The sequence below is a fragment of the Quercus robur genome, chromosome 4, assembly GCF_932294415.1.
Source record: "Quercus robur chromosome 4, dhQueRobu3.1, whole genome shotgun sequence".
Lineage (NCBI taxonomy): Eukaryota > Viridiplantae > Streptophyta > Magnoliopsida > Fagales > Fagaceae > Quercus > Quercus robur.
The window spans coordinates 82,964,742-83,108,920 of NC_065537.1; the positions used below are offsets into that span (position 1 = coordinate 82,964,742).

Genomic DNA, 144,179 nt, shown 5'->3' on the forward strand with positions numbered 1-144,179 from the left:
TTGCCACTCGTTTTCTTCACCATTACCACATTCGCCAGCCAATCGGGGTAGTAGACTTCCCTGATGAAGCTTGCATCTTGGAGTTTGCGGACCTCTTCCGCTATTGCTTGGTCTCGTTCCGGGGCGAATACTCTCTTCTTTTGTCGGACGGGTGGGAACGAGGGCAACACATTCAACTTATGTACCATGACCGAGGGATCGATTCCTGGCATATCGTCATGGCTCCAAGCGAACACATCCTTATTACTCCTCAAGAAAGCTACGAGCTCTTGACGGATTGCGGGTTTGGCAAGCGTTCCGATCCTGGTAGTTCGATCTGAATTGGAACTGTCGAGAACTATCTCCTCTAGCTTCTCAGTAGGTTCTGCCGTCGTTCGGTGTTCTTCTATGTTCAAGGCCTGGATCTGGTCTTCCACCTCCATCATAGCTACGTAGCATTCTCGTGCGGCAATTTGACTTCCGCGTAGCTCTCCTACCCCATACTCCGTTGGGAACTTGATCATCAGGTGGTAAGTTGATGTTGCCGCCTTCCAGGAGTTGAGCGTTGGTCGTCCAATAATAGCGTTGTAGGCTGACGAGCAATCGACCACTAAGAATGTTACGTCCTTGGTGATTTGTTGAGGGTAATCTCCTACTGTCACCGACAACGTGACTGCGCCCAAAGGGAATATCCTACTCCCTCCGAAACCAACGAGTGGGGCGTTTGTCGGTATCAGCAGCTCCCTATCAATCCTCATTTGTTGGAACGCCGGATAATACAAGATGTCGGCCGAGCTACCGTTGTCGACCAACACTCGGTGGATGTTGTAGTCGCCTGCCCGCAAGGTGACGACGAGGGCATCGTCGTGTGGATGGTGTAGGCGTCTCGCATCCTCTTCCGAGAACCCGATAATAGGGCCTTCCCTTCTTGCCATCTTCGGCACTGTGCCTGCCAATTGAACATTTTGTACCATCCGAAGATATGTTTTGCGAGCCTTTTTTGACGATCCGGCCGCACCTGTTCCTCCAATTATCATCCTTATGTCCCCCAGTGGGGGCCTTGGTCGCTCGTTCTCTCGGCGGGGGTGTTGTTCTTGTGGGGGTTGATCCGTTCTCTCCTTACTGACGAACTTCTTCAATTTCCCTTGTCGGATAAGGGTTTCGATTTGTTGCTTCAAATCATAGCAGTCGGCCGTGTCGTGACCATGGTCACGGTGGAAGCGGCAATATTTGTCTCTGGACCTTTTGTTGGGATCACTCTTCAGCTTTCCCGGAAACGTCAGGGATCCTTCGTCCTTAATCTGCATTAGGACTTGGTCTATCGGGGCGGTCAACGGAGTGAAACTTGTGAACCTTCCGCCCATTGGTTTTGGGCGTCTCTCCTCCCTTCGATCTCCCATCCGTCCTCTCTTCCGCCCCTGGTCCTGTCGGGGGTCCTCTTGTCTGTCCCTTTTCTTGGGTCTGTCTTCTCGGGCTAACAGTGCGTCTTCAGCGTTCATGTACTTGGTGGCCCTGTAAAGCACCTCTGACATGGTCTTTGGGTCGTTTTTATATAGGGAGAACAAAAACTTACCCCCCTTCAGCCCGTTTGTGAACGCGGCCACCAATATTTTGTCGTCGGCTTCGTCAATCGAGAGCGCTTCTTTATTGAAGCGTGATATGTAGGCCCGTAACGTCTCCTCCTCTCTCTGCTTGATGTTCATCAGACAAGCCGTGGATTTCTTGTACCGATGTCCTCCAATGAAGTGTGTAGTGAACTGAGCGCTCAGCTCCTTGAAGGTGCCGATGGAGTTTGGTGTTAGTCGGCTGAACCAAATCCTCGCCGCGCCCTTCAGGGTTGTAGGGAATGCCCTACACATAATTGCGTCTGCCACTCCCTGGAGGTGCATCAGGGTTTTGAAGGTCTCCAGGTGATCGAGAGGGTCCCTTATTCCGTCATAACTGTCCATACTCGGCATGCGGAACTTGCTCGGCAGGGGGAAGGAATTGACGGACGCCGTAAATGGCGAGTCGGTCCGGTTGACAAGGTCGTCAAGGTCACTGGACACTCGCCCCTTGAGAGCGTTCATCAGCACTTCCATCTGCTCCTTCATCGCCTGCATTTCCGCGATGATGGGTTGTGGAGCTGTATCCGTCACTGAAGGGATGCTAGTGTCCCGTCGCACTTGTTTGCTCGGTGCGTTGCTCTCCTGCGGTCCGTCATTATTTCTCCTCTCCGCACTGTTCCCTTCTTGATCTCCCTGGCTATTCACCGCCGCACTCTTTTGATTCAGCTGCTCTACCACGTGGTCGTGGGTTCGATTCCCACAGACGGCGCCAACTGATGACGTCGATAACCGTCACCAATGGGTCACACCGCACTCGCGGCTCGACTCGAACCTGCACGACGAAACAAACAAAAGAATCCTTCAGAGAAGCACCGGTGTGGTGCCGGCCGAAGGCTCTCCGACGGTCAAGTTAGAATTCCTTTGTTTTTACTTAGTGCGTTAGAGAGGGTTCATAAAGCATACCTCGATTTCTGTGGGTATTACGCCTTTTATAGTGATAAGGGGTTGACTTTCCCTTTTTGGTTCCCACATCTTTTCAATGTGGGACTCTACTCCCAATTCTTCCAAACGTGGTGAGCAAGGATTCTCATTACCGGACCATGGGCCCTTGCTGCGTCAGTAGTGATGGGCCTTCAAAGCTGGGACCATACTTACGCAGGCCCAAGAGACCCAATCCGTCAGGCCCATTAAGGTAAGCCCATCATGCCCAATATTTTATCATCTTCATATATCATGTACAATTAGACGTGGTCTAGATCCTTCATATATTGATTCCACAATTGATATTAATTATTATATAATCATATTCAACTAGGATTTTCACAACTAATCACCTCATAGTCTTTCTCTTTATTCATAGAGTAAAGAAAAAAAAATACGTTTAAATAATATTGTTTTCACCTCAAAGACCTCACAATTCTTTTTCACCAAATGTAAAAGAAAATAAGCCAAGTTTAATCTCACCATTAATCTAGATTATATGTTCAAGCTTGATTCAAATTTTTTTTTTAAACTAACTTCAACTTGTTCACAAATTACTTGATTAACATTTTTTTTCCTATATAAAGTATATATATAACAACACAAAATTTTTTAATCCATTTACAAATATATGCCAATAATCAGTAACTAAATTATAGTTGATATTAGATTGTGAAAGTTAATTGGATAGAGTAATTTTAATTTATGAATTTATAAATGTCATATACATTATCTTTGTTTTGTAATAAATCAATGATTCATAATGAATATTGAATACTAGATTAATGAACTGCCTAAATTTATTATTTCGTATTCATGATTTTGTTTACGAACACTTTATGATATTTGAATTTAACTCAATTAATAGTTTATAATAAATTATGATTTGCTTTAGCTTCCCCTCAAAAATTTGCTTTAGCTTATTTGGTATATAATGAGCAATAGCATCTTTGCTTTATGCAAAACCCCTTCATATACATTGTACCTTTAAAACAAGTCCTAAACATAGTTAATGCGGCATGCATAACAGATCAAACAATATCTAGCTAAGTAGGCTCTTAATGTTGATGACTTTGTTGTTTAATCGGAAGAAGCGCCGATAATGTACCTTTAAAACAAGTCCTAAGAGCATTCTCATTAAGAATGCAAAATGATATAAATGCTAAATTTTAGCATGTTAAATGCTATAAATGCTAAAAAGCATATTCCATCAAAACTTTTAAATTCCATAAATTTTGCAATTCGTCTATAGTGGACTGCTATCTCTAGCAGCCCATTGTAGCAAGATTGTAAAAAAAAAAAAAAAAATCATTTTATATTCTCTCTTTGTCTTCTTTCTCCAGACTTTCTTTTCTCTCTCTCATTTCCGTTTCTTCTGTCTCTCATTCTTGCTCCCATTTCTCTGCTCTCTCCCTCCCTCTGCTCAACGTCTCTGCCTCCCTCTCCGACGAAACCCAGGCCGAAGCATCAAGCCAAGCCGATCTCTATTGTAGTGGTTTCTTCTTTTTCTTTTTTCTTTTTTTTAAGTTTGTGATTTGATGTTAGATTCAGCAGTGGTTGTGTGGTTATGGATTTGGCGTTTCTGGTCATGGTATGATGTGCTCCAGCGATTTTGTGGGTCTGAGTTCATGGGTTTGGGTTCGTGGGTCTGTGTTCGTGGATCATTGATGTGACCGGTGTGGATCATCGACTTAATCGGTCTCATTAGTGTGGGTCATCGAGAGGGAGAGAGGGAGAGAAAGAGACAGTGAGACCAAAGAAAGAGAGGATGAAAAAAACAAAAAAAAAAAGGAATAAAAAAAATATAAAGAAATAATATTTAAATGAAGTTGTAAAAAAAAAAAGAAATTTTGAAGTTTGGTATATTGTAAAATGAGGTGTTAAAATTGAAAAAGTAGTGTTTTGAAATTGTAAATGCTAATTTTTTTTTACAATTGTTGATGAGAATGCTCAACATAGTTAATGCGGCATGCATAACAAGATCAAACAATATCTAGCTAAGTAGGCTCTTAATGTTGATGACTTTGTTGTTTAATCGGAAGAAGCACCGAGCGTCTTACAAATTTTTATAATCTCATGTATACAGTTACCAGAATAAATAAAATTATTAATCTTACATCAAAAAATTAGTTTATATAGCAATGCACTGTGTTTTGACAAAAAGCATGACACAAATTGCAAATCATGCTCAAAAACACTTTCTCCACTTTGAGAATTGAGAATGCTTGTGCCTAACAAAATGCAGCATCCATGTCGTCAATTGCATCTGCTACTCATCTTCCTTGGACAAAGTGATGCCTTTCTTATTGATTCATTTTAGTATGAGTAATGTTACAGTCACAAACTATTTTATAATATTTTTACAAACTGTTGATGTAGCTAGTTTCTTATTAGTTTTCATCTAACCTCACAATTAACATTACTTTTTCATTTATCAATAACTATTCAACACATCAGCAGTTTGTAAAATTTATTGTAAAAAGTTTGTATCTCTAACATTACTCTTGTAGTATTTTACGCGGTGATACCTTCTAATTAGTGTCATTAACTCATCATTAAAGATATAGAAGTGACTTCCTTTTTCATTTGTCATTTTTATACAATATTCCTTAATTTTTATGTTATTTTAAGACCTATATTATGCACTTGGAGCTTTACTTTTGGATATCATAAATGAATGTGGATGTTAACAACTTATTATAGATTGAATTTTATTGTTTTTATCTAAATTATATGTGAGAATGTGTCATACAATTGACTGTCTTATATAGTTACTATAATTTGTAAATATTATTTTGCATTTCTATGATTCCATATAATCCCATTGACCATCATAAGTTATGACTACGGAAATCTTATTCACCATTATTAAATAAGAATTATGTTATTTTAAGGAGTTTAAATGAAGAGAACAATAATGAAAGAGAACCCTCTCAAAAAAAGAAAAAAAAGAGAAAACTAAGAAAGCCAATAGGTCCTCTAGTCATATTTCATTATTTTGGGCTTGTGGATTATCCCAAACATAAAGGGGAGAATATATGTGTGTGTATATATATTTTAGAGGACAAAATAATGTTTTTGTTCCTAAACATTACCAAAAGTTTATTTTCCATCTCTAAACTTTACCAATTTTTTTTTTATTCCTAAAATTTAATAAGTTTGTTTTTCATCCGTTAACTATTGAAAATTCCATCTTTTGTTCGTAAATAATTGAAAGTATTTTATTTTTGTCTTTAAAATTAAAAAAAAATATTTTTAAATATGTATTTTTGTCTCTAAATTATTGGGAAAAAAAAACACTATTTACAAAGTTTAAAGATGAAAGAAGAAATTTTTAGAGACCAAAATACCACGTCTCAGTTTGTTTGTCCTCTATTTCATTTTGGGATGTCCCAAAATATTGTCCTATTTCTAAAAATAAAAATTATTAATTTACTAATGTTCCTATTATACCCCTACTTTATTTTCAAAACTATTTAAAAATAAAACTAACTAATATTTAAAAAATTAATTTAATTGAGATACTTTTTTAGTTGCCTCATTAAGAATAATTCTTTTTTAAAAAGTTGATAAATTTATTTAAGAGTGGTTTTGTAAAATTTTAAACAAGGAAATATTCCTAACAACAAAACGGCACAGACATCACTGCCTTTTATAACTCATTACAAATTACAGAAAGCCCAAACGACCGAGATCAGATCCATCTCTCACCAATGGCACTTCTCGTAAATCCCTCACACCACCAGGACCCTTCCCGTAAATCCACACACAAAACAAAACAAAGGAAAATTCCCTCGTACGCTTTCAGTTTCGCGCCACTCTTTGATTCCCGCTCCAATTGAAAAAAAAATCGAAACGTTTCAACCTTCCAAACTCAGAAAAACCACAAAAATATATAAAAACCCTAACCCCTCACTCTCTCTCTCTCTAGAACTCTCTCTCTGTAATTGTAAACCCTAATTTGTTCTCTCTCTGTATCCATTTATCAATCTAACAATCAAAAAATCAAATCAAATCGAATCGAAGAAGAATGTTTTACTCGCAGACATTTTTGGCGCGAAAAGGGCCACTGGGAACAGTATGGTTCGCCGCTCATCTACAGCACCGCCTCAAAAAGTCTCACTACACCTCCACCGATATCTCCTCCACTGTTGGTCCGTTCTTCTCTCTCTAAAGATGATAACTTTTTTTTTTTTTTGGGTTTTTTGTGTGTGTTGGAACAGTAAAGATGGTAAATTTTGATGGGTGTTTGTTCAAATTCGATGTGAATTTGATTTTGGGTTGGTTTTTGTTTTTGCTGACAGTAAAATTTTAATGTTGTAATCAAAGGTTGCACCTTTTTTTAAAAAAAAAAAAAAAAAATTTAAAGATTGGTTTTTGGTGAAATTGTAAAATTTGCTTTGTTGGGGTGCTTAATTTTCAATCAAAATTGACTTGTTTTGTGTTTGATATTTATTTATTTATTTTATATATTGAAGTGTTTTATAGGGAATGTATTATCGAATACCCATTTGCGTGCTTGATTTGATGATTAATTTAGGTCAAACTGTCAACTTTCTTTGTTGGGTATTTAAATTTATCAAATTTGCTTTAGTTTTCTGTTTTATAGGGGTGTAAATGTAGTTCATTGATAAATGTAGTTCGGTCTGGATATGTAATGTTGTCAATAGTTCATGTTAACTACATGGTACAATTAATTGAGAATTGTTGGCTGTGATTTTGGGATTTTTAAATAATAATAAAAATTTAAAGATTGATTTTTTTTTTTTTAAATTGTAAAATTTACTTTGTTTGGGTGCTTAATTTCAATCAAAATTGCCTTGCTTTATGTTTGATATTTATTTATTTTAAAGTGTCCTGCAGATCAAGTTGTCAACTTTCTTTGTTGGGTAATTTAAATTTATCAAATTTACTTTAGTTCATGTTTTGTTGTCAATAGTTCATGTTAACAATATGTCAAAAAAAAAAGAAAATACATGGTAAAATTAATGTTATTGAAGCGGGTTCTAATAAATGTGTTCGACACATTGTGTTTGAATGTGTCTCTTTTAGATCGAATCATGTTTCCGGAAGTTCCCATTGCACTGAGAATGTCGGGCCACCTTCTTTTGGGCGTTGTTCGGATATATTCAAAGAAAGTGGATTATCTGTTCCATGATTGTAATCTTGCTTTGAATTTGTTAAGAAAGGCCTTCGATTCTATAAATCTTAATTTGCCGGAGGATGCAAGAAAGGCACCGGTTCAATCGATCACGTTGCCAGAAACATTTGACCTTGATGCTTTGGAATTGAATGATGAGATGAATTATGAGGGGTAAAGTTCTTTGAAATTTCTCTTTCACCTTTTTTTTTCTTCTACTCTGAAATCTTCATGTGACACTTGGATTATGTTTCTCAGGGCCGAGGATGATCACCTCAAGAGTCTAGAGGAGATTACGTTAGCAGGTTATTGATATGGACAGCTTTTTAAAATTTCCATTCTCTACATTTGTTTTCTTTTTAGTTATTTACTTTTTCAAATATTTTATGCCTTGACACTTGTAAATTATCATGCCCCAGATCAAATTCCTACTGGAGGAGAGATTTATGTTGCCATAACTTTTGATGAGGTTGGATTCCATTATTCTTGTATGTCAATTTTTGTTATGATTGTGTCATCTTATTGTTGGGTCAATTCTGAGTTTTCAATGGCAATTTCACCATCAGAAGCTTCTGATCTGTTTAGGATATTGTAATGATGGATTCATCAAGTCTAGAGGTGGTTCCCAATTCGGATGTTAGGTTGATGGAGGAAGAGTATGTTTCGAAGTTATGTTCAAGTCTGTTTTCTATACTTTGTTTTCCATGAGGAAACAGTATTATAATTTTTGGTCTTGCTAATTTACAGCATTCCTGCACCACCTCTGGTTAAGGGTTTTGAAGAACCTGGTCCAAGTAATCAGAGGGAAGCACTAAATGGAAGCCTTAGTGATGACAGGACTCCACAAAATCTTCAACATGATGCAAACTTTCAAGATGCTGGTCCAAGTAATCAGACAGAAACACTTGACACTAGGCTTTCGGATGACAATATCCCTCAAGATATTCCAGAGATGGAAATACTGCGTGATGCTGGTCATGATTTTGGCTTAGAAAACCTTCCTCCAGTGTTGCCAGATTATGGGGACAACATAGTTGAAACAAACAGATCTTTAAACGAAATTGTGAATGAGAAGGACATCCTCTCTCCAATCATGGAAGAAAATTTAATGTCAGGGGAGAAGTCTTTACCATTTCAGCAACATTCAGAACCACCAACTTCTGCTGCCTCTGAACAGGGTCTTGAGATTCATGATACGCGTGTTGCATTTGGTGAGTTCAATTTTCTCATAATTGGTTCTATACATGGGATGTGAGGCATAAAAAATCCTAGCTTGTTTTGCATCTGAAGGTTGTCTTTATGTTTGTGGCAGGTGATATTTCTCCTGGACTTGGCATTATTCGATCAACTCCTCCTGTTCAGCAACCAAAAGCAAGACCAAGGAAGAGAAAGCAGCATTTCGATAAGGCGACAGTTTTGAATAATAAGTACGGTTGGTCATATATTTTGTGAAGTTGTTTTATTTTTTCCTTCTGGTACTAGTTTATTGATATAGATGTTGACTTTGTAGATTTATGAAAAAGTCGCTTGAAGATTATAGTGATTTATTGCGTAAGAAGAGGGATGTCCCTTGCTCTGCTTTGGGTATGTGGAAGTTGAACAATGTTCGTAGAAAGGAACAAATTTTTGATCAGCCTTCATTAACTGGTAAGTGGACTTTTCCCTTAGCCCTTTTTCTGTTGCATTAGGGATCTATTTTAAGGAATTCATTTCTGAGTAATTGGGGATCTATCTGCAGGGTTATCTATGGATATTTGTAATATATACAAGAAGGACTGCATATTTACCAAGCCTCATTTGGTTTTATCTGAGGAAGATTTTCCAGATCCTAGGGTTGCATCATCTCCTGCTTCAACAACGGACCATCCCCCAGAGTTGAGGGTTGCACAATCTCCTGCTCACACAACTGAAGCTGTCCTAGAGCCAGTTGCTCAATCTCCTGTTCCTGAAACTGACATTGACATGGAAATGGAACGTCCTCGAAATGTTGAAAGCCAAGATGGCAGCAATTTCTTAAATGAATTTGCGCCTACTCCAGCTAGATCAATGGCTTCAACTCTTAGAGGAGATGATTTTACTCATGTAACCATTGAGACTGAATTACTGCCAACACCAGATCTTGCAGCATCCACCGGCACACGTAGGTCTGAGCTGGAAACCCCAATGACATTTTTAGAGGAGCGACTAGGTTTAGAGAACACTGCTCTTTCAGATATTCCTGATTTAATGAATTCTGCAGAATTAGATGTAAGTCCTCATGCATCATGTTTTTATTTATTTATTATTATTAATATATATATTTTTATGGAAGTCTTGTTATCTGATAAATATTCTTGCTTTTAAGTTGATCATGTTTCCCACTCTGTTAACTGCTTACTGCATAATGTTCAAGTAGTTGAAGCTATTTATATCTCCTTTTAAGTTAATCACGTTTCCCTCATTCCGTCCCTTAAAAAGAAATTAAGTAGTTCTGTTTAAACAGTAAGGTAACAATAATCTGACTCTTTGCATTGTTTCATCATAGGACCTTTATTTTCTGGAGGCAGATAACAATACACCAACAGGTAAGCCAAGTAACGTTTTATATTGATCTTTGATTTTGGTGATTCTATAAATTGTGAGTGTTTCTATCAGTTACTTGTGTGAAATTATGATCAAACTAGGTTGTCAAATTCTATGAATTATACTTTTGTATGATATGTGTTGACAACATGTATATGCTTATTGCAGGATCTCAAGCTACAGGAATAGTTGACTCATTGTCTGTGAGAACCAGGTATTTTAAATATAAAAATTTGTTAGCTTGTTAACTACATTTTAGTGGATAAGTAACATCTTATATGTTATTCGCATGCAGGGCTGTGGCTCAGTATTTAAAAAGACATTCTCCAATTGACCCAATCTCCGAAGACCTATCTGGAGATCTCAGTTTAAACAAGATTTTAGAAGGAAAAACCAGAAAGCTATGTGCTCGAATGTTCTTTGAGACTCTGGTAAGTTCTGAAACATTTTCCATGTAGCCATATCTTTGCAAGATATCTTTAAGGAAAACGTCATCCTTAAAGATAATTAAGGAGAAAAACTAATTTTTTCTGGGTTGCAGTAACATGAGTCAGTGTTTAAGTGTCTTATAGCGTAAGGGTTTGGTTAGTTTCTTGTGTTTCAAACTTGACAGTTACTAATGACTTAGTGAAAAGAATCTTTCTTTGTCCTTCATTTTCTTGTCTTGAGTTTGTGGAACTGTGAGTTTATTAGTTATCTGCTTATCCTGCTGTTTCTACTGTCACATGGTAAAAATTGGACTTTGTTAATGCTTAGAGGGGATGCATGGATAGTTTATCAATCAATTATAGTGATTTCGTTTTAAATTTCCAGGGGACATTAGCTTATTTCCTCCAGTCTCAGGCTTGAATGCTGAAGTATTAAAACATGCATCTGGCTGTCCTTTGCTGGGTAGTTTTTTTTTTTTTTTTTTTTTTTTTTTTTTTTATAATTTTTATGTTGAACACTCATTATGTCCTTGGGTGGTTGATTGCTAATAGTGTGACATTATATGATTTGATTCATGCCAAAATGTGCACTGTGTTGAACTATGAATTTCTTTTTAAACTGGATTTATTTATATTCTTAATTGTTTGTAAGGCATGGTAAAGATAGGTGATTGTCATGGTGAATTACAGGTTTTGAAGAGTTATGGACTTGTGGATGTACAACAAGAAGAACCTTATGGTGATATTAGTTTGAAGCTGACTCCTACATTGTCAAAGTCTCAATTTTGAGTTACAAAGTTATTTGATGTGTTTTGCAGGCGTTCATGTATATAGGTAAGGATCTAACTGCTATTTCATATTACAAGCTTTCTATCAATGTTTCTATTTTCTTTTTTCAAAGGTGACTTTCTGGCTTCTCCCACTCTTTCTTTTTAACTTGTGTTATCAGAATTTCATGTTCTCTCTCCCTGTTCTTCTCCCAACTCTTACTGTGTATTTTACTAAGACAGTACATTTTTTGTATGAAAAATGCAGATGACATACAAAGAGAAGGAAAAGGAAATGCAGATGGGTGTAGTACTTGCACAATGGTAGCATGCAATTTTGACCTTAAGTCCACATGTCTTATTAGGATCTTAAAAGGTGATACTAAATTATTGTAAGTGGCATTGTAATGTAAAATAACTATGGTGTAAAATTGTTCTCTCTTTCTCAGTAAATATAAGTTAATATAATCCACATTTATTACCCTGATTTTTTTTTTTTTTTTTTGAGAATACTAAGTATTAACACACACACACACACAGGGAGAGGAGAGAAAGTATTACCCTGATTATTGAATTGGTAAAAAACCCCAGTAGTTTAGAACGCACCATCTTGGTGTTTCCACTTTTTGTGCATCTTATTCACTCCCAAGTCCAAGAGACAAGGGCATTTCCCTCTGTTCCTTGGAACAATTTTTTATTTTTATTTTTTTTAGAATTTTAACTTATGACGTCTGCGCTTTATGATAGTTCTTTATTATTAAATCAATATACCAATTGGTTTTTAGTATAAGTGGAGATTGAACTTCAAATCTCTTATTCTACCATATGAAACATCACTTACCACAATGCCAATTTCAATACCAAGTCATACAGTGCACCAATACATGTAAAGTGAGATACTGCTCTATTGCATTGTCACATGGATAAATCAAACACACTGAAATCTAGATCATCATGCTTCTCTTTCATCCTATTCATTTTCTCAGATCTGATTTTAAAGTTTTGACATTCCACAATTTCCTGATACAGATCCAATAGTTGAACAGTTTTGTATCTTTCGTTGTCACAATTTGGCCATATAAAAAACACTTAGCAAATGCTAATTAGTAATTAGTAAGAAAGTATTCATTTTAAAATGAATGAATATTTAATATACCTCGTAAGGGCTGAAGATTTGTTGTTGAAATTATATTTGTCATAAGCAATGAAGAGTGAAGACTGTTCCTTTTCTTCACCTCTACCATTTTGAAAGAAATGTTTTTCATCAAATTATAAGGGTTTTTGGCACCCCTTTATAAGGGTTAATATTGCAGTAACCACGAATTTTCAGGTCACAACAATTGTCTACAAATATCATATTAACATTTCACAAGCAAGGTTATTGATTGCAATTTGAGCTATGAATTTTGTTCAAACAAAAACAAAGGTAATGCTATGAATAATAAATAATAAACAAATCCATAACATTTGTATTTTATGCACTTACCACCTATTACAAAGTTCATATTTTGTAGTTTTTTTGTATTTGATGCAGCTAGAAAATCTTTTCAATCTATAGAACGTGCAATTTTCATATAATTGAAAACATAGTCATGGACAGAGCAACCATTGGACTAGGGAGGGCAACACACCCCCCCCCCCCCCCCCACCCCAAATTTTTTTTTTTTAATATATTATGTGTACTAATTTTAGCAATTTTGTTCTATAAAATTAGAAAATGTTATGTCTACAATATTTTCACAACAAATCTTAAGTGGTAGATTGTTATTATTGGGGCAAAAAAAAAATCTCAGTGGTAAGTTTAAATTTGAATCAATAACAATTAACTACCTATGATTTGTGATGAAAATGTTGTGAACGTAGCACTTTTCATAAAATTATATTTTATTTCCCTTAAATAATATCATTGACTTTTTTAAGAGTAGTGTTATACTTATAAACTTTTTGACAACATTTTTACAATTCCTTTTGGTAGTAAATTTTTATTTGTTCACACATAGGTCCATTACTTAGATTTTTTTTTTACTTAATAGTCAATAATTTATATATATAAAAAAAAAGTTTGTAGTTCTAGCATTTTCCACATTTTAGTGACCATAAAAAATTTATAGATCTAAAATCCAAAGCAAATATATACAAGCCCAAAAAAAAAAAAAAAAAAAAATTACCAATAGTAAAACTAAAAAATTTAAGCTCAATTAATCAATTTTATCCAAAATAAACAACCCTAGCCTTTAAAAAATTCTAAACAAAAATAATTTTGTTCTTACCCACAAAAAAAAAAAAAAAAAAAAAAAAATCTCAACAGCTAAGTAGTAGCAGAGTTAGAGATTGAAATCGCCGCACATAATCAACAGTAAAACTATTCCCTTAACTCAAAGTTCTTGTTCTATCCTTGAACATAATGAAATAATGGATATGACAAACAATTTTGATAAATTCATTTACGTATTTGAATGCTTGGATCTATTAGTTTTTTGAAATTGCTCCCAATTTTATTTGACCATATCATATTATTTTTATGGCTTTATATTTCAGCCAGTTATTAACTAATTGGCTTCTTAGAGTGAATAAACAAGTTTAAGATATAGTTCATAAGATTGCTACGGCTATGGTTTTCTTAATCTTTTAAATGGTTCACCTATACATATGAAAGCTTTATCTATTGATACATGAAGCTTGTCTTGAAATGTATAAATTGGTCAACATCCTTGGTTAGAAATTCCTCTACAAATACATTCATAGGCCTCTTAATTCATTAACAGGAAATATAATAAGTATTCTTAAATAAGTCGTCAATATAGTTAATATGGCAGAACAATACTGCACATTATTTAGCTACGTAGGCTCTTAATGTTGATGTTTTTGTTGTGTGGTTGGAAGAAACACCGAGCTTCTTTCAACTTTCTTATATAATCTATGTATACAATTTATAAGAATAAGTAAAATACTTAACTGTTCATAAAATAAAAAAATTAGTTTGATATAAGAACAACAAAAAAATCACAAATAACCACAGCAAAAATTGTGACTCTCTCTCTCTCTCTCTCATTGTGTAGATTTGCACTTAGTTTTTACCAATTTTGAAATATTATTAATTTTTCTTTGCTAATGATTCTAGAGCTGTTTGAGCATCTAATTTAATTATTTTCTTGCATATGTAGTTCATTTGTCCCACACACCATGTAATTATATGGAAAAATCTCTTAGGGTGACTCTAGGATGTTGGCTTAAGACCTATGAATCTCATGAGACATTAAGAAACTAATCTAACCCCTTATGATTAGAAACATCATTATCAATATTTATCATATGAGAACGTGACATTTTCATTGGGGTGGTTAGCCCTGACTCCAAATATTTTTATATTGTTCCTTATTATGTGGGTTTTGTGATATCAAAGAGAAAGATATGAAATGGCTAGGTTTTTGTTTTTGGTTAGAAATGCTTCTACTACTACTACCTGAATCCCCCTCATCCCCTTTAAACCCCAAGCACTAAGGCTTGTGGGGGTATTACTTGAACTAAAGAGTTTGGTGGTGAATGGCTAGGGTTTTAGAAAATAAAAATTTTGGTACAAGTTTGAATTTTGGTTTGGGAGAAAGAAATCATGTTTATAATAAGGACACATGGTCATCTTTTGATTTTACAAAAATGATCTTAAATTTCATACTCAAAGTTATAACATGCTTATAATGGGCACAATAATTAAATCCACTAATTTTTTCTGAAAACCCATAATAGTTAAAAGTAACATTTGGTATTTAAGTGATAATCCAATGGCAATGCATCTTTTGTGGTTTTTATGTCAAAACCCTACCTCCTTATTCCCACTATCTTCCTAAAAAAAGCAACATTTTACAATATTGTGGCCATATTTTGCATAACGGCTTTTAACATGCTAATAACATGATGAAGTTTCATGATTTTAACATTGATCATCGTAGTATTAAAAGCACACAAATACCTAATTGATTGCTTTGTATTGAAATGGTTAACAATGACATTGTTGAGATATTGGAAGAAATTAATAATTTTTTTAATTATGAATAGCCTGTAATACTTTTTCATTGATTGATGGATATGCAAGTAGATTAATTTACTTGTGGAGATAGAACCTTTTCAAGTCTGTGACGTAAGCAATCTTAGGCCAATCATCACCGATTTCTTTCTTACATATTTCCAATAAAATAAGGATAATCTAAAATGTCAAGTTTCTCCAATAACGTAAATATATAGATTCCATCAGGAAATTATGTCAAATTGTGGAAATTGCTAATTTGAAGTGATGGAAAAGATGTGAGGACTGTAAATCCATCAAATTTAAACAATCGGAAAGTTTGAGTTTTTACAAAGAAGTGACTTGTTGAAGCACGACAAATTTTTGAAGGTTATAGAATGCTAGAAAGTGAATGCTTCAAATGCCATATCATTCTATCTCATTCCATTATTAGATATCTAAATCAAACTCTTATGGATAGTGCGAGACCAAACCCGCAAAATTTTCACAAAATGTATTTTGATTTTTTTTATATTGAATACAAATTTTAATTGAGCTAATATAGATTTACCTAATCCTTATATTCCAGCTATTAGAAGGATTGAAATATTCACTTCAATATTGAAATCCAATAACACACGGATTATTGTGTTGCTCTATTACTTCATACTTGCAACTTATGACTAGTATTTATTTGATACATGCTAACTATTGATTGTAAAATAAGAATATATATATATATATATATATATATATATATATATATATATATATGGGTAAAATTATCTGTAACATGTATTCTAAAACGAATTGCACCATGTTGCTTAATGCCTGAATCTATAAGCATATCCAACGACTAAGAAAGCTCCCATGAAATGGTAAATGGTTTTGTGTAGCTCACTTTGCTCAATTTTGAATTTTTTTTATTTTTTTTTTATATATTCTCTTGGATTTAGCTTTTCAGATATTTTTTATTCAATTAAGGTATTTTATTTGTGATGTGAAAAGCCAAAAAGCAAAGAGACATGCTTAAAAATCATGCAACACAATTCTTCTTTGGATCTGAAAATCATGCTTAAAAATTTTAACGTAATAAAAATTTTCAATAATGATATTTGATTAAAATTGTCTTAATCTCTAGTAAGGCACAATAGGGTGTGTCTTCTATTAGTTTTTAGACCCCTGAAAAACCCATAATTAGCTAGTTTTAAGACCGAATTGTTGATTAGATTAATTATGCAAACATTTGGTTAATCTTGAAATTATCAATATCATGTACAAACATCGTAAATATAAATGAACACAAGATATGATAACTTAGGTAAACCAATGCAACAAACTAGTTCTATAGTAAAAACCTAGAGCTCAGACTTGGCTTTTTCAATCCCAAAATGAACAAATCCACTATCAAATAGAAGTTTACAGATTGAATAACTTAATTCTTTGTAAACTTAACTAAAGTTACCAAACTCAACTCTGAGAATCATGGACTTATTTGATAAGGACATGTTTAATGTGAATCTCTAGTTGACGACTCCAATACTATGCTTGAAGATTTAAATCTAGCACTTTTGATGTCCAGGATTGAATGTATATTGATTTTTGATAGCGACTTTGAGAGCAACAAGCACAAAACCTTAAGATCTATAATATAGCAGCTCCAAAGTCTAATTCAATGTGTATTAGAGTTTGTTTAAAACTTTAAAACCCAACTTTAAATACCCTTAGGTTGTTTAGATGAAACTCTAATCACTTCATGGGCTGAATTCGAAGTCTACGCTTCTCGAGTGTCCAGAGGTTTACTAGGAAAGAAGAAAGGAAAGAAAGAAAAATTGACAGTCAAACCCTGGTTTTAAAAAAGCTCAAATTCTTTCATTACTCTAATTGATTAAAAAAAATCGGCATTTAAATTAAAAATTGAAGTCCAATTCATTCTCTTAAATAGTCCTATCCGAAGGAGGTCAAATTTTTTATTTGTGTCATTTGGTTGCTTGTATCTCAAAAGAAATATTTTTGGATTTCTATAGCTCTAGTGCTTTCCTACCATCAGCAAAAATTATCATATCGGCTAACTAGCCACCATTTATGGCCTACATTTCAACAATAACACTAGAAAGATTAAAACTTTATTTCCTTGGTTGCTAAGTTATGACTTACGACACTATTAATTGGCCGTAGGAGGATACAGATTAAAGTACCAATTGTTTAAAAAAGATAGTCTGAGAAACAAATGGAATTGAGAGCCATCTTACATATGAGCAGCAGAAAACATTCATTTGCCAGCAACGAGGGCATCAATTTTGTTTTCAAGGTGTGCTTCATGGTCTTCAAGACGACCTTGGATAGTATCATTTTCCCAGCGGATGAGTGTTGGAACTCCTGTCAGCTTAAACCTTGAGTCTACTCTCCATGGATGCTGGGGATTCCGCCATGTTGGTCTATCTCCAACAAAAGCTCTCAAGAGTGCCACATCATCTGCTCCTGTCTCCAGCTTCTTGTAGATTACAGGTTCAGCTCTAACACAATCTTTGCAAAGAAGACAACAAAATGTCAAGACAAGGCATACAGTAAAGAGCTCAAGAGGAAACACTTTTAAGTAACGAATTCATTGTCTGATGTTTTCATGTTTTACATCAAGCAATGGCTTAGCTACTCAGAAACTCAGGGTTAGTATCAAAAACTTCTCCATCCACAAATAAAATTTGAAAGGACACTTGAATGCAATTGCAAATAAATACCAAAATTTTCCAACAATTTTTGATCAGAATTTTCGACATTCAAGCTGCCATTACAGATTGCCATTCAACAGGTTACAGAACATGTGGGGAAAAGAATCTGTGCTTTGTACCCCCCTTTCAAACTCTAGAATCTCCACCCAAAAGCTCTTCTCTCTCTCTTGCCCACCCCCCTCCCCCCCACCCTGCCCCCACCAAAAAATTAAAACAGATTAGAAGCAAGGGTTACTTCATGTCTAATATTAAGGCAGACTATTTTATTAAGTTAGTGTTACAACAATGCTCTTCAAATGCTATCCCAATGCTTCATGCAAATTTCAATGAAGTTTCTAACTAAATATGATAATCCAAAAGGATTTTTTTTTTTTAATTTTTTTATTATTCTCACCAAGGCATGGCCCTTTGGACCCACTCTTAGGAAGTAAATCACGAATACATGACCCCATCCACCAGAACCGTGAATCAAGTAATCTAGAAGAACTCTGATTGGGTATAGAACTGGATAGTTTCAACTTTCTTTGACACTTTATATTCCTCTCCATAGGCTAGTAACTAGGAAATAAAACCCTTACCAAAACAAGTTAGGTAGAGATATTTCCAGATCAATCAAAAATCCTTGGTAATCAATGGCATAGTCAACTAGTTTACAATGCAATAAGTTTCTTAAAGAATGATTGGACGTCATAAATTGCAAATTATCCATCCACATGCACACACTGACACACATGTACAGACTGCTAAGTTCTATGCTGTATAAGTAGTTATTTTGTTATATAATACCTATTCTCTTTGTTTAATCTTTTACTTTCTTAAGTTCAGAACTGGTGCCATCACACCTTATCCCATTTTCAAAGGTATTGGAATAGCATTTCTAGTTCTAATCTTTCTTCTCTCAGCCTCACTCCATCACTTCCTATTACAGCTACAAATTGATCACCAATTCTGCAATTTTCTTTAGACTGTCTTCAGATTCTTGCATTCTTTCACAAAAAGCTAGCTGCTTTTCACCCAAAATTTGGTTTTTCTTTAAAAATCCCATATAGGTTTTTTAATTAAAATTTTCTAGGACCAGGATTTGGAATATATCATAAAATGGACAAGCTTGCACCAATATTTTATTTTCCAATTATTCCAAATGTAGAACAAGCCTAATTTAACATCCTTTTTGATGCACCAGTCAATTTTATGATAACATTCATCAATACAAACAGAAAATTTCTATTTCATAGGCTATTACAAATGCACCTTGTGGGTCATGCAATATTACACCCACACCCCCATTCTTATGGGGGAAGGGAGTACCAATTAAGCTACAATTTATTGGCCCAATACAAATAGATGCCTTAGGGCATGTCTGGTACTGTGTAATAGACCCTGTAATGAAAGAACATAACAAAGATTTTATTATGTAACACAATGTCATCGTTTTCTATTTAGGTAAAAGATAAATACTTTACCTTTCAGACTTTCAGTAACAAGGAAAAAAAAACATACACACACTAACACGCATACCATCACAAAAGCCACCTAAAAATCAAGGATAATTCTATTCTATGGCACCTCTATGATTTTTTGGAGAAATGATATCCCAAATGATCCTGACCATTCATTTCAATTGTTGTAATTTCAATCATTCATTCATGTAAATTTATGAAGATAAACTAGCTATACCAATGATAGAGGAACATAGAAACACTCCCTAATCAATAAATTGTGACAAAATACCAAAAACCCACAAAAAATTTGCAAAAATAAAATAAAAATATCAAGAATTCTGTCATGGGATCATGGAAAAGTATAAATATTTATAACAAAAATAGGAAAAAAAAAAATACCAGGGCACCAGCTGAGAGAGGTAGAAGGGTCTTTGTCAGCCAAGAAGAGAATGAGATTGGCTTTGTTATTGGGTGCTTCTGATCTGAACTTCTCAAACACAGTGTCAAAGTTTGATACTGTGGCGTCCAACTGCTTCATCGGCATTTTGGATTTTGAGTTTCTCTTTCTCTTTCTGGAACACTAGAGATTATGGTTTTGGAAAGAGACTGTGTCAAAGATGTTTATGGTCGCGGTAAGTGTTTTAGTTTTATAGGATAATCTTAAGTATGGAACGACTGAAATGCCCTTGTACTTGTTGGTGTCGGTGGCCTAGTTCTTAAGCACACGATTCACATGTGCAACTCAAACAGCTGATTTTGGAGACATATTGGTGCGTTTAAATACTGTTTATTTAGTTGAAAATTGAAAATAATAAAAAAATAATTTTTGGTTAACTGATTACAGTCACAAAATACTGTTTATTTACCTTAATGTATTGTTCGTGCTGAAAAAAAAAAAGAAAAAAAGAAAAGGAGGCCAGATGTTGAAATGCAATCAGCTATCCAAACACATACGATCAGTGCATGTTCCCATGTCTGCCTATAACTCCTCATGAAGCCTAACCAATTAGCATCTTCACTTTTTAGAATAACTTCACAGTAGGATTCCTATAATTATATCCATTCATACATATATATTTTTAAGGTTGATTCTCTTACACCAACTCACTATCTGTCGCTTCAGGTGAAAAACATTTATCAACGCACTGAAACCCAACTTTTATTTTGCTATATCATCAATGGTTTAAATACATACAAAAATGATAATAGTCAACGTTTGTTTGAATATTTGTTAAGTGATAAAATTTTATCCGTTCATTTCAATATGTATTGATTGGATTTTCAGATAGTGCTACCTTAAAACTCTAAAGGATAGAATTTTCAACATGTATTGACTTTAATAAGTATGAGTCTTTCGTGCAAGCCAATCAAAACCATTTGTTTGTTTGGGGACCATGGTACCAAATCAATATCTTCTTTCTTTAGAGATAAAGGGGTACCCCTATTGGTTCAAATTTTTGGGCCTTAGCAATTGCCTAACTTGCCTAGTGGTAGAGCCAGCACTACCTACCTATCGATGTAGTAGTCTTGAGTTTGTAAATGGTTGGTCAATTGTCGTATGGGTGTAACAATATTCCGCTCTCTTTTGTGGGGTTAGATTTGGGGGTTGAACTTGAATCCTCTCAACTTACACTCAAAAAGTTGTGTATAAATAATGGATCTATTCATAATAAAGTGACTAATTTTACACAAATCTTTTCCATTTTTCAGGCTTGGGATCAACTCTAAACAATATATATTACACTAGACACATGCCGAGTTCAACTTACACTTAACAAAAGTTAAAAGATTGTTGAGTCATTGAATACTAGAAAGAAAGTATAAGAACCAAAGAACCTAATTTAGCTTATAACAAAGAGTTGTAACGTATCATTTGAAAATACAGTGATGAAAAAGTATCACCATGAAGAAATTCAAAATCTAGTAGTATCCATGCTTAAATAATGGGGGACAAACCATAGAGTATGTATTCCTATTAAGGGAGAGTTAAGAGACACGAGGCTACAAGCAATGCTTGAACAGAGCAAGACTTGATTGAGCTCATTTATCACCAGCTTGAAGACATAATCATAGAGGCACCAATTTGCCATGCTTGACATAAAATACTCATACTATATTCTTATACCAGTAGATGCACCAGGAAGCTTTTGTAGAACAAATTGCATAACCTTATCAAAAAAAGGATCAGAACTATGTAGGAGACCCAGTACTAATTCATTAAAATGTATTTCATATAAAATAAATAAATAAAAACTGCCCTAATTTTTAGTACAATGGATACAAAGTTGAACATGCTCCAAAATCCCATGTTGCTGCCACCTACTTTATGCCTTATTTACACGAATTCGTTGCCCTTCTAACAACTGCAATGAAAAATATGTATAAGGGTAATGAAATGTCCAAACAACAGCTAAAATAGACAAAAAGAAAACCAAGTTCTCAACAAGGTTCCAATTATTATCAATAAATGAATAACTATCTACATGAGAAACATGGCAGTATGTGGCCCATCCCTGTGTATGTGATAAAATACAACATGTAGATGAGAAAGTGGCCCCAAGAAAGATACAATCAGGATATTAGAATTTAATGAGTAAAATGTAGTATAAACAGCGAGTGTAAACATAAACTATGGCAGTCAATTACATCTTTCAAGCTGCGTTCCATATCCATCTATGTCAATGAACAATAATCAAAGATGACCAAGGGGCATAATGACAATAAGAAAATTTTCTTTAAGAAAAATATTTTTAATCATAAATATCTATGAATCACACAAATACTGAGCAAGAAAGTTAGGTTTGATACAATTGATGAAATAATGGCCATAATAATGTCAGGTTATCAGAAGACATTAAAGGCTTTACCGGAGGAAAAGGAAACATAAAAAACCTATAGCCAGCCATAACTGCAGGAAAACGGGTCTGACAACAATCTAAAGCAAGAATAACAACGTTCATTGATGTATATACGTGTGTGACCATCCACATAGGCACATAGCACTGCAAGTGCATATGTGAGTCTATTCAGATACACCAAGCTTCCATTTAAAGTTTAAACAAAACAGTATCAGTGAACAACTTACAGTGTTGTTAAAAGATGTGATTGCAGTTTCTACATCCTCATCTGAAGAAAATGTAACAAACCCGAACCCACTGGATTTTGAGGTCCCTGGAACCCGAGAAACCTTTGCACTAAGAACCTTTCCCTTTTCAGAAAAGAACTTTTCAAGAATTTCCGTGGTTACTGCCTTTGCAAGATTTCCTACATAAACTTTGTGGGGGCTATCAACAAATTGAGATTCCTCTACTTGCAAAAGTGAAGATTCTACTGTTGACAAAGGCTTTTCTGTTATGTTTACTTTGATCTGACGTCCTCCAATTTCCTGTCATTAACAGCACATGAAACTCATTAGCCTTTCACTATAAAATTATCAATACAAACAATGAACACTGCGATTTTATACTTCATGATAGATTATCTCAACGTACAGTTCCATTCAGTTTCTCTACTACTGCATTTGCATCCTCAACTGTCTTCATTGTAGCAAATGCAAATCGGCGGCTTCTTCCAGAGTACTTATCAAACATCACCTATAAACAAAAAAAATGGAAAGAAAATCATCTCAAATTGCAAGAGTAACCTATATAGCGAACCAAAAGCCCCTCAAATCGCAAATCATCAGCTCCTTGCAGAGTAAATATCAATTTATCATACATCAGATATGTATTTCAGCGGAATTTCAAAGAAAAGGTTTAATGAGTGTGCATTAGTAGCAATAAAGGTTGATAGCCTGATCCCCAAAATTTAGTATTATTCCATTCAATATTGGTGATCTTATCTTCTTCAAATTTCATGTATGCAATCGTATGGATCTTATAATGTATACACCTTGAATCTTTTGTGTTATGATGAATTCATCTATTCTCTTTCTGTTATAGATTCATTTTCACACATAACATTAACCAAAGGATTATCAATCAATTACCATGCTAGAATGTAAAAAGAATATCATTTGATAAAAACTCAAAATTATATCATTTCATGTAACTTCAAAAAATAGGTTAACAATCATTTTTTATTATTGGTAAGTTATACATGCACCCATCAGGTCTTGAACCCACAACTTCACCTTTCATCCCCTTATTATAGAAGGAGGAATTGCTATTGAGCTACAGGCCATTCACAAAATCTTACTCATGCTCCAAAAATTTCTTATAAGTAAAAGACACAAGCCATAACCATGACAAAGTCAATTTAAAAATTAAAAAAATAAGTACCAGTTCTATTTGCGTTCCTTATTGAATACCCCAAATCTACAATTAGGCCAATGCAACAATTTAAGATCAAAATTTATCCAAAAAAGCATATACATATTCATGGATATAAAACAATTCTACCAAATAAAATGTATTTATCTTTCAAAATGAGGACAGATTGCTATCCTAAATTCCTAATGACCTTTAAGCTCTAAAATGTAAAGTTTTCAGTAACTATTGAACCAAAACAGCACAAGAACGTGCATACACAACGTGAATAAGAGAGAATCCAGAGAAAAGTACCTCAGCATTCCATATAAAAGAATTCAACCAAAGGACTTGTCTTTATCTTTCTTAAAATATATAATGCGCTCTAAGCTCTAAAAATTAAACTCTCAGTAACCCAATAAACCAAAACACCAAAAGAACATAAACACACAACACAAAATCACAAACTGTTGGTCCCTGTACTTTAGCTTAAGAGCAGTTTTAGTCCCTGAAGTTTTTTTTTATACAAGATAGAAATTTACTCTAGCCTAATCTATGTGTACAAGTAAGTGAAGCTTTTTCTTAGCTACTTGAACCCCACCCTTCCCCCCTCCCACTCCAAAAACTTTGTACTTTTGGAGTGACCATCACGCTGCCAAGGGTGCGCGGTGGTAGTCCATGAAGTTAAAGGTAATTGCTTTTAGCTTTTAGACGACATGGTGAAGCTAAAAATTGACATATCATCACTCTGTTAGACACATTAGGAACAAAAATCGATTATTTTAAGTTTATTTTGGACTAAAAACAATCACTTTAAGTTGTTAGGGACAAAAGGCATTCACAAAGTTGTTACGGATTAAAATTCATCACTCATAACTTCAGGAACTAATATTGTTCATTTTAAATTGCAGGGAGTAAAATCAATCATAGGCTAAAGTTTATGAACCAATATTTTTCCCTAAAAGAAATCAACCAAAGGAGATGTTTTTATCTATCTGAGGATATATGGTACCTATCCCAAAGAGCCTCTAAAGAGCAAAATTCTCAGTGACCCAGTAAACCAAAACACCAAAATAACTCAAAAACTAGTACCTCAGCCTTCTCCACAGCACCATGCTCTTCGACAATCCGGGTGAGCTCAGCATTATCCACAGTCCTAGGAATGTTGCCAATGTAGAGCTTCCTTGCAGCCTCGGAGGACACATCAACTTGGGTGTCCTCAGCCACAGCAAAGAGCACTTGGGAGCGCTTGGGGGAGAGAATGAGAGGTGAGAAAGTGAAGCTGGGAAGGTTTTGGAAATGGGTTTTTTTGGGGGTTTGGAAATGGAGTTTTGGTGCGAGTGTAAGGGGTTTTGTGGGGTTGTAAAGGAGATTATTGGGAGGTGAGAGTATGGATGAGATTGAAGCCATTTTGTTTTGGGTTTTTGTTTGTGAGAATGAGAAGTGAAGTGGAGAGGTTTTGGAGTTTGAGAGGAGAGTGCAAAGGGGTTGCGGAATTGGGAAACTAATGTGGGTTATCTCACATTATCTTCTTGTCTGTGGAGAGTTGAGGTTGCGACTTGCGACCCACCCGCGGGTTACAGAAAGTCCTTACTTATGGTTTTATTTATTTATTTTTAACTAAAATCTAAAAGCTAAGTGTTAATGTTTGATATAATCCGCGAATACAACTCAAATTTTTATGGGTTAAAATTGAGTTTTAATAGGTTCGGGTCATAGACAGATAAAAAAAAAGACATGATAAAAAAAATGTGTCATAAGCGAGTGAACTAGTTAATTTGCAATTGACACATTTAACCCGTTAATTTATTCATGTGAATCCAAAATGACATATTTAATACAACTCATTTAATTCATATAATGAAATATTCATTTTATTTTAAATTTGTTAAATGTGAGTAATTATAAAAACTTATAAATGATATAATTGTAAATTAAAACTTTACAAACCCTAAAGAATTTGTGGATGATACCCATAATCATGATTAGACTATTGGTTGCTCTAGCTCTTTCAATATTACTACTTAACATTTGGTGAGTTTTGGGGATGTTATATTTTTGTTAAACTATGTTATTTTGATTTTAGTTGAAATGTATGCACTTTTTTGGAATGTAAAACACTTATTTCTAGATGAATTGTATTACATTATAGACTTAATATTTATTAAATAATTTGATGTTATTTTGAATTTCTGGATTATGTGTTTCAAGTATTTGATGTTATTATTAACTTTCAAATTGTATGCTTAATAGGTATTTTGATGTTATGAGTTTGAATTAAATTTGTTGTTTATTAAATTTATAACAATATTCATCAAGTGTTTTTTTTTTTTTTTTAAGCAGATTAAATTGATTGAATTGTGTCAACCCAACCTATTTATATATTAGGCAGCTTGAAATGGGTAGTGTCACATTCATGTAACCCAACACAACTTATTTATTAATCGTGTCAAGTGGGTCATGTCGTATCAATCTATTTTATTATAGGTTGTGTTAGGGTTGAAGGGTCATGACACGATTATTAAATTGGTTGAGTTTGAGTTGAATAATTTAACCGAATACCTCGACACAACACAAACATGACACGCTAACTCGAATTGACACCACCCTCATGGCTATCGGTAATTGTACTGTCATACTCATTAAGATACATTCACACTTCATAGCATAACGTCCTTAATGTCATGTTTGATGTCTACATTTAAATTGTGAAATAGATGATGTACAATAAAGAGTGTAAGAGAATCAAGTGTGAAAATCAATACTCATGTATGTGTATATGTAAACCCATCTCACCTAGGGGTTAATCCCATGAGAAGGAAGTTACATATTTTAATACACAATATCATTTTTTGGAGTTATGGTCATGATAGACTTGTTGATATATGTCATCAGGTAAAACTTAGGTGATGTGCAACACATTAAGTTCCTTAATTAAATTTAAATACAAAACTACATTAAATTAAATTTTCTTTGGAAAAGGCAATAGTGCTTGTGAGTTATTGAGTAATGCAACCAAATGTATAAATTTAATTGAGAAACATAATATATTGTACTCATTTGAGCATGACTTTCAAATAAATGTACAAGGGATTTGGTATATAAGATTTAGTATAGATATACAAGAAAAAAAGGCTAAGAATTAATACATGTTATGTAATTAAATTAATGTTGATATGGATTCTAGTTAGCTTAACTTGTTGTTGAAAAAGAGACTTGGATTAGAATTCTGCCTTTATAAAAAGCTAACCAGTGTCTTGGTGTGATAGTAGAAGCAATTAGGAGTGATGAATGGTAGGTAGTCTTATGTGGTTACTATTAAATTACCGATTATCTCAAAAGCTTAAGCTAAGCTTTTGGGATATGGTAAACTTTATCATTTAGCCACTATACGTGATTTGAGCTTATTTATATGAGTGAAATAAGTTATCTAACAGTACATTTACATGAGAAAGCTCGAAAAGATGCATGCTTTGACATGACACTCAAACAAGAAATAAAGAAAGGACATGAAAAAGACGCACATTTAAACAAGAAGAAGAAGCTAATTAACAAAACAACACAGGATGTACATGGAAAACCCTAGAGAATTGATAAAAAACCACGATTTGAGTAAGAACACAACATTCTTGCTCAGCTCAGCTTGTATTATGTATGGGAAAGAGATCAGTTTTACAATGAAGTTACATTTCTCTCCTATCAACTCTCTACTTTTATCTCTAAAATATCTGGTTAGGTTCTTGCTCTAATAACACAGCTACATGTTCCTTCCTTTTATACTCTAAGGAATATGGTTGAATACAATGACAGGTGTCAAGTCATCATATTCTTTCTTTTAGATCTTTTCACAACTGTGATACTATTTACTGACTAAGGGATAAGAATTGCACCAACGTGGCACTGGACCCGTAGGTAGGTAGCTTTGCCACTGCTTGGGAGACAAGTCTTGGACATTGAAAGGGACATCAAAAGTATTGTGATTGGTACACGTGTTCCTAAGGTGACTTATGGTGCACTCAACCAATAAGGGGTGTCCTCATAGCCTTTGACCTTAGAAAGTCACTATCTCCCTTTTTGTGAGTCCTTGAGTACCATGTTAGATGTAAATCTTACTTCCTTTCCAAGGCAATCACGTCTTTAGCACGGACCAAGACAAGCTCTCTTAGCCAACACCTATTCTCCCTTCCCTCATAGCTGAGTCACGTGTAGAGTCCAGATTCAACTATTTACGCATTCTCCCATGCCTTGGTGGTGTTATGTATAGCTACACAATTCTAATACTCACTCTCATGTGTGGGCCAAAACTACATTTTTAATAGGTGAGGCCCAACACGTGGGATTTCAAACTCAAGATTTTATGCTCTAATACCATGTTAAATTTCCGATTGTCCTAAAAGTTAAATTAGTGATGGTCTTAAAAGCTTAAACTATTGGGATATGGTAAATTTAATCATTTAACCACACAATTCTAACAGTTACCTCCAATTCCCCTCACTCCGCGAGTGTGGAAGTTGAACTTGTGACCTCATTTTTTAATCAGGCTAATGTTGATTATGATTCAAGAGACTTGCCAACTCTTTTTTTTTTTTTTTTTTTTGGGAGAAGAGACTTGCCAACTCAATTCACCACCATCTTCTCACAAAAAAAAAAAAAAAAAACTCAATTCATCATCAAGCAATAAGATTAAAAAAGAAAATTTGCTAAAGTCTAGTTGTTCTTTTCTTTTAGTGCTAATATTCATATTTTGGGAAAATTATTAGGTACTTCCAGAGTACCATAAATGCGTACTTCCTCCTCTTACATGAATGGTGAATCTCATCGTAAATTTAATTAGTGAGACCCATTATTCATGTGAGATGAGAGAATACGTATTTATGGTACTCCGGAAGTACATAATAATTTCCCCATATTTTGTTCTCGATAATCAGTGCTAATATTAGAAGAAGGATATTAGAAGAAGAGTGTTAATATTCTTATACTTATTCATGGGAATGATAAATTGATAATAGAGTCGGCTGCAACAGAAAGAATTTGAATCACATAGCAAAATCAAAATCATTAACACATAAATCTGAATCATTATATCTATTTATTGTTAACTGTTAATTTTTAAACAAAAATCATTAAAAGTATATCACTCCGTAGTTAATTCTTCTTTTTTGAAAATATTTGGAAGTACACATAAATCCTTAGAATATTTTTTTGGAAAACCAATGGATTATGGCTTTCATGCAATAAATTACAACCCAAATATTTCCATATTTGAATCATACCAGGTGGACCAATAAAAATTGAGTGCCCCAGATTTCCCTCCCACTGATATCTCTCTCAGAATTTTCTCATTAATTCCATTCTCAAACATTTCCTTCCTTGCCTATTTTCTTTCCATTTTGAACCCACCACCACCACCCTTATCACAAAAATCTTCACACCCCTTTAACCCTACTGTTTTTCATTCTCTCTCTCTCTCTCTCTTCCAGTTCCTCAAAAGAACTGTCTCTGCCATTTTTCTCTTTGGACCCCATTGAACCCGTAAGTTAGTTTGCATTTCTTTTTTTCCTAACGTCTAACATGATTTTTTTTCTTTGCTCCTTGATGTTTCCAACGTTTTTTTTTTTTTTTAAAAAATTTTTTTTTAACAAAAATCTTGCAATATATTTTCTTCATAATAGTATAGAGAAATGAGAATGGTTGTGATAGGTTGATGACTATTATGAATGGATCCACACTAGAAATGCTTTCGTAACTAGTTTGTGTATGTGTATATATGAATTTTAAAATCCATGAAACTTGTTTCCTTTTGTTTTTCTAGACATATAATCTGAATATGGTTTTGTTTTTTAAAATGGGGTTCTCTTTTTTCTTAGAATACAATTGAATTATTATAGATACAGTCAGATCATGGTTTTTGACCAATACTATAGTTCACACTACACAGTTTCTATAATATTCCAATATTGATTTACAAACGGCCTTGTTATTAATTTTATTTCTTAATTACAATTCAGATTTTACTTTGGTTTCTGAAAATGTTTTGCCTATTGTGTTTCACAGTTTGATCAATGGCGAAGCCAAAAGAAGATTTCTCTCTCAAACAGACCAAACCAAACATCAGTGGTTCCAAAAACACGACTGGTCCATTGAGACCCCACGACCTCGTTGAACAAATGCAGTTCATGTTCGTAAAGATTTTGAAAGCAAAGGATTTGGTAGGGCCTGATGGACCTGATACCTGTGATCCTTACGTGGAAATTATATTAGGAAACTGTAAAGGCACCACAAAGATCTTTGAGAAGAAGTCAAGCCCAGAATGGAACCAAGTCTTTGCTTTCAAAAAAGAGCGGATTCAGACAATTACTTTGGAGACTGTTGTCAGAGATAAGCTTAACAAAGTGAGTCATGAAATGATTGGTAAAGTCAAGTTCAATATTGGTGATGTTCCTATGCGTGTTCAGCCAGATAGTCCATTGGCGCCACAGTGGTATAGGTTGGAGGATAAGAATGGTGTGAAGCTTGGAGCAGGAGAGTTGATGTTGTCTGTCTGGATGGGGACTCAGGCAGATGAAGCTTTTTCTGAAGCATGGATTTCGGATGCTGCAGAATCTGCAGGTACAGCATATACGAGGTCTAAGATATATCATTCACCTAGGCTATGGTATCTTAGAGTTAATGTAATTCAAGGTCAAGATTTGGTATTCAGAGATAAGAACAGGAAAAATCCGGAAATTTTTGTAAGGGGTGCACTTGGGAATTTGGTGTTGAGAAGTAGGAGTTCACCAAATAAGAATGAGAATCCTATGTGGAATGAGGATATGATGTTTGTAGCAGCAGAACCATTTGAAGAACCTTTGGTTTTGAGTGTGGAGGATAAGTTGAATCCGAATAAGGAAGAGAGTGTGTGCTTGGGGAGGGTTGTGATTCCTTTACAAAATGTGATGAAGAGGGTAGACAATGCACCTGCAAGTGCTAGGTGGTATAATCTTGAGAGACCTGAAATTGCAGGGGAAAAGAAAGAACAGAACGAGGTGAAATTTGCAAGTAAGCTTAATGCAAGGATTTCTTTGGATGGGGGTTATCATGTTCTTGATGAGGCTACTAACTATAGTAGTGATCTCAGGTCTACGGTAAAGCTGTTGTGGAGGCCTAATATTGGGCTATTGGAATTGGGGATTTTGAATGCTACCGGTCTGCCAGTGATGAAGGGTAAAGAGAAGCGTACTGATGCCTATTGTGTAGCTAAATATGCGTCAAAATGGGTGCGGACAAGGACTATTCTTGATAGTTTGGCTCCACAGTGGAATGAACAGTTTTCATGGGATGTTTATGATTTGTGTACTGTTTTGACAATTGGGGTGTTTGATAATGGTCACATACAGGCAGGGGATATGGCTGGAAAAGCATTTCATCCAAGAATTGGGAAGGTAAGAATTCGTTTATCCACTCTTGAAAGTAATCGGATTTACACTTATTCTTATCCGCTTGTGGTCTTACAATCTTCTGGGGTGAAGAAGATGGGAGAAATTCAGTTGGCTGTGAGATTTTCTTGTGCATCTTTTTTTGATACGCTGCAAAATTATACTCAACCTTTACTTCCCAAGATGCATTACCTTAACCCTCTATCTGTATATCAGCTTGATAGCTTGAGGCACCAAGCCGCTTTTATAACCTCGTTGAGGTTGAGCCGTGCTGAGCCACCTCTAAGGAAAGAAATTGTCGATTACATGTTAGACGTTGGATCAAACATGTGGAGCATACGGAGAGCGAAAGCAAATTACGACAGGATCTTAGATCTTTTGAGTGGTATTTTTGCATTAATCAAATGGTTTGAGCAGATACGCAATTGGAAGAGTCCTGCTGCAACAATGGCCTTTTATTTCCTGTTCTTGGTTGTGGTTTTTGTCCCAAAACTGACGTTGTCTACAATCTTCTTAGTCCTTTTTCTAGTTGGGGTTTGGCGCTGCATAAAGAGGCCAAGGCATCCTCCTCACTTGGATGCCAAACTATCTCATGTTGATACAACAAATGAAGAAGAACTCGATGAAGAATTTGATCCATTACCATCTAAGAAAACAGGTGAAGTTTTAAAAAGGAGATATGATCGATTAAGAGGCATTGCTGGGAGGATGCAAGTGGTGCTTGGTGACTTGGCAACTCAAGGAGAGAGGGTGCAATCTCTTCTAAGTTGGCGAGATCCAAGAGCTACAATGATCTTTGTGTGTTTCTGCTTGGTAGCTTGCTTTGTGACATATGTCACTCCTTTTCAATACGTTCTCATTCTTTCTATGACTTATGTGCTAAGGCATCCAAGATTTCGTGTTGGCTTTCCTTCGGTGGTCCAAAACTTTCTAAGAAGGTTGCCTGCAAGAACAGATAGCATGCTTTGAGAACTCAAAATGTTAGGTGTTAATGTTTATGCGTATGTTTCATTGGTGTAGGTGTAGCTTTTTCGATTTCCTTCTCTGGTGGTGGCTGTTGAGTTTTCTTTTATGATTTGTAATTTTCCCCATCATATACCTATAAAGAGGCTTGAATTTGCAGTTTAAATTTTAAGTTTTAAGTAGTCTTTGTGTAATGCTTTAATCATCTGTATTGATATCATTCTTTTCTTTTTTGGCTAATTTTTCAATAATTATATTCCTATCATAAATGATCACTTTTCTTGCGCCCCACCCCCCAAAACATTTCACACTTCATATAATTGCAGTGCCTCATCAGTTGATTAGCTAATGAGTAGAATTTCATATTTCTGCTATTAGGCTTCATTTGAGCTGGTGGCTCAATCTCTGCTATGGTACCTCCAAGCCAGGTGCCATGAGTATTGCCTTCCGGTTAGAGCTTAATAAGAGACTGCTACAAAGTATGTTCTGTGCATGAAGTACATGCCTAAGTTTTTCACATGATGGTTTAACTTTTTATTTTTTATTTTTTTATCACTATTATCATTTAACTCTACCTATAAATTAAAAAAAAAAAAAAAAAAAAAAAAAAAAAACCTTTATGTTTTATATTTCTTATCGCGTGGAGTTTACATTTGTTACATACCCAACTTCTTTACAGGGTATGATAGTATGTCAATCTATGAAGTATGATATTATTTCTATATATGGCTATAGAAAATGAAGTTAATAGAGGTATATAACTTGTGCTATAAGGTTTTTGCTAATTCTGTTTCAACATTAAGAATTAAGATAAACATTATTCTGACACATGGAATTGTTTCAACATAGGACCTTTATTTTCTGCAACAGATAACAATATGCCTTTGATTTAGCAATTTTATAAATCGTGACTGTTTTTCTCAGTTAATTTTATGAAACTGTAACCAAATTAGGTGAATAGATTGTGTAGATAACATATTTAATCAGCAGATTGTATCCCAAGGAACATTAGGAGTGTGGATGACTAAATTTCTAGTTCGAAATAAATCAAACAAGTAAAATAGTTTCACAAATACGAATTTGTATTGATGAATATGTGGTATAATTTTCTGTAATTACGAAAGAGTGATCCTCTGATTCGATCTCCTTGAAAGATTTGTTGATTGGAATTGTGGTGATGTGACTTTGATTCGAACTCAACATATCCTTTAATTTGGCTGAGAAATGGATCGAAGATCTTTGAAATGTAATTACAATGAATCTTTGGCTATGAGCTTGTTAGAAATTCTTTGTTCTTCACGTTCTTCGTGTTCTTAGTGCGTTCTTCCTTTTTGAGGGTTTGTGGTGGAAGTTCTTTGGTACTTTAGAGGCTTGAATCCATAGAGCTTTGCTGATTTGTGGTTTGTTAAGATTTTTGGAGGCTTTTGAATTTGATTTCAGTGAACTTTGAGATTTAGGAAGATGATTTGGATGATTTTTTTTTCGAATGTTCTTTGTATTTGAAGGTTTATGGCGGAAGTTTTTTAGGGCTTTGGAGGCTTGAATCCGTAGAGCTTCACCAATTTATAGTTTCTTGAAGTCTCTGGAAGCTTTTGAGCTTGATTCCAGTGACCTTTGAGATCTAGGAAGATGATTTGGATGATTTTGCTTCAAATGTTCTTCGTATTCGAGGTTGAAGTTCTTGGGGCTTGATTTTTGCAAAGCTTTTGGACTTCTGAACTCAAGATATCTTCCTAGGCCCCCTAATGCCTTAGGAATGCTTCTATTTATAGGAGTTTAGGAGTATGTGAGCAACACTTAGCAGAGTCTGATTGGTGACATATGTCACAACTTGATTGGTCCGCTTATGTAATCGCTTACATCCGCTGGATTGCTCATGTCATTGCTTACACGTGTTGGACTATTTATGTCATTGCTTACACATGCCTATGTGTGATTAGCATTTTGCATGCTTTTCATGTTTTTACCTTAATGAAACTTGGCAAATTTCTAGTAACAGTATATGATGCTTTGTAATTAGCCGTACTTTGTAGACTAGTAGCATGATGTGCCAGTTTGTGATAGGTTGGGAATTTTCTCTCTCTACAAGTAGTAGACTCATTGTCTGAGAGAACCAGGTATTTTAAAAAAAAATAAATTGATTGTTAGGCGAGTAGAAATTTTTTTTTTTTTTTTTTTTGGGGTCCATTTTCTTGTCTTGAGTTCATGGAACTTTGAGTTTAGTATTTATCCACTTATAACTTATCCTGCTGTTTCTTCTCTCATGCATGTTAAGGTCACATGTTAACAATTGGAACTTTTTTGATTTGAAGAGTGGATGAGATGGATTATTTATCAATCAAACACAGTTTTTTCATTTTAATGTTCCGTTGGTATTATTATTTCTGCCAATATCAGGCTCGAATGCTTAGATAATTTCATTTAGCATGGGTAGTTTTTCTATATGTGCAGTTTGGTGCTGAACATTTACAGTTGAATAATTGGTTGCTAATATTGACGTTATGTGATGATTTAGCTTCCAAAATCAATAAAGAGGTTTACCATACATCTACTGAGGTACTTATCCTCTAAAGCTATACCTTCTTGAATTCTAATTTGATAATATATCCCCATGTATCGGAAGGTTACACATAAATGTGTTTAGCAAACTCCTGTATATACTACAAATAACATAATGATTAATATCTAGGTCCTTCCATAAATGACAGATACAACAACTTGACTCTTAGGAAAAAGTTCTGGTGCTCTCAGTTCTAGCCATGTAACAATACGGTTTGATTCATTCCAAAATGTGCACTGTGGTGAACTAACTGCTACTTTATAGTTCAAGCTTTCTATCAATGTTTCTAATTTCTTTGTTTCAATGGTGACCTTTTGGCTGCTCCCACTATTTTTTCTTTTACACCAAGTTATCAAAATTTCATGTTCTTACGGAAAAAGCGGATGAGTTACAACTTACTAAGCAAAAGGAAATGCAGATGGGTTTTGTACAGCGGCATTATGCTTACAAAAAGTCGGGGGTGAGAAGATTTGAACCTAGATTCGCGCCATGAAAAGAATCGGGCAATACCACTGTGCCACATGACTTTTGGTGGCAGCATGCAATTTTGGGTTCAATGCATTGTCTACATATTAGAATTTTCTAGAGACGGTGCTAAATATTGTAAGCAGCAAAGTAATGTGAGATATTATATAATGTACAAACTGTTCACTCTCATTTAGTATCATAGAATCAACATAAGCTATATATATATATATATATATATAGTGTGTTTCTGGTTTTTGAATTGGTTAGAATCGTTTCTCAAAAAAAAAAAAAAAAAAAAAAAAAAAGAATTGGTTAGAATCTATCAAATGGCCAAGATCGGCAAGCCGTTTATTTATCTAGGGAGCAAAATGATAGCAAATCTATAACTGGGCCAGGCCCAAGTGATACACCGTTTGGGCAGTCAGCTTGACTAATTACTTAAATGGTGAAAACGGCTTACCGTTTATAAGAGCTTCCCACTTCGAGAGGGTGACTCCTTAATACCCAATTTTCCTATTGTTAGAGATATATATTAGACATATTAGCCCAATGTAATAGGCCCAAGCCCAGTCCTGCTTGTACTAGTAGTCTAGGGTTTAGTTACCTATATATACTCATGTTAGGGTTCATTGTAACACAGGAGATTATTGTACTACACTCTTATACAATAAAGATGTAGCCCTTAAGGGATTCCTCCGTGGATGTAGGCCGTAAGGCTGAACCACGTAACCCTCGTGTTCTCAGTGTTCCTCCTCTATGCTTCCTCTTCCGCATCTACTCTAGCATACACAACATGGTATATCACATCGCGTTGCTAATATTTTAACATGGTATCAGAGCCAAACTCCGTTCTTGGCATCAAACAAATATCTCTAGCAAACAAAGAAGATTCTCATGTGCACATCGCCAACAGAAGTCAGAGCATGCTTCTCTGCTAGATCTAGACTCCACGGCATCTCGCAGCCACTGTGGCGCAGTGCTGTGTCCAAGATCCACAAACTCAAGCAAACTATGACTTAACTTATCTGATCTGCGCAAATCCAAGCCTCGCCTGACGAAACCAACACCACAGACGTGTTCCAAGATCTCTCGCGACCAAAACCCAGAAATCCGGTCAACCAAATCCTTGCCACGCGCCGCAGAAGCCTCCGGCAAATTCCCACGCGCCGCCGCAGATTCTCGACTCCCAGGCTAGATCTGAGTCACACGCGCCGCCAAGACGGCCTTCTCGTCCACCGATCTACTGGGCCTGAGAATCTGGTGGTCATACGATGCTGCACGCGCCACCACGCGCTAGCGCAGTTTCTAGCAACTTCTCCACACGCCGCCGCCGATTTCACAGGGTCAGATTCTCCGATGGTTACACGCGCCGCCATGACGGCCTCGTAGCTCGCCGATCTGCCAAACCACCGAAGTCCGAGCATCAATCTACCTTGCACGCGCCTCCACGCGCTGTCAGAAGTCCTTGACACGCGCCGGTGGAATAGAACACGCGCCGATAAACAGCCACGCGCCGAAACTGAAGCTGCTGTCACCTGATGACGTCATCAGACACGTCAGCCCTAATCCACGTCAGCAGCCACGCAAGCAAGTCCACGTCAGCCCTAGTCCACGTCAGCGACACGTCATCAGCCACGTCAGCAGTGTCGTCCCGTCAGCACCACGTCACCTAGCTGACCGTTGATCCGGACCGACCCGACCCGGACCGACCCGGATCTGACCCATGAGTACTTTGACTGTTGACTTTGACCTGGACCAGTTGACTTTGACTTTTTGCGTTGACCTTTGACCAAAAGTCAAAATTTCCAAAAGGGCCTATCTTGCTCAGTTTTTCGCATAGATTCCAATTTTGGCCTCCGTTTCTTCATTTGAAGCTCCGAAATTGGACAATTGGCACATTTTTCATTGTGGTTTCTTTAAAGGCATTCTTCAAGGTATCTTCAAGTGATCTTCTCATGCTTATCCAACCTCAAGTCTTCATCGAGCTTCCGCCTTGAGTTTGAGGGAGGGTGTTAGAGATATATATTAGACATATTAGCCCAATGTAATAGGCCCAAGCCCAGTCCTGCTTGTACTAGTAGTCTAAGGTTTAGTTACCTATATATACTCATGTTAGGGTTCATTGTAACACAGGAGATTATTATACTACACTCTTATACAATAAAGATGTAGCCCTTAAGGGATTCCTCCGTGGATGTAGGCCGTAAGGCTGAACCACGTAACCCTCGTGTTCTCAGTGTTCCTCCTCTATGCTTCCTCTTCCGCATCTACTCTAGCATACACAACATGGTATATCACATCGCGTTGCTAATATTTTAACACCTATAAAGATATACAACAATTTTAGTTTCTTTCCCCCCAATTTGGTAAATTAAAAAAACAAAAATAAGAGAGGCAACAAATTGTGGCAACCTATTGGTAACCATAATAGTTATTTTACTAGAAACTAATAGTTGAGCGACTTATGTAGTGAGACTCGTAGATTGAATCATAACTTGATCTTAATCATATTTCGAGGAGATAATTAGAACCTTTTTATTTTTTATATTTTGGTAAGATTGAGTTAGAGCTAACTTTACCTTTTGGCCTCTCAAGTAATTGCCTAATGCCTCAAATGGAAGAATGCTCCATAATTTCAATGTTATAGTATAATACTATACATAACAATCTAAAATAAAATGTATTTCATATACACTGGCCCTTATTTTTCCAAGACCATGATTCATTTAAAAAAAAAAAAAAAATTTCATATACACCTTTTCATCTTTCAATAAAACTGTCTCTATCTTTGTGTCTCTCTCTAAATGATGTTTTTGCAATTGGGCAACATAAAACCAATAACATACTTACTTCTCTATCTTTATAAACATATATCTTGTCAAAATGTCATTATCAAATCACTCTTTTCTCTCTTATTATTAAATATATTTGTAAGAATTAAATTTAAAATAAAATAATTCTATTTTATTTTTCATATTATAATTTATAAACCAATTACTAATTTGATTTTACATGAATTAATCTTTACTTATGATGGTTAAGATATATATATATATATATATATATAATATTAGGTGAATGTATTGTTAATTTTTTTAACAGTAAAAAAAATATAACATAAAATTTAAACATAAAAAATATGAACAAGAAATCCCTTAGTTGTTGTCTTAGACCTAAAATTGCATTAATTTGGTTGTGGGTTGAGTTATAATTAAATTATTATAGACCATATTAACAAGTATCTTTAGGACAATTGTTGATAAATCATTTTAAGAAAGTTTTAACATAATTTTCAAGAAAAATATAAAAAATTACCAAAAAAATTAATTATTTAATTTTTTTTCATACATATATATGTGTATACGTAGAGGAGGCAAAAAAGATCAGGCCCATGTACTGAAAACAAAAGGACACATTCAGGCCCATTAACCCAAAAATTCCAGGGTTTTTAGGCCCACAAAACTCTATCATCGCAAGGATTCGCTAGGGTTTTTAACAGTCCGACCTTTATATAAACAATATTACACACACATATATAAATCTCCTTCAGAACTAGGGTTTTCTCTCAGAGCCTCCTCCATTTCCCAATTCACTCACTCACAGAGAGAGAGAGAGAGAGAGAAGAGAAATCTCAATTCCAATGGCACCAAAGCAGAGGACCCCAAAGGTTAGCCGGAACCCAGATCTGGTTCGCGGGGTCGGCAAGTACTCCAGGTCCAAGATGTACCACAAGCGAGGCCTCTGGGCCATCAAGGCCAAAAACGGTGGCGTTTTCCCTCGCCACGACGCTCAGCCCAAGGCTCCTGCTCCGGCTGCCAAAGCTCCCAAGTTCTACCCAGCTGATGATGTGAAGAAGCCGCTCGTTAACAAGCGCAAACCCAAGCCCACCAAGCTCAGGTTTTTGTTATGGCTGTCACTGTGTTTTTTTGGTTTTTTGTGGTTGTTATGCTTGTTGGGTATCTGGGTTTTTTGGGTAATTGTTTGGTAGCTGAGAAAATGTGGGATTTTTATGTTTATATGTGTGTGTATTAATGATTTTGTGTATGTATAGGTGTATGTGTGTGTTTGTTAGTTTGTTTTGGTTGTTAGGTATTTGATTATTTTTATGTTAAAGGTGTATATATATGTTGGGTATTTGAAATATTTTGTTGGGTAATTGATTAGTTGCTGAGATGGTGTGGGAAAATGTTGGATTTGTATATTTACGTGTGTGGATATATATGTATTCATGATTTCTTGTATGTATTGGTGTTGCTTATAAGATGCTATAAATTGTTGGGTTTGTATGTGTTTAACTGCTGGATTAGCTAGTTGGGCTTTTGGTTTTTGGTGAAGCTTGTTGTCTTCTGATTTATGAATGATGAATGTGTATCTACTTATGTTGTGTCGGTTATTGGGGGTTCGGTTCTAGTTGAGTTTGGTTTGTTGGAAAACGTGGGGAAATGATGGAATTTTTATCTTTATTGGTAATAACTAGTCTGTTGAGGATCTGTAGCTGACCTTAAAATTTTGGGACTGTTGTTGTTTTGGCATGCATTGGTATGCCTGTAAGTGTTGTGGAAATGGTGGAGGAAAGATTATAAATATTGAATCTGATAGTTTGTTGTTAATTGAGATTCAAATGTAATAATGTTTTTCGTTCACTGAAGATTGGTGGGATCAATCAGATGAGTTGGATTTTGATTTTTCATTGTTGGTTTCTAATTGACAAGTGTAATTATTTTAATCTTTGTCATGTGGTTTTTGCTTTTTGGAAAATTCTAATATATGTATTTTTTTTCAATATGTAGGGCTAGTATTACTCCAGGAACTGTGTTGATCATTCTTTCTGGGAGGTTCATGGGAAAGAGAGTTGTGTTCCTGAAGCAGCTCTCATCTGGATTGCTTTTGGTCACTGGTGAGTGCTGGTACCCATCTACCTGTGAATTGTAAAGTGTTTTCATATTGTCTCATTATTGTGCTGGTTTGAGCACATGGTGGAATTTGTGTTTTAGTTCCTAAATCTGTTAGCTACTTGTATGCTTTTGTGGTGATTGCTTGTCTATAAGATTATTCCAGACTGTGTTCATCTGGTGATGGGTTGATGACCTTTTCTTGCTTGATAGATTTATCTTGATTGATTCTTAAAAAGAGAGTGAAACTTATGGATTTTTGTTGCTTCTGGATGTCCTAGATGGGAGTCATGGGAATGGGATCCATTTGGTTGTGGGTTCAATATGGATATTGTAATTTTATTGTTAATAAATATTGATTGAAACAAAATAATCTTATAGATAGTGAATGTCTAGAACCTAGTCTATTTACTTTCTAAAATTTGCCATGTTCAGTTATCATGTGGTTTGTCTTGAGAAAATGGAGATGCAGATGCAACTTTAATCAAATTGTTTTTGGTGCAGTCCACTAAATGAGTTTTGGTTTTGTCTGTCATTAGATTGTAATGCACTCCAATTGCTGAGAAGAATTGGTACTTAGTTGCCCTTGTTAATGTCACTCATTCTTTATGGCTGTTGTGATATCTTCTATGCTTGTCAATGCAGGCCCATTCAAGATTAATGGTGTTCCACTAAGACGTGTCAATCAGTCTTATGTGATTGCTACTTCCACAAAGGTTGACATCTCTGGAGTTAATGTGGAAAAGTTTGATGACAAGTACTTTGCCAAGGAAGTTCAGAAGAAGAAAAAGAAGGGAGAGGGAGAGTTTTTTGAGGCTGAGAACGAGGTTGGTTTGTTAATATTGATGGTGATTGCATGGTGAATTTCTCCTGTATTTCTGTATTAATTCATTTTTATCTTTCAAAATATAGGAGAAAAATGTACTCCCACAAGAGAAAAAGGAGGAACAGAAGGCTGTGGATACAGCATTGATAAAATCCATCGAGGCAGTTCCAGACTTGAAGACCTACTTGGCTGCAAGGTTTTCTCTTAAGGCGGGCATGAAACCACATGAGTTGAAATTTTAGATGAAACACTGGAAAGTGTTAGGATCTGCTATTCTTCATTACATGTCTTATTTTGTTTGAACTTGGTCTAAACAGTTGTACTCTTCTAGTGCCATTGGTAATAGACATCGAAATTTTGATGTTGTGTTAGATGATGCATTGTGCAAGAGATTTTCCATTTTCAAATTTTGGTTATGGGTTTGCAACTCACTACTGATATATATGATATTTGATTTGCTTTTTCTCTTTATATGGTTGTGCGAGATTTTACTGGTTTATATGGTGACCAATTTCACAAAAATTTAGGTGATATCACTCAAACATCATCGCAGGGCAGAAATCTAGTTCGTGACATTGCCAGAATGTCAAATGTCTTGGTGCTTTTGTGGTACCCAAGTTTACTTTGTCCGTAAAATTTTGTAGTGTTAACTTTTTCTTTTATTTGTAGTTCACTCCAAAGTTTTGCTTGCTATTCACCGAGAATAATCTGAATTCACTCAAACGTGTTATGGAACTGTGGTTGTACTTGAGGCTCCATCTCTATGATACAGTCTGTGGACGCTTGGTGGCTCTAATGGTTCATTGGCTTTAGCTATTTTGGCGTTGGTGGGTCTCATGAATGGAACGTAGCCAACAATAAAAGAAAAAAAGGCGATATTCAAATTAGTAGGAAATAATTTTATTGAAAACAAAAATTAACAGAGACATAGCTATGCTAGGAAGTATGTCAGATCTTGACTACACTCATGGGAAGGCAAAGATCCATCATAATGAACTCGTTAAAACATGAACGCATCCAGTGTGAGTACTTATTGAGGTTATTCCTCATACTGTTGTATATGTATTTTACAATCATAATCTATACTGTAAAAGCATTGCATACTGAAAAAAGAAAATCTAAACAGACCATTTATTTTAACAAAGTACTTAGTTTTAGAGTAAGCTATCTGTTCGAGCTGGCAACCTCCTGAAGAAATTGCTGGGTACAGAGGGCAGCTTGCTCCGGAACCTAGGGTGCCGCAAGTAATACAAGCCCGCAAGCAGTGCCACTGCTCTGAATGGTGTCACATAAAGCACCACAGCTGCACAAAAGCAGAACAATACGAAAAGGCTTGTTGCTCTTGGGTCTCTCCAGCTTAGTACAGAATGAATTCTTTCCCCTTGTGTTGCTATGTCACCAACAACAGTTTGAATCCTCCCTGCAACAGTTCTAAGTCTATCATACCTCAAACGAGCTATGTCATTTGGCCTTGAGGAAGGAAATGTGTCAAATTCCTCATCAAGTTCATCTGGGTTTACTGCCTCTGCCCATGACACTTTAGTATCCATGTGAGGAGGGTGCCTTGGCCGGAACCTATAGTTCCATAACCCGATGAGGAACATGTAGAGGAAGAGAGTTGGAAGTATCAGCTCTGGGTACCAAATCAATATCAGAAACAGTATATGAACCAGAACAGATGTCATAGGGTTCTTCCAGTTGCAAACATCACTAAACCATCGGCTCATGGAGAAGATGCCCGAAAGAAGTGACATAATGCGAAAGAAGTTAGCTTTGCTTCTTCTCATACTCCACATGTGGGAATCTCTATCTAACATGTACTCCACCACTTCTTTTCTGAGAGGTGGTTCAGCTCTACCAAGCCTCACAGCTACAATATTCATTGCTTGGTGTCTTAAATTGTCTACTTGGTTCACTGTGAAAGGATGTAAGTAATGCATTTTTGGAAGCAAGGGATGGCCATAAATATATACCATATGAGCTAGAGAGAGGGTAGTGAAACGAACTGATAGTTGGAGCTCTCCCATTTTCTTTACCCCATTTGGTTGTAGAACAAGAAGTGGGTAAGAATGTGAATATATTTTATGAGCTTCTAGTGTTGATAGCCGAATTCGTACCTTTCCAATCCGTGAATCCCGCACTGCATTGCCACCATTTGGTTTCTCACCTCCACCCAAGTGGCAGTTGTCAAACACACCCAATGTGATCACTGTGCAGGGGTCATACACTTCCCATGTGTATTGCTCATTCCATTTTGGATTGAAGGTGTCGAGGATTGTTCTGGTTCGAACCCATTTTTGGCCATACTTAGCTACACAGTAAGCATCAGTACTCCCTCTGCCATCCTTCATCTTCATCGGGAGAAGCCCTTGTGCACTCAAAATGCCTACTTCCAATATCCCAACGGGCTGTTTCCACAATTGCCTTGATGTTGGCCTTTGATCACTTATGTAGAGAGTTGATTCATCAAGTACATGGTATCCTCCTTCAAGACAAACTCTTAGGTGAATTCTGCTTGAAAACTTGAGCTCTTTCCTCCTGTCAGCATCCAAGATTCCGAAACCATATTTCTCAAGATTGAACCATCGTGAGTGAACTGACCTGTGGTCCAGGCGCCTCTCAAATATGTCCAGTGGTAGGCTAATGCTCCCCAACAATTCGTCTTTCGAATAGTGCACATGATCCTCAACAGTAATGATCAGCTGATCCTCAAAAGGTTCAGCTGCCACAAAAATTAAATCTTCATTCCAAAGTGGATTAGTAGTGCGAGTTTCACTTACATTGGTTTTTAGCACTTGACTACCAACCTGAGCTTTGACAAAAACATCTGGGAGCCTGTTTCTGTCATTAGGCAGCACATCCTGAGCTTCAATCACATTCACCCTCAGGTACCACAGTTTGGGGGATACATAAACCTTTGAACGGGTGTTAAAAACACCCTCTCCATAAGCAGCAGCAGCATCAGAATGCCATGCCTCTGAGAAGGCTTCATCAGCTTGTGTTCCCATCCAAACTGCAACCATGATCTCACCCCTTACCTTTCCGTGTCCACGCCGGTCCTCCAATCTGTACCACTGAGGAGCCAGTGGACTGTCAGGGGGAACTCTGGTTGGAATCTCATGCAAATCAAAAACTACCCTTCCAAGATAATCATCCCTTCCCACCATTTCCCTATCCTTCACAAAAACTTCTAGTACTGAGGACTGAACGCGTTCTTTTGAGAAAGCAAATACTTGATTCCACTCTGGATTCAGTCTCTTCTCAAAATGCCTTGTTTTTCCTTTATAATTCCCCAGTTTGACTTCCACATAAGGATCACAGCTACCAGTGATGACACTGGGAGGAAGATCTTTTGCTTTCACAACTCGAACATATAGATAAAACATCTGCTCAACAAGGTCATAAGTACTTGTATGTCTCTCACCATTCATCCATCCTCTTCCACCAAATGCTCCACTATTTGGCCACCGCTCACCAAGTTGTGGATTGGTGTCCTTCAAATTGTAGTCGTCTTGGTGGCTTGCCTGGGCCTGGTGGCCTCGTGGATTAGTCTGGTGCATGTTGAATGGGACACCTTGTGGTCGTTTCTCCACTGATATGCCAGGCTGCTGCAGAACTTGGTGTTTGTATATATGTTGGGCTGTGCCAACTCTTTCTTCAACAGGTTCCACAATCTCCTTCTTTGGACGTTTAGCAGGCTTAGCACCACTTGACTTGGCAACTGCAATAAAGGAATTAGAATTGTCTACCTCAGCAAATGTAGAAGTTTCTTTCAAAGGTTCTGCTGTTACAGCCTTTGGAGTTTCAACAACAGGAGCTTCTGCTTTGGGAACAGCAGCTAATGTTTTGCTAATAAGATTTGTATTTTCTGAAATGGGAGGAGTATTAGGAAGAGGTGGAGGGCTAGAAATAGAAATTCGGGGTTCTGGTGGTTGTGGTGGACTAGAATGAGGAGCTTCTGCTGGTTTTAGTGGAGAGGATGGGGGAGGAGATTTTGGTTTGGATTCTGGTGAAAGATAGATTTTTAGGCCAATCTCACCTTTGACAGAAGAGAATAACCACTTCCTTTCTAATTGGAGTCTTTGATAAGCTTCCTCTCCTTTCTTCACGATATTTGAGCAAGGAATTCTAACTCGACCAAGGAAGTTTCTGCCTGGAATTGGTCTTCTCTCATTGTAAACAGAAATTTCAATGGCTGGATGGTGGTTTTTGGTTTCATCAAAATTAAAGAAAAGTTTCTGGTTCCAAATGGGGTTGAGGTTCTTTGGGACGGTTTTGGTTCGGCTTAATTGACTGTCAAAATCAACTTCCACAAATGAACTAGCTGATCCCTCACCATCCTTGGGCATAAGATCATTAGCATCTACTACTTCTACCACTAGCTTCATTCTCCTTTTCTTGCTTGGTTTGCTCCTCCAAGAAGCTACAAGGAAGTAGCACCTCACAAGATATCTCAAACTCTATTCAGAAGCAAAGAAGTTCTATTTAAGACGGCAGAAGATAAAAAGAATACTTATTTAAAGGTTTGCTCTCTGCATGAGTGATGGCTAGTATTACTCTAGATGAAGCAAAGAATGCTTTGATGGAGAAGCTACCAGTGAGTTCTGTAGGAACCCAAAGAAGGACTTGAGAGAAATGGAGGGAAAGCATAAACTTTATTCAAAGTGAGAAAGTAAGCCTTGGTCTTTCTTTTAGCTTGAAGTGTAGTAAAAATCAAAGGATTACTTTTCTATAATTCTAATTGTTGGTTAGTGTGGTTGCCTGGAGATTAGTAACAAAAGAATAATGAAAACCCTTTATTTAGGACCAGCTCTGAATGCTTAACAAAGAATACAAGTTCTCTTTTCTCTCTCAATAATAAAACAGTTATCATGATCGGACAAAAGGTGACTTGTGTATGTTAGCTGCTTAGGGTGGTATATTTTTTACATAATTTGTTTGTCCTTTGTTCTCTTTATTTTTTCCCTTTTCCCCTCAAAGTTTGATGTCTTTGTGAAGAAAGGGACTAGTCCAATGCCTTTCATTTTTACTGGCCTTAGGTGCAAGGGCCTACTTTAATGCTTAGGATTTCAGGATCCTATAAATTATGTATCACAGTATCAGTAAAGTCCCAATTACTGTTATCTCATGGCACTAGAATATAACAGCATCATTGTTTGTAAAATTTGCGTGTAAGATTTGCATTAATATGGCTCTAGTGTCATACAATCTCAATTTTTTTGTTCTGTTTGATGAGATAAAAGCTACAATTAAGAATCAATCTCTTTTCCTAGCGAGTAACATTCTTCTAAAGGACTTTATTCATTATTTATTTATTTTTATTTTAATTCTAATAGCAGATAACAAGTGTGGTAGAAAACTTGATCATAAAGATCTCTTATACAATATAAATAAAAAAGAATTATTTGCTATGCAAAACATTTTTAGTTGCAAGTCCATCATGTTAACCATGTTATTTTGTTTAATAATGATAAATGTTATCCAAAAACTTAAAGAGGCTCAGAAAGTGTGGATTTAATCATTCAACTATTATTTTAGTACTCCCCCTCAACAAGTGAGGTTCAACACGCTTTAGTACCATAATAAATTACAAATTTTCATTAGTGTTGGCTCAAGAGTCATACAATCTCAATTTTGTTGCTTTTGTTTGATGAGATAATAGCTACAATTAAGAATCAAACACTTTTCCTAGCAAGTAACGTCCTTCTAAAAGTCTAGTTTTTGTTTCAATGCCAAAATAGAAGATATCATGTATGGTAGGAAATTTGATAATAAAATCTCTCTCATTCATTAAAAAGGGAATATATATATATATATATATATATATATATATATATGCCATGCATTCCTGGCTAAAACATTTATACTTGTAAGTCACTTACATATAGGTTAAATCATGTTCAATTTTGCTCAATATATAGGCATTTGATCAAGGGTACGAAGAATAATTGGTCAAAAATTTATTTATGTACGTTTGGGACATCCCTTTCTTCTTTGGCAGCGATGCCAATGTGAATGAAAGTGAGAAAACATAGAATTAAAGGCAGAGTTGGAGCTAAAAGAAAGCAAAAGCAGCTTAGGGGCCTTGTGATCTTGTTCGAAGATGCTTTTCTTGTTTATCATTCTCTTTCTTACTTTAACCATATTTATAATGTTGTCTCTCCATTTGCTTAGACCAATAGTGAAATTGCTGAAAGTTCTCAGCCAGCTTAATTCCCTTCTAAAGTCATCCATATGGTGCATTGGAACCACTTTTTAGAAGCTGTACCACTGACCACCATTTTTGTCCAGTTGAATCTTAGAGCAGCCTTAAAACACTGCGATATGTACGGTAAAGAGATTGAAAAGTTAACATAGTTAATAACATCCACTATCATTCAACATCATTACTAGTTATTTGGTGTTAAACAAAAATGAGTTTCAAGCTAAAACACTGAGAATTGAGAACTTCAAAAGAACCTAAAGAATGGTTGTCTTAGATAATGTATGTATGTGAACTCTACCTTACATAAGGAATTCCTAGTTGAGATTTTGAGGTGGCCTATTATTTGGGTGTTAATGTGATAATCTTATGTGCTAAATGTTTTGATGCTTATTGTTATTTAATTTGTAATAATTCTGTTTCTGTTTCTTCTAGTTAATGAAAGTTTAGTTTTAATTTTTTAAAAAGAGGGGTTAATCCATAGAATATCACTTGGAAACTTCAAAGCCATTAAGAACTTTGGTGATTTGTTATTAGTATACACATTAAGTTTGAGATTTGCACTATTGTTAAAAAAGTTGGAGTCATTTTATAAGGAAAAGAGTTGTATCAACTATAAAATATGGTCACGTCTTTTATAGCACTTCTATGGACTTGGGAGTTGCTTGCCAAAAGCATAAATCAGAGCACTAAAGTTATGATTACTTGTCCTGAATTATAGGATTTTTTTAGATTACTTAGGATTGTTTTATACCATTCAATTGAGTTGTCCATTAGCAAGACACTCCAATAAGGTCTTTTTGGTCTTACACGTGGGTCCATTTGACTTGAGATTATGTTTTCATTTGGTGATGTTATGTTTCATTTGCTTAGGTTCTTTTGTTAATCTTGAACCCATGCACTTTGCTTTTTATAATATTATGGTAATAATGTTCTTCTTGGGAAGTTCACATCTCCTTTTCATTTAAAAGTGCAGGCTGAAAGGGGTTCAAGTGATAGCTATAATGATATCTTTTTTTGGTGCTATAAGTCTGTAGTTCGAACCCCATTTCTTCTTTTCTTACTATATAATTATGAAAAGAAAAAGTACTGTGTGACCTGTGTCAAAATAGTGCTATTATTGAAGTTGCAAATCTTGAGCTTCTCTCACTTCCCTCTAAGAGCATTTAAGCAAAAAAAATCTTGGGCTTCTCTCTTCTTTGGGGGTTGATTGACTGATTGGTAGAAAGTTCATTTTGCTTTGAAATACAATGAGCTTGTATGAACCAAGCCATGCAAGTGCAGATTTTGGTACAATAAGCCCAATATGCATTATCTCTAATCTTAAAATAAAGCTGCAAGAGCTGCTTCAGAGTTGGCTAGCATTATTGCTGCAGTGCTGCTATCCTTTTGGCCAGTGACGAACTCTCATTCGTTAAGCGGATTTGTTAAAATTAAATCCCATTCACCACCTTTAGAATTTCCAAACTCAAAAACAAATTAACAATAGAGTGTCTTTGGATGTGCTTTACATTGCTTTTTTAGGAAATGGAAGTGAGAAAAGCTTTTTTTTTAAAGGACTTGTTATTGCATACTCGTACACACTTCATTTGAAATCGTATTTTCAAACACCATTTTAATTAAAATTGTGAAATAATGTTTTTAAGACATGATTTCACATTGGACAAAAATCAATTTTAACAGTCAGCCATGTAAATTTTTAGTGGTAATTCCTTCACAATTTTAACCAAAATTGTGTTTTGGGGGTGTGTACAAGTATGGCTGACTGGGTTGTTCAAAAGACTCAAAACTCATCGGTTCTTGCTTATATGCATGCTGGGCTGAAAATGCTAACCTAGGCTCAACTCTGGTGAAATGGGTGTTGCCTTAGGCCTTGGAGCTTAGGGCCCAAAATTGTGGAGTGATTGTGCTATAATGGACTAATGTTATAAAAGCCCAAAAAATAATGCTCTGAAGCTTTTTATCAAGACCTACAAATGGTATTTAAAATGGATATTCCTAATACTCAATTCGTGGCCTAGAGTTATGTAGAACATCTTGCATCCGTTTGGTTGTAGAGAAAAAAATGGAAAAAATAAAAGGTGGAAAAAAAAAAAAAGATGGAGAGTGAATTAATATTTATTTATTTTTTTAATATATATATAATATATTTTTATTTTTAGTGACTAATATTGCATTGATTTTTTCTTCCTCACCAAGACTTAAGATTCCATGAATTGCTTGCCTTTGTTAAGGGAAATCTTAACTGTCTTTAAAGAATTTTGTTTTGGAAATTTTAAAGGCCTCATTTATATATCATTCTAAATGCTCCATAAATTGCTAAGCTTGGGGAAGAAGGCGTATCTCTCTTGAAATTAAGAGGGGGAAAAAAGTCCATGGAAAAAGTTTGTACTTTTGATATTTCATTCATTCAATTTTAAATATAAATTGAAATTCAAACTCATCTTCAATTAATTAATTTAGTTCAGTTCAAATAATTTATACCTACACTTAATTCAAAAGTTGCCAAATACAAAACACAAATCTACATAAGAAACTAACATAGACAATTGCAAATACTACAAAGTCGAATTTTGAAGTCCAAAAAATATGATAAAAACCTAAATACTGCAGTCGCTTTGCACATTTTCAATATGGATGTTTGAGATTTACAGGTTAAGGTCACTGTAATTCTTAAGATATGCTTGCGAATTAAGCCAATAGTAATATTCTCACAATTTTTTAATGATGTGTTGGTAATTATGTTTCGGAGGAACTTCAAAGCAATGCTTAAGACATGAAAAAGAACATAAAATTTTCACATAGACTGGTTTGGTAAACTAATAATTTACATAATTTTTATTATGCACTAATCATAATAAAAACACAATATTAAAAACAAAGGGGCAAATTATAACTTATCCACTTATTGTTTGGTTGGAATTTAAGTTGCATATCTGTGGTTTGAAATTTGACAATTTACCTACCTGAGGTTTGATCGAAATTTAAGTTACTTACCTATGATTTGAAATCCTATGATGCAAATATTCCATTAGACTTTTTTTTTTGATCTTATTTGAATTGTATTCTTATGTTTTTTGTGTTTTTGGAGAAGAAAGACATAAATGTGAAGTGAAATTACACATCTAACCATATTTTTTTACAGGTTATTTTTTTTCCGATAAGTAAGAAAGATGTATATACAAGAAGCTACCTCATGAAAAACATAAGGCAGGTTATAAAACTCTAATTTAGTTAACCTTAGGTGGATAAAGTGTCAAATTTTAAATTACATGTAGGCAATTTAAATTTCAGTCAAATCACATATAATTAATTTGTTATTTGTAAAAAAGAAAAAGGTCTTTTTAATTCTTTTTACCTATTATCCAAGAAAAAAAAGGGATGGAAAAAAAAGAAAAAAGAAGAGGCAAAATCATGGGAAGTGTTTCCCACAAGCTTGGGCTTTTGACTTCTGAGTTTCTGATTCCATTATAAAAGCGAAACCCAAAAAGAAAAAAAAAAAATTTCACTCTCTCTAAATGCGCTAGAACCTTCCAACATGTCTGAAAATTAGGGTTTATCTCTAGGGTTTATCTCACTCAAACTATTATAGCTTCTCTAACCCCTAAATCCCAAACCCTAATCCCCAAAAATTCAAACCCCCAATACACACCCAAAAACAATGGCTCGCTCCAATGGTGTGAGGCTCATCCGCTGCCTCGCTCGTCGCTCTCTCGCCACCAATTTCTTCCACCAATCCAGGGCCGCCATAGTACGCGCTCTCTTTCTTCAATCCCACTTCGATTTTCAAATCAATTCCCTATTTTTTTTTTTTTGATCAGTTTGTGAAAAAAGTTTGAATTTTTGGTCGGTTGGTTTTGTGGGGTTTTGAATTTTGCAGATATACGAGACGGTGGGTAAAGGGGCCTATAGGAATTTCAATTCTGGGGTTTGTAACCCTTCTCGGATTCTTGGGAATTACACTTCCAAAAATGGTAACTTCAATTTTTGTTTGTTGGGGTTATGAGAATTTGGGAATATGAAAATAAAAATGAAATTTTTTGAAGTTTGAATGAATAATACCCAATATCCCATTTCAACTTAGGATTTTATTTGTCAGGTTCAATTCTTGTTTTATTAAGCTTTCATTTCCCGAGTTTTGTTTGCAACAAAGTGAGCAGTGTGGTTGTTTTTGTACTGATTATTGGATTAATTTATTTGAATATAGTATGTTTTTAATAATATTTATGTTTTTAATAATATTGAGCTAATGGTTTGTGTATTGTGATATGCAGTTAGTCAGAAAAATTGGTTGTTATTGGGAGCTCTGAATGCCAATTGTGGCTCAGCTAGATTAATTCATGGCACTGGTATTGAATGCAAACTCACCACACTTACACTTATATGTGTGTCTATATATATGTGATGGGTTTAAGTTACACATGTTACACCATCTAATAACTTTTTATTGAATAAAAGATTTGAAAATCCAATTGTTGGATTACATGTTCTTTATATTCTTAACTTGCATGCCAAAAATCACGTTAATTGGACATTATTTACTATTTGATCAATATTCAAAATTGCACTTTGAATATTTGATCGATGATATGTTTTCCTCTGATAATTTGTTCATCAGAATATTTTTGCTGAAGAGTATGTTCCCCCTCTATCATGTCTACCTAGATAGATAGATTTTTTTTTTCCTCTTTCTTGGTCAAAAAGTTTCCAGAAAATTTCTGGAGCATAATGTGCCACTGACTCTTTTTGTCTTCTTCCTTGCTCTATGAATGTTGTAATTTGTTTATTACTTAATTTTTGATGATGAAAATAAACTGAGGAAAACATTTACTGCGTTTGTATTGATTTATTTATTTTTATCAGCGCCTATGGGGAGAGATTATTATGATGTACTTGGCGTGAGCAGGAATGCAAATGCATCTGAGATTAAAAAAGCTTATTATGGGGTAGGTTGTTTGCCTTGTCTCTTGTTTTTTTCCCCTCCCTCTTTAATTTCACATGTTTATATACAAAGACATGGAAAATTTCTGGCTGGTTTCTATGGTATATGTCTATTATGTATGTAGAACATGGATAATGAATACTGATATTTGACTCTGATTTTTTTTCTTTTTTGATAAGTAATATTTACCTCTGATTTGTTGATCACACATTGGCATGATTGTTTCTTTAATTATAGAATGAAGAAGAGCACTGAAAATTTAAAGAGAGAAAATCTGCTTGTATGGATCACTGTAATGTTATACCTTGAATATTTGGAGTGTGGCATTATTGTTTTCTTTGTCATATTTTTGAAATGCTTAACATTTTAGATGGAGATGTGAATCCTTTTTTCTGAAATCTTAAAGAATGAATGATATAACATGCTGGTTTCTATTGTAGGAGGGAAAAAAGGTATTTTCATGTGTATTGATTTAAATGAATAAAACTTTTTCATATACATTACTGCAAGAAGGAAAAAAAGGCCATACCTAGTGCACGGAAATCCCACTTTTTGTGGTTTGGGAGGTGATTGGTAGGCAGCCTTATCATTTGTGTAGTTTGCTAGGACAGCATAGTCTGTTTGTCTTAACTTTGTGTTTTTTGCTATTAATTGCCTCTGTTTATTTTGATTTTTTGGTTAATCTAGCATTGTTCTGCAGCTTGCGAAGAAGCTGCATCCAGATACAAATAAAGATGATCCTGAAGCTGAGAAAAAGTTTCAAGAAGTTCAAAGGGCATATGAGGTTTTATTTTCTTTTGACTTTAGAATCTCCTAGACACCTTGTCAAGACTTTTTAATCTAATCTATTATTCTTATTGTTGTTGTAGGTTTTGAAAGATGATGAGAAGCGACAACAATATGATCAGGTTTCACATTTAATCTCCCCCCAAAGTTATAGCTTTTGTTAACTTACAATTATATGTTGACCGGCTTTCTGCTGGAACATTTCTGGTGGATTTGAATAATAGTAATTTCCTGTTACCATGCAAACTCCTTGTGTTTGAAATTCTTGTTGATCCTATTGTTTGAAAAGTAATTGGATAGATGTCGTTTTTTGGATAACACAAAAAAGGATAGGAAAAACTTGCATGGAATTAAACCTTACTAACTGCATATTCATATTCTTTTCATAGTATAAACCTTTGAAAGATGCCCTATATATAATATGAGCATTGTTGGAAGAGTATTTCTTGTTCCTTATGGGGAGTTCTGTTAACACTGTTCTTAAGAGCATTCTTCCCTTTTCTATAACCTTGGAGTTTTGTTATCTTTTTGCATGAGGGAATTTGTGTTCTTCAAGGGCAGACTAAAACCCCTGAATGGGATACTGAACCAGTTTGATAAGCTCACAAGAAGCAGACCCAGTCAAATCCATTAAACTGTTGGTTTTGTATAACCCTGGGCCCACAATTGGGCTGTTACAACAACTTGGAGCTTAAATACACACACGCACACACCTTTAGATTTAAGTGGCAGATGGTATGTGTTCAATCCAAAATATTATGCATACAATTGCAGTTAGTTACTGGGATGAACAACTATAGTCCGAAATTGACAATGAAACTTATTTACTGTGGAAAGTGGGCTTTAATCACATGTTGAAAATCTTAATGTAGCTAAGCTTGATGAATTATCCTGTTTACTTTTTTATTTGAGTGAGCAAATCAACTAGCTTTGCCTTTATATTTGCATCTAAGTAAAAGTACTCTGTATAATACTACCTAATTGTGCATTTTACAAACTACATTAGCTTTCCATTTTTTAACATAATTCAGCACTCTTCTTCCTATCACTTTAGTCTTTATCTGTCGTTACATTGTCTGTACACACTATCTTATAGGTTGGCCATGAGGCATATGTACAACAAGGAGACGGTGGCGTTCCCAATGATTTTCATAATCCATTTAAAGATTTCTTCCGAGACAATGTAAGTTCATTCTTTCAGAATTGTTCTATTGGTTTTAGTTTTATCGATTTGTGGCTTTATTTTGTCAATGCTTTTATTGTATAAGTGCTGCTTAACTCTTTTTTTTTTTTTTCCCTCTTGAGTTCTGCCTTCTTTAGTTTTAGTTGTATTGAAAATTTGGGCGTTGCTTGTTTTGGTGCTAAACAACGTTTATAGAATTCAAAAATTGTTCACATCACAAATGCTAGGGAAGCAAACTCCCACCAAGTCCGCATCTACTGCTAAGGAAAAAAAAGCAGGGGTCACATAATTGTACACAGTATCCTGTCTTTGCTTCGTGGCCTCTTGCTAATGCATTTGCCACCTGATAAGTGGTCCATCTTCACTTGCTCCATTAGTGCATAGAGTACCTGCACCATAATAGTAGGGCCAGGGAAAAACAAATCTTTCTGAGTTGCATCCATAAGTTCCACAACAATTTCATCATACACTTCATCATAATTTTTTTTTTTTTTTTGGATAAATACACTTAATTATAATTCTTATAAAGCCTAGTGGAAACATTATCTGCATTTGTAGCTTTGCTGTTTATGCTAATGTCCACAGTTTGGTTTAAAGGATGGGATGATGATGTATTGTAAACATTGTCTGCATTTGTAGCTTTTTTTTTTTTTTTTTTAAGGATGCTAATTTCACCTTTGAAATCTAATGCAATATTTTAATTTGCATGCTGTGGCATTCTCTACTGTGGAGATCAGATATTTGAAGACTTCTTTGGTCGTAGACTTGGCGGTGAAGATGTCAAGGTTTGCTTGCTGTTTATGCACATATTATTTGTTTTTATGTTTTTGATTTGGTTCTTTTGACATGCATTTCATCATTGATTAATGATCACAGGTATCTCTTGAACTATCCTTTATGGAGGCTGTTCAGGGAAGCACCAAGACAGTGAAATTTCAAACTCATTTGCCATGTGAACCTTGTGGTATGGTGGTTTTTTATTCACTAATCAAGTGTTTCAAATGATTCTGCAGTTTTACTGCTGGCAGATATTTTTCGAGAATTTTGGTTGTTATGGTCTGTTTGGTTGGTAGAGTTAATTTAGTTTGGAGGAAAGGTTCCCAACGTAAGATTTTATTCTGTTTCTGGAGTTTTGCAGGTGGGCGTGGTGTTGCCCCTGGAGTCAAACCGGAAAAATGTACTCGCTGTAAAGGCTTAGGAACGGTCAGTTTTGCTAGGAAGAAGAAACCTATACATTTTTATGGAGGATAAAAATTATTTTTACATTTTTAACTTGACGTTTTGCTGCCTATCCAGATTTCCATGCAACAGGGCCCATTTATGGTGCAGATTACTTGTCCTCAGTGTCATGGAGAACGGGAAATTGTGCCAGTATGTTGCATTTATTTGAATTTACACGCAATCGTTAACGTAAATATGAAAGTAATCAATTGAATTGCACTTGAAAAAAAAAGATCATCAATTTAATTGTTTCTCACTTTTCTATGGATGTTTCATAATGTCTCTTTGGAAAATACTTTTTTTGCAATATAAAAGGAATGATGGTTGACAGAATTTAAGTTATTAATTCATGATTATAGGTTGGCATTGTTTACCTTTTCAATTGGTTTTTGGCTTCTCACACAGATATATATATATATATATATATATATATGTATTCATGTAAATTAATTATAATTTGTCTATCCTCGTGCATTTTTCTACAATTTTATAAGTCAAAGCCCCCCATCTATATTTCTGTTAAATCATTTTTATTTAGTTATAGAACCTTTGAATCGAATTTAAAAGCTGACTTTTATTTTTATTTTTTGATAAGTATAAAAGCTTTCCTTTTAAGAAGTGATCAGTAATTGTAGACATAATTTTTTTAGCCTTCTCATGCTGGATTACTGGACGTGCTAATTGCAGTTATAAGTTTTGGGTTCTAGGGAAATTCAGGGATAGTTTTTAGATGTCGGGCTTATCTGCAGGTGAAGTTGATGCCAGTGTGAAACTTTTTGCGGTTTAATCCGTTTACTATACATGAATCTCAGTGACTTTATTAGGCATTGATATAGTTTCTTCACATCCATTTGTGTTGATTACGTATGATGGTTGGTGCAAAGTTTACTATATTATATATTTCTATCCCTATTGTTTCTTTTTACTGGTTTGTTATATTAGAGATAAATAGTTCATGGTTTTTCTTTGTCTCTAATACCAATTAATTTTTTTGCCCACAGCCTAAGTATATCTGCAAGTCATGCAAAGGAAGGCGAGTTGTATTAGGAACGAAATCAGTCAAGCTTAATATCGTGCCAGGTATTTCTTTTTTCATTTTAGGATTTTTTTTTTAAAATTATTTTTGTTTTTGTTTTTTTGGCTCTGGTGGTTGCATTGCTAAAATTTCGTGCTGTTGTCAAGCTATTCTTATCCTAGCTTGGTGTAGAATAAATTCCTCTGCTACTAAGTCTAATGCATGATCTTATCAATTCAGGCCTTAAAGTTTGTATATGTGTTGTTAGGATATAGTAGAGTAGGGATTTGGGAATGAAATGGATGGATTTGCAGGCTTTATTTTATAATTACATGACTGTTTGCATCAGGTAGCAAAAATCAGATTTCGTTTTTTAAGCTTTAAGAAAAAAAGAAAAATAACTGGTTTTATAGGTTTTGTATATGCTAGTTTTTATAGATGCTTGACTCTCCTCCTTTGCCATTTGCAGGAGTAGATAATGATGAGACCATAAAGGTGAGTAGAAGTGGTGGAGCAGATCCTGATGGAAATCAACCTGGTGATCTTTATATTGTTATTAAGGTAACTATATATATATATATATATATATATATATTTGTTTAGTGTGTCATCATTTGTTTATTTTTAGTGGGTACTTCACTGCTTGGATGCCTTCCCCCCAACCCCTAAACTGTAAAATATCATTTGCTTCTCTGCAGGTTCGCGAAGATCCTGTTTTCCGAAGAGAAGGTGCTGACATTCATGTAGATGCTGTTTTGAGTATTACTCAGGTAATGCTGTTTCCAATGTCTTCATTTTGTAGGTATCGGTGGCCTGTAGTGCATGGATGTCTTGAGCAGTGTATTGTATGAGATTTTTGAATAAAAATAGCTATTGTGCTTAGCGTGAGGAAATATTAATTGCATTCAGGTCCTTGCTGAGAAAAAGCTAAATGCCTAAGATAAAATTATCTTTGACTTTATTCTGAATATTTACACTTTGTTTGTTTCAACATTAACGTTTTCTGAAAAATGAATCATTTTTCAAAGAGCATTTTATGGAAAACTATCTCATTTTCCAATGTTTGGTAAAGACCTTGAAAATGAGCTTGCGAACGTTTTCTTGTGTTTGGTATGCATAAATTTTTTATAACATTTCTTGTTTAATTTAAAACATGTGTATTATTTAAACCAACTAATGTAATCAATATAAATAAAAAACCAAGAATGAATTTGGTTTCATACTAAAATTTTGACAATAAATACAATAAAAAAATAGTTGTTCAATTTTCGTGATCTCTACCAATCATCTTGCTCATATATATGAACAGTAATTCTCATAATTCAAAATAACCATAAGCTCTATTTTAAGTAGTTCAAAATGCCACATAGGCCAAATAGTTTAACCTACAAAATAATCTAGTACAAATAGTTTGATAAATACCAAAATGCCAAATTGTTGAAATTGACACGTCCAAATTCTAACAAGTTTTGTAGCCATTGTCTATGAAGCTTGTCATTTTTCATCATTAATGTATAAGGATAACTTACACTTATTAGATATTGGACTAATGGGCAATTTAGTAATCTGCAATTACGAAGTGAATAGACGTTAAACTTAAATGTCAGACACATGGGAAACTGACCTGGGGATGCATATATATTCTTAACTTGTATTTGTGGTTGATTGAGTCATCATTTTTGGAGGTTAGCCTATTTTCTGTCCTGTGGACAGAAGCATCTCAAATAGTATATATTTAATGGATGGAAGAAGAGTACCCACAATATACTTCTCACTATGTATACCCGGACGAAGATTGGAAACGGACTAAGAGTATGGTGATAAAAATGATAAGAACTAACACGAAAATGTGGAAAATTATCTTTATAGAAGATTTTCCAGCGAGTTTTTGAGTTTTGTAGACGAATTCCAGGAAGTCAACTGTTATGTTGTTTCTTAACACCTACTCGTCACCTGTTAGCAATTAAGGAAGAAGGTTTTAGGGTCTGTAGGTTGATTATGTTTTCAAAAAGATGGAATATAAAGCTAAAGATAGATGTTCTTAAAGATACATTTCAGGAATTTTCTGGCAGCAGAAAAATTTAGGTACTTTTTGATTTGTTTCTATAATTATTAGATCGCTAAAAGCCTTTAGAGGAATGATAAAAATAATTGAATTACATTTTTTCTGTTAATAAAATCTTTGTTACTTATAAAAAAAAAAACTTTTATTTTTGAGCTAGTTGTTTATTTTTTTATTTTATTTTATTTTTTTGGTTTATTGGATTGCAGGCAATTTTGGGGGGAACAATCCAAGTCCCAACTCTCACAGGAGATGTAGTCCTCAAGGTTTGTTTATTGTTTATATATGATTAGTACTTGTGCAATGCTAAAATTTCATTTATGACTGTTTTCTTTGTTAAGATTCTGTCAGTTCATTTGGAATTTACTCATGCAACTCATGCGACTTGATTATTGGACTTGACCCCCCACATGGGACAGTAACCAGATCAATTAATAATGAGATCTGGTTTGTTTGTTGAGGTTCTTTCATTTGTCCCTTTGTTGGGACAGGAAAAAACCAAAGCCAAATAGCATCTCTCTATCCCCCATGTCATTCCTATGGGGTTGGCTTTAAGCATAAGATTACTGGCTTCTTGTAGAGGTTCCTTCTTGTTCTAGTTCTCTATAGTATCATGATCTAATTGATTTCTGATATTTAGGTTCGCTCTGGCACCCAGCCCGGTCAGAAGGTAGTTTTGAAGAAGAAAGGTTGGTGAGCTAGACATGCCAAATTTCATAAAGTTCACTTATAAAAACTTGTGTGTGATAAATGATTCTATTTTGGCTTGCCACTTGCATTCTGCTCTCTATCGAGAATAGTGTGTGACATAATTGGTCCTTTTACATTTTAGCCACTTTGTTCCTTGTATCAATAAACCCCCAGCATTTTAATTGAAGCAACTTCCTCAGCTTGTGTCCATGTGGTTTTTTCTTACTGCCATGATTTATTCTTTTTTTCTTTTAAAGTAAGGAATCAATATGAAAAATTGACAGAAGAGTATTCTCTATGACTAACTTTAAGAGTCCACGAGTCACATAAAATATGCAATTTGTTGCTGATCATCATTTCAATGTAGGATTTGATGATTTTACCCTAGTTAAGCAACTTATTGAATGTAATATCATTAATTTTATTTTTCTGTTAAAGATTCTAAATATCTTGAGCGTAAAAACCTTTTTTTTAATTTATTTTTTAAATTGAAATTGCGTGTGTTTTCCCTCTGAATTCGTTGTTTTTATGCAGGGATCAAGACAAGGAACTCTTACTCATTTGGTGATCAATATGTGCACTTCAATGTCAGCATTCCATCGTAGGTTTCCTTGTTCTTAGCCATTGTTGTTGCAGGATTTTTCACCCTCCAGAATGTATTTTTATGGTTCAGTTCAATCCAGTGTGTTGACTATATATGGGAAAAAAAGTGTCATATTACTGTAATCTATAGCATCATATGGGAATGTGTTTGTAGCCTCTCATTTTTATAGTAGATTAAAATGCTTGATTTGTGCAGGAATTTGACCCCAAGGCAACGTGAATTGATTGAAGAGTTTGCCAAAGAAGAGCAAGGGGAATATGATAAGCGTGCTACTGCTGGAGCATCAGGGTAAAACGTTGACCAATTGGTGTCATTTGTTTGCTAATTCTTAGCAAAAAAGGATAAAGGCAACTGAAGAAAAAGCATCAATTGTTGAAAGACCCACCCATTCTATAAGTTTTGTAGGAGTGACTGGGTCGTTTTTGTCCTTTTTTGTTTTTGTTTTTTGGGGGTGGGCGCGGGGGGAGAAGGTTGTTAGGGGTGTGTAATTTTTTTCTTACAAATCACAATGGTAGTTTTATATGAGGCAACATCATTTGATCACTTGCATCTAGAGTATCTAAGTTGTTATTGTACATATTATTTATTGTTCTTTAATATTTTTCACAATTGAGAACGACAAGTCAGTTTATCTATCATTTTTGTATTATGTTATGAATAATGTCACGTACATGGATACTTTGATGTCACTTGGAATAAATCTTTTGAATATATAGATGGTTCAATATTTACTGAAGCATTTAGAAAGTTAAACATGATTTAATTGGTTTTCTTTGGAGCTGTCAGATCAGACAGGTGCTTGTGCATGGGATTGGATGTCCCCATATTCTGGTTTTGAACATTGTGAATCCATGAGCATGTTTTATGTGATTTGGCAGAGTTCATGGTGAGTAGAAAAAGAGTTAGACAATATTTCGAAATAATTTGCGAGATTTAAGATTTTCTTACCGTTACATGGCACTTCATGGCTAGACTCCTAGCCCCTTGGGGGTAGCTGTATTTCTCTGTCTTTGCATAACTCACGCATTCAATTAAAGCAACAATGCAAAAATACAATCCTAGTCCTTTAAAATTACACAGCAAATACGGTCAACGTAGTATTAAAATTCAATCTTTAGATTCAAAATCCAACAAGAAGAGACACACATACATGTAATCATTAAAATGCAAGGCTATGCAAGTCTGAAATTAAACGATTTACGGTAATAAACCACAACAAAATAGTGGCAATTCAAGGCTATGCAAGCCTGAAATCAAACAACTTATGGTAATGAACCACAGCAAAACAGTAGCAAGTATCAATACACACTTCAATGAGGTTAAACCACGCCCTACGCCAGTATGGATTTATGTAAAGAACTGCAACAATTCCCAACAGGACTGTTATGTAAGCCACCACAAAGCTTATGTAGAAGACACCCATGTCCATGAAAATATCACCTTCTTCCCCTTCGTTATCCACTGGCATTGTAGATGGTGGTCTCATTTTGGTGCAACTATTCCGTAATGGAGGTCCACACAGGAGAGGGTTCCCCTCATAACTGCTTTCATCAAAAGTAATGAATTGATTTTTTCTGTCGGGTGTTGTGCCTAATAAGTTGTTGTGTGCCACACTAAAGACTGCTAGAGAGGTCATTTCGGTCAACTGAGGTGGAATTTTGCCGTTCAAATTGTTGTAGGAAAGATCCAGACTTTCTATTTGCTTTAGATTTGAGAATGTTACTGGTATTGGTCCGGATAGATTGTTGTGTGACAAGTTCAATGCACGAATGTTGCTCATCCTACCGAGTTCCAGTGGGATTTTACCTGCTAGGTTGTTGCATGAGAGGTCAATTCCAAACATGTACTCGAGGATGTCACCCTTGTAGGAGTAAGTTCTAGTTTTTGTTGTGAACTCTGCTTCTTCTTCATCATGCACAGCTCCATCATACGTAGATATATCATCAGGGAGATATTCGGTAATATTTGACTTTATGTTCAAATATAATGACAAACTCCTTAAAGAGCTCACCCCGAAAAATAAACCTCTTAAAGAAGTTGTGTGGGTAGATGCATCAAAAGTAATGTTACTCAAGCAATGAGGAATTAGACCTGAAAATTTATTGTAGGAAAGATCCAAAATGTTTAAGTTCTGCAAAAGGCATACTTGAATTGGAATTTGACCTCCTAAATGATTCGCTTTCAAGAGGAGAATTCTTACTGATGAGAGGCTGCCAATCCAATTGGGAATGTTTCCAGTTAGATGGTTATCTCGAAGATTCAGTGCAAGTAGATTGGAGTTGTTTTGGAAAGAACTTGGAATTGGACCGCTCAAGCAATTTTTATTTAATTGAAAAAAATTGATACTTGAGGAATTGAAGCAAGATGGAACAGAGCCAAAAAGATAGTTGTCAGAAAGGTCAAGAAATGTAAGATAAACGAGTTTGCATAACTCAATTGGAATAGGACCTTCAAAATGATTTTTGGCCATAACAATATCTTCTAAAGATGTCACATTCCCTATCCATGTTGGAAGCGTGCCTGAGAAGTGATTGTTGTCCAAATGTAAATGTAGTAGATTAGTCCAATTAGAATTGGTAGGAAATATTTGGCCACTGAAGCTATTGTTTGATAATATGAGAACTTTTAAATTGTAGCAACCCATTATGAAATGCATTGGTATGGTTCCTGAGAAATGATTCTCAGACAAGTCTAGACCCTGTAAGAAAACCAAATTCCCAAAAGAAGAAGGAATATTGCCTTCAAATTCATTTCTAGACATTTTTAAAGATTTTAAATTTGGAAAAATTAAACCGAGGTTTGTGGGAATTGGACCATGTAAGTAATTATCAGAAATATCCATGCTCAACATGTTGGGACGAATATCATATGGCACCATAAAAGGCCCCGTGAAAGAGTTATTATTTACAATAAAGATCTCCAATCTTGTATTGTTCTCTAACAACCAGTAAGGGAACTGCCCAACCAACTTATTGTGAGAGAGTTTAATTATTCGCAAATCATATTGGTAATGAAGAAATCTGGGAGGTGTCCTATTGTGAATGTTAACTGAGCAATTTGACAAACTGAGAACCTTTAATTGGAAGGTTGGAATCAAAGTAAGAGAGTCAGGTTCCAAAGCTAATATATTGTTATCACTTAATAGGATCTTAAGATTTGAGAGGTTGAAAAGGAAGGAAAATGTGGATGAGATTGAGAAGTTGTTATCAGAGAAAGAAAGGTACTCAAGTGATGTCAAACTTGATAGTGGAGACTGGACAATGTTCCCATTGAAGTGATTGTTAGAGATATCCAATACCCGGAGTGATGTCAAGTTTGCCATACATGAAGGTAGTCTCCCTTCAAAATTATTATTGCTGAGGTATAACTCTTGGAGCTTCTTAAGTTCACACCAGCCTGTATAATGTGATAATTAGTTATTAGGTTCTACTATTGTAATTATTCGAAGCAATATCATTGTGAAAAAAAAAAAAAAAAAACCCTACCTCGACTAGTTAGGGTGCCATTCAGTCCACAGTAGCTCACTGCCAATACATTAAGAGAAGTCATAACTCCAATTTTATGAAGAAGACTTTTATCAATCGATGAATCATCCAACATCAACTGTTCAAGGTTGTTTAGTTTGCTCAACTCTAAAACAAAAGCAAAAAGCTTAAATTAGTACTAATTGATATGGTAGAGCATAAATTAGTACTAATTGCTGAAAATTATTAAGATACCACACAGAAGTGTTAAAGTAGCCAAGACCACTTTCATAACTAAGATTCTTTGAAAGAAAGTAATTTTATTTTATCTAATAATAGTGTATAGAGTATAGACTACCATGTAATGTGGCAGTCTATATACTTTCATATTTTAGAATTTAATTCATATTGTGAAATTAATTTATTTCAACTAGAGATGATGCTTTTTTTTTGAAGATCTCAGTCTTATTTTAAAAGCCATGTTGTTAAACCTTTTTTTTTCCCCTTTTTCTATAACATCTAAATCATTTTTTTTTTTATTGATGCTACAATTACCAGCTCAAATAGAATTTCGGTCAATTTTGGGGTGTTCCCTGCGTTTTGGTCCGTTTCAGATAATTTCGGTCGAAATATGAATTTCGCCCGGTATGAGTTTTGGATTTTATTTCCCTTCTTGAAGCTAAAATATGTTGTTTTCTCGCTGAAACTCGGAACCATACTATTTCTCATTTTCTCCTTTAGCTTGATCTTTGAGCCACTGCCCTTCTTCGCCATTAGCATTTGCTTTCCTAGAGATTGGAGCCACATGTATTGCTTGCATTTGTTAGAGTAGTTACCTTGCCTTTAAGTATGTGTATTCTTGACCTTGTGTTTCTTGAGCTCCTGCCAATGCTTCCTTGGTGGAGGATGAAATTTGTTTGTGAAGAGACGGAGAAAGGAGATCTGATGAGGAAGAAACTAGGGAGATGAAGTGAAGAATGGTAAAGCACTTGTTGAGTAGTAGAGCCTAGAGGGAGTAAGGAAACTTCTAGGACACTTCCCACCAATTAAAAAAAAAATCCTAGACTCTCCTTTATTTACCAGAATTCCATAAAGTAAGAAGTTAAAAATTTTCCCTTAATGTTTTTAATCCACTTCTGACTTCACTACATATTATTATTATTATTTTTTTTTTACTTTTAAGGTAAAAGAGTAGGCATATATTATTAATTTTTACGGGTATAGTAATCTCAAAACGGTAAACCGAAATAGATTGATACCAAAACATTTCATTTCAATTGACAAACCGAAATGAGCACCAAAACAATATTCATAAAATTGGTTTGCACTAAGCTACTTATTGTTCATTCGACCATATAATAATAGAGGAAGGGAGTGGCAACGGTGGGTTTGGAGGGTAAAATGGAGATTGCACTTGAATAGTGAGGGTAAAAACATAAATTTGCCAATCTCAGGAGATGTGGACATCCTAACTTGCAACAAATAAAATTTATACTTGGAAAAAAAATTTATATACATAATTATTTTTAAATTAATATGTTTTGTCTCTCCTAAAAAATATATATTGTACACCTTGACTTGTTAATTCCAAGAATTTGTGTTCAACAAAAATAATCTTGACCCCACAATCATAATTCATAACCACTTAAAGAAAGAAAGAAAAAGAAAAAAGAAAACCCAAATAATAGCAAAAATAGCCCGAACAACAAAAAATGAACAAAATATTTAGCAAAAAGCCTATTAAAAAACAAAAAATAAAAATAATTAATTATTCAAATTCGTAACTCATTCAACCCATTCCATAAAAATTATCCTTAATTTCATATTTCCTAAAAAATGGTACCCATAGAGATACTATGATTGTGTTTTCTCTTTAGTGGCGTTAGTAGCTCGGCTCTCCTCGACAACTCATATAGCAGTTGTAGCAAGTATTATTCATTGTTCTCTGCCACTCTCTCTTTCTCACTTTCTCCCTTTTCTATAATCATTTCAAACTCTCTCTCATTTTATTACTTTTATCTCAATATTCTTAGTTCTCACATTATCTTTCATTGATCTCTTTTTGCCTTTTTATTTTGTTAGAAGAAGGAAATTGTAAAATTTTATATATTTGCGTACTTTTTTTTTTTTAAGACAAAGGGGCTTCAGTTGGAGTTGGAGAGCCAAGGAAAAGAAAATCTAAATGTGCGCAAATGTGTAGTCTAAAATTTTTACGAAAAGAGGGGGGGGGGGGGGTGGCGGGAGCTCATGCTAGGTCTTTGTATTGAGCTTAAGTAGTAGTGGCCCAATTTTTATATCTAAAAACAAGTAGAAAAGCATTTGGGCTCAAGTTAAAACCCAAATTTTAGTTAAAAAATCCATTTTAAACCAAGTTTTCGTGTATCTCCCGATACATATGATATGATATCATTCAATTGATATGCATCTATGTATTGTACAATTTATGGACACTTCTAATACACCATTACAATACGAAACTTTTTGTATGATTCTGGGAATCTGGTTAGGCGAACCAAACCGATTTGCTGTTTAGTTCCCACACTAGGCTGTGAATCGAGTTGTAGACCAGTTCTATCATATGGGTTGTGTTTTTGTGTAGGGTTGGGCTTAATGATTTGGCCTAAATCAATTTTTCAACAGAGCTTTAAATTGAGCTTGGGGTTTGGGTTTGCCATATAATTTGTTTGCATGCTGTGAGTTTTATTTTGATTGTGAGCTTAATTGAAGAACCAAGTTAAGGAACTTGGATCGAATTGGTGTCATGAACCGGGTTAGATTTTATGATTGGATCAAGACCACCAAAAATGGTGTCATTTTGCCTTTTGGGTTGGTTTCCTTCTTCTTTCTTCACAGACTCAATCAACAAAGGATTGGAAGAGTTGTGGGCCTCGCGATCTCATTGGACTAGTGATTAGGCTTGAACGGGTAGTTGAGGAACTTGAATCGGCGATAACGGTTGGATCTCTACCTATAGCGACTTGGCTTCAAAAACCGATAGAGTTCCTTAAAACTTATCCAACAGTGGGATCGATGTGGTATATACCGCTCGAAATTTCTCCTCTTTCTCGCTAGGGTCCTCTTCGATCGAATCTAAAGATGTCACAAAGATTGCCTTTCCTCTTTGTGATGATTCGAGTACTTCCTAACCAAAATGTTTTCCAATAAGTTGGGAAAAGATATATCCTTACACAAATACTATTTCATTAAAAATCATCTACAGAATAACAAATCCTATGAATATGAAGTAACACTAGGTACCAAGTGGGGTCTATTACGCCTGTGAGGAGGTTGCACCATGACCATGTTATAGGGTGTGTTCCCCTATTTACAATTGTAAACTAGCATTAACAAATGAGAATGGTCTTAAAATATGTGCAAATAATGATTGAATTAGAAGCTTTTTATTGGCGGGAATGCAAATAGTTATTGAGAATATTAAAGGAATTGGAAAACAAGTTCGACCAAAATAAAGCATGATGGTAAGGGGGAAAAAAAAGTGTGAGTTAGCTCTCTGTATTTGACTTCCCTATAACCAAAAAACAAAAAAAAAAGGAAAAGAAAAGAAAAAGCTCAGTTTCATTTATTTTCAATATATTTTGTTTCAGAAAAAATGAACAATATTTAATAATAAAAAAATGTTTTATTATAGCTTCTGCTTTTCTGAGATTATGTCAGTAATGACGAAAAAGAAAAATGCAAAACAACACCACCGTAAAATGTCCATGGTACAATTTACCTTCAGTTGTAAGCGATCCTTCCAAATTGTTTCCTCTCATTATTAAGATCTTCAATGATGTGAAGGTGGTCAATGACTTGAAAATTCGTGCATTAACTTTGTACCAACCCAACTCTAGGACTTGCAGCTTAGGTAAGTTGTTTGAACCTATAGGCAAAGTAAAATAGATAATTTGACATACCATATAAAAGAAGGAATTGATTTGAATTCATGAACATATATTTTTAAAAACAATCGTTACCTTTTGTTGTTGTTGTTGTCACGAAGTCATCGATCTCATTGCCACCCAAGTAGAGCTCCTCCAAGTTGCTAAATGCTTTGAAGTTTGAATTCCACATATATATATATAAATCATAATATTCATCAATTGATTTTGACTGGATTATTTTAAGGTTACATTTGCATTTGATAATTTAAAATTATTTGTTTTTTTTTATATTTAAAATTATTGATGATCTAAAATAATAATTGATTTTCTTTTTTTAATTGTTGTTCGACATAAACTATAACGACACAAGATGAATTTGATTTTTGAGAGTTTTTCTCTAGCATAAGTGGATTAACACTCATGTAATTAATTTGAAATCACATTTCACCCAAATTATTTCAAATCCACAAATTGATAAGGCTTTAAATTTGTTCACGATTTTATTAATTTAGAAATATTTGTACTTCTCATAATTTATTCCAATTGCTTAAACTAAAACTGAAATCATAATGATTCTCTTCGGTAATTTAATTTAAAAGAGCCAAGAAAAAAAAAGGTGAGATTTTAGTTGCATAAATCTCAATAACTAAGAGCAGAAATTCTCAAAATACAAAAAAGAAGCAAAAGTTTACACCCTCAAGCGTGAGGCACTCTTCCAGTCTCTTTGCAACTTGATGTGAATTTTAGCCGTGAGACTTACCTGGGATGTGGAATGATCCATTCAATTTATTATCACTCAAATCTAGTATCTTCAGCGAAGAAATTCCACTGAGCGATGACAGGATGTTGTTGTTGAAATGATTATTAGCCAAATAAAGCATCTCCAGCTTGCGCAACGCTGAGAATCTTTCAAAACCTACAATTTAGTAGAAGCTTCAGTTTCCATGTCCACAACTATTTATTCCCACAACCTATTTAATAGTATAAAGTGAATCCTAAGCCACAACTAATTTCTCGTTTTTTGAAAATTCAAAAAGAAAAATATAAGTCAGAAGTAAAACATAATTTCGACAAACACTACCAATTGACTTTGCTTAAGACATGAACATACCTTCATTTGGGACCCATCTACTAATCTGATCGCCAGACAAATCGAGGTACTGGAGCTCTTCAAAGGGAAGAAACAAAGAGGCATTTAAACACCAATCTTCCCTATTCCAATTGATCGTATAATTAAGATCAAGTTGGATTATACGCCCCGTAGTGTTGTCGCACTTTACTCCCTCCCAATCACAGCAATCACTCTTTTTGTGGGTTGAATTCCAAGTTGGCAAATAATCCATATCAGCTGTGGAGTTTATGGAAGCTTTGAGGTGCAAGAGAGCTGCTCTCTCATGCTCCCAGCAACCAAAGCACCCATTCATACCTAATTGAACCAAAATTAACACTACCCACCACCAAAAACGTCCCAACTCCATTACTTTTTTCTTTTTCTGATTTTCTATGACAGTAAGACTGACAAAGTTTTTGTCCAACTCTCTCACTTACGATTCCAACTGATCTTGACATGAAATAAGCCACCGGCATCCCACATATATACTGTTATCAAACAGTCCACATCATCATCACAATATATCTAATAAATGCTTACCAAAAAAAAAAAACTAATAAATGCAAAGCGTGTTTTTTTCTTTCGCTTTACAGTTGGCAGGCACTAAACAAGAAGACTAGAAGACCAAAAGTCAACAAGAAACTACAGACTTTCTTCCTAGATAATGTTTACTTGTTTGGTGATTACTAACCTATATCCAGTCCTGGCAAACGGGTCGGATTGAGTCGACCACCTATTTTTTGACATGATTAATATATATATATATATATATATATATATATATATATTTGACACTTTTTTTTTTTAGAATGATATATATTTTTGCTGAATTAGAATGATTTTTATTTGACACTCGGTAAGTCATCCAACAAATAATTACCCAAAAAAGTAAAAGACTAATCTTTTAACCATCAAACTTGGAATGGAAAATGCACAATTCTTTAACAAATTCCAACACTTGGGTTCAAACCACCATAAAAATTCAAATAAACCAATTTAAAGGTATATATTTAAAATTTACACAATTCAAATTCAAATTTCACTAAGGATATTATAACCATAAAATAACACACACACACAATATTATAAATTGATGTCATGGACCATTTCAAGTTATCACTTATCAACCTTCCTAGATGTGCCTATTCCAGTTGCATGTAAGATAAAATAAAGTTATATTATTAATTACCTTGAGAGATAATTAAATTAAAAATAAAACATAACATATTAGGTAAATTAGAATAAGTAAATATTTAATATGAATTGCACTCAATCTACTCAAGGTTAGTAGCAAATCTAGCATTGAAAGTCTTTATACTTGCAAATTACAACTCAAGTTGTCAAGTAGTTTTGCTAGTCACTTCATCTATAATACAAAATCTTAATATAACTTAAGTATACCATGAAAGTAAATCAATAATAAAGATTTAACTTTTTATAACTATCAATTAAATTACTTTCGAATCCATATAAACAACTTTTTGTGCACAACAAAACTTGCACATTCTTAGGCAAAATCATAAACTATTGACCATAATGCAGAATCATAAACTACTAACCTTAGGATTGTTCCAAAACAGGCGAGACCTTATTCTGACATTTAAACTAAAATTTATTAAGAAAAAACAAATATTACTATAAATAGCAAAACCACTATTTTTGGGGCCTTAATGAAGTAATTCACCTAAATGTTGGCGACATTCATTTCATGATTCTGAATCAGAACATTGTTTTCCTTCAACCTGCCAAATTTCATACAATTTTGACACTGCCACCCCGATAGCCTCTATTAGCACCCCCCCCCCCCCCTTTGATCTTGCATTATGACTTCGTGCGCTCCAGCTGCTGTAGGAAGGCAGATGCTGTTTGTTCTACATCAGCTTTCCTGGAAAGTGTTTCATAGTAAATGCTAGTCTATATAACTAGTATTATGAATTTTGCAGCTAGACCACGCGAGTTGAAGATTTTAACATACATTGTATCCTTACACCCACCACCATGGAAATTTTTTTTCAACTAAACTAAAAGGTGGGAAAAAATTATTCATTTTCATTTAGAAAAGAAAAAAAAAAAAAAAAAGAAAAGAAAAGAAGAAGAAGACAGAATATGTGCTTTCACCAAAGAGGTGAAAATGCTATGAGTATTGTAAAAAGATATAAGGATGTATCTCCAACGTGAAAAAATAAAAAATATTGGCACAATGGGCCATGCTGGCCCTTGGGCAAGGCCATTTAAGCCATTGCCTCGGGTGTCAAAAATTTTAAATTAATAACTATTTTTTATAATTAAAAAAAAAATGAATAACTAAGGACCCGTTTGGTATATGGGTTTAAAAACATATTTTCAGTTTTTAAACAATATTACACGTATTTCCATACACTTTTTCACCCCATGTATTTTCAAAAAATACAAACAACGTAACCAAACGGCCCCTAAACTTCTTAGAAAGTGTTTCATGGGAATAATAAAAACCCAACTCATTTGAAATCCTAAACTTCTTGGAAAGTGTTTCATGGTGAATACTAGTCTATATCACAAGTATTATGAACTTTACATTATTTGAGATAACATAGAACGTAATAGTTGAAGACTTCACATCCAGTGATATCTTTCCACCCACCCCTTGAGAGTTTTTATTTTTTATCTTTCTTTCAACCAAAATAAAATAAAATGGTAAAAAAAAATTCCTTATCAATGAAGAAAAAAATTACCATATGAAACAATCTCATGGATCATTCCTCTCATGTTTGATGGTCCCCACACACCTGAAGATTCACATGCTGTAAGAGGGATGCACCATGAGATAATCTCATAAGAAAATTTTCCTATAGATAGAGGTCCTTACATTGTGCATCTCTCTTAAAAAGAAAATAACCACCATGAGACAATCTCATAAGATAATTTTCCTATAGATAGAGGTCACACATTGTGCATCTATCTCAAAAGGAAAATAACCCTAAATTTTCAACTTTTAAAATTACTAGCAAATGTGGCTTTAGTTTCTTCCTGCAAGAACCTCTAAAACAAATTGTTTTTTAAATGATGAAACCTCTTCATATTTGCTAAATTGGATTATTCTAAATTTATTACTGTGAATGTGAATGTGACTTTTGCTAATGGTTTGAATTAGTGCCACAAATGTGACTGTTGCTATTGGTTGGAATGAAAAGTTGCCAGTTCAACTTAAGTCATATTTTGGAATGAGGTAGCTTGGAACTTAAGTCATACTACTTGAATTATGTGTTTTGCATTATTTGAGAAGACCTAGACACAACAAAAGAACAAAGACTTGGAATCAATTGTACTTTCTCAACTTCTATTCAGAGTATAGTGCCTTGTTGAAAAGGGTTTCATAGTGAACAATAGTTCATAATATTATGAGTTTTGCATTGTTTGTGAAGATTCACTTAAGAAGAGGCAAGAAACTTTGGTTTCAATTGTGCTTTCATGGAAAATGTTTCGTAGTAATGACTAGGTCATGTTATGAACTTTGCATTATTTGAGAATACCTAAACTCAAGAAGGTGCCAAAGACTTTTGTGTCAACGGTTTGGAGAGAGAGAGAGAGAGAGAGAGAGAGTTAAAAAAAATTGTTTGTAGGTGGTTGAGATATGATTAGAAAAAAATTTACATTCCATTTGGTAATTAATTAAATTATATATATATATATATATATATATATATATATATATAGTGGTAAAACAGTACATTAATATTGACCAATATCAAAATATACCATTCTTTTAGTTAAATTGAAATAGCTCCCGGTACGAAATTGTCTACCTTAATTATAACGTATTAAGAAACAATGATGTTTTGTGTCTTTTGTCTTCGTTGATAGATGATTTCATTTTAAATTATTAATGTATTAACTATTAAGAAAAAATAATTTTGGTGTTTGCCTTGATTAATAGTTTGTTAATATGTTTATTTGAAGTTTATTTTTATTATTTTTTATTTTTACTTAAACTCCCACTATAGTTTAAAATTCTGGTCTGTCTGCGCGTTAGTTCTTCGTGGTGATCACCATTGACTTACTTCTGTTATTTGTTTTTCTCACGCCAATGACTTTGCAATTAGAAGACTCTCAACAAGAAGCCAAAGACTTTATTGGTGTATCCAATACTTTCTTCATAGATAATGTTTATTGATGACTAACCTATGCCATTGGTATTATGAGCATAGCATTATTTGATAATACCTAAAATCAAGAAGAGGCTAGAGATTTAGGCATAAATGGTCCTAATAATAATGCAAAGCGCGTTTCTCTTAAAGCTATTCCAATGACAGTTTCGAACAATTTTTCATCTCCTATAATTTCAAGGAAAATATCAAATACGTAAGTCCTTGATGAGATGATATTCCAGCATTTCAAGGACTCTAGGCATTCTCCTTTTTCCTCTCTATCTCTTAATTGATTACCCTCTTGTTTGTTTTTTTGTAAGATAGTCTTCATTCAACAGCCAAAAAAGTTACATCCACCATTAGTAATATACGAATTTTGCATTATTTAGGAAGACTTAAACAGCTAAACTTAACGAAGACGCCAAGGACTTGGGGTCAACGGTGCTTTCGTTGCACCTTATATTGTGCTCTCTTTGATAATACTTGCATTATTGGAGAAGACCTAGCTAGACTACTATAGTCGAAGACTTCGTGTCTTTCCAGTTTCTACCGAAAAAAGAAAGGAAAAATTCATTAAAATTGATTTCTAAAAATAACGTAAGAGGAAAAAAAAGCTATTGACTTGAACAAAAGTATGGTATTTGATCTTAACTAATTATGTGACACTTGGACAAACAATAATATCATAATTTTGGATAATTCATTGAAATTGAGAATTTTAAAAAATAAAAAAGTAAGCAAATTATAGACAACTTATGATATAAAGATCGAAATCTAATGTATTGAAAATATCAATTAAATCCTTAGGTAAAAGTAAAGCTTAAAACACAACAAACGAGCAAGAGACTGGATAGTTTGGTATGTCATTCAATTTGTTCATCGCCAGGGGAATGTACATTTGAGGGAGTATATATGCATCATAATAGAGGTACAATATAGAGTGTAATTGTTGAGCTTTACATGGGGAAGGTGAATTCTCTCTCTATCTTTGCACGAATCACATATCAAATTACCAACAGCAATTAAACCAAAAATGTGAAACACAATCTTCGTCCACTAGAATTACACGAAGAAAAATTCAAAATTTTCAGTCATAAAGATCAATTAAAAAAATTCAACTTCGGAATAAAAATCCAAGAAGATGAAACACGTGAATATGCAATCATCAAAATGCAGGCAAGAAACACGTGGCTATGTCAGTATTTCAACGACTCTAATCATTCTTCTTTTCCTCTCTATCTCTTAATTAATTACCCTGTTGTTTCTTTTTTGGAAAGATAGTCTTCATTCAACAGGCAAAAAAGTTGCATCGACCACTAGTAATATAATAATTTGCATTATTTAGGAAGACCTAAACAGCTAAACTTAACAAAGACGACAAGAACTTATATAGTTCTTTCTTGGATAATCCTTTCATTATTGGGGAAGACCTAGCTAGACTACAATAGTCGAAGACTTCGTGTCTTTCCAGTTTCTACCAACCATCATGTTTGGAGTGTTCTTTTCTAGGGTTTTGTGTTCATGAGTTTGTTAAGAAACAAAACAATTTGATGTAGTACTTCTCCCGAAAAAAAAAAAAAAAAAGCAATACACAAAAAAATTTATGACATTTTTCATAACAGTTTAGTTAGCAAAGTTTTACTAGTTCTCATTTAAATTCACCACTAACATCACTCTTTTACTTACCACTATCAATTCATATTTGGTGCCAAAATTTTCTTGTAATTAAAATTTCAATTGCTTTGGAATTTGTATTTTGTGGGTTACTTATAAGTGGGAGGAAAAAAAAAAAAAGATACAACTTGATAACTTACTACAAGCTCAAACTTCAATTTGGGCTGGAATTGACCGAAATAGACTAAAATGACCCATAATTTTATTCAAAGGAGAAAAGGGGGTTTCTTGTTCCAATTTGCATTCCGGAAAGGTATTGACAACATTGGTAGGAACCCAATTGACTATCTGACTAATCATTTGTGAATGAATCTGACTCCAAAGCAACGTGAATTGAAAGAGCATGCCAAAGAAGAGCAAGCAGAATATGATAAGCCTTTCATTGAGGCAGAGAACATTTAAAATCTTGCCTCTAGATATCCAAGTTGTTATTGTAAATATTGTTTATTATTCTTTACTACTGGAATTGATGTATGCATGTTAATTGTAAAGTCAGTCTATCATTTTATAGTATCACATCTTTTTGATTTTAGAAATGATGAGCAAGAAATTTATCATTTTGCTTTATTGTTTATTATTCTTCGTTGTTTCTAGGTTAAAATTAACAAAAACGAAAAAGCCCCGGTAACTTGGATGATATAAATGAAAAAAGTATTGCCTACCAAATGCAAATAGCTTCGGTCTAAACCGCATGGATGGATTATCCTCAAATGTGAATGAAAAACATTCTTAAATAAACCGAATGGACCGAAGTAGACTGAAATGGACTATAGGGACTGAAGTGGACTGAGTTAGATTGTTATGGATGAAATAGACAGAAGTGCACTGAATGGACCAAAGTGGACGGAAACGGACTAAAGCGACCGAAGTTGACTGATTTAGATCGAAATGGACTAAATGGACAGAAGTGGACCAAATAGACTGAAAGTTGACCGGAAGGAAAGAGTTAGACCGTCGTGGACTGTATAGATGGAAATGGATGAAAAGGACTGAATTGGACAAGAGTGGAACAAATGGACCGAATTAGACCAAACTGGACCAAAATAGACCGAAATGTTGTTTTTATTGCTTTGGAGTACCACGGTCCACATCAATTGTAGTTCGTGATTAGCTAAAAATTCCCATAGAATGGAGGATTTTCTTCATCAAAACCATGATTTCTAAATTTACACAAAACAAAGAATTTGAAAGTGTGATGTTCTCAATTTTTTACAAAAGAAAAGGAATTATGGTCACCTCATTTTACGTATTAAGCATTGAAATTCTTTCATATGATAACCTAAAATTGTCTCAAAATTTTTTTTAAAAAAAAAAAAGAAAAAGAAAAAAAGAAAGCTAGGAAAACTAGAAGATGGACACATCGAATTCTATTACCAGTTTAGAGTTTGCATAAGCAAGGACTTCTTAGAAGACTGACGGACTCCAGCAGGAGACTGTTATTCTTCTTCTGATTCTAATTTTCCTAGTTTTCCATAAGATTTTATTCTATACATTTTTTTTATGGAGGATAAAAAGTATTTTTCCATTTTTAACTTGAAGTTTTTCTGCCGATCCAGATTTCCATGCAACAGGGCCCATTTATGGTGCAGATTACTTGTCCTCAGTGTCATGGAGAACGGAAAATTGTGCTGGTATGTTGCATTTATCTGAATTTATCATTAACGAAAATCTGAAAGTAATCAATTGAATTGCACTTAAAAAAAAAAAGATCATCAATTTAATTGTTTCTCCCTTTTATGTGGATGTTTCATAATGTCTCTTTGGAAAATACTGAAGAAATCTATGTCTAGTGCAAACAACTATTGAAGCAAGAATCCAATTGTAAACAACAGTAAGTCAGTAACAGAGAAACTGAGAAGAAGAAAAGGATGGAGATGAAGAAGAGTGAGAGAGAGAGAGGGAGAGAGAGCAAAGATTGTAAAACTGAGTAATTCTTGCTTAATTAATTTCAGTGGTATACAAACGTATTTATAGTATTAAGCCCAATCCACATTATACGGATCTAATCCGTGATTCAAGGAGCTAAGCTAAACAGATTTTCGCGCCAAGTCTAACAGTTTCTGAGTTCACAGAGAACGACACCGTTTTAAGACTCAATTACTAACGCATATGACATAAGCAATACGGTGCATTCTGATAAATGCATTCTAGTGAGAAACGGTGCGTTTTGCTTCTTAATTCAAATTCTAACGGTAACCCTCATAGTCTATCTTCAACCTCAGGCGCTGCAATCCCTAAAACCAGACTCTTCGTGCTTTGCTTTTTTGAATTAGATTCGAAAGCTCACTTTTTAAGAAGTGATCAACAGTTGTAGACATAATTTTTTAAGCCTTCTCATGCTGGATGACCGGACGTACTAATTGCAGTTATAAGTTTTGGGTTCTAGGGAAATTCAGGGATAGTTTTTACTTTTTAGATGTGGGGGCTCATCTGCAGGTGAAGTTGATGCCAGTGTGAAACTTTTTGCAGTTTAATCCGTGTATTATATCCGTGGACGGTGGACTCACAGTGACTTTATTAGGCATTGATATTAAGTGGTTTCTTCACTTCCATTTGTGTTGATTATGTATGATGGTTGGTGCAAAGTTTACTATATTATATATTTCTATCCCTATTGTTTTTTTTTTTTTTTTTTTTTACTGGTTTGTTATATTAGAGATAAATAGTTCATGGTTTTTCTAAGTATATCTGCAAGTCATGCAAAGGAAGGCGAGTTGTATTAGGAACGAAGTCAGTCAAGCATAATATCATGCCAGGTATTTCTTTTTCCATTTAGGATTTATTTTAAAATTATTTTTGTTTTTGTTTTTTGTCTCTGGGGTTGCATTGCTAAAATTTCGTGCTGTTGTCAAGCTATTCTTATCCTAGCTTGGTGTAGAATAAATTCCTCTGCTACTAAGTCTAATGCATGATCTTATCAATTCAGGCCTTAAAATTTTTATATGGTTTGTTAGGATATAGTAGAGTAGGGATTTGGGAACGAAATGGATGGGTTTGCAGGCTTTTTATTTTATAATTACAGGTCTGTTTGCATCAGGTAGCAATAATTAGATTTCGTTTTTTAAGCTTTAAGAAAAGAAGAAACATAACCGGTTTTATAGGTTTTGTATATGCTTGTTTTGACTCTCCTCCTTTGCCATTTGCAGGAGTAGATAATGATGAGACCATAAAGGTGAGTAGAAGTGGCGGAGCAGATTCTGATGGGAATCAACCTTCTGGTGATCTTTATATTGTCATTAAGGTAACTATATATATATATATATATATATATCGTTTAGTGTGTCATCTTTTGTTTCTTTTGATAAGTCACTTCACTGCTTGGATGCCTTCCCCCCAAACCCTAACTGTAAACTATCATTTGCTTCTCCGCAGGTTTGCGAAGATCCTGTTTTCCAAAGAGAAGGTGATGACATTCATGTAGATGCCGTTTTGAGTATTACTCAGGTAATGCTTTCCAATGTATCATTTTGTAGGTACCGGTGGCCTGTAAATAAAAGAGTTATTGCGTTTAGCGTTAGGAAATATTAATTGGATTTAGGTATTTACTGAGAAAAAGCTAAATGCCTAAGCTAAAATTACCTTTGACTTTATACTGAATATTTTGTATGAGTTTTTAAGGATTGTAGATGAATTCCAGGAAGTCACCTGTTATGCTGTTCTTAACACCTCCCCAGTCACCTGTTAGCAATTAGTGGAAGAGGGGTTTAGGGTCTATAGGTTGATTATGGTTTTTAAAAAGATGGAATATGAATGTAAAGAGAGCTGTTCTTAAAGATACATTTCAGGAATTTTCTGGCAGCGGAAAAATTTAGGTACTTTTTGGGAAAAAACTAGCTTTTGCCCATTTCGAAAAAACAATTCAGCATTTTACCCTATTTCTCAAATTAATTAGGGAAATACCCCTCTTTTGAAACTCGATTTTTTCAAAATCAAGTTAAGCCTTATAGTGACGTTTTTAAGGATCCTATAGTGACGTTTTAAGGACCTATAGTGGTATTTTGTAATCCGATTTCCATGAAGTCAAGTTATAGGTAAAAAAAGAAAAAAAAATTGCATGTAACTCGACTTCATGGAGATCGGATTACAAAACGCCACTATAAGTCCTTAAAACGTCACTATAGGCTCCTTAAAACGGCACTATAGGGCTCCAGAATTTTTTTTTTTTTTTTTTTTTATAACTCGATTTTGAGAAAATCAAGTTTCGAAAGAGGAGTATTTCCTTGATTAGTTTGGAAAAGGGGGCAAAATGCTAGATTTTTTTTTTGAAAGGGCCATTTGCCCATTTTCTCCGTACTTTTGATTTGTTTTTATAATTATTAGATTGCTAAAATCCATTAGAGGAATGATAAAAATAATTGAATTACATTTGTAGAAATTTATTTGTTTCTGTATGGAATAGAAAAAACCTCCTAATATTAGTATGTTTCTTGAAAATTTTATTTACTTATTAGCCAATCCCAATGACCAAATTTGGTACCCTAGCTCCTTTTTGCAAGTTGACGATCAATATTTCTAATAGCTATAGTTGTATGTATCATTTGTCTCAATTTACTTTTAGTTTTGATCTATTTGATTTTTGATGTTTAGTCTACAGTTCATCCTTCTATTTGATTTGCTTGTACTTGTATTTAAGTGTTTTGTGTTTATCATTGCGAGCATTGAGTGCATTTTTTCTGTTAATAGAATCTTTATTACTTATGAAAAAAAAAAACTTTTATTTTTGGTTTAGTTGCTTAATTTATTGGGTTTATTGGCAGGCAATTTTGGGGGGAACAATCCAAGTCCAAACTCTCACAGTGGAAAAATTTGTTGAATAGTAACTTTTTAGAAAAAAATTTGGTGCATAGCATGCGTTTGAAACTATTTTATAAGTTAGACTGTTTTTGGAACTCGAGATTGGCAAAATCAAGTTTGGGCTGGAACTCAAATGTAAAACTTGCCTCACTTAAATTTAATTAATTGCTTTTAGAGTGAAATTGATGAATTATTTAATTTATTTTTAAGGTGATATTATTTTATATTATGAACACTACAAAGAAAATAAATAAAAGAAGATGTAATGTGAGAGTTATTTTGTGGATTATTCATATTTAACTTTTAGTCTTTTTATTAGTTGAGGAAAAGGATAAGAGATTAAATCATTTTTGGATTAGGAGTTTAAGCGTTATTGGAATTCTTTAAAGTTTTAGCCTATCTAAACAACCTTAATATGAGTTTTAATGGGAATTAAAGTCTTGGAAGCTTATTTAAGTTTTATAGCCTTCTTAAATGTTAAAGAGATAAGTTTTAGTGGATTTTATATTAACGTAGAGAGAGAGACTGCAAAATTACAAGAAACAAATTCTGCATCCGCGTGGTCATGTGGTCAGGTATATCTCTCTCTCAAACATTCATGGAAATAACCTAGGTTGCTAGAGTAGTTTAATAGAATTGCTTTAATATCCCATATGAACTCTTGAATTAGGCGATAAGCTTTTGAGTCATTAGTTGCTAGAGTTTACGCATGGTAGTGGGGCTGGTCTTTTGAATCTTGTAATCTATATCATGGTTAAGTTTATAAACTTTTATCAATACATGCTTCAGGTCACTAGGTCCTACTGGTAGGAATTACTTGGTAAACCTATTGTATTCTTTCTATGGCTTGCGGGGAGGAATATCCTTGGATATTTATATAAATATATATATATATATATATATTAGATTAAATTTCTAATAGTCAGTACATGCTATAGGTTGCTATGTCCCACGGTAGAGATTTCTATGGATGCTATATATATATATATATATATATATATATTTGGATCTTATAGAGTATTTCCCAGTGGTGTTGAAGTGTTATATGAGATTTTAAAGAAAATATAAATCTGACACTTAACTAGACAATGGCTAGAAACAAAAATGTTATCAAGTACTGTAAAAAGTTTCTCTGAAGGCAAGGGCGAGACTTTCTCAAAACCCTAGCCACTCAGTAGAAAGTCGTGCTTAACCCCTGGGTTTAGGCTTTTCCAGTTCGTAGTTTCTAGTAGAGATTCAGTGTTGTGCCATCATGGAAGATCTGTCAATGTTATGGAAAAAACTATCGTTAACAGAGGAGGAAGAGAATGAGTACGGTGGTCAGACTTTTGAGACCACAAGGGTAAGGTCCTTGCCGCCAAGTTTTTTACTAGACGTGTTCTGAATGTGGAGGCCATAGCTCGAACCTTTAAGCAGTTATGGCAGACGAAGGGTGGTTTCGAAGTCAAAGATGTGGGAAATCACGTGGTCCTCTTTATGTTTTCAGATAGGTTGGATGTAGATCGAGTCCTTATGGGTGAACCATGGAGCTATGATAAACAGCTAGTCCCTTTATGCCGAATGGAGAAAAACATTGTCGTTAAAGACTTTTTGTTTTTGATAGGACATCGTTTTGGGTGCAAATCCATGACTTACCTGTTGGGGATATGAATCCAAAAGTGGCGGCAGAGATTGGAAAGTTCTATGGAGAGGTTCATCAGGGATTGCGAGAGTGGGGCATAAAAACCTGAGTGAAGGTTGATACATCAAAACCTTTGTGTCGAGGGCATAAAATTCGCCAAGAGAATGGGGAGGTTGGTTGGATTAGGTTCAAGTATGAATGCCTGCCGAATATTTGCTACTGGTGCGGTAGACTTCCCTATAGCGATAAGGACTGTGAGCTTTGGATACAAAGTCAAGGAAACCTGATTGAGGCAGACAGGCAGTTTGGTGCTTGGCTTCGAGCCCCCCAACCTTTAACAATAGGAAGTGCTCATCAGTTAAGGTGGGTGGTGTAGAAGCAGAGATGGATGGTGGAGAGTTGAATGGGGAAGATGAGAGGGAGAAGGAAGGTGCTGCCAATGGAGATGGGGGGGGGGGGGGGGGGGGGGCTCCAGAACATGAGCCATCACAGTGCAGTGATCCCAGTGCTATTGGTGGGTTGCCTCCGACAAACGGAGCATCGTCTGGGGAAACGGATTTTGTGATAATAGCAAGCACAAAATTATCGGAGAATATCTTGGGCGAGAAACCAGATTTTCAGCTCGTTTTATAGGAGATTGACTCGGAGCTATCCAAGTTTTACTCTACAGAAGTGGGCTTAAACACAATTGGCCCGATGATGGTTGTGGACCAGGCTGAGGGTCATTTCAATCACAAAAATCCTAGCTCCACGAGCTTTCTCTTAGAATGGGATGAGCTACATGATACACTAGGAAGCCCACATGAGTTAAAAAGTACTACACAGGGCTGGAAAAGATTAGTACAGGATAGGGCTCCTATTGAAAATCAACCCATGCTAACTCAGAAAAAAATCACAAAAATCCCAGCTCCATGGGCTTTCTCTCAGAATGGGATGAGCTACATGATACACTAGGAAGCCCACATGAGTTAAAAAGTACTACACAGGGCTGGAAGATATTAGTACAAGATAGGGCTCCTGTTGAAACTCAACCCATGCTGACTCAGAAAAAAAGACTTGTACGTGAAGAGGAGGATGTTCTGGAGGAAAGACATTAGGGAAGAAAATATGTATGTCAAGGGTGGAGGCTGCGAGTCAGCCCCACCAAAATTAATGAGTTACCTAGCATGGAACTGCCGAGTGGGCTTGGGAACATGTGAGCAGAGGAAGAGCTTGAAGAAATCATTCAAACACAAGATCCCCTAATCGTTTTCTGTCAGAAACATGGTTTGATAAAAATTGGTTAGAAGAGAATCATTGTAAGATTAAATATGCAAGTTTATTTACTGTTCCTAGCATAGATAAAGGAGGTGGTTTAGCCCTTTTTTGGAAATCTGACGTTGTTGTTTAGGTTGATAGCTTTCCAAAGAATCACATCGATGCAATTGTGAATGGTGGGACAACGGAGGCATGGAGATTTACTGGGTTTTATGGGGAACCAGATGCAAGTCATAGAGAAGAGGCATGGAGTATGCTCCGGTTATTGCACTCAAAACCTCATTTACCTTGGTGTTGCATGGGCGATTTTAATGAACTTTTACATACTGAGGAAAAGAGAGGTGGTAGACTTCGCCCACATGCGCAGATGCAAGCTTTTTGTGAGGCACTGGATTTTTGTGGCTTTTTAGACCTTGGCTTTACAGGACCAGAATTCACATGGCATGGTAGGAGGCATGAGTACATGATCTGGGAACGTCTAGACAGGGGTATGGCCAATTATGATTGGATGTCGAAGTTTCTGGTAGCTACAGTGAGGCACCTTCACTACTATTCTTCTGATCACCAACCTATTTGCTTGATCCTTAACCCAAATAATGAAGCTCAACGTTGGATTAGGAAACCTTTTTGGTTTGAGAAGATGTGGCTGGCTGATAAAGGGTGTGGCAACATGGTATTAAGAGCTTGGCAAGTTGAAAATCATGGCACTCCAATGTTCAAGGTCACACAAAAACTTAAGAAATGTAAGAAGATGTTGAAGTCTTGGAGTAGAGAGCACTTCGGCAATGTTAAGAATCAGATTAAAAAGAAAAAGGAGGAGTTATGGAAGGCTGAAGAGTTGGCAGCAAATGAAGGCAGCTACGACTTGGTTGTCTCCCTTAAACATGAGCTTAACTTTTTGCTTGAGAATGAGAGCCCAATGTGGAGGCAAAGGGCTAGAATGTAATGGGTGACGGAGGGTGATAACAATACTAAGTATTTTCATGCAGTGGCAACTCAGAGAAAACGGCAAAATTTCATCAATGGTATTTGGGATGTAGATGGCATGTGGCAGTATGATGAGAGGATTGTCTCTGGGATCTTTGTGGAGTTTTACACCAGACTCTTCTCTTTATCCAATGTCCATGATCTTAATCGAGTGCTAGAGGGTGTGAAAAGGGTTGTTATGGATAGCATGAATACTAAATTAATGAAACCTTACAGCAGAGAGGAACTGGATGTTGCCATTACTTTGATTCCTAAAGTGTACAATCCTAAGAATGTTTCATATTTTAGACCTACTAGTCGCTAACCCGTGCGATGCACGGGAAAGCTATTATGTAGGAAGATTGAAACAGTTCTTTGTTTCTTCATCTTTGATCTCACATTAGGATTCCTATCCTTGATATAAAACATAAAATCACGAAATGGAAAATATAAATCAAATTAAAATTAAAATTAAAATTAGGATTTCAATCCTCTACATCCTCAAATATCCAATAAATGCTAAAATATCAATTTCCAATAAATTGAAAGACAACTTTAAAGTACTTTTTGTATCTTCTTCCTTTGTTGTTCTTACATTCTTTTGAAGTACCACTAATATAAGCTCGTCAATAAAACACGTTGAGAAATGTATTATGACATGTAGAAGTTAGATATCAAATTTGTAATTTTGCTACATTAAAAAAATATGCACTTCTCAAGCTAAATGTGTTTGTTAGTTTCTATAACAGAGTCAAAAACTTTCTTAACTATGTAGAATTCCCATCCAAACTTGAGATTATGTTGATTTAATTATATTTGGAAAGCAAATGTTTTTCCATTCAAATTTTCTACTTGCAAAGGTAAGTCAATTTTAGATTATTGTCATGATACCCATTGACAAAGCATAAAACAAAGTAAAAATAAAAAACCCCTTTCACAATCATCAATCAATAATATTTTAAACTAATATAAATAATAATTCATAAAACATTCATTAAAAAAGACGTTTTATATTATTTACAATCCATATAAAATATTAGAATTTGTTGAATCTAATTCTTTTTTTTTAAAGATCAAAGATAGAAAGAATCACAGCTCTTGATCCTTTTTTTTTTAAACTTGATAAGTGCAACTCTTGATCTAACTTATTGTTTTATGGGCAAAGACAAAGCAAATAGTTAAAAAAAAAAAAATGCATTCAGAAATATCTTAGAAATGTGAATCCTTCTACAATCCATGCAAAGTCAATCACTATGCAGTTTTTTATTATTCAACTGTCCTACAAAAGACCAGAACACAACAATATCACTAAGCTATCCATCAAACTCCATTTGTTTTATAGATTGACATGCATAATTCAAATTCCCTTCTCACTACTTTAAAGTAGTAGCACATGAAGAATAAATATTCATATGAGCAATCAAACTTAAGGCGACATTTTTATTTTGGTACGTGTAAACATGTAAATATGACATTTCAAGTTGAATTTGCATTCAACAGCATGTGATTGCAAAATCCTTGAAAGTGATGTGCACAGCTTTTTTTTTATAAGATTGCAGCATGTGATTGTATTCATTCAGATTCAGCATGTTAATACTCCAACTTTCTTCATCATCATCTTCAAATCATGTGGCTTCTTATAAGGAGGTCTTTGACCATGGGGTAGCCCTAACTTTACCCACCAATCTTCATTTCCAGTTGGCCACCAAGGTGGCGGAGCTCCCTTTTCTAGCAAGTACTTCCTTTGAGGGGGATCATAGTGTTGCATTTAAGAATACAAAAGTGACCCAAGAGTAGCTGTAAGGTTGAATTTTATCAACCATCTTGTTGGCTTTATTCCGTGCCAAATTTGCTTGTATTTTAGCAATTAGTAACCCTGTATTTAGGTGGGAATCATGTAAGGGTAGTGTGTGAGAGAGTGTGAAGAAATGCTCAAGATTGTGCAAAGAAGCAGGGATTCACGACTGGATCTCACGGGTGGCTTGCGGCTTGCAATCCGCCAAAAAGGTGCACACGTGCCAAGCATACCAAAAGCTGAAGAGTCGCACCAGCTGTTGAACTACAGGATAAAAGTTCCAGGCTGGCCAGGCCATTAGCTTGCAGCTTGAACTCGCGACTTAACCCAGTCGCAAGGTCAAGTCACCAGAACACCCTGTTTGGGAAAAACTGACTTTTCACATTCCTTCTCACCCTATTATATATATACCCTTATACCCACGATATTGAGAGAGCTTCCAGAGAGAATTTTGAGAGAGAAACTCTAGAGAAAAACAAGATTGATTCATCCACAATCTTCACATAGAGACTCTTCAAATTCCTCTACTCTATTATTCTCCATTCTTAAATCCTTGAGAGGTACATTACCAAAACCTTTTCTCACCATATCCATATCTGTGAGGAGGCCATTTGGTGTTTGGGAAGCAGTTAAGAAAGGACCAATTTCTTATTGGTAGATGCTATGGTCAAGTAGCGGAATCCGGCAAGCTAAAGAAGAAATAGGTTCGACGTAACCTCGATGGAGTAGGAGCTTGGAAGGCTTAGGTACATTGGGTAGATTAGGTTTGGAGGGCCTTCTACTGTTCATGTATCCCAACTACATTCTTTAGTGGATTGTTTACCGATTGGAGGGCGGAGGAGAGGTTTTACGCCAAGGGCTTCGGTTCCTCTTCGATAACACATCGAGTGTTGTCCTTGTATTTGCATCTCTCTTCCCTTAATCTTTTCTATTTAATTTCTGCTATGGATGTGAATTTAATTGGTTTAGAATCTTTATCAATTCTGTATTAAGTTTACGTTCATTTTCCGTACATTAATTGTTTGATATTAAGCTTGAATTGGTAATTTGTAAATTGGGGGTCTAAACGTTCAAGGTGTTTTATATACTTATTGAACTTTCAATTAGTATCAGAGCGGGTACACCCTTATTGGTTTCATTACCATAATGTGATCCTTGACCTTATATTGAGATGGACCGTTCTCAATCTTTAAATGCTCCACCATATTTTGATGGTAGCAACTATGCCTTTTGGAAGGTAAGGATGAGAGCATTTCTGTGTTCTATTGATGAGGCTGTTTGGGATGTTGTTGAAATAGGTTGGACAAAGCTAGAGGCAGCCAAATCCACTTGGGATAAGGTAGCTCTCACGGCGTCAAATGCTAATAGTAAAGCACTTAATGCAATTTTTTGTGGTGTGTCCCCAGATGAATTCCATCAGATTTCTCATATCACCGTTGCCTAGGAAGCATGGCAAATTTTGGAAACCACTTATAAGGGTACAAAGAAAGTGAAAGACACAAAGCTACAAATGCTAACTACCTGGTTTGAGGAGCGCAGGATAAGCGAGGATGAGTCCTTTGACTCTTTCTATAGTAAGCTAAATGAAGTGGTCATCGACAAGTTTAACCTAGGAGAGAAAACGGAGGACTTGAAAGTTGTAAGAAAAATTCTTCGTTGATTGCCAAAGAGCTTCCGTGCAAAGGTGATTGCAATAGAGGAGAGCAAAGACCTTGATGAAATCAAAGTCCAAGAGTTGATTGGTTCTCTCCAGACGTATGAACTTTCCAAAGCAAAGAAAGAGCAAATCACTGGCTCTTAAGACAATAAATGAAAAGGTAGAAGGTCATGGTTCATCAGATGAGGATGCAATAGAAAAGGATGTTGCCTACCTTGCAAAGAATTTCCGCAAATTTCTAAAATTCAAAAATAGTAAGAAATTTGGTGATAAAGGGAAATTTATGAGTTCTGGAAAGGAGAAGAAAGACTTCAAAAAGAGAGAAGGGAAGGAGTCCCAATCTACACAATGAGTCACTTGTTTTGAGTGTAATGGACAGGGTCATTTCAAAAAGGAATGTCTTAATTATCTAAGATCGAAGGGCAAAGTGTATGCCACCACTCTCAGTGACTCAGATTCCTCCACCTCTGATTCGGAGGATAGTTGTGATGAAGAAGGGAATTTCTCAGCATTCATGACTATTGCTCATGTTGAGTCTTCGGAGGAATTGAATTTTCTTGTCGAAGAACTTGGGGAGCATAGTGATGAAGAATTCGTGGGAATTGTAGAAGAATCAAATGCTGAAGAAGATGAAGATACAGCTGGTCTAAAAGAGAACTACAATTCTCTACTTGAGAAGTCAGGAGAATATGCTAGGGTGGCCAAAGCAGCTTTGAAAAAGATGAAGAAAGCTGAAGAAGACTATAAAAGTCTTCTAGTGAGATATAAGGAAGCTAAGTGTGAGATAGAGACGCTAAATGGCGAGCTAACTGAGGCTTACACCAAGGTAAAATTCCTTGAGCTTGAGGTGATTCAAGCAAATGCCAAGGTGGAGCGAGTCTCTACAAAGAAGCTTGATGATGTCCTTTCTTCTCAAAAGACCTTCTCTGACAAAACCGGATTAGGATACACTGGTGAAAGTAGTTCAGCTGTGAACATCTCCAAAGAAGTGAAGTTTGTGAAGGCCAAAGAGCCGGTTGAAGTTGTCCCTACTGTTGAAAAGGCAAATATTGAGAAGAAGAAGAGAGCCGGTTGAAGTTGTCCCTACTGTTGAAAAGGCAAATATTGAGAAGAAGAAGAATGTCACTGACCAGTGAGTGTTGAACAAGCCCCGTAATCTGTGGTCAGGTTTGAAGGCAGATCAAAATCTCTTCCTCGATCGCAAAGAGGTCCTAGAACGAATCATGTGTGCCATCACTGCAGACTTCAAGGGCACACCCGACCCAATTGTCATAAGCTGAGAGCATTGAGGAATGCTGGTGACCAAAGGTCAAGAAGGCCAAGAAATGACAAGAGGACTTGGGCTGTTAAGTCATCAAGAGATCGAAAATGTTGATCCCGGAATGATGGACGTGATGAAGATGATTGGTGCATTCACCAATTGCTTGGAAAGCTTCACTAGAAGGTTTGAAAGTCCTAACTTTCGTACCCAATCCTATGCAGATATCACCCCAAACGCACGTGACGTGTGGGTGATGAAGGGTACTCATGCATAAGCATTACCACATGTCCATGCATTAATTCTTCCTATGTTGTATGACTGTTGGTTTGTTTATTGATTATGAAATTTGAAAATTGTGTGTTTGTTTAATTTTTGTTGTTTGTGTTTACATTATTGCCTCTTATCAATCTTTTCTTTCTTATGTGTCAAAAATCCAAAAACCACATAAAAAGTAGAAAATCCAAAATGATTGATCGACATTGTTGAATTTTGTCTCAAAATATGTTTTACCTTGTACCTTTGTGCAAATGGCTTTGTGCATCTACGAGCAAAGCTTGTTCCCTATGCACTTATATCATTATGGGAGAAATTTTGAAATCTTTGTGACTGTTGTAAATAGTTCTTCAACCTTGACATGAATGATTAGTGAATGGTTTTGTTGATCTTAAGACATGCATAGACTTGTGTCTATATATCTTCCCACACTTTATTTTATTGTTTTTGCTAAAAGAGCTCACCAAATGTAAATTTCCAAATGAAAAGAGATATTGAGCTACAAAAGCCTGTCGCACATACTAGTATTTGACTAGGAAAAATGGAAAGTAACCAAAATATTAAAAGTATATGATGCCCAAAAAGCCAAAGGCTTACTCATCAAAATAAAATATCAAAAATTTCAGGCATCGATCTCAAAATGAGATGTGTTGATACAAATAGATCAAATGTTATGTCAAACATGAAGCCAAATGAAAAGTTTCAAAGATATTGTACTCAAGCCTTTGTAGGAGGTCATATATGCATATTTCTATAATTGAGATAGATCACATTATCTAGTACTAGTTGCGTATGTCTTGATTGAATTGATCATTGAAACTTTACATTAGACTATGAACTATTTCATCTTTGATATTCACACACAACACACATGTCTATGTTCAATGAATGTCATATTCATTCGTGTGATTGTACTTGATTAAATGTGTTTTCACATGCTCTATCGGTGTTGATCTATCACAAAAAGATTTTTGAGTGTTTTAGTTGTTTATAGAAAGTACTTTGTTTTTGCAGAAATTTCAAAAATTGTTTTGCCTTGTTTTGGCGACTCAGTCGTGGGTAGAACCAGTCGCATGCCCCAGTCGCGAGTCCATCACAGAGATTGTTCGCGACTCACTAGCGACTCATTGGCGGATAAATGCTTCAGTCACGAAAAAGACTTAGAATATTTTTCAAAATTTGGATTTTCATGCTTTTCGCAACTCAGGTTGGCGACTTGTTCGCCAGTGGAAGATCCAGTCGCGAGGGGTACACAGAGATTTTCGCAGCTCAGTTCGCGACTCTCTTGCGAGTAGAACTTCCAGTCATGAAAAACACTTAGAAAATTTTCCAAAATTTTCTTCTTAGTGTTCTAGTGGTTGGTCCTGGCGACTTGCACACAACTTGTTGGCGAGGGGTACACAGAGATTTTCCCAGCTCAGTTCGCGACTCTCTTGCGAGTAGAACTTCCAGTCATGAAAAACACTTAGAAAATTTTCCAAAATTTTCTTCTTAGTGTTCTAGTGGTTGGTCCTGGCGACTTGCACACAACTTGTCTTAGTCACGAAAATCACGTGTTTTGGGCAAACTTGGTCAATTTTTAAACCTTTTCAGTTTTCCCTTGAACATTTCTGACTATTCATCTTCTTCCTTTTCTGAAAAACTCTCAAACTCACTGTGTCACTCTCCAAAGAACTTCCATTTTGAATCATTTCTTTTTCAAATCTTCAAGAAAAAGGTATGGGTTTTCTCTCTCTCACTACATATTTCATTTTTTGAGCTTTATTTTCTTGGATTTGTGATTCGTTACTGAGTTTTTGTGATATCTGTGGTTTCGTCTATGGGCTGGGTTCATGTTTGTTGTGTTTGAGTGTTTGGGCTAGGTTGCTATATCTAGTTACTTTCATGTGTCTCTTCACTATTAGAGTTTATTATTTGTTCTATGTTGTTTGGCTTATCTCATACCCATGTTCATTAGTCACATTGTCACATGATATTGTTTTTGTGATATTCTCTGTTTGTGAGTTTTTTCGTTTCGATTTGGTTAAGTTCTATTTGTTTGGTTATAATGTCTTGTCTGCTTGTTGCTATAGTTTCTTATTCACATGAATGCTACTATTGTCTTGAGGATACTGTTTACTCTATGTTAGCTTGATCATATCATAATCATTTAGATACGTCTCATACACATATTTGTTTTGGCATTCCTTGCTTCAATTCATCTGAGTAGTGGTGATACATTTGGTGCTTGGAATTGTGATCTAAAATGTTTGTGTTTGAGTTGTTGTGTAAATAGGTTGTTCTATTTCTCACTGCTTTGAACTTTCTCTTTCTACACCTGTCTCTAAACTGTGTCTTGATTGAGTGCTTTGGTGATATATTTTTGACAATAACGTGTTACTAATGCTCTGAGTGTCCCTCTATTGTGCTCTGTATTGTGGCCTTTTCTGCTTGTTCACAGATGGCACCTTCTTCTACAAAGAAGAAGACTCCTACTAAGAAAGCTGACAAAAGGTTGAAAATGGACCATAACCTATTTAGATATAGGGATTCTTTCTTGAGGGGTACCATCATTTAGGAAAGATTTGTTGACTTAGGGGATTTGAGGGACACCTTCATTCCAAGTTGCTTTGAGGGCAGAGGATGGGATAAATTACTGACTGACCTACCTGTTGTCTGTGAGCCTTTAATTAGAGAATTCTATGCAAATGCTGTAATAAAGGAGGATGAGTTGAGTTGTTGGGTTAGAAGAAAGGAATTCACCATAGATGCCCATGATATTGATGAAGTGCTAGGGCTTGAAGGATTAGAGGACTCTGACTTCACCAATTACAAGGACAGGATGCTTTCTATAGAAACTGTCTAAACTTGCATTGGTGGACAACGAGAAGGGAGATTTCTCAACACTACCGCATTTCCAGTTGACATGAGGTGCCTAACCACCATCATGATGTTCAATCTATATCCTGTGAGGAAGCTGACTACAATCAACAATGCCAGAGCTATCTTCCTCATGGAACTTAAGGAGAAAACTTTCATTGACATCAACTCTCACATTTTTGATACTATTGTGGATGAGACTAAAACCACCTCTAGGCCCAAGTTGATCTTTCCCAGCCTTCTTATGAGGCTTTTCAGAGCAAAAGGTGTTGAAATCCCTCAAGATATCAGCCCCATGCCTACACCTTCAGCTATCAACAAGCTAACCATCATCAGGATTCAAGTTCGTCTTCCAGGTGATGAAGAGGTAGGTGATCAAGATGAGGGTGACCAAATGGAGACTGGGACAGTGCCTATAGGACAAGCTTCAACACCCAGAAGCTGAGGCAAGAGGAGCAGAGCTTCAACCTCATCAAAGGTACCACCTGATGCATTTTAGATCATTCTGGAAAGGATTGATGGACTTAGAGAGGTCCAGAATGAGCATACTGACATGATGGCAACACTTCAGGATCAGCTCAACATACTTTCAGCCAAGTTTGACATCTTCGGCACCCAGCAGTAACCCTTTAGCCATTCTGGTCAAAAAGGGGGAGAACTTTAGATGGACAACAGTTCTTGAGGGGGAGTGTCAATTTAAGGGGGAGCTATTTATGTTTTGGTTTTACTTTATGTTTATTATAGTTTATGGATTTGATGTGTCTAATCACTTAGTTTAATGTTTTGGTTCAAAAACTCATGGATCTATTTGAAAACACTTTTGCTACTTTGATTTGTTAAAACTTAAAGTTGTTATTCAGTATTTTATGGAACTTGTTTATGGTAGTTTGTGCCCATGTTGCTTCTGTAAGCTTTTAGAGTTTGTTTCCATGAACTTGTAGGCTTTTATGGTCTGTACCTTGCTTTGCAGCCTTTATGTTCTATTGCCAATACTTCTAGCTAAATGTTATGCATTTTCTTTAAGTATTCTCACTCTTGTGCCCTTGTAGGATTTTGTTCCTAGATGCATATACTTTTAGTATTGTGCATTGGTTGAGTGTTGGGCGTGCAAGTGATTTGCATTGAGCTTATTAACTTGTATGTCCAAATGTTCGTTCCAAGTGTGAATGAGCATTGTGATCACTATTTTATAGTGATTGTCTGTTTGGCCAAGCCATGGTTTATTTCTCATTCCATTTTGCTTGATCGCATTGTGCTTGCCTCATATGTCTTACAAGTTTTCTGCATACAATGATCAAATTATGTTGTTGTGTTTCAGGAGTTACTTGTTTATATGATTCAAGAGCTTATCAGATTCTAGAGTTAGGTGTGAGTAAGTTTTGTTCAACTGTTCCCAACTCACATATTAAGTCTAGAGTTTGTTTTAGGGTTTTATCACGGAATAGCCAAAGGGGGAGATTGTAAGGTTGAATTTTATCAACCATCTTGTTGGCTTTATTCCGTACCAAATTTGCTTATATTTTATCAATTAATAACCTTGTATTTAGGTGGGAATCATGTAAGGATAGTGTGTGAGAGAGTGTGAAGAAATGCTCAAGATTGTGCAAAGAAGCAGGGACTCGCGACTGGATCTCACGGGTGGCTTGCGGCTTGCAAGCCGCCAAAAAGGTGCACACATGCCAAGCATGCCAGAAATTAAAGAGTCGCACCAGCTGTTGAACTACAGGATAAAAGTTCCAGGCTGGCTAGGCCATTAGCTTGCGGCTTGAACTCGCGACTTAACCCAGTCGCGAGGTCAAGTCGCTAGAACACCCTGTTTGGGAAAAAATGACTTTTCACATTCCTTCTCACCTTACTATATATATACCCTTATACCCACGATATTGAGAGAGCTTCCAGAGAGAATTTTGAGGGAGAAACCCTAGAGAAAAACATGATTGATTCATCCACAATCTTCACATAGAGACTCTTCAAATCCCTCTACTCTCTTCCTCTCTATTGTCAAATCCTTAAGAGGTACATTACCAAAACTTTTTCTCACCATACTCATATCTATGAGAAGGCCATTTGGTGTTTGGGAAGCAGCTAAGAAGGGACTAATTTCATATTGGTAGATGCTATGGTCAAGTAGCGGAATCCGGCAAGTTAAAGAAGAAATAGGTTTGGCGTAACCTCGTTGGAGTAGGAGCTTGGAGGGTTTAGGTACATTGGGTAGATTAGGCTTGGAGGGTCTTCTGCAGTTCATGTATCCCAACTACATTCTTTAGTGGATTGTTTATCGCTTGGAGGGTGGCAGAGAGGTTTTACGCCAAGAGCTTCGGTTTCCTCTTCGATAACACATCGAGTGTTGTCCTTGTATTTGCATCTCTCTTCCCTTAATCTTTTCCATTTAATTTCTGTTGTGGATGTGAATTTGATTGGTTTAGATTCTTTATCAATTCTGTATTAAGCTTACGTTTATTTTCCGCACATTAATTGTTTGATATTAAGCTTGAATTGGTAATTTGTAAATTGGGGGTCTAAACGTTCAAGGTGTTTTATACACTTATTGAACTTTCAGTAGCATCTTGCAAGTCTTGGAGAATGCTTTCAGAGTTCCCATTCTAATTATTTTTTGCCTCACTCATGGCAAGGCGTTTCGCTTCTTACTTGGCTATGGTTGCTGGCCCATTCTTATCAAACTTCACCTTTTCTTTCCACCGAGCTTTAATGTTGTTAGAAGCACCACTCATTGGCTTACCCTTCTTAGGAATGATACCATAGACAAAGCTGCGAGCTTTGCAAACTTCCATCAGCTTCAGCATATACTTGAGAATCCCATCCTATGCTCTACTTCCTCCGAGCCTGATCTTAGTGGTCTACTTGGGCTTCTGCTTCTCTACAGCTTGTTGGGCTGCAATCTTCTATCTTTCCTTAAGCCTCTAGAATTTGATACGATCCTTCCACATTCGCCTTTCCAATTCTTCTGCTTCAATCTCATCATCACTCACATCTTTATCCACTATGTTGTCACACTTTAATTAAGTCATCAACTTCTAAATCCAAATTGTCGCCTAATGTGTCATCAACCAGCATAAGGTGGTCCATTGAATCAAATTACAACAACTCTCTAGTTGATGAGAAAAACGCTAGGAAAAAAACAAAACAAAATCTTTAATCTTACTACTTATTTTGTTTCAGTCCCCAAGCTATACAACCACTCTAGGACTAAAACAAAAAGTTGTACCGAGCTCCCTAATAGCACAAGGTTCTGTTACATTGACCATCAAAATCAAACCACAGTCAAAAACCCAAATTAATTTTCTATTCCAACCTTATCTCAAAAACCAAACAAAACATAATTATTGCTTAAATCTTATGAATTCACATATATTTTGCCAAACAGCCCCTTTCTTTATTCAATCAAACCCATCTTCTTGATGACCCCAAACCTATAAAAATCCCTAAAAAGTCTTAGATTACAACAATTCAAATATTAATATACAAGACCTAGCATCCTATAATAGATTTATAAACAAATCCACATCTCCAAAAAAAAAAAAAAAAAAAAAAAATTGATATATAAAACCCCAATTCTCTGAATTTCCAAAAATTGAATCTTTTAAACATATAGAAATGAATCAAACTCAAATTCTACAAAATTATTAAATTACTGTAAAATAGGTCCACAACAGAATCAATTCAAAGGACTAGATTAAGTTTTACAACAATTTCAGTAGCCATAAAACAAAGTGGTTGACAAATGACAGCAAAAGTTATACTGTTACACTACATGTTCATTGAAATCACACAGGATAAAACCCAACCCAAATACTTACACACAAAAATGACAGAAAATACTTTCACATACCTACATAAATAGTCGTTGAAATCACACAAGAGAAGACCCAATCCAAAAATCTAGGCTCACATGATGAATACAACGTAAATAAACTCAAAATATTTAAATTAATCCCTATCTAACCAAAAAAAAAAAAAAAAAAGCAAAAAAAACACTGGTGCAAGCCAAACAACCAGACAGCAGAGCAAGCTCTACATCATTCTGTATAGCATATTGCAGCTTTAGCTGCAACTTGCAACCTCCATATACAACACAAAGACTGATACTGTTACAGCAAAGGAGAACCCAAATTATAGGAAAATCACATGTACAAAACTATACAGATGAACCTAGTCCATTCCATTACTTGGACTTAAGGGATATTAGAATTGAGACTCCAATTCCTGCATAAGGCTCTATCAAGAATTGAGTCATCATAAATGGGGCCACTCTCCACTCTATTAAGTAGAGTAGATGGAAAAATGAAATCATAAAACAATGGAATTAGAGACATTACTTATCATGCAAAATGGAAAATCCAAGACTGGAAAAGGAAGAAAGAATATGATACATCCGGCATAACTTAGTCAAGGCAGCTAGGATAGGGAAAAGTTTGTTTTCTTTATAATAACAGAATCCTTGCCCTGTAGAATTTTAAGCTGATTTGGTGTTCTTTTATTATGCATACTTTATACGAAGAATAGCTTATTGCATCAGGAATTTGTAAAAAAAGATTTTTTGTAGTCTATGAAACTTAGACTGTATGTGGTTTTTTTTTTTTTTTTTTTTTGAGTGTTTGAGTTTGGGCAAATGAAAATTTTATAGATCTGAAAAATTATGCATATGTTTCCTAAAATTTCCCATGGATCTAAGTAGACCCTTAATATTGTCCAAGATTGTTTCACATAAATTCTCCCAATAATCTAAGCTAGACAAATATATCATTGCATACATCTTGCATTGTGTTATGCTGGGAAAGAAAATAATGACTTGGGTAGAAGGAGAAATTTAAATACCTAAACTTGTTTTCAGGTAAAAAAATTTCTCACCTCTCCCCAATTGGATAATCATCAAATAGGCACATTCAAAATTTGGGAATTACACTTGGAAATAAAATAGAGAAAAAAAATTAAGAAATCTATAAAAGAAAAGAGAGAGTAGAAGATGGACTAACCACATTGTTTTTGTATTACCATTGTGCAAACAAATCTAGAGCTTCTCTTATTTGGTTTGTCATCACATGCAGCTCTTGAATTTCGATCATTTGCAGCTGAAGAGAATATAACATTCTATTTTATTATTACTTCTTAAAGTATAACTGGAAATTTAAGAGAGAAAAAAGAAAAAGAAAAAAAAAAGAAACTAAAAGTGAATTTGGCAAACTTTGATAATTGTTTGGTTGATTCAATATGAGAAAACTTATGGCTGGGATTTGTCTTGGACTAATCTGCGCAGCTAGGGACGAATTTTAATAGCGTCAATACCTAAACATCGAATATGGGAAATTTTGGACCACTTTCTTTTTATTAATTTGGGGCAACCGCTCATATCATATGGGAAATAAGTCTGCATGAACTATTCAACCTCTCTCATTGAACAACATCTACATAAACCCATATATGACCCACAACACAAAAGAGGTAGAACTCCAATTAAAAAACCCTGTTGGCTTATCCCTAGCAAGAACTTCCCCACATGTTAACCAAAACAAATTTTTGAGGTATCCACACAACAACACTACACGAAGAAATCAAAATCACACTAACCCTTATATGACCCACAATACAAAAGAGATAGAGCTCCAATTAAAAAACCCAACAATAAAAAATTCAACATCGTAAAAAAAATCAAATACAAAGAAAAATCAACATAACAATCATCTATATCACAGCATGAAGAGGTAGTAACAAATTTTTAAAAGAAAAAAAAAATCAATCAAAATAATCTAATCCTTACATTGAATTATTACGCGGGGCAGTCACAAGAATGGAGCATAGATAACTGAACTGAATCATCCACCTTTTGTCAGTATTAATATATTTTGAGGAAAGGAAGAGACAAAGGAGGGAAGACAGAGAGACTGCTATTACAGGCTAGCGTTAGCAAAAGCTGAAGGGTTGCCATTGAGGAATTGAAACCACTGAAAAATTAATGCTAATGAAGGGTTGTTGTTTAAAAGGTAGGGAGACAGAAATCGTGAAACACAATAAACCAAAAAGTGAGGAGACAAAAGGAATTTGAAACCGTGAGACACAAGCTTGGGCTTGGGCTTGAGCTTTATTGTGGAGTTAAAAGCTATAAAGATTGGGCTTTATAGTTGAAATAAGACTGAGAATTATTGTCATTTTTTAGTATTTTAAAATTTAGAAAAACTATTTTAAAATTATAGGAGAAATTCAAGAAAAAAGCTGGTAATGAAATGGCTGCTGACATGGCTCAACGTGAGTGTAGCAACATTAATAGCTATACTTCAGCTTTTAGTATTATATAGAATAGTTTGTGCAATGTGATTTATAAAATTACTAGTTGCGTGTGGTTATTTTTTTTTTTATGATCGTGTTACTATTTGAAATATTTTTGAATGTATTACTACTTAAGCTGCATTATATATGTATAAACAATATATTGTAGGATTCATGATGATAGATGTGGAAAGGATACAATCTCATCTGACGGTTATCTCAAAATCTGAATGTCATGTAGTTCTAAAAAATTAGGAATTTTTATTGAATTATTTTACAATCTCATTTGATAGTTATCTCAAAATTTGAATATCATTTGGTTCTAAAGTATTTGGAACATATTTTATTTATAAAATTTCCCCATTTTCCCAACTTGTCTGGGTTTTATATTCTTTTGTATTGTGGGAATGTAATTCAATAAAACTTCATACTGAAAGATAGACACCATAGCTGCTAACGTAACTCCATAGTACCTACCAACCATCATTTACTAACCGTCATTATAGTAAAAGATCATTTGAAATAACTGGTGGATAACATGAACACCCTACCAATAATATGAGGACTATTTTAGCTAAGCATTTCATTTTAGAGAGACTTGAAGAAATATTCCAGCTTGTGTGAACTTGTAATTTAATAGGTAATCCATTATGATTTGGTAGAAACCAAAAGATAATATAAAAATTATTTTAGCACACAAAAAGATAATATAATCTCAATTTTATAATAGCCTTTTCATTAATTGAGAGTTGGACATACTTTACGAAACAATCTAGTTGTTGAACTTGCGATTTAATAGATAATCCGTAATCCACTGTTACAAAATATGAACCACCTACACAACCGAAAAAAAAAAAAAAAATTAGCATAACCTTTTCATTTTATAGCTGTTCAACTTGCAATTTAATAGATATTCTGTAATCAACTACTAGGAAAAATGTTTAGCATAGCCTTTTCATTTTATTTATAATTAAAAGTTACAAATACTTGAAGAAACAATCCAGCTTAAAAACGTGTAAATTAACAGGTAACTTGTGAGCAACTGGTGATTAAAATAGTAATCAGAACAATGACAAGTGTCCACATCATTCAACACCAAGACCTTTTATGTGATATTTTTGCACCATTCATGTTATTTCAATAGAAAATATCTAATCTCTAAACATATTACAATCTCATCTGACAGTTATTTCAAAATATGAACATCATGTGATTCTAAAGAATTTGGAATTTTTACTGAATTATTTTACAATCTCATCTGACGATTATCTCAAAATTTGAATATCATGTGGTTCTAAAGTATTTGGAAAATTTTTTATTTATAAAATTCCCCCAAGATAATCCATTATAATTTGGTAGAAACCAAAAGATAATATAAAAATTAGTTTAGCACACCAAAAGATAATACAATTTCAATTCTATAATAGCCTTTTCATTAATTGAGATTTGGATATACTGTACGAAACAATCCAGCTGTTGAACTTGCAATTTAATAGATAATCCGTAATCAACTGGTAGAAAATATGAACAACCTACATGACCAAAAGAAAATATAAAAAATATTTTAGCATAGCCTTTTCATTTTATTTATAATTAAAAGTTACAAATACTTAAAGAAACAATCCAGCTTTTGAACTAAACACCCTACACAACCAAAAGATAATATAAAATTATTCAAGCATACCAAAAGATAATATAAAAATATTTTAGCATAGCCTTTTCATTTTATTTATAATTGAGTGTTGGACATACTTGAAGAAACATTCCAACTTTATTTACAATGGAATTTCCCAGCAAAGCAACTCATTCAACAATGTCCTATTTTTTTTGGTTATTTTCTTTGGTTACACAAACTGTTCAGGTAACAATAGAATTTCCCAGCAAAGAAACTCATTAAACAATACATTGCAGACAAGTAGAAGTAATATGTTCTGACTATGTGCAATTGTATCAAGCTCTGACCGCTCGTATATTTGTTTTTTATCTACATAGACTGCTACCTCTGCCTCCATAGTGGTAATAGCTCTGGATCTATCTATGACACTTGCGGACCAAAGAGGAACATGGCTGATGTACTTTGGTTATTTATTGTGCGTTACAAAAGAGAATCTGCAAAATCATATCCCAAAAGGCATATGGGATACTATGGAAGGTGATGACGTGGCTTTTGTATCACAGTTTGTGGCAAGAGACAATGGTTCAGATGAAAGTTTACCGGTATAAATGCTGTATTAGGAAATTTTCTCCAGCTACTACAATATTGCCTAAAATCTCAACATGAATGCCCCCCTCCCCAACCTTTCCAAATGGACTAAAAAAGAAAAAAAGAAAAAGGAATTTCAACTTTAGTAGCAAAAAAAAAAAAAAAAAAAAAAAAGGAATTATAGGGCTATATTAGGAAATTTTCTCCAGCTGGTATAATATTGTCTAATTTTGCACTACATGATTGTCACATTATTATAGCACTATTATACAGCACTTTGTAATATACTTGAAACAATAATATTATCCAATTGGGATCCAAGCTACCTAAATATCAAAGAAAATTCATCTCAACATGAATGCCCCCTCCCCAACCTTTCCAAATGAAAAAATAAATAAATAAAAGATTTTCAACTTTAGTAGCAAAATTTGGATCTACCAAACCTAGGTGCCTAAAAATTCCAAAAGTCTGACTTCAAATAAAAGCAACTCACAATCTTAATTCAAAATTTATTAATATTTATGTAAGGTGATAGATTTGTTTTCTTTCCCCCCCTGGAAAAATCAGGTCCAAACCTTGATTTAAATTACAGCCACAAGCGTTAACTTTCATTCACTTCACTATTTTGGGCTTCCATGCTCAATTTTATCTATTTAATAAAATTTCTCCCTAATTCACCATATACTTGTATTTAGTCTAAAATACAATAGAAACTCACATACTTGACATCCAATGACTCCCTAAAATTCGGCCATACCCACTCCTAACAACCACTCAAACTCCAGTATACCACTATTGAGAAAATTCATCTCAACATGAATGCCCCCCTCCCCAACCATTCAAAAAAAAAAAAAAAAAAAAAAGGAATTTCAACTTTAGTAGCAAAAAGAAAGAATAATGTAGCTATGACCAGACACAATTTCATTGGGCAAAAGCGAGGCTCTAAAGCAAGTGAAGAAGCAAGTTAGATTCTAAGTTGTTGAATATAGTACTAACCCACTCCACCCATATGCAAGTTTCATTCTAGTCCATTGGTAGGTCCTTGAGGCTAGGGCCATAAAAGATGTGCAATTTCCTTTATAGTAGATGCTAGATTCTAATGAAAAAAAAAAAAAAAAATTTTGGGTACACCAATCACAAAAGTGACAATTAACTATGAAAAATAAGCAATCGAGAGAGATGAAAACTCACCTTTGAATTCCCTTAGAATGGATGAGACGTGCCACCAACACTTTATACTTCACTACTTCAGAGTCTTACATTCTTCCAATAAGCCACAACACATTTAAGAAATGACACCTGAGATATTTCCAAGTAAACCAATGTAAAATAAAATAGTTTTTTTGGCAGTAAAATTATAGCACTATTGAAATGACATTCAGGCAATCTCACAAACACATCAACGGCATGCCAAGGATGCTTGTCTAATATAAACACACACAAAAAAAAAAAGAAAAAAAAGAATTGAAACAAAGAATAAAAGTTTTGCACCCAAAAAAAAGAATTGAGATGTAGAGATACCTCAACCAAAGCAGGGAGGTTTTGTCGGTATTTATAAACTATGTGGAAAGGAATAAAGGGAGGAAGGAAATCAGATAGGCAGTCGTTACTGAGAAACGGTAGAGCAGGAAGGTGGGTAGCTTTCAAACTCTCTATTTTCTCACGCAATACTTGAAGGCTTCAACGGTGTTATTTTTTTTTATTTTTTATTTTTTCCCTTTTAAGCTTCCCTCTACATTACATATTTCAAAACCTTGAACGTAAAACCCTAAACGCTTCCTTTTTTCTTTTTCTTTTTCTTTTCCCTTTAAGCTTCCCTCTACATTACATATTTCAAAACCCTGAACGCAAAATCCTGAACGCTTTTTTTTTCCCCCTTTAAGCTTCCCTCTACGTTACATATTTCAAAACCTTGAACGCAATATTGCAAAACCCTGAACGCTTCCCTTTTTTTTTCAAGCCGGCTTGAACATTTGATATTTTAATTTCTTTTTCCTTTAAGCTGAACTGAAAAGGCTTTGGGTTGGGCTTAATAGTGGAACTAAATAAATAAGAGGTGAGCTGGATTAATTATCCAAATTTATTATAGGGTGATAGTGGGAGTAAATAAATAGGTAGTGGGCTAAGGATTTATAGGGCTATAAATTGTAAAAACCATTTAAAAATTGAAGGAAAAAAAAAAAATTTTTTAAGAAAATGACGTGGCAGCTGATATGATGCAACGTGAGAGTAGTAGAATTAAACGCTACACTTCAGCTTTTAGTAATATATAAATTAGTAAAGTTATTGCTAACAAATTAAAGCCTTTGGTCAACTCTATAATCTTAGAGGCTCAAAGTGTTATTATTGCAAATAGACTTATTATTGATAACATTCTAATAGCGTTTGAATCATTGCATTACATGAAAACCCAATGCTCTGGGAAGGAGGGTTTTACGGCCTTGAAGCTTGATATGAGTAAGGCCTATGACAGGGTGGAATGAAAATTTTTAGAAAGAATCCTTTTGCAAATGGGGTTCCAAGATTCATGGGTGGCTATGATTATGCAATGTGTTTCAACAATGACCTATTCCATTTTGCTTAATGGAGAACCTTAGGGGCTTATACGATCTTCTAGGGGTTTGAGACAGGATGATCATTTTTCTCCTTTTCTCTTTCTATTTTGTGCTGAGGGCTTAAATGCTCTCCTCTACAAAGCTGTTGAAGATAATGAGATTAGAGGTTTATCAATATGTAGAGAGGGCCCACAGATTACTCACCTCTTCTTTGCAGATGATTGATTCCTATTTTGCAAGTCAAGTACAACCCAATGTTTGAAAATTCAACAAATTCATGATTGGCATGAAGTTGCCCTAGGGCAACAGGTGAATTCAGCTAAAACCACTTTCTTTTTTAGCAGAAATACCCCTAAAAATGTTTAGCAAGAAATCAAGGCCTTGTTGGGTGTGCCAACCATAAAAAATTATGAGAAATATTTGGGTTTACCATCTTTTGTGGGGAGGCAGAAAAAAGCTTGTTTCAATAAGATAAAAGAGAGGATCTGGAACAAAATGCAAGGTTGGAAGGAAAGGCTACTCTCACAAGCGGGAAAGGAAGTGATGATCAAGGCGGTGGTCCAATCCATCCCTACCTATTCCATGAGCGTGTTTCGATTGTCATTAGGCTTGATAAAAGACATTGAAGCAATGATCCCCAAGTTTTGGTGGGGGCATCAAGATAATGCAAGGAAGATGCAATGGGTAAAATGGAGTACTCTTTGTTCCTTAAAATCCCTTGGTGGTATGGGTTTTCGGGATCTAAGACAATTTAATGATGCATTGCTTGGAAAACAAGTATGGAGGCTTTTCCATGAGAAGGATACTTTGCTTTACAAAGTTTTCAAATCTAAGTATTTTCCCGATGGGAGTATATTAGATGTGGACATCAATCCACTAAGCTCTTTTGCATGGAAGAGCATTTTGCAGGCAAGAGAGGTGATTTATAAGGGGGCTAGGTGGAGAGTTGGGGATGGGTCAAGAATAAATATATGGACTAGTAGATGGGTGGAGTCATCTGGAGGAGGACAAATCCTATCTCCTCAGCACGATCCATCGTTGGTGGTTGTGAAGGATCTGTTTTTACCGGGCACAAAGATTTGGGGACAGGAGCTCATAGACCAAAACTTCTTTCCGTGGGAAGCGAAGGGTATTAAGAGCATTCTTGTCAGCTTACACATAGAGGAGGACCTGCTTATATGGCCTAGAACACCTGATGGTATGTATTCAGTGAAGAGTGCCTATCAGCTTATGGCAAATGAGCTTCAATAAGCACAAGCTGGTGTTGAATTGGGCCCGTGTGTGGCTTGAATTGCCACAAGCCCAAGTCAAGTCTAAATTCACTTTGCTTTGACCGAATCCTATTTGTAATAGGAAACCTTATTCAGCCGACCTTAATATATATATATATATATATATATTATATTTCAACTGTAGCCGTGTGCTGTGAGAATAGAGAAAAATTCCAATTAACCTAGTGAGCAGCCGCATGAGAGAAAATAGAAAAAAGAGAGGCAGCCAGCTTCTATTCTTTTTTTTTTTTTTTTTTTTTTTTTTGTGAGAGAGTGCTAGGGTGTAATTGGGATTTGGGTTTCTTGAGAGTGTTTTTGTGCACTATTGTATTTTTCTTGATAATAGTGAAATCCCTGCAACTCTGTGGACGTAGGCAAATTGCCGAACCACGTAAATATTGTCTTATGCGTGTGATTGTTTTCTTTGGTGTGTGTTTTCTCTATTTGTTTTGTTCCTCACAAGTTGGGATTTTGATTAAATTCCCTACAACTGGTATCAGAGCCTAGGGTTAGGTTTGAGTGGGAGCAATGGCAAAGGAAGCAGGAAAGGTGTCTGGAATAGAAAAGTTTGACGGCACAGACTTCGCGTATTGGAGGATGCAGATTGAAGATTATCTTTATGGGAGGAAATTGCATCTGCCTCTTTTGGGGACAAAACCTGAGGCTATGAAGGCTGAGGAATGGGCTCTTCTTGACAGACAGATACTAGGAGTTATCAGGTTAACTCTATCTAGGTCTGTTGCACACAATGTTGTAAAGGAGAAGACCACAGCAGATCTAATGAAGTCTTTGTCTGGTATGTATGAAAAGCCGTCAGCAAACAATAAAGTGCACTTGATAAAGAAACTGTTCAATCTGAAGATGGCAGAGAATGCATCAGTAGCACAACATCTGAATGAATTTAACACTATCACAAATCAATTGTCGTCTATAGAAATTGATTTTGATGATGAGATCCGTGCACTGATCGTTTTGGCTTCTTTGCCAAATAGTTGGGAGGCAATGAGGATGACAGTAAGTAATTCTACAGGAAAGGAAAAACTCAAGTACAATGATATATGAGATTTAATTCTGGCTGAGGAGATTCGCAGAAGAGATGCAGGTGAAACCTCAAGATCTGGTTCTGCCCTAAACCTTGAGACAAGAGGCAGAGGTAATAACAGAAATTCAAATCGGGGCAGATCAAAATCCAGAAATTCTAATCGGAACAGAAGTAAATCTAGATCAGGCCAACAAGTATAATGCTGGAATTGTGGGAAAACAGGTCACTTTAGGAATCAATGCAAAAGTCCTAAGAAGAAGAATGAAGATGATTCTGCTAATGCTGTATCAGAAGAGGTACAAGATGCATTACTTCTTGCAGTAGACAGTCCACTTGATGATTGGGTTTTGGATTCACGAGCTTCGTTTCATACCACTCCACATCGAGAAATCATACAGAATTATGTTGCAGGTGATTTTAGTAAGGTGTATTTGGCTGATGGTTTAGCCTTGAATGTTGTTAGTATGGGAGATGTCCGAATATTGTTGCCCAATGGGTCTGTTTTGTTACTGGAGAAGGTTCGACATATTCCTGACTTGAGGAGGAATTTGATTTCTGTTGGACAACTTGATGATGAAGGACATGCAATACTATTTGTTGGTGGTACTTGGAAGATTACAAAGGGAGCTAGGGTATTAGCTCGTGGAAAGAAAACTGGTACTTTGTACATGACCTCAAGTCCAAGAGACACAATTGCAGTTGCTGATGCGAGTACTGATACAAGCCTATGGCACCGCAGATTTGGTCACATGAGTGAGAAAGGGATGAAGATGCTGCTGTCAAAAGGAAAACTACCAAAATTGAAGTCCATTGATTTTGACATGTGTGAAAGTTGCATATTAGGAAAGCAGAAAAAGGTGAGCTTCTTGAAAACTGGTAGGACACCGAAGGCTGAAAAATTAGAATTAGTACATACTGATTTATGGGGGCCTTCCCCGGTTGCATCCCTTGGAGGTTCAAGGTACTACATCACTTTCATTGATAACTCAAGTAGAAAGGTATGAGTTTATTTTCTGAAAAATAAATCTGATGTATTTGAAACTTTTAAGAAGTGGAAGGTCATTGTTGAGACAGAAACAGGTTTGAAAGTAAAATGTTTGAGGTCAGATAATGGAGGAGAGTACATAGATGGAGGATTTAGTGAGTATTGTGTTGCACGGGGAATTAGGATGGAGAAGACCATTCCTGGGACACCACAGCAGAATGGTGTGGCTGAGCGCATGAACAAAACTCTCAATGAGCGTGCTAGGAGTATGAGTTTGCATGCTGGACTACCAAAAACTTTTTGGGCTGATGCTGTTAGCACTGCAGCTTACCTGATAAACCGAGGACCTTCAGTTCCCATGGAGTTCAGACTTCCTGAGGAGGTTTGGAGCGGTAAAGAGGTAAAGTTTTCACACTTAAAAGTTTTTGATTGTGTTTCTTATGTTCATATTGATTCTGATGCTCATAGTAAACTTGATGCAAAGTCTAAAATATGTTTTTTCATTGGCTATGGTGATGAGAAATTTGGCTATAGGTTTTGGGATGAACAAAACAAGAAAATCATCAGAAGTAGAAATGTGATATTTAATGAACATGTTATGTATAAGGACAGGTCAACTATAGTGTCAGATGTTACAGAGATAGATTAGAAGAAATCTGAGTTTGTCAACTTAGATAAATTGACTGAAGGTACTATCCAGAAAAGGGGTGAAGAAGATAAGGATAATGTAAATTCACAAGTAGATCTAAGTACACCTGTAGCTGAAGTCTGCAGATCTTCCAGAAGCATTAGACCTCCACAGCGTTATTCACCCACTCTAAATTATCTCCTGTTGACTGATGGTGGTGAGCCAGAGTGTTATGATGAAGCCTTGCAAGATGAGAACTTAAGCAAGTGGGAGTTAGCCATGAAGGATGAGATGGATTCCTTGTTGGGGAATCAGACATGGGAACTGACTGAATTGTCAGTAGGAAAGAAAGCTTTGTACAACAAATGGGTATACAGAATAAAGAATGAGCATGATGGTAGCAAACGTTACAAGGCCAGATTAGTTGTTAAAGGATTCCAGCAGAAGGAAGGCATTGACTACACAGAGATATTTTCTCCAGTTGTGAAGATGTCAACAATCAGACTGGTACTGGGAATGGTGGCTACAGAAAACTTACATCTTGAGCAGTTAGATGTGAAGACAGCATTCCTTCATGGTGACTTGGAGGAAGACCTTTACATGATTCAGCCAGAAGGGTTCATTGCTCAAGGACAAGAGAATTTAGTCTGCAAACTAAGAAAGAGCTTGTATGGCCTAAAACAAGCTCCTAGACAGTGGTACAAGAAATTTGACATTTTTATGCATAGAATTGGGTTCAAGAGATGTGAAGCTGATCACTGTTGCTATGTTAAGTTTTTTGACAATTCTTACATCATATTACTGTTGTATGTGGATGATATGCTTATTGCAGGGTCTAGCATTGAGGAGATTAATAATCTGAAGAAGCAATTGTCCAAACAGTTTGCAATGAAGGATTTGGGAGCTGTAAAGCAAATCCTTGGTATGAGAATCATTAGAGACAAGGTGAATGGTACATTGAAGCTTTCGTAGTCAGAGTATGTGAAGAAAGTTCTCAACAGGTTCAACATGAATGAAGCTAAACCAGTGAGCACACCCTTGGGTAGTCATTTCAAACTAAGCAAAGAACAGTCACCGAAGACAGAAGAAGAAAGGGACCACATGAGCAAGGTGCCTTATGCCTCAGCTATTGGCAGCTTAATGTATGCTATGGTGTGTACAAGGCCAGACATTGCACATGCAGTGGGAATTGTGAGCAGATTCATGAGTAGGCCTGGAAAGCAGCATTGGGAGGCAGTCAAGTGGATTCTGAGATATCTGAAGGGTTCATCAGATACATGTCTTTGCTTCACAGATGCAAGTTTGAAACTGCAGGGTTATGTAGATGCTGATTTTGCTGGTGATATTGATAGTAGAAAGAGTACTACAGGGTTTGTTTTCACTCTGGGTGGTACAGCTATATCATGGGCTTCAAATCTGCAAAAGATTGTCACTTTGTCTACTACAAAAACTGAGTATGTTGCAGCAACTGAAGCTGGAAAGGAGATGATTTGGCTACATGGTTTCTTAGATGAATTGGCTAAGAAGCAGGAGATGGGCATTCTACACAGTGACAGTCAAAGTGCAATATTTCTTGCCAAAAATTCGGCTTTTCATTCAAAGTCGAAGCATATACAGACAAAATACCACTTTATCTGTTACCTTGTTGAAGATAAGCTGGTAATGCTTGAGAAGATTTGTGGATCTAAGAACCCGGCAGACATGTTGACTAAGGGTGTCACTATTGAGAAGTTGAAGCTGTGCGTAGCTTCAATTGGTCTTCTAGCTTAAGGACAGGAGGATGAGTTGCGGGGATGAGGGATTGTGTTATGGAGGATTGTGGTTGATGTTTGCAGCTTGTGAGCCCTTAAGGGCTAAGGTGGAGCTAATGGAGGAGTTTGCTAGTGTAGCTTGATCAATTCAAGCCAAGGTGGAGATTTGTTGAATTGGGCCCGTGTGTGGCTTGAATTGCCACAAGCCCAAGTCAAGTCTAAATTCACTTTGCTTTGACCGAATCCTATTTGTAATAAGGAAACCTTATTCAGCTGACCTTAATATATATATATATATATATATATATATATTATATTTCAACTGTAGCCGTGTGCTGTGAGAATAGAGAAAAATTCCAATTAACCTAGTGAGCAGCCGCATGAGAGAAAATAGAAAAAAGAGAGGCAGCCAGCTTCTATTCTTTTTTTTTTTTTTTTTTTTTTTGTGTGTGAGAGAGTGCTAGGGTGTAATTGGGATTTGGGTTTCTTGAGAGTGTTCTTGTGCACTATTGTATTTTCCTTGATAATAGTGAAATCCCTGCAACTCCGTGGACATAGACAAATTGCCGAACCACATAAATATTGTCTTGTGCGTGTGATTGTTTTCTTTGGCGTGTGTTTTCTCTATTTGTTTTGTTTCTCACATGTTGGGATTTTGATTAAATTCCCTACAGCTGGTTCATCGGATGTCGAAGTTGGAAAACGTCTGTGGAATGGACTTTGGAAGCTCAAGGTGCCAAACAAAGTGCGACATTTCTTGTGGCATGTGGAGTCAGAATCATTACCCACTAATTTTAATCTCTGTGCCTGGCACATCATTCCTGATAATAGTTGTAACTTGTGCGAGGATCACCCAAAAGATGTGCTTCATTGCCTTTGGTTATGTGATTTCGCCAAGTGTGTGTAGTTCTCGGATCAGACCTTCAGTTTTCCACGTTCAAAAGTTTTCATTTATACTCACCGATACTTCCTCTAATATTGCTGCCCTGTTTTCCATGGTCGCCTAGAGTATATGGACCCACCACAACAAATTACGAGTAAAATAGCAGGTCTGGGATGTGGGTGATATGGTCAAGAAAGCCAAGGAACAGCTGCAAGAGTTTTGGGATGTGCAGCGTTCTTCTACGAGGCCAATGGTTCCACGTGAGGTGGTACGTTCGAAGTCCCCTTTTGCAGGTTTGTTCAAGATCAATTTTGACGGTGCTATCTTCGAGAACATGGACCTTGCTGGTTTGGGGTTTGTCGTTAGGGACGAGCATGGGATGATTGTCGCTACTCTTAGTCAGCGAATTCCCCTGCCCAGCTCGGTGGATATGGTGGAAGCACTGGCAGCTAGGTGTGCTCTCATTTTTGCCCAAGAAATTAGTATTTTAACAGTGGAGCTTGAAGGTGACTCCCTACAAGTCATCAAAGCTATCAAAAATCTGAAGCAAGACAGATCGTGGCTGGGCCATATTATATAGGATATTAAGTGGTTGGGGTCTTGTATGTGGTTATGTAATTTTTCTCATATTTGTAGGGGGTAATAGATTAGCCCCCTCCCTAGCTAGAAGAGCAGTTTTAGCTGCGGATACTAATGTGTGGTTAGAAGAGCTACCACAAGACTTAGATGATGTTTTTTAGTCTGATTTACCTTAATAAAGTTGGCTTATCTGTTTCTCCAAAAAAAAAAAAAAAAAAACTATACAATGGCTGTATTGGTATTAACTTATTAGGACTTGATGAAAATCTTGAACTGTCAACAGGCATATTCTCATTTGATGGTATCCTTACAGGTTGTAATACCTCTATTATCCTCAAAGACACAATAGTAGTAAGGAAAAGTAATATATTATGGAGGATTGTAGAGATGTTTAAAGACTAGTAAATTATTAGAAGTGTCCCTACCATCCTTATGATATACATCAAGGTGGATTAATTATATAACTATGTTACTCCTTTACTTTTAGGTGTGGAGGAAAAGCTCATTTGATTTTGGATCTAGACTATGAGTATTAGCAACTAGAGGTAAGTGGATTTCAAAACATGATGTCTCTCAAGACGTATATATTTATATATATATATATATATATTTTTTTTTTTTGGTAAAAATATATTTATATATACATAATTGCAAAAGTGATGTTTCCAAATTTTTATACTATTGTTAATGCTTTACACATACCTGAATTTTATTATTTCTTGTATATCACTTTGAAACTGTATAAGTTAAGAATGACTCAAAACTATATTTTTGAGAAAGTATTTGTTATATGATATATGATTAGTATTGGCACTATTGTAATAAAGTAAGAATGTTTTCAAACAGTCAACTAGACAGTCTGCAACCTTTACCAACACAAGGTTAAGTGTTGGTCTTCGGCCGATGTAGTGTTATTGTGGTGTGGTGTAGTGTTATCGTTTGCTCTTCGGAGCCAGTGTGATTATTTGCTCTTTGGAGCCAGTGTTGCCCCTTTGAGGTTAGTTTTATTGTTCCCTATGAGAATCACCCACTGAGTGTTTAGCAGTTTATGTCTTTGTCTGGCTAATGTTTAATGTTTTCCATATCAAACTATTGTTTTATTGTTATTGGCCTTTATAAGTGGAAAAATTGTTTATTGCTATAATATGCTGTTTCTACATATTTAGTGTATTTTGGCCAATTAAAGTGGTTATTATTTTATTCTTGACAGTTTTACAGAGTATACTATATTACTGTTAAAACTATTTGTAAACGTTTTGTAAAACTTATATTTTATCAATGATACTATCGTTTCGTTTTGAAAGACATCCTCATATTATGTAATCTCTTATTGAGCTTTTAGCTCACCCCCTTTTTCCACCCTTCCAGATTAGAATAGTGGAATGTCTTTTGGTGGTAGATCAGCAGAGCCATAGATTGAAAACTTCTTTTGGAGCTATGTTAGTTGATGGACTGTTTTAGTATATTTTCTTAGGATAGTGAGTTTAGCATTTGTGGAACTCTTTGAGATTGTATTTGGAGACTTTATTGTTAAAGTTTTAGTTTGATGGATTTTATAAGAAAGATTTGATGGTTTGATTCTTATTTGTGGATATTTAATTGCACTCCGTTCCATTATATTATTGTTGATTATTTATAAGATAGGTTGTGCGTCTAAATCCTTTGGCATGGGTTTGGGGTGTTACATCAAGTTTGATAAACTCGAGTTCCAAGCAGTATGCAGCAATATTGAATGAAACTCGAGTTTCTCAAACTCAAGTTCCAGCCCAAACTCAAGTTCCAAAAATAGTCTAACTTACAAAATAGTTTCATCAGTGTGTTACTTTCCTAAAATTTTCTAAAATCATGCTATTTGGCAAATTTTGCCTCACACACAAGATGTAGTCCTCAAGGTTTGTTTAATGTTTGTATATGATTTGTGCTTGTGCAATGGGAAAATTTTATTTATGACATCTGTTTTCTTTGTTGAGTTTTTGTCATTTCATTTGGAATTTACTCATGCAACTCATACGACTTGATTATTGGACTTGACCCCCACATGGGGTGGAAACTGGGTCAGTTAATAATGAGATCTGGTTTGTTTGTTGAGGTTCTTTCATGTCCACCCTTTGTTGGGACTATGAAAACTAGAGCCAAATACCATCGCTCTATCCCTCCATGTGATTCCTATGGGGTTGGCTTTTAGCCTAAGATTACTGGCTTCTTGTAGAGGTTCTTTCTTGTTCTAGTTCTCTATAGTATCATGATTTAACTAATTTCTGATATTCAGGTTCGCTCTGGCACCCAGCCTGGTCAGAAGGTAGTTTGAAGAATGATTCTATTATGGTTTGCCACTTGCATCCTTATCTCTATTGAGAATAGTGTGTGACATAATTGGTCTTTTTATATTTTAGCCTCTTTGTTCCTTGCATCAATAACCCCCCAAAATTTCAATTAAAGCAACTTCCTCAGCTCGTGTCATTATGGTCTTTTCCTATTGCCATGATTTATTCTTTTTCTTTTTTCTTTTTTAAAGTAAGGAATCACCGTTTCTGCGTTTTCTCTTTTTTTTTTTTTTTTTTTTTTCCACGTGTTTTCCCCCTCACAAGCGGCTACTGTTCATGTACTGTACATGAACAGTAGCCGTAACATTTGACTAGTTTTCCGTGAACAGTGCATCCGTGCACTGTTCACGGACCCACAAATTTCATTTTTTATCAATTTTTTCATTAAAAATGGGTCCCACGGTACTATTTACACATTTAAAAATTATTTTGCTACAGTGTTTTCAGTTTTCAGTTTCAGCAAAATAAGTTCTATCCAAACAGACCCTAAATTTTGATAGAAGGGTATCCTCTATGACTAACTTAAGAGTCCATATGAGTCACATCAGATATGCAATGTGTTGCTGATCATCATTTCAATGTAGGATTTGATGATTTTACCCTAGTAAAGCAAGTTATTAGGTGCAATATCATTAGTTTTTATTACTTATAAAAAAATATTGTTAATTTTTTCTTTTTTTGTTAAGACTAAAAAAATTGAGTAAAACTTTTTTTCTCAAAATTGTGTGTTTTCCCTTTGACTTCGTTGTTTTTATGCAGGGATCAAGATGAGGAACTCTTATTCATTTGGTGATCAATATGTGCACTTTAATGTTAGCATTCCATCGTAGGTTTCCTTGTTTTTAGCCATTGTCTTTGTAGGGTTTTTTACCCTCTAGAACGTATTTAATTTTATGGTTCGGTTCAATCAAGTGTGTGGACTACAGAATGTGTTTGCAACCTCTCATTTTCATAGTAAATTAAAATGCTTGATTTGTGCAAGAATTTGACCCCAAGGCAACGTGAATTGATTGAAGAGTTTGCCAAAGAAGAGCAAGGAGAATATGAAAAGCGTGCTACTGCTGGAGCATCTGGGTAAAAATGTACACCAAAGAAGGCTTCAATTCATTGCTAATTCATAGAAAGTCAAGCTTAACAAAAAAGGATAAAGGCAACTAAAGGAAAAGCATCAATTGTTGAAAGGTCCACCCACTCTATAAGTTTTGTAGGAGTGACTTTGGGTAGATTTTGTCCAAGTTTTTTATTTATTTATTTTTTTTGGAGGGGTGGGGGGTGGGTTGTTAAGGGTGTGTAATTTTTTCCTTACAAATCACAATGGTAGGTATTATATGATTCTACCAAATTTGATCACTTGCATCCAAAGTATTGAAGTTGTTATTGTACATATTATTTATTGTTCTTTAATATTTTTCATTGTCAAGAACATAAAGTCAATTTATCTGTCGATTTTGTATTATGTTATGACTAATGTCACATGGAATAAAGCTTAAAGTTGACTATATAGATGGTTAAATATGTAGTTTAGCTTTTAGAAAGTTAAAAGTTATCGAATTGGTTTTTTCTGGTGCTGGCAGATCTAACATGTGCTTGTTTCTACAATAAGATTGGATGTGCCCCTATTTTGGTTTTGAACAATTTGGCAGAGTTCATAGCAACAAGGTTTGACTACAAACATGTTTGGAGCCAATGTCTACAACCCACACAAAAAAATCAACATGGTTACATATTTGAAAATATAATTGTTAGATTGCTTTTAAAATACAAATTAAAAAAAAGAAAAAAAAAAGAAAGGAAAAACACAATCTTAGTCTATTAGAATTACACAACAAAAACAAATTTTACCCAACATAATATTAAAATTCAATCTTTAGATTCAAAATCCAACAAGAAGAGACACTCATATATGTAATCATTAAAATGCAAGGCTATGCAAGCCTGAAATCAAACAACTTATGGTAATGAACCACAACAAAACAGTAGCAATGCAAGGCTATGCACTCCTGTAATTGAACAACTTATGGTAATGAACCACAACAAAACAGTAGCAAGTGTCAATACACACTTCAATAAGGTTAAACCACGCCCTACGCCAGTATGGATTTATGAAAAGAACTGCAACAATTCCCAATAGGACTGTTATGTAAGCCCCCACAAAGCTTATGTAGAAGACACCCATGTCCATGAAAATATCACCTTCTTCCCCTTCATTATCCACTGGCATTGTAGATGGTGGTCTCATTTTGGTGCAATTATTTTGTAATGGAGGTCCACACAGGAAAATGTTCCCATCGTAACTGCTTTCATCAAATGTTCCAAATTGATTTTTTCTATCCGGTGTTGTGCCTGATAAGTTGTTGTGTGCCACACTAAAGACTGCTAGAGAGGTCATTTCTGTCAACTGAAGTGGAATTTTACCATTCAAATTGTTGTAGGAAAGATCCAGACTTTCTATCTGTTTTAAATTTGAGAATGTTACAGGTATTGGTCCGGATAGACTGTTGTGTGACAAGTTCAATGCACGAATGTTGCTCATACTTCCAAGCTCGGGCGGGATTTCACCAACTAATCTGTTGCATGAGAGGTCAATTCCAAACATATATTGAAGGATGTCACCCTTATAGGAGTAAGTTATTCTCTTTGTTGTGAACTCTGCTTCTGGTTTCACATTCAGAGAAGCGCCCCAATGAATTCTGGGAAATTCCTCATCTGGTGGGGTTGTATACTTTGTTTCAAAGTATGGCAATGAAGGAAGAAAGCTATTAGTAGAACCCAATCCTGATGAGAGACCTCGTAAATCATCTTCTTGAAAAGATGCCTTCAAAGTAATGTTACTCAAGCAATGAGGTATTGGACCTGAAAATTTATTGTAGGAAAGATCTAACATGTTTAAGGTCTGCAAAAGGCATAATTGAATTGGAATCCTTCCTTGTAAATGATTTGCCCTCAAGAGGAGAATTCTTAAACTTGGGAGGCTACCAATTGAATGGGGAATGTTTCCGGTTAGGTGGTTATCTCGAAGATCTAGTCCAATTAGATCGGAAGTGTTTAGGATTAATGAACTTGGAATTAGACCACTCAACGAATTTTTATTCAGATATAGAAATTCAGTGCGTGACAAATTGGAACAAGATGGAATGGAGCCAAACAAATTGTTGTAGGACAGGTGAAGTAATTGAAGATCTAGTTTGCACAGCTCAAATGGAATAGGACCTTCAAGCTGATTTTTAGCCATAGAAAGTAAATTCAAACCGGACATGTTCCCCATCCATGTTGGAATCATGCCCGATAAATAGTTATTACTAAAATCAATTGACCCATAACTTACTATTGAGATGCTTTTCGGGATCTTTCCTGAAAATTTATTGTTGTCCAAATACAAATATGACAATGCTGTCATATTAGAATTGGTAGGAAATATTTGGCCACTTAAATTATTATATGACAATTTGAGAAATGCTAATGAGTAGCAGCCGACTGCGAAATGCATTGGTATTGTTCCTGATAATTGGTTCTTAGACAAGTCTAGAATCCATAAGGAAACCAAATTCCCAAAGGAAGAAGGAATACTTCCTTGAAGTGCATTGTTGGACATGTTTAAGTACTCTAAATTTGGAAAAATTAAACTGAAGTTTGCTGGAATTGGGCCTTCTATGTAATTAACTGCAATATCAATGTACCTAATGTTCGGACGAATATCATTTGACACCCTGAAAGGCCCTGTGAAAGAGTTATTCATTAAAACAAGACAGACCAATCTTGTGTTGTTCTCTACCAACCAAGTAGGGATCTTCCCAACCAAATTGTTGAAGGAGAGATCAACTACTTGCAAATCATATTGGTATTGAAGAAATCTGGGTGTTCTTTTGAGTCCGTCAAATGAACAGTTAGACATAATGAGAAATTCCAACTGGAAGGTTGGAGTCCCACCATGAGAGTTAGGTTCGAAAGCTATTTTATTGTTCTCACTTAATAGGACTTTAAGATTTGAGTGGTTGAAAAACCAGGACAAACTGATAGGGTTCAAGAAGTCATTATTTGACAAAGAAAGGTATTCAAGTGATGTCCAACTGGATAATTGGGAGAGGGCAATGTTCCCATTGAAGTGATTATAAGAGAGATCCAATACTTGAAGTGATGTCAAATTCGCCAAACATGAAGGCAGTATCCCATCAAAACGATTGTGACTGATGTCTATCTCTTGAAGTTTCTTAAGTTCACACCAGCCTGTAAATTGATATAATTACTGATCAGATTATACTTATGCAGTGATCCTAAGTAATATCATTGTGAAAGCAATCTACCTTGGGCAGGTAAACTGCCACTGAATCCACAGTGTGACATTGTCAATACATTAAGAGAAGTGAGAACTCCGACCATATGAAGGAAGCTTTTATCAATGGATGAATCATCCAAACGCAACTGCTTTAGCTTGTTTAGTGCACCCAACTCTAAACCAATAATAACAAGTAAGTTTTTGAGTCATGGAGATTAAAAGAAAGTGAGTCATTGCACAAGAGTATCAAAGATATCAAAAATCTATACTATGTACGAAAATTAAAGGAAGTTTAACATTTAATTCCGCTCTTCTTTCTGTTGTGTCACTTAGGATCCTAACTCTATTTTTTTTCTTCTTTTTTCTTTATTCTTTTTTAATTTTTCATTTTCTTTAATTATTATAAATTACTTATTAAATTTTTTTTTTGGCCTTCCTCCTTTCCTTGTGTTTTTTCCTGTAATTGAAAATTTTCTGCACATTGGACATCAAAAGCATGAAAATATACTTTTGATATCTGAATTTTCTTCAATCCTGTTAGGTTTTAAGACTTTAGGAACTAATGTATTAGAATTTCAATTTGTAATATGTTGGCAAACCATGATCAAAACATAGAGTCCAGGTTTAGCCTTGTTCAAAGTGTCATTTATTGTAAAATTGGAATCGAGTGATTGCAAAAAGTATTGGACAAAATCTGCAAGGCTCAATCGATCGAAAATTAGATTCGATCGATCAAAACTCGTGTAGATTTAATTTTCTGCAAAATTTCCAATTCAGCCCAAGCTCATATGACGTGTAGGGTTTTGTGTTTCACTCCAATTATAAAAGAAAAAACCCTAGCTACGTTTTATAAGTCTTTGGAGAGTTGTGTGTTGAATCTTTTGGGAGATCTAGAGGTATTTACCTTCATACACACACATAGGGCTATAAAGATCAAGATTCACATTAAGAACTTGATGGTTATTTCAATTGATGCACAAAGAACTTTCAAGAAGATCTAAAACCTTTGAGTGGAATCTCAAAGTCACAAATAGGAGAACTTGTGGTTGCTGTAGATCAAGGAAAGAAGTAGTTCGTGAACTCAGAGCTGTCATGTGGTCATGGTAGTAAGTTTTTTACTCGAGGTAGCAATAGGATGTTAGTAGTCTAAGTTCTATTGTAAAAACTTCAATTATTTCATAATGGATTTGTTTTACCTTGAGGATAGTTAGGTTAAATCCTCCTCAAGTTTTTACCAGTTAAGTTTTCCTAGGTTATCATATCGTTGTGTTCTTTATATTTTCGCATTATTTATATGATATGATTTTATTGTGTTAATCTAGAACTGAATAATTTATCTAAGTAATCACTTGGCTAAATAACTAGGTTAAACAACTTATATTAAGGGGTCTAAAAACGTACAAATCCATCTGTTGTTTTCTCAAAGAAAGTGATTTAACAAACACGACAACCTTTTTTGAATTCTCTTTGGAATATTGTTAGGATTAGATTTCTTGGGTTTTGAGATACAAAGAAGGGTAAGTAGATGTAAACTTAACTAAATTTTAGTACTTGATTATTTTTATTCCCAATAGTTTACATCTAATTACCCTTCTTTATATCTCATAAAACCCAAGAAATCTAACCCTAATTTTGAGAGAGAGGTATATTTACATCTAATTTCCCTTTTTCAATCCTCTTAAGTTTTTTGTTATTACACTTATCTCTTACTTTAGTTTGGAATAAGTCATTACCTCTCCCAAAATGCAAATCATTTATAGTTACCTCCCTTGGATGATCAAAAAACAGGTTTAAAAAAAAAAAAAAAATTTAATTTCTTATTTACCTTCTACTTAAACAGTCATCTATGCCCCTCGCTAATAGGAAATTTGGGATTGTTTAATGATTTTTTGGGAATTTTTAAAATATTTTTTCAGGCATTTAGGCAAGGTCAATATAAATAGTTTAAATTTTAGGAGAGATTAATGTTTTATTACAAACTGGTGAGGAAGTGTGTGTTTTAACAAAAAGCTCAAGGGAGGAGAGGTCAGTGGAATTTTTCCCATATTTAGAGTAAATTAATTGTTAAATTATGGTTGAATGATTAAATTCACAATTTTGTAATAACTTAATTAAAATGTTGGGATAATCAGTAATTTAATATGATATCAGAGAAAGAGAATTTGAGTTTGATCCATATATCTACTCTACATTTAGGACAATTGATAGTTTACCATTAATAAAGGTGAGATACTTCTAAGCAGTATTCGATTATTGGTTAAATTCTTTGAAATATTTCTGACATTAGACAATGCAATTCATTTTCATTATTTATATTATTATTATTATTTTTAATTTAGTGTTACTGATTGTGCAAATCAAGACCAATTTTGATTATGACTGGTAATTTACTTAGTTTTTTAAAACATTTTTATTGCAATAAACTTTTCTTTTTTCTCTGCGTGCCTTGATTTATATATCTTTGAAATTATTTTGATGGTGGTTGGTCTAAATACTTAGTGAGCGTTTGGATACACCAGTGTCTGCGTTGAGGCTGGCATTTAGCATTTTGTGTGGGCCCTGTGCACTATTTATAAGACCTACAAACCTCTTTTTTAAGCAAAATTTTTATTAAAAATGGATCACACGACACTATTCACACATTTAAAAATTATTTTACTACAGTATTTTCAGTTTTCAATTTTCAATAATAAATGATATCCAAATAGAACCTTAGTGAAAATAAGATTATCTTACAAATAGGATTTCATTATGGTTTTTAACTACTAACCCTACAAATCAAAGAATTGGATTTCATTATGGTTTGTTCTTGCAAGTATATGATAATAGTTCAGATCTTAATATCTCATTAGGCAAAAGAGCAGCGGCTAATATGACTAAAATAAAGCACAATAATAAGGTGAACAAGGTTTTTTTTTTTTTTTTTTTCAATTAATTTTCAAGAAATGAGATGAACAAATATTTTAAAAAGGTTTGTTATATCTTATTCTTTTCCAATATTTACAATTATGCCAAGGATGATGATGAAAAGGAAAAAAGCAAAACAACAACCCCTTCAAATGTTAATGCTATAATTTGCCTTTGGTAGTAAACGATCCTTCCAAATTGTTTCCTGCGAGGTGTAATATCTTCAACAATGGAAAGGCAGCCGATGTCTTAAGAATTTGTGCACTAAATTCGTTCCAAGACTAGTCTAGGAGTTGTAGCTTACTTAAGATATTTGAATCTATAAGGCAAAATAAAATATCTAAAAAATGTGGATATCATAAAAAATGTATTTGATTTGAATCAATGAACATATATTTTTACGACCTTTCATACCTTTTATTGCCACGAATCCACCGATCCAATTTCCCATTAAGTAGAGCTCCTCCAAGCTGCTAAATGCTTTAAATTCTACATAATAGAAAATCATGGAAAAATTAGTTGCATAAACACTTTCATATAAATACCTAAGAAAAAAAAGTGAGATTTAGTTGGATAAATCTCAATAATTGATAGGAGGAAAACCAAAAATACTACATTCTAAAGCGTGAACCAGTCTTCCTTTGCAAAGCTTACCTCGGATGTCGATTATTGCTCCATGCAAATTATTGTAACTCAAATCTAGTTTCTTAAGCGAGGCCATTGCACTGAATGATGACAGAATACTGTTATTGAAATTATTACCATTCAAATCAAGCACCTCCAGCTTGCTCAACATGGGGAATCTTTCAAAACCTGCGATTTTAATAGTTTTGCAGTCATGTTGTTCCACGTACGAAACTCGAATCTTTAAAAACCTACTGTGACAGAGATGCTATATAATTTTTCAAAAACAGTGTATAATGAAGCCTACATACAACTAATTTCTCATATAAATATTTTGTAGAAAAATAAAGGAAGATAATAAAAAGATAAAGGTAATAGCTAGAAAAAATAGAATTTCGACAAATTCTATAAACGGACCTTCATTTGAGACCCATCCAGAAATGAAATTATCCCTCAAATGGAGGTATTTGAGCTCTTCAAAAGGAAGAAATAGAGAGGCATTCAGGTACCAACTTGGACTTTCGGAATACAAAGGAGACCAAGAGCACACTTGATTAAGATCAAGTTGGATTACATGTCCAGTAGTGATGTTGCACTTGACTCTTTCCCACTCACAGCCAGGGCCGGCTCTATGGTGGAGCAAAAAATGCAACCGCCTAAGGCCCCAAGTAAAAAAAAGGCCCCTAAATTTTAATCAATAGGATTATTTATAATCAATAAATAAAATAAATTTTTTTATTAGATGAAAAAAAATAAAAAAATAGAGAAAAATACAACGTCGTCCACAATATTTTTCACAACACTTGTACAACTAATGCTAAGTAGCAAGTTATTACAGCCTATTGTTGATGGCAAAAAAATAATTATAGTGATATTTTCAAATAAAAAACAAAAAACAGTTTAAAATCTAGGATTTGTTGTAAAAAATATTGTGAATGTTGCACTTCTAAAAAAAAAGAATAATAATAAGAGTTTAATTAGCAAACTTTTACTAGTTTTCATCTAAATCTACCACTAACACCACTGTTTTACTTACCACATCAACAAGTATGAAAAATTTTGTCAAATTTTTTTTGTCTTAAAAATTCAAAAAAAAAAAAAAAAATTCTATGTAGTTCATGTTAATTAGTAGTAATTTTGCATCTAAATAAGATGATCAATTTTCGCCTTAGGCCCCCAAATGCATCAAGCCGCCCCTGCTCACAGCAATCACTCTCTTTGTTGGTTGAGTCCCAAGATGCAAAATTATGGTTTCCATATGAGCAGTTGATCATGGAAGCTTTAAGTTGCATGAGAGCAATTCTCTCTTGCTCCCAGCAACCAAAACACCCATTCATACCTAATTGAACCGAAACTAACAATACCCACCACCAAAAACGTCTCAACTCCATTAATTTTTTTTCCTTTTTCTGTCTTTCTCTGATAATAAGACTGACACAATTTATGTCCTACACGCTCAGTTAACTTATGATTAGAAACAAAGTGGCCTTGTGAATCAAAATTGGCCACCATCTTCCGACATATATACTGATTACTGATATCAAACGGTCCACGTTAATTACACTATCACGGCTGCAACATTTTATGCAAACCGCGTTTTTTGTGGGGATCATTTTTGATTCTTGTTATTACTTTTATTTGGTCCTACGCAAGATGACAAGAAGGCCTAAACTCAACAAGAAGCCAAACACGTGGTCGTCAACATGGGCGGCTGTTCTTGTTCTTCACGTTTTCTGACTTCAAAATAATAATGGTAATAATATATATACAATTTTTTTTTTATTAGTTGAATTTATCTTTACAAATATTTTGTACATCCTGATCACATATTAACTTCAAAATCGTACACTAATATTGACCAGTATCAAAATATGTCATTCCTTTACTCAAATCAAAACAGCCTCACATACAAAATTTTACTCCCTTAATCATAATATGTTAAGAAATAATGATATTTTATGTCTTTTGACTCTATTGGTAGATAGTTGCATCTTAAATTCTTAATATATTAAGAGAAAAATGATTGTTGGTCTCAGTTGAAATTCTGATTCTATATGTCTGCGTGTTAGTTCTTTGTGGTGATCACCATTGACTTACTTCTGTTATTTGTTTTCTCTCGCCAATAATTTTGCAATTAGAGCTTAGAAGACCCTCGACAAGAAGCCAAAGACTTTGTTGGTGTATGCCGTACTTTCTTCTTAGATAATGTTTAGTAATGACTAACCTATGTCCTTGGTATTATGAGCATTGCATTATTTGAGAGTTTCTTAAAGCTATTAATTCCAATGACAGTTTCCAACAAATTTTCATCTCCTATTATTTCAAGGAAAATATCAAAAAGATGCCAAGGACTTGGGGTCAATGGCGCTTTCCCTGCACCTTATATTGAACTTTCTTGGATAGTCCTTGCATTATTGGAGAAGACCTAGCTAGACTACAATAGTCGAAGACTTCATGTCTTTCCAGTTTCTACGAATTGTGCTTCTACCTAAAATTAGCTTAAGGTTGTTGACAGCTGGCCTTTTCGCTTAGCTGAACTTTTGTTTACTCCTATTTATTCTTGTTGGAAATGTAGAATCATGTTTATGGGTTGGGACAAGCTCATTTATTTTTAAGCCCAGACCAATTAAATTCCAAGCCTGATTCATGTTTGGATTGTTTTTTTAAGGTTTTGTGTTCATGAGTTTGTTAAGAAATAAAACAATTTGCTGGAGCTCAACTTGTTTACAAAATGAGCCTCAAAAGAATGACCAAGCCTGACTTGTTTACAAAACGGAGGGAGTATGTTCTTGGAAAATGTTTCGTTGTGATGGGTTGCCCATGCCATTGACATTATTTGAGGAGACCTAGACTCAACAAAAGGCCAAAGCATCAATTGTCATCTCTTAACTCATATTTATTACCTTCTTGGAAAAAAATTTCATAATAAATTTAGTCTATATCACTAGTATTATGGACTTTGCATTATTTGAGATAACTTACACCATGACAATTGAACAAAGCACCAATTATTTTATAAATCATATCTAGTGCCTTCTTGGAAACTCTTTCATAGTGAATACTAGTCTATATCACTAGTATTATGAATTTTGAATTATTTGAGGTAACTTAGGTCATGACAGTTGAAAAAAGCGACAATCGTCCTTTCTTAACTTGTATCTATTGCTTTCTTGGAAAGTCTTTCAACACACACACACAATGTAAGTCTATCATTATCCTTTATCACAATACAAGTGAAAAAATTGTGCGATGTAAATGGTATATTTCTTACACTGCTATCTAATATCTACCACATTTATGATTTTTTCCTTGGGTTTTTGGGATTTCTCTTTTCTTTGAAAAATATTAAAAATATTATGCATTTTACTACATAAACTTTTATTGATTAATGTGGTAATAAGTGCAATTGTTGGATTTAAAATTTTAATTAATGAGTGTTTGAATTTTATTTATTTTTTTATTTGTGATTTGCGACATGATAGTTTGTAAAGACAATATAGTAAAGTTTAGGGTTGGACTGTGACAATTTTATGCCTAAGGCAACAATTTTATTTGAGGCTTTTTATTTTATTTTTTTCAAATATCATTTAGATGTCATTATAAAATTTTATATTGTAACTCTAATTTTTTAATTTCATTTTTCTTGCTTTTTTATATACAAAATTACTAGCTATGTTTCTAAATTTAAGTTTTTCTAACATCTACTTTTAAATTTTGAGCCGATTTTGTAGTATCAAGTGCAAGCATTTCAATGTTTGATATATAAAAAAGTGTTTATTTCCCTCTAAAATGATGTGAGTTTATTTGCTTTTGTTATGTAATTCCAACATGCTTTTAATGTGGTATTATCTTTTTGCATATGACTTTTATGGGTTTGCTTTTAGAATGATGTGTGTTTCAACACAGTTTCTCCCATTGCAAATGAAGCAGGGATGCTTCAAAATTTTATTGTTTGCTAGTTGTTTCCTTTTTCCAAGTTTGGTAGGATTTTTTTTTTTTTTTTTCATTCATATTAAGGATAATCAATCCATGCTGTTTAGACAACATCTATATTCATTAGGTCTGGAATGCTTTGATTGAATGAAACTTCATGTTAAGTTGGCACTTCTCATTACGTTGAGGGAATGGCAAGTATACAACTTCAGATTTCACTGCTCAGTGAAATCCCATTTTCAAGGTGCAATTTTACTCTTTGATATACTAATCAAACCTTTCAATGTTTTCCCAATTGGTGCATTCTTTGTTAAGAGAATTGAAATATTCTCAAGTGCCACATCAGAGATAATAATAAATTAAATTTTGACTTTTTATTTCATTTGGTTCAATGTTTCAAGAGCTTTCATATTAAAAAATAAATATTCTTAACTTGTTTCCTTTGGTTCAATGTTTCAAGACTTTTCTTCCCTCACACATACAAATTCTTCGCATTTCAATTCACCATTTCCTGCCTTATATAAAGTGATAAATGGTGAAAGAAAATTGAAATCTAATTTCTAAATTTGATTTTGGTATTGAGAGAGAGAGAGAGACATTATTTAGTGTGTGGTCATGTGAAAGATTGGATGGCTAATACTGACAATCCATTGTGTGGGAGAGAGACATAAAAAATTGAAATCTCAAGTTGTTATAAGAAATTGACTTGAATGATAATTTGATGCGTTCATATAATTTTATTTTTGTTTAAAAATTTAGGATTTCATATCAGTTGGGTTTTTATTATTCCCACCATTTTAGAGGTCTTCTCGAAGTGAGGGAGCTCACATTATTTTTAATTATAAAAAAATAATTATTAATTTAAAATTTTTGCAGCCCTAAGGCTTGGCAATGGCTTAAGTGGCCTTGCCCAAGGGCCAGCCCAACTCATTGCGCCAATATTTTTTTATTTATTTTTTCACATTTAAAGTACATCCTTATATATTTTTATAGTATTCATAGCATTTTCACCTCTTTGGTCAAAGCACATATCCTTTTCAGCATTTTTCCTTTTCTCAATGAAAATGAATAATTTTTTTTTCCACCTTTTATTTTAGTCAAAAATCAAATTCCAAGGTGGTGGGTGTAAAGATATAATGTACGTTAGAGTCTTCAACTCTTGTGGTCTAGGTTATTTCAAATAATGCAAAATTCATGATACTAGTGATATAGACTAACATTTACTATGAAACACCTTCCAAAAAAGCATTGGATATGAATTTATAAAAGGTAGTTGATTTGTTGTGATCTAAGTTCTCGGTATTTAGTTGAGTCCAAGTCTTCCGGGTAAAAGTTAAGGGACACCTTACCAATTGCCCCAAAGTCTTTGGCCTTAATTTTCTTGAGTTTAGGTATTCTCAATTAATGCAAAGCTAGTAGTACAAATAGACTAGTCATAACTAAGCATTTTCCAAGATAGTACTAGATACGAAATTAGGATCAACACCATTCAAACCAAAGACTTTGGCCTGTTCTTGAGTGTTGGTTTTCTTGAGTAGGACATAACTACAAAATTACAGACGAAGGAACACAAATCACCATCTGATATAAGTATATGTAGCATTCTGGCTCTATCGTTGCCTACCTTTGTATTAGTAGTGGATGTAGTTTTCCTGCTTGTTGAATGGATTAGACAAAAACTAAGATAGAGAGGAAAATGTGAATGAATTAGATAGAAATATAAATAAATAAATAAGTGTGTCATTTTTCTTCTGTTTCTTTTATTTTTGTCTTTCATGGATCTAAGAATTTGGTAAATTTTTGTAAAAAAGTGCAACAACATTATGAGATCAACCAAAAGTCAAATTTCATTTGTGTGAAACTATATTAGTAAGGTTTACTTCCCTCAATCAAAGTATTTACTCATCAAAGGAAAATAAATTATCTTCTTGCACCTTTTTTATTTAGAAAAGATCATCATCGTAGCTGGGTGGAAGGACACCATGTTGTGAACTGCGAAGTCTTAGTCCAACTAATCTCAGATAATGGATGAACAGGACTCAGCCGACAAAGAGAGTGATTGCTGCGAGTGGGAAGGTGTCAAGTGCAACATCACTATGAAGCATTTTGCAAGAACGTATTACATGCAAATTACGAAAACACCATTGACACCGAAGTTTTTGGCATCTTCTTGAGTTTAGGACTTTAGGTATTCTCAAGTCATCACTATGAAACATTTTCTATGAAAGCACTATTGAAGCCAAAGGATCTAGTCTCTTCTTGAGTGTGTAGACTTCTTGAACCAAAGCTCATCATATCAGTGTCATGAACTAGTGTTCACTTTGAAATACGTTTTACGAAGGCACTAAATGCGAGTTGACTTGGGGAAGCACAACTGATGCCAAATCTTAGGCCTTTTGTTGAGTCCAAATCATCTTAGATAATGCAAAAACAGCAAAACTAATAAAACGGTATGGGCTAGTCATCCATAGCAAACATTTGTCAAGAATCTATTAGAGATGAATTAGGAAAGTACCATTAAGGCCTAAATCTTTGGACTCTTCTTGATTTTAGGTCTACTCAAATAATGCAAATAGAATAATACAAAGGGTATGGGTTAGTCATCAAAATAATATTTTCTAAGAAAGTACATGATAAAAATTTGAGAAAGCACCATTGACGGCAAAGTCTTTGGCTTCGTGTTAAGTTTAGATCCTTTTGTGTAGGACCAAATTTTCAACTTATAAAAGAAAGAAAAGTTCTATGAAAATAAATCGTTTACGCAAGATTAAAGAAAGGAGAAAAAAAAATTAGACATAGAGAATTTATGTGCTTTGACAATTTGCCTATGTGTATAGACGATAACAAAGAAAATTCCCACTATAAAATAAGGAGATTACAATAGTAGTACATGTTAGGTTCTAAAGTTTAGGACTTTGTGTATTTAGAACTCTAATTTGTATTGTTGGCAAACCATGATCAAAACAATGTGTTTAGAAGTGTTTAAAGTTAGCTCAAAGTTGTATGTCAATGTAAAGTTGGAATTGAGTGTAAAGCAGAAAGCACTGTGGCTTTCAGCCTGGCTCGATCGATTGAAGCTTAGGCTCGACCGATCGAAGCTCGGGCAGATTGCTTTTCTGCAAAATTTCCCAACTCAGCCCTAGTTGTTTTAAAATGTTTTTAGGGTTTCTTATTTGTCCTAAGTATAAAAGGCAAACCCTAGCCACATTTTAGTGTTGCTCATATTGTGGTTTGTGTAAATCTCTTGTGAGATCTAGAGGAGCTTTCCTTTACACAAACTTAGGGTTTTCAAGGAGGAGATATTCTCTACACCTTGATGATCAAAACAGTTGCTACCATTAAAGCTTAAAGAATACACAAGCGGGGGTGCTTGTAGCTGGTAGGAATCCAAGAAAGAAGGAGTCCGTGGATTCGGAGCTTGCACGTGGTCGTGTCAGTAAGTTCTACTGGTTGGTAGCATTAGGAAGTCAAGCGGGGGTGCTTGTAAGTCCTTTTGTATGAACTTCGATTCTTTCTAATAGTGGATTCAAGTTTACCTTGAGGATAGCTAGGTCAAATCCTCCCCAGGTTTTTACTGGTTTGGTTTCCTAGATGATCATATCTTGAGTTATTTATTTTTCGCTGCTTTACTTGATTTGATCTTTATTATTATGATAACCTAGACTTGCTTAATTGGATTAAGTAACAACTTGGCTAATTACCTAGGTTTAATCAATTGTTTAAGGGGTCTAAAAACCATCAGTACACACGCACTTTCACAATACCAAAACCCCAAATACACCCTTAATTCTCTCTCACAAAGAATAAAGAACACCCTATTTTATTTTCCCTAGAGCTTGTAGCACCGTTCTTTCTTACACACATAAACATAGTCACATAACCATATTTAGAGTAGGAAGCAGTAGTCTTGTCTTACACGAATCCAAAACCATTTAGGAAGCTCAACATTCAGCCTTATTCATTTAGCTATTTTATCAAGTGTTCTGTTAAGTTTCTCAGCTCTTCCATTTTGTTGAGGTGTTCTAGGTACAATAAAATACCTCTTGATTAGGGGCGGTTTGCTGCATTTGAGGGCTTTAGGTGAAAATTAATTTGACATTTTTTTTATATATTTAAATGACTTTTTTTGAGAAAAAAAAGATTTAGTATTACTTAAAATTCTATTATCTTATTTTAGATACAAAATTACTAATTAATCACGTAGAATTTTTTTTCTTCAAAAAATTTATAGACACAAAAAAATTGACAAAACTTTTCATAGCTGTTGATGTGTCAAATTGATAGTTGTATGTAAAAAGGTGATGTCAGTGGTAAATCTAGATGAAAACTAGTAAAAGTTTGCCAACTTAACTGTTGTGAAAAATGTTGTGAAATTCTGTAAACCCACCACTAAAATTACTTTTTTGCCTACGAATAACAGCTAGTAGCAACTTGTCACCTAGGATTTGTAGTGAAAAATGTTGAGGACGTATCATTTTTCTCTCTCCTTTTTCTTGTTTTTCATTTGATAAAAAAATATTATTTTATGTTAGGACATATGTGTTTCACATGTTAAGAACATATGTCATGATTTTATGTAATTGGATTATCTTTTGACAAAACACACTTTACTTGTATTTGGGTAGATTTAGAATATTTTAAATACTTCAAGAAACCTTGTTTCAAGATCAAGAATTGAAGCTTTCAAGTCTGTTCAAGAAAACAAGTTCAGAGTGCAAAATCATTAAAGCTCGACAGCTGCATCTATCGAGCTTGAGGAAGCTGTTCTTCATTCAGTGTGCTCTACACCTACTCGACACCTGCTATCTGTCGAGATTTAAGATTGTCAGAATTCCAATCTGATTTTCTTGGGATCCGTAAATGTGTCTTTGGGCTTTCTTTTCTCCTAACCCTAGAAATATAAAAGGATCAGTTTAAGGGCCGTCAAAGTGTTCACAAGTTGCACAAGTTTTGAGCAAACTCTATTCAAGCAAATTGTGACCGGAGAAGAAGTTCTTACCCTAGTTCATCTCTTTCTCTTGAAGAAGTTGCTGTGTATGTGCACCGTAGGGTTTTGTGACCAAGCATCTTCTTGATCTTCATCGTGTGGATGAACTGAAGAACTTTGCAACCAACAACTTTCTTAGTTGGTGATTGAAGTCGCGTACTGGGATCCGCGCAATTGGTTAGTCACATACTGGGAGTTGTGCATCTGAAAGGGGAACCGTCACTACAGAACAAGTCCAATTGGGTATTAGGGTAAGGATTCAACTATAGGTTGGTAAGGTACTTGGATTCCTTTACTTGTAATCGCTTGTTGTGATAATAGTAGAGTTTCGAGAGTGGTGACTTGAAAATCACCTGGTGAGGTTTTTAGTGTTAGGTTTTCCCCATTCGTAAACAAATCACCGTGTTATTTATTTTCCGCTACATATTTAGTTTGTTGGTGATTTGTTTGTGTTACCATGCATTTGCATGTTAAATTGATTAATTAATAACTTGGCTAATTAATTAATTAATTAATATTTGGGCTGAATTAATACTATTACAATAAAAAATAAAATTACTCTATTCGTTGGAATTTGGAGGTCTTTTTCTACTTGGGGGCCTTAAGCGACCGCCTCATTCGCTTCTATAGTAGAGCTGACCATGTTCTTGATGTCATGCTTTTCACAAAACTTCAAGAACTCCTTATTCATGTACTCAATGCCATTATCAATTCTAACGCACTTGACCTCCCTTCCAATTTGGTTTCCACTTCTTAAATTTTGCAAAGACATCAAACTTGTTTTTTAAGAAGTAAATCCAAACTTTTTTGAAATAGTCTTTTGGGTCAAGTAATGTCTCTATATGTTATATTAAATGCTTAGTTAATGGTTGTCCATGTTATTATCTTCCCAACAAAAACAAATAACGGAAGTAAGTAAATAATAGTCACCACAAAGAACATGCTTTGCATTATTAGACCAACAGCAATACTATAACGTGGACTGTTTGATGTAAGTATATATGTAGCATGCTTGTGGCTATTTTAACTAAAGAACACTTTGTTTGGAGAAAAATTTGTCTTATTTTTGTCACGGAAATTCTGGAAAAGAAAAATTAGATGAGTTGAGACATTTTTGCTTTTTGGTGGTGTAAGTTTTTGTTCAATTGGATTTTAATGGGTGCTTTGGTTGCTGGGAGCAAGAGAGAATAGCTCTGTTACAACTCAAAGCTTCCATGATCAACTTTACAGATGAAAATAATTTTACATCTTGGGACTCAAGCAAAAATATTATGAGATCAACCAAAAGTTAAATCCCTTTCATAAAAGTATATCCACAAAGTCATTGGTTCTTTTTTCTTCTCTCAATGTATGTATTCATTCATCAAAAGAAAAGAAAATATCTTCTTTTGCCTTTTCTATTTAGAAAAGGTTGTCATTGTAGTGGGTGGAAAGACACCACGATGCAGAGTCTTAGTCTTTGGTCATCTTGTTTCTCACATAGAAAAAAAAAAACAAAAATAAAAGATTCTTGGTCATCTCACCAAATAATGGATGTTACTTTTTTGCTTTTGAAAACAAGCACAGATATGATCTGAGAAAGCTCCTTTGTATAGGGTGAAGCCAAGTGGGATCCAAAAGGGCCTGGGCCTCGACCTTAAGGGAAAAGGAAAAAGTATATTCTCCACAAATTTATATTTGGCTTCTTCTTTCAAAAGTCTTGGCCCCCTTTTTCTTATAATTTTACATTGATCTCATTAATAATGTAGTAAGAAATAATAGTATTTTGTGTCTAGTAACGTACCATGTACAAAACAATGTTTTTGTGTCTTTGTTCTTTGTTATTAGTTTATTAATACTAAATTGATTTTTTTTTTTTGGATTTTATTTTTCTTATACTTTGCCTTACTAATTCGAAATTTTGGCTCCATCCTTGCCTACCTTTGTATTAGTAGTGGATGTAGCTTTGCTGCTTGTTGATTGGATTAGACAAAAACTAAGATAGAGAGGAAAACATGAATGAATTAGATAGGAAAAAAACAAATATGTGTTGTTTTTCTTCTATTTTCTTTTATTTTTTTCTCTCAAAGATCTAGGAATTTGGTAAATTCCTATAACAAAGTGCAACAACATTATGAAATCAACCAAAATTGAAACCTCTTTTGTGTGAAACTATATCAACAAGGACATTAATTGGTTCTTTTAATTTACTTCCCTCAATCAAAGTATTTATTCATCAAAAGAAAATAAATTATCTTCTTGCACCCTTTTTTATTTAGAAAAGATCGTCAGGTGGAAAGACACCATGATGCACAAGATATGATATGAGAAAGTTGTATGTGTAGTGGGCGTAGCTTTCCTGCTTGTTAAAGGGATTAGATAAAAGGGAAATTAAGAGAGAAAGGAAAACGTGAGTATGTATTAGATAGGTAAAAAGAAGAAGTTAGGAATGAAAAAGTGTTTGAAAGTTTATCAACTCAATAATGTACATAGTATTGATGATTGGTGATAATTGGAAACTTGGAGTAGCTTTAAGAGAAGTGCTTTGCATTATTTGAGCAATTGTAATTTTGTGTAATGCTATTTTGCACGGACATCGAGATGATATGGGTACGGGGTGCAACAATTCTTGCAAAACAAGAGTACAATATGTTAGGTGTTAGACAACTAATTAATATTTATATTTAGGTATATTTTAAAATATTTTTAGACATAAGTTTTTTATTTTAGGTTTTAAATTAAGTAATCACAGTAAAAAAGTAAAATAACACCCAATGAAGTACAATTCTCCATAGTAGAGCACTTGAATTGCCTGATTCACTAGTGGAAAACTATCAATCAATCTATCAATACTCATTTTATGTAAAATATTTAAATTTAATAAACAAAAAAATTGTACCTAATCACAACAAATGCCAAACAAAAAAAAAACAAATGCTAAACAAAAAACACATAAACTTATAAAACCCAGAAAACCAAAAAATATAGTCTAAAAGAGGCTCGTACCAAAAGTTGTTTCAATTTGGTCAAAGAAATAAAATATTTCGGTATCATTTCAAAATTATGGTTAATTATATATATATATATATATATATATACCATATATATGAGTTGGGTTCAAGTTACATCTGGTGTAACTCTAAGCAATGTTACACCACCCAATAACTTGTTATTGAATTAATATTTTGAAAATCCAACCGTTGAATTACATGCTCTATATGTTCTTAACATGCATGCCAATTTTAATATTAATCGGATGCTATTTACCATTTGATCCATAAACTAATATTTTATGCATTGTTTTAAACTACAAAAATTTGAATTTTAACAATTGATTGATGACATGGATATTAATTTTTCATCATCTTGAAATTTTGCAAGCATAAAAAATATAAAAAGATAATATAATCTAACGGTGGATTTGTAAATATTCGCATCTAATTAAAAAATATTGAGTGGTGTAACATTGCTTAGAGTTACACCAGGTGTAACTTGAACCCAACTCTATATATATATACACACACACACACACACATATTTAAAAGTCTTTATTATAATTATAATTTTATTTGTCTCACATAATATATTTTAATAATAAGAACTATACATAGATTTTTATTTGTATCACTTTATTTAAGGTAGGAAATGGTGAATTGAAATGCAAAGAATTTGTATGTGTGAGGGAGGAAAAGTCTTGAAACATTGAACCAAAGGAAACAAATTAAGAATATTTATTTTTTATTGTGAAATGTTTTAAAACATTGAACTAAATGAAATAAAAAGCCAAAATTTAATTTATTATTATCTCTAATGTGGCACTTGAGAATATTTCAATTCTCTTAACAAAGAATGTGCCACTTGAGAAAACATTGAACGGTTTGATTAGTATATCAAAGAGTAAAATTGCACCTTGAAAATGGAATTTTACTGAGCAATGAAATCAAAAGTTGTATACCTACCATTCCCTCAGCATAATGACAGGTGCCAACTTAACATGAAGTTGCATTCAATCAAAGCATTCCAGACCTAATGAAAATAGATTCTGTCTAAACAGCATGGATTGATTATCCTCAAATATGAATGAAAAATATCCTATCAAACTTAGAAAAGGGAAACAACTAGCAAACAATAAAATTTTGAAGCATCCCTGCTTCATTTGCAATGGGGGAAACTGAGTTGAAGCACACATCATTTTAAAAGCAAACCCGTAAAGTCATGCAAAAAGATAATACCACATTAAAAGCATGTTGTTTTACATAAGAAAATCAAATAAACTCACCTCATTTTAGAGGGAAATTAACACTTTTTTATATATCAAACATTGAAATGCTTTCAAATGATACTCCAAAATTAGCTCAAAATTTAAAAGTAGATGTTAGAAAAACTTAAATTTAGAAACATAGTTAGTAATTTTGTATATAAAAAAGCAAGAAAAATGGAATAAAAAAAAATTAGAGTTACAATATAAAATTTAATAATGACATCTAAATGATATTTGAATAAAATAAAATAAAAGGCCTCAAATAAAATTGTTGCCTTAGGTATAAAATTGTCACGGTCCGATCCTAGACTTTACTATATTATCTTTACGAACTCTCGTGTCGCAAATCACCAAAAAAAAAAAAAAAAAAATCAAACTTTCACTAATTAAAATTTTAAAACCCACCAATCACACTTATTACCACATTAATCTATAAAAGTTTATGTAGTAAAATGCGTAATATTTTTAATATTTTTCAAAGAAAAGAGAAATCCTATAAACCCAAGGAAAAAATATTAATATGATAGATACTAGATAGTAGTGTAAGAAACCACTTAGATTGCCCAATTTCTTAACCTGTATAATCCTTTCTTGAAAAGTCTTTCATAATGAATACTAGTCTATATCACTAGTATTGTGATCAAGGATAATGATAGACTTACATTTTGTGTGTGTGTGTGTGTTGAAAGACTATCCAAGAAAGCAATAAATACAAGTTAAGAAAGGACAATTGTTGCTTTCTTCAACTGTCATGACCTAAGTTGTCTCAAATCATTCAAAATTCATAATACTAGTGATATAGACTAGTATTATGAATTGTGCATCTCACATTTATGGCATCAAATTGTGCATCTAACATGGCATAACCCTTCATTTTCATCTTTTAAAACCGCCAACAATGTGAGTTTAGCTTCCTCCCACAGGGCATTTTTAGGATTTTTGTTTTCTTTTTAAAAATAATACCTACCTCATCATTTTTGCCAAAAAGAGCTTATTCTTGAGTTCTTATGGTTGCTCCAAATGTGACTTTTACTTATGATACGAAACAAATGCAAGTTACCTACCTATAGCACCCTTCAAACCACTTGAGAGTAAGTCCAATGATCACAAGACTACTGTTGGTTTTTAGATCCCTCAAAACCACAATCAGATTAACCTAGGTAATTAGCCAAGTGATTACTTAGTCCAAATTAGAAGTTTAGGTTATCACAATCAAACAATCATATCATGCATAGCAGCGGAAAGATAAATAACACAACGATATGATAACTCAGAAAAACCAAACCGGTAAAAAAACCTAGGGAGGATTTAACCTAGCTATCCTCAAGGTAAAAAGCAAATCCACTAGAAAGAATCGAAGTTAATACAATAAGACTTACAAGCCCCCACGCTCGACTTCTTATTGCTACCCACCAGTAGAACTTACTAACACGACCACGTGCAAGCTCCGAATCTACGAACTCCTTCTTTCTTTGGCCTTTGCAAAACACAAGCACCCCCGTTTAAGACTTTGAGATCCCACTCAAAGGTTTAGCAACACAAACTCTCCTGTTTGTGACTCCAAGACCACCCTTGAAGGTTTAGATCATCAACACCTTTGATGACAAGAGAAGGCAGCAACTTCTACAATACCAAATCTTGAGATTCAACAAGGAATAACACCGGTAGAAGACATAAGAGAGCTTTTGGGTACAAAACCCTAGATCTACAAAAGAGGCATAAGATGCACTCTAATCCCTATAAAAAACTCTCAAAACTCCACCTAGGGTTAGCTTATAATGTCCTTTAAATATTGGAAAAAACGGCTTGCAATTTGGGCTTCAAACGAATAAGTTATGGCCTTTTTACGTTTTGCTGATTTTGCTGATATGCGATTTTCAATCAATCGAAAATCCCTAGCATCAATCGAGTATCAATCGAACCAACCAGCTTGTAACTCATTTGTTTTTATCCCGAACTTGAGTTTTTTGTCTTGGGCTTCAATGTCAGCAATCGAGTTGATCATCAAGGTGTAGATAAATCTCCTCCTTGAAAACCCTAAGTTTGTGTAAAGGAAAACTCCTCTAGATCTCACAAGAGATTTACACAAACCGCAATAAGAGCAACACGAAAATGTGCTTAGGGTTTGCCTTTTATACTTAGGACAAATTAGAAACTCTAAAAACGTTTTAAAACAACTAGGGCAGAGTTGGAAATTCTGCAGAAAAAACATTATGCCCGAGCTTCGATCGATCGAGCCAGGTCGAAATGCATAATGCTTTTTGCATTAGCTCAATTCCAACTTTACATAATTTACAACTTTGAGCAAGACTAAAACACTTCTAAACACATTATTTTGATCATGGTTTGCCAACAATACAAATTAGAGTTCTAAATACATAAAATCCTAAGTCTTTAGAACCTAACAAACTCCCCCTTTGGCAATCCGTGACAAAACACAACTAGAAGCTCAAAGTTTACAAAATAAAAGCCCTTTACAAAAATAATGCTCATAAAACAAATTCAATCCTAACTATTATCCATCAATTGCAAGTGTAGACAGTAGCTCAATTGAATCAACCTGTATATTTCCTGAAACACTAAACGAAATGCATAACCGCATTTGTGGAAACAATACAAGTAAACAAATTAAATTCCTAATTTCAAACAACTCACAATAAAGACATATATCAATGAATAACTCATAAATATAAATCAATAAATAGTTTGCAACAAGAAACATATAAAGTACCAACAAAAATACTCCCCCTAACATGAATATCCCATCAAAACATGGCAAGAGCTAAAAAGGTAAAATACAATGTGAAGCACCTAAATACAATCTAAACTCCATAAGCTCCAACCAAAGAAATACTCTCCCCCTGAAAACAAAAACTCTACAAAGTACTCCCCCTTTTTGTGACGAAATGCTAAAGGGCAAACAAACTCCATCATCAAAAGGGAGGTGGTCTAAACTGTGCCAACTCCGCACGCAAGGCACGGATCTCATCGAGCACGTCCACCAAAATCTGTCCATGAGCTGCCTGAATGGTCAAGACATGATCCAACGTACGTCGAATGTCTGAATCATCCGAAGTAGTCAGTGGAGGAACATTAGCATCAGCAGCAGTAGCACCCGATGTCTCAGCAGCATCAACACCTGTAGAAGAGGGAGGAGGGGGAACAACACTAGATGACGTACCCCTAGGAGGCGAAGGAACAGCTCGCATGTGAGCAGCCCTCTGTCTAAGAAAGGTGACACCTATGGGAGCAACGACATGAATAGGCTCACCATACGGAAAACCATCTAGACCTAAAAAGAGCAAAATCCTATGAATGAAAATAGGATAAATAAGCGCATGCCCAACGGCAGAACTCCTATGAACCTCGTTCAAAGAACGAAGGAACAAATAAGGGAAACTAATCGACACACCAGAAACAAAAGCATACAAAAACACACATTGCTCTAGAGGGATGGTGTGGAAATGAGAAATAGGCCACAACGAATGACACGCTATCCTAAAGAAAAGATAGGTAGTCTCAGTAAGCTCAACGGACGTGATCCGAGGATCAGAACCCTACTGGATAGATGACCCAATGATGTATGACATGACAACATCTAAAGGGGGTGACTCATCATAGGGATAGTCAGGCTCCCGAACAACTGGAACCCCAAGAGCCTCAGCCTCTACCCGAGGGGTAATGGTGAAATCAACACCTCATATCCAACTCCTAACAAGGGTGTTGGAATCATAGACGTGGCAAGAGAGGTTCGAGAAGAACTCTCTAATCAGGGCGGTCGAGGGTGGATGATCTATCTCTAAGAGAGGCAACCAACTTCTAGACTCAAATTTAGCCCTAATGGCCGGATCAATCTCATCTAAAACCACAGCACACTCAGCCCAAATCTTACGCTTATTGTTCAAAGTATCAAAGGCCTCTCTGCACTTATCATTCCTAAACATCTCACTCCTAGAGGGAGACTCAGAGGAAGTGGAAGGGGTCCTATAGGCTCTAGTTTTCCTAGGCATGGTGCTAGGATAAGGACCAAAACACAGAACAAAAGAACAAAAACACAAAAGAAAAAAACCAAGGGTAGACTGCAAGTTAGTACATAAAAAAATATAGAATAAAAATCTATATGATGCATGAACAATTTAAATGGCATGATGCATGTCCTAATGCAGTGCAATTAAGTCCAAATAAGTTCAAAATCACAAAATTGGCTTGAACATAGAGGTATTAACACAAAAACCCCAAAATTTGGAAAGCCACTTGATCAATTTGAAAGATATTGACTAATTGATCATCTTACGAGATAGATTTCAGAAAATAATGACCAATTACATCAATTTAACAAGCCAATTTCATCAATTTAACCCAATTTGAACAAAATCCCCATTTTGGATCAATTACAAACCTTAGAATTTTCAATTTTTCACAAATCCCCAAATTGATCAAATTAACCAACATATATCATGAATATAACAATATAGAGAGAAAACCCAATGATCAATTTCAGAAAAAGAGGATTGAAACATCAAAAACCCCAATCATGAATAGTTCCGAAAATAACCAATGAAATGCATGAAAAATGTATGAAAACATGAAATAAAATGCAAAAGAGAGGGTATAAGGGTCTTATCGGCCTTGGGAGACAAAAACCTTGCAAAAATTTCGGAGGAAAACAACAAAAAATCCTTAGTGGAGCCTAGCCAAGTCGGAGAGAGAGGAAAGTTTGAAAAGTTTTGAAAAAGTGTCTTTGAAAAAGTCCAATCTGACTTTTAAAAAACATGATTCACGAGTTTCGATCGATCGAAAAATAGCCTCGATCGATTGAAACAGACAGAGACTTTGACAAAATAATTTTAAAAAAATTCGATCAATCGAAAATCAATTTCAATCGATAGAAACAGACAGAGGCTCTCTCTAACATATTTAAAAATTTTCAATTGATCGAAAAATAGAATGGATCGAACAAAATGGGCAGAGATTCACTAAATTTGAGGAAAAACACAGTTTTTTTGAAAAAAATTCAAAATCGACTCAAAGCATTGAAATTTAAGAGCAATATGCATGAGTATGTGACAATGTGATTTTCAAAAACAAGAATTTTAAACCCAAATTTCCCAAAAATAAAATTTCTTGCATTCTCCATAAATTTTCAAGCAACAAATTAATTTTGCACAAAATTCAAAGTATTTGCAAAACTTGGTTGGTCAGACCATAAACACACACAATAACATGTACAAAGTTTAGCAAAGAGTAAATCGTGTAGTGTGTGCAACTAGCAAAAGCTTGAGATACATGTGAGGTGATATGTGAATAATAATCAATCACAAAGTCTACAAAATTCATCACAAAGAATTTAGAAGAGACTATCACCTAAAGAGTTACATCATATAACTCCCACATCTCCTAGATCATAAGCTTGCAATCATGTAAGTTTCTTGAATTTATGCCTCATAATATACACACCAATTTTAAGTCATGTGATTTTGGCATCAATCCTAATAGTACACACCAATTTTAAGTATTAAGCAATTTAAACCGAGGCTTCACCTTATGTTCTTTTCGTGCATGTGCTACACTTTCTCGAGCACAAAATCTTATAATATGCACTAAGGTGTTCATGATTGGCTAGTGAACAGTGGTGAGATGATTATTTATGTCTTTCTCAAAAGGTTCAAGTTCGACAGTCAAAGACATGTGACTTCAAGATCAAGACAAAGTTATCAAAAACTATAAACATCTCCCACACAACATGCACTACAAAGCTCAAACTAGTAAAGTGCAATACAAGAAGCTCATCCAAGCTAAACAAGGTACATAAACTTGTTATGTAAAGATAATATGACCAATCCTTGATTATAAATCCAAGATGTGAAATACAAAACACAAAAATCTTTTTGGTTTTAAAAAATTTATGACCAAAAACAAAAAGCACACATTATGCTAAATGAACAATGCAAATGTAATGCATGACAGTGCTTAACTAAGCTATAAAGGGTACACAAACAAGAAATATCAATTTCTTAATTAACCCATGAGTACATATACAAACTAGTACATACTCACACAGAATTAGAAATAGCTTAGCACTTATAGAACACATACTATTCAAGTTTCTCCACAATGTCAAGCATGTTTTAAATCAAGAGAGAGATATCATAATTCATGTAATCCTTAAGAAAAATAAAACAAGACTCAAAATAAAATATTTTTGTCTTTTTGAAAATTTTTCAATGTTTTTGGATTTTTTTTTATTAAATAAAAAACATTCTAAAAGAAACAAAACAACCAAAAACAGAAACAAGACATGTCCACAAATAATTGAAAGAATTAAATCAGGGACAAGTTAGCAACACTCACCTTAGAGAATTTTTTCTCACCCATATAGCACAAGTCTTCGACTTTGTAGGTGAAGATCCATGAGAAGAACAGTGTATTTGAGGAATTACACCAATCTTCTGAGAGAGACTGAAATCCTGCAAATTCCTTTCACAAGCCAACAAGCTCAAATTTTTCAAAAGAATATGAAACAATTTATATGGACTTATGGCAGGAGAAATATCATCACAAATCCTAGACTGAAACACAGAATGCTTAAATTTCAATTTATGACAATTAAGATGAATGTGACCACGGACACCACAAAAATGGCAAACAGGAACAAATTTAGGAATATCAGTATTCCTAGTGGGGTTTCCGGTCACAGGCTTTGGTTTTTGCCTCAACAAAGAACAATTTGGTCTAATATGACCAACAACACCACAAAGGTGACAGGTAGGCACAAAAATAGATTTATTATGCTCTCTAACAATAGGTTTAGACTTAGGTTTAGAAACTTCAGCGTCAACATCAGAACTTTTACCTTTGTCTAACCTAGCAAAATAAGCCATTTCTTTATTATTCCTCTTGAAAGGAGGGATATAAACTTTCTTAGTTTTAGGCTTAAGAGAAACAAAAACACTTCTGTTATCAACAGCAGGCTTGGTACTAGTCAAATTTTCAATTTTAACTTTAGATTCAACTAACTCTTGTTCCAAGCTTTTCATCTTCTCATCTTGAGAGGAAATTTGATTTCTCAAAAATTCATTCTTTTTATTAGATTCATCTAATCTAACAATCAATTCCTCTTTTTCAAGATTAGCCAATTTTAACTCTTCCTTGAATTTCTTAGCAATTTTCACAGATTTCAAAAATTCCTTACGAAGAGTTTCACAAGCATCAATAAAATCAATAGAAGCATGAGCAGAAACATGATCAGAAAGACACTTCAAATTATCCATGACAACAGGGGTGAATGAACAGCTCTTAGATCAAAAGATCTAAAACAAAAGAGCAACCTGCTCTGATACCAGTTGTTGGTTTTTAGACCCCTTAAAACCACAATCAGATTAACCTAGGTAATTAGCCAAGTGATTACTTAGTCCAAATTAGAAGTCTAGGTTATCACAATCAAACAATCATATCATGCATAGCAGCGGAAAGATAAATAACACAACGATATGATAACTTAGGAAAACCAAATCGGTAAAAAAACCTAGGGAGGATTTAACCTAGCTATCTTCAAGGTAAAAAGCAAATCCACTAGAAAGAATCGAGTTCATACAATAAGACTTACAAGCCCCCACGCTCGAATTCTTATTGCTACCCACCAGTAGAACTTACTGACCCGACCATGTGCAAGCTCCGAATCCACGGACTCCTTCTTTCTTTGGCCTTTGCAAAACACAAACACCCCTGTTTGTGACTTTGAGATCCCACTCAAAGGTTTAGCAACACAAACTTTCCTGTTTGTGACTCTAAGACCACCCTTGAAGGTTTAGATCATCAACACCTTTGATGACAAGAGAAGGCAGCAACTTCTACAATACCAGATCTTGAGATTCAACAAGGAATAACACCGATAGAAGACATAAAAGAGCTTTTGGGTACAAAACCCTAGATCTACAAAAGAGGCACAAGATGTACTCTAATCTCTCTAAAAAATCTTAAAACCCCACCTAGGGTTAGCTTATAATGTCCTTTAAATACTGGAAAAAACGGCTCACGATTTGGGCTTCAAACGAATAAGTTATGGCCTTTTTACGTTTTGCTGATTTTGCTAATATGCGATTTTTGATCAATCGAAAATCCCTAGCATCAATCGAGTATCAATCGAACCAACCAGCTTGTAACTCATTTGTTTTTATCCCGAACTTGAGTTTTTTTGTCTTGGGCTTCAATGTCAGCAACTGAGTTGATCATCAAAGTGTAGATAAATCTCCTCATTGAAAACCCTAGGTTTGTGTAAAGGAAAGCTCCTCTAGATCTCACAAGAGATTTACACAAACCGCAATATGAGCAATACTAAAATGTGGCTAGGATTTGCCTTTTATACTTAGGACAAATTAGAAACCCTAAAAACGTTTTAAAACAACTAGGGCTGAGTTGGAAATTCTGCAGAAAAAACATTCTGCCCAAGCTTCGATCGATTAAGCCTAAGCTTTGATCGATCAAGCCAGGCCGAAATGGATAATGCTTTCTTGCATTAGCTCGATTCCAACTTTACATAAATGCACAACTTTGAGCAAGACTAAAACACTTCTAAACACATTGTTTTGATCATGGTTTGCCAACAATACAAATTAGAGTTCTAAATACATAAAATCCTAAGTCTTTAGAACCTAACAACTACCACTCTCACTGGTAGGTAACTTGCATTTTTTTTTTTTAACTGATTTGAAGAATCTTGTCAATTGTATTCCGCGAATACCTGTAATTTTCCATGGTACAAATATTTTCTTGATCAAAACCACTATTCTTAAAACTATACTAAATAAAAAAAGAGGAAGTCGTCAAAAAAAAAATTTCTTAGTTTAGTTTGAAACTCTCATATGTTCACTTTTACTGAAATAGTGAAATGTCATAATGCTCATAGCAAATTCCATTGCATATGCATGCTTACTAATCTAGGTTTCCTTTTGTAAATTTCATGAAATAAAATATTCAAGTTATGATAGCAAGTAAAATGCAATCTTGAAGAAGCAATATAAATTATTTAATGCCTTGTTAGAATTTCCATTTTCAAGATGCAAGTTATTTCTTAAGTTTCAACCGAAACCCTCACCCTTCTCCATTATTATCCCATAATGCGCATCTAAAACAGCAACACAAAACAAACTCCATCATAGATCAATACTATATCATCTATTGGAGCTTTGTCATATGCAATCTTAGTACGTAAGGAATTCATGCAGCCTAAGCCAAAAAGCCAATGCATATATAGGTATTCTCTAGATGGAAGAGGGAACACTCTTAACCTTTGGTAAAAATATAGATGATTTTATAGCAATTCTAATTTGTTTTGCTTCTATTGGGTTTGTTTTGGGAAATTACTACTGAAGGAAGGATGGTTTGATTAGTGTATCAAAGAGTAAAATTACACCTTGAAAATGGGATTTCACTGAACAGTGAAATTTGAAGCTATATACCTGAAAAAAAAAAAAAAAAAAAAAAAAAAAAAAAAAAAAAAAATCCTATCAAACTTAGAAAAAGGAAACAACTAGCAAACAATAAAATTTTGAAGCATTTTGCCATGCTTCATTGCAATGGGGGAAACTGTGTTGAAGCACCATCCAGCCATGGGCTATTCTGGCACACATCATTTTAAAAGAAAACCCTTAAATGGCATATGAAAAAGATAATACCACATTAAAAGCATGTTGTTTTACATAAGAAAAGGAAATAAACTCAACTCATTTTAGAGGGAAATTAAAACTAATTTATATATCAAACATTGAAATGCATCCACATTATACTACAAAATCAGCTCAAATTTTAAAAGTAGATGTTAGATAAACATAAATTTAGAAACATAGTTAGAAATTTTGTATACAAAAAAGCAAGAAAAATGAAATTAAAAAATTAGAGTTACAATATAAATTTAATAATGACATCTAAATGATATTTGAATAAAATAAAATAAAATGCCTCAAATAAAACTGTCACCTCAGGCATAAAATTGTCTCAATTTGACCCTAGACTTTACTATATTGTCTTTAATAACTGTTGTGTCACAAATCACCAAAGAAAAATTCAAAAATGCATTAATCAAAATTTAAACTCCACCTATTGCACTTATTACCACATTAATCTATAAAAGTTTATGCAATAAAATTCGTAATATTTTTAATATTTTCCAAAGAAAAGCGAAATCCTAAAAACCAAGGTAAAAATCATAATGCAGTGGATATTAAATAGCAACGTAAGAAATACACCATTTAGATCATGCAATTTCTTAACATGTATAATCCTTTCTTGAAAAGTCTTTCATAATGAATACTAGTCTATATCACTAGTATTGTGATCAAGGATAATGATAGGCTAACATTGTGTGTGTGTTGAAAGACTTTCCAAGAAAGCAATAAATACAAATTAAGAAAGGACAATTGTCGCTTTCTTCAATTGTCATGACCTAATTTATCTCAAATAATTCAAAATTCATAATACTAGTGGTAGAGACTAGTACTCACTATGTAAGAGTTTCCAATAAGGCACTAAATATGATTTATAAAATAATTGGCGCATTGTTCAATTGTCATGGTGTAAGTTATCTCAAATAATGTAAAGTTTATAATACTGGTGACATAGACTAAATTTATTGTGAAAATGTTTTCCAAGAAGGCAATAAATACAGGTTAAGAGATGACAATTGATGCTTTGGCCTTTTGTTGAGTCTAGGTCTCCTCAAATAATGTCAATGGCATAGGCAACCTATCACAACAAAACATTTTCCAAGAACATAATACTTATTAGGATAGAATTTTCCTTATGACCTAGAGTTTACGTAGACAAATAATTTTACAAAAACAATTTACACTCATTTAGAGCACTAGCAATAGTGGTGCTAAATAGCTATATTGCTATTTTTAGCACCACTAATACTTAAAATACATGCTACAGTAATGGTGCTATAGCTAAAATTTGTTAGCTACTAAATAGATATTCACTGTAGCTCAAAGCTTCTTCTTTTTTTTTTTTCTTTTTTTTTGTGGAGAATACTAAGAATTTTTAACACACACACACATGGGGAGAGGGAATAAGGTTTTTTTAAAGAAACTTATAGTGGTGTATATTCAAAAGGGTCTAACTCTTGGATACACTCATACACAGCACAGGCTGTAAAGCAAATAATATTTTTTATTCCCAACTTTCATTAAACTAATATTTCTTTCTTTTTTCCTCTTCCGTTTCACTCATTATCTCTTTTTCAAAAACAAAACTTTCACCTCTCTTTCAATCTCTCACCCATCATCCTCCTCGTCAAGCTTCTACTGCAAATCACAAAAATCCAATACAGAAAAAATTAATAGTCCAACTGAACTGAAGGTTAAAATTATTATTATTATTATTATTATTTTACTTTTAAAAGCAAATCTTTCAGCTTGACTTTAATCGCTGGGAAAAATGCAAGAAAATACATAAGATTCAATGATTTCATTTCATTATCTCAGCAACCAAACAGAGGATAAAGCAAGATTTGTCAAAAGAAAACCAAAATTAAAAATCTCCATAACAAGCTCTACTCGGATTCTAGATCACAATCGCATAACAAACCTTAGAAACACAACAGAACAAAATACACTAAAAAAAATCTCAAACAAAAAAAAAGCTCAAACAACGAATCAAAAAAAGAAAAAGAAAATCATAATTTCCTAACCTGTTGAGAAAATTTCCTAGATTTGCGCTATGAATTGAATTAAAGAGAGAATGAGAGAGGGTGGGTATGGGTATGGGAATGGGAATGCGGGAATGGGTGGTGTTTGGGTGCGTTTAATTATTAAGTTTGGGGATGTGTGCTTTTGGGTTTGGGTTTGGGTTTTTGGTTTTTGTTGAGTTAATATTCTATATATATATAAAAAACCAAAGCCTCTGCTGGCACTACAATTTTCCACGTCAGCACAATATTTAAAAAATAAAAAATAAAAATAAAAACATTATAACTTCTCAAAACCCTAGCAACCTTACCCCTCTCTCAAGTTAAGAAATATAGAGCCACGGTTTCTGCAAACTCTCTCTGTCCAAACGCAGGAAGCCCTAAACGCACGGTATAGCATTCAAGGTTAGTTTTGTTTATATATTAATTAATACATAGTACTTTGTTCACCATTGAATACTCATATAATCAATTTCCAATTCAGTGTTCAAGAACCAAAATTCTAACTGCGCTATCATAAAATATTATTATTAGTATGAATTTTATGGAGTTGCGGTGTTTAGGAATTAAACCAAAATTCTTTTAAATTATCTATAATATTTTGTCCTCCAAAAATTTTCTCTCTTTAATTTTAGTAT

The 144,179-nt window shown here is 34.5% G+C and overlaps 11 protein-coding genes across 11 annotated transcripts; 6 read left to right on the forward strand and 5 right to left on the reverse strand.

The window, feature by feature from the left end:
* The first annotated feature begins 6,434 nt into the window (after positions 1-6,434).
* Positions 6,435-11,885, forward strand: LOC126724010 (sister chromatid cohesion 1 protein 3). Its single transcript, XM_050428058.1, has 14 exons — positions 6,435-6,661; positions 7,560-7,821; positions 7,906-7,952; positions 8,067-8,116; positions 8,233-8,303; positions 8,395-8,858; positions 8,960-9,074; positions 9,158-9,294; positions 9,386-9,894; positions 10,172-10,211; positions 10,378-10,423; positions 10,505-10,640; positions 11,328-11,471; positions 11,673-11,885. The coding sequence occupies exons 1-13, from the start codon at positions 6,538-6,540 to the stop codon at positions 11,424-11,426; spliced, it is 2,100 nt and encodes a 699-aa protein (XP_050284015.1). The 5' UTR covers positions 6,435-6,537; the 3' UTR covers positions 11,427-11,471; positions 11,673-11,885.
* A 5,623-nt stretch (positions 11,886-17,508) lies between these two features.
* Positions 17,509-20,210, reverse strand: LOC126724011 (thioredoxin-like protein Clot). The gene is made up of 2 exons (XM_050428059.1): positions 19,975-20,210; positions 17,509-17,930 (listed from the first exon to the last, which is right to left on the reverse strand). Exons 1-2 carry the CDS (start codon positions 20,117-20,119, stop codon positions 17,677-17,679), a joined length of 399 nt encoding a protein of 132 aa, XP_050284016.1. The 5' UTR covers positions 20,120-20,210; the 3' UTR covers positions 17,509-17,676.
* Positions 20,211-21,657: 1,447 nt separating this feature from the next.
* On the reverse strand, positions 21,658-25,392 carry LOC126724012 (30S ribosomal protein 2, chloroplastic). Its single transcript, XM_050428060.1, has 4 exons — positions 24,915-25,392; positions 23,067-23,168; positions 22,661-22,960; positions 21,658-21,938 (listed from the first exon to the last, which is right to left on the reverse strand). Exons 1-4 carry the CDS (start codon positions 25,230-25,232, stop codon positions 21,900-21,902), a joined length of 759 nt encoding a protein of 252 aa, XP_050284017.1. The 5' UTR covers positions 25,233-25,392; the 3' UTR covers positions 21,658-21,899.
* Positions 25,393-29,884: 4,492 nt separating this feature from the next.
* Positions 29,885-32,206, forward strand: LOC126724578 (FT-interacting protein 3-like). Its single transcript, XM_050429059.1, has one exon. The coding sequence runs from the start codon at positions 29,885-29,887 to the stop codon at positions 32,204-32,206; it is 2,322 nt and encodes a 773-aa protein (XP_050285016.1).
* A 6,559-nt stretch (positions 32,207-38,765) lies between these two features.
* Positions 38,766-41,417, forward strand: LOC126724014 (60S ribosomal protein L6-1-like). Its single transcript, XM_050428062.1, has 4 exons — positions 38,766-39,125; positions 40,019-40,125; positions 40,766-40,947; positions 41,033-41,417. The coding sequence occupies exons 1-4, from the start codon at positions 38,869-38,871 to the stop codon at positions 41,186-41,188; spliced, it is 702 nt and encodes a 233-aa protein (XP_050284019.1). The 5' UTR covers positions 38,766-38,868; the 3' UTR covers positions 41,189-41,417.
* Positions 41,418-41,880: 463 nt separating this feature from the next.
* Positions 41,881-45,527, reverse strand: LOC126724013 (FT-interacting protein 1-like). The gene has a single exon (XM_050428061.1). It carries the CDS (start codon positions 45,332-45,334, stop codon positions 42,101-42,103), a length of 3,234 nt encoding a protein of 1,077 aa, XP_050284018.1. The 5' UTR covers positions 45,335-45,527; the 3' UTR covers positions 41,881-42,100.
* Positions 45,528-50,635: 5,108 nt separating this feature from the next.
* LOC126724028 (chaperone protein dnaJ GFA2, mitochondrial-like) lies at positions 50,636-60,390 on the forward strand. Its single transcript, XM_050428122.1, has 18 exons — positions 50,636-50,899; positions 51,029-51,122; positions 51,423-51,497; positions 52,012-52,094; positions 52,791-52,874; positions 52,960-52,998; positions 53,973-54,059; positions 54,797-54,844; positions 54,936-55,023; positions 55,198-55,262; positions 55,356-55,430; positions 56,282-56,360; positions 56,765-56,856; positions 56,994-57,065; positions 58,567-58,623; positions 58,998-59,046; positions 59,582-59,648; positions 59,847-60,390. Exons 1-18 carry the CDS (start codon positions 50,810-50,812, stop codon positions 59,941-59,943), a joined length of 1,341 nt encoding a protein of 446 aa, XP_050284079.1. The 5' UTR covers positions 50,636-50,809; the 3' UTR covers positions 59,944-60,390.
* Positions 60,391-60,746: 356 nt separating this feature from the next.
* Positions 60,747-68,561, reverse strand: LOC126724022 (receptor-like protein 56). Its single transcript, XM_050428118.1, has 6 exons — positions 68,111-68,561; positions 67,760-67,915; positions 67,093-67,167; positions 66,852-66,998; positions 63,137-63,283; positions 60,747-63,047 (listed from the first exon to the last, which is right to left on the reverse strand). Exons 1-6 carry the CDS (start codon positions 68,475-68,477, stop codon positions 60,889-60,891), a joined length of 3,051 nt encoding a protein of 1,016 aa, XP_050284075.1. The 5' UTR covers positions 68,478-68,561; the 3' UTR covers positions 60,747-60,888.
* Positions 68,562-101,926: 33,365 nt separating this feature from the next.
* On the forward strand, positions 101,927-102,682 carry LOC126722780 (uncharacterized mitochondrial protein AtMg00310-like). The gene has a single exon (XM_050425928.1). The coding sequence runs from the start codon at positions 101,927-101,929 to the stop codon at positions 102,680-102,682; it is 756 nt and encodes a 251-aa protein (XP_050281885.1).
* Positions 102,683-108,175: 5,493 nt separating this feature from the next.
* LOC126722781 (uncharacterized) lies at positions 108,176-108,731 on the forward strand. The gene is made up of 2 exons (XM_050425929.1): positions 108,176-108,497; positions 108,628-108,731. The coding sequence occupies exons 1-2, from the start codon at positions 108,176-108,178 to the stop codon at positions 108,729-108,731; spliced, it is 426 nt and encodes a 141-aa protein (XP_050281886.1).
* A 4,014-nt stretch (positions 108,732-112,745) lies between these two features.
* LOC126724023 (receptor-like protein 15) lies at positions 112,746-115,463 on the reverse strand. Its single transcript, XM_050428119.1, has 2 exons — positions 115,196-115,463; positions 112,746-115,118 (listed from the first exon to the last, which is right to left on the reverse strand). The coding sequence occupies exons 1-2, from the start codon at positions 115,269-115,271 to the stop codon at positions 112,885-112,887; spliced, it is 2,310 nt and encodes a 769-aa protein (XP_050284076.1). The 5' UTR covers positions 115,272-115,463; the 3' UTR covers positions 112,746-112,884.
* Between the last annotated feature and the right edge of the window lie 28,716 nt (positions 115,464-144,179).

Excerpts from the sequence above, each read along its gene's own strand:
- LOC126724010 (XM_050428058.1), top strand. The coding sequence starts at position 6,538 with ATGTTTTACTCGCAGACATTTTTGGCGCGAAAAGGGCCACTGGGAACA. Across the intron at positions 7,953-8,066 it reads AGAGGAGATTACGTTAGCAG|ATCAAATTCCTACTGGAGGA; the intron begins GTTATTGATATG and ends ATCATGCCCCAG. Across the intron at positions 8,859-8,959 it reads TGATACGCGTGTTGCATTTG|GTGATATTTCTCCTGGACTT; the intron begins GTGAGTTCAATT and ends TGTTTGTGGCAG.
- LOC126724011 (XM_050428059.1), bottom strand. The coding sequence starts at position 20,119 with ATGCCGATGAAGCAGTTGGACGCCACAGTATCAAACTTTGACACTGTG. Across the intron at positions 17,931-19,974 it reads CTCTCTCAGCTGGTGCCCTG|ATTGTGTTAGAGCTGAACCT; the intron begins GTATTTTTTTTT and ends TTCTTTGCAAAG.
- LOC126724012 (XM_050428060.1), bottom strand. The coding sequence starts at position 25,232 with ATGGCTTCAATCTCATCCATACTCTCACCTCCCAATAATCTCCTTTAC. Across the intron at positions 23,169-24,914 it reads GTGCTGTGGAGAAGGCTGAG|GTGATGTTTGATAAGTACTC; the intron begins GTACTAGTTTTT and ends TTTTGTTTATAG. Across the intron at positions 21,939-22,660 it reads TCACATCTTTTAACAACACT|TTGTTAGAAGGGCAACGAAT; the intron begins GTAAGTTGTTCA and ends TTTTCATTGCAG.
- LOC126724578 (XM_050429059.1), top strand. The coding sequence starts at position 29,885 with ATGGCGAAGCCAAAAGAAGATTTCTCTCTCAAACAGACCAAACCAAAC.
- LOC126724014 (XM_050428062.1), top strand. The coding sequence starts at position 38,869 with ATGGCACCAAAGCAGAGGACCCCAAAGGTTAGCCGGAACCCAGATCTG. Across the intron at positions 40,126-40,765 it reads TGGATTGCTTTTGGTCACTG|GCCCATTCAAGATTAATGGT; the intron begins GTGAGTGCTGGT and ends TTGTCAATGCAG. Across the intron at positions 40,948-41,032 it reads TTTTTGAGGCTGAGAACGAG|GAGAAAAATGTACTCCCACA; the intron begins GTTGGTTTGTTA and ends TTCAAAATATAG.
- LOC126724013 (XM_050428061.1), bottom strand. The coding sequence starts at position 45,334 with ATGAAGCTAGTGGTAGAAGTAGTAGATGCTAATGATCTTATGCCCAAG.
- LOC126724028 (XM_050428122.1), top strand. The coding sequence starts at position 50,810 with ATGGCTCGCTCCAATGGTGTGAGGCTCATCCGCTGCCTCGCTCGTCGC. Across the intron at positions 51,498-52,011 it reads TAGATTAATTCATGGCACTG|CGCCTATGGGGAGAGATTAT; the intron begins GTATTGAATGCA and ends TATTTTTATCAG. Across the intron at positions 55,024-55,197 it reads TTTGCCATGTGAACCTTGTG|GTGGGCGTGGTGTTGCCCCT; the intron begins GTATGGTGGTTT and ends GGAGTTTTGCAG.
- LOC126724022 (XM_050428118.1), bottom strand. The coding sequence starts at position 68,477 with ATGGAGTTGGGACGTTTTTGGTGGTGGGTAGTGTTAATTTTGGTTCAA. Across the intron at positions 67,916-68,110 it reads TAGATGGGTCCCAAATGAAG|GTTTTGAAAGATTCTCAGCG; the intron begins GTATGTTCATGT and ends ACTAAATTGTAG. Across the intron at positions 63,048-63,136 it reads TGGCACCCTAACTAGTCGAG|GCTGGTGTGAACTTAAGAAG; the intron begins GTAGGGTTTTTT and ends CACATTATACAG.
- LOC126722780 (XM_050425928.1), top strand. The coding sequence starts at position 101,927 with ATGCAAGGTTGGAAGGAAAGGCTACTCTCACAAGCGGGAAAGGAAGTG.
- LOC126722781 (XM_050425929.1), top strand. The coding sequence starts at position 108,176 with ATGGTCAAGAAAGCCAAGGAACAGCTGCAAGAGTTTTGGGATGTGCAG. Across the intron at positions 108,498-108,627 it reads TTTAACAGTGGAGCTTGAAG|GGGGTAATAGATTAGCCCCC; the intron begins GTGACTCCCTAC and ends TCATATTTGTAG.
- LOC126724023 (XM_050428119.1), bottom strand. The coding sequence starts at position 115,271 with ATGGTCGGAGTTCTCACTTCTCTTAATGTATTGACAATGTCACACTGT. Across the intron at positions 115,119-115,195 it reads TGGCAGTTTACCTGCCCAAG|GCTGGTGTGAACTTAAGAAA; the intron begins GTAGATTGCTTT and ends ATCAATTTACAG.